This window comes from Pseudonaja textilis, chromosome 8 (genome assembly GCF_049901715.1).
Source record: "Pseudonaja textilis isolate UNSWEBS1 chromosome 8, rPseTex1.2, whole genome shotgun sequence".
Classification (NCBI taxonomy): Eukaryota; Metazoa; Chordata; class Lepidosauria; order Squamata; family Elapidae; genus Pseudonaja; species Pseudonaja textilis.
Genome location: NC_141997.1, coordinates 44,080 through 188,258, shown reverse-complemented (window position 1 = coordinate 188,258; position 144,179 = coordinate 44,080). Strand labels below are relative to the sequence as shown.

At 41.4% G+C, this 144,179-nt stretch overlaps 1 protein-coding gene across 1 annotated transcript; it reads right to left on the bottom strand.

Annotated features, from left to right (window-relative positions):
• Nucleotides 1-23,679: 23,679 nt before the first annotated feature.
• TMEM47 (transmembrane protein 47) lies at nucleotides 23,680-131,451 on the bottom strand. The gene is made up of 3 exons (XM_026716062.2): nucleotides 130,922-131,451; nucleotides 61,182-61,322; nucleotides 23,680-23,914 (listed from the first exon to the last, which is right to left on the bottom strand). The coding sequence occupies exons 1-3, from the start codon at nucleotides 131,145-131,147 to the stop codon at nucleotides 23,736-23,738; spliced, it is 546 nt and encodes a 181-aa protein (XP_026571847.1). The 5' UTR covers nucleotides 131,148-131,451; the 3' UTR covers nucleotides 23,680-23,735.
• Between the last annotated feature and the right edge of the window lie 12,728 nt (nucleotides 131,452-144,179).

Below are 144,179 nucleotides of genomic sequence, written 5' to 3'. Positions count from 1 at the left end.
TGGGCATAACGATTCTTCAAGTACTCATCTATTCTCTTTGTTTCTATTGTTTCCTGACTGTATAGGTTCTCAAAATATTCCCTCACAATTTCTTTTTTTTTCTATGTAGGTTTCCTCAATTCCATTCTTATCTAATAATTGGTGTATAGTTCTTCTCTCATTTTCTTTTTTAAGTTTATAGGCCAATCATCTACCAGGTTTATTTGCATACTCAAAATAATTTTGTTTTGTATATTGTAAACTCCTTCCTAGGTCTTCCTGTTCTAGGATGGTCAATTTATGTTTTGTTAATGCCAAATTATTTCTGATTTGTTCTTCCCCCTGGTCTTTTTGAAATTTATCTTCTAATCTCTTTATCTCCTCTATTAATGTATTATGGATCCTCCATTTTTCTTTATTTCTTTTTGCTGTGTAGGCTATTGTAATTCCCCTTAGATATGCCTTCATTGTATCCCATACATTTTGCAATGAGGTATGTTGTTTTTTGTTGTTCTTAAAGAATAATTCCAAATCTTCCAAAAAAATTTGAAGGTATTATTTTTCTTTTAAGATTTGTGAGTTTAGTGTCCATCTACCCCTTTCCTTGCTTGTCTTTTCCATGTTATTTTAAGTGGGTTCTGATCCGCCCAAGTTATTTCAATTTTCCAAATGTCTTTGAGTAAATCTCCATTCATCTAGGTGTCAGCCTTCAAGATCTTCCTCCTTTCCTTTGCTTCTTTCTGGCTGTCATGAGTAACGGGTGGTGGTGGAAGGGGAAATTTATGGGACGTGAGCTGAAAGTGTTACTAACTGATATTATATAAACTGGAGAGGGTTTCTGATCTCTGCTTAGCTTTCTCTTCTCTGCACAACTACAAACCTTTATCTGACTAAGCCAAGGTCAACTAATCATCACCACCTGGAGATGTCCACATGATGAAATTCACAACTTTTAATTGGAAGAAGCGTTTGAACTATTGGGGGTAGGAACATTTCACTCCCTTGATATATGTGATGTACGTGCCTATTTCCCCAGATTCAGAATTTTCTTGTTGCTACCACTGACTTCCAGTAAAAGACATCTTTTCTCTAATTACAAGAGTCTAAGTATTTCTTTCCTGGATTTTGAACGGAGCACCAGTTGGCACCAGGCCATGTCTATTCTCGACCAGGATTTATGCAGGTTGAAGTAGAAGGTGAATTTTGTTTCTCCTGATTCATTTTCCTCCATACATCTAATTATTAATCTTTTAATTAGGTGAAAAAAATGGGAACTTTCAGAGTTGGTTTTATGTGCCGATATGATGTATCCAATAAATATGTTCTTAGAGGAATCTACCTGCCTCGGAATTCTGCTTCCAATGGGTGCATTACTTGGAACACCGACAGTATGTTTCATATAACTTTCCATGAGATTTGATATTTGATTGGTATGATGCCTTTATTTCAGTTCTTGAATATTCTTCCATGACAAGCAATCAATGACAAATACAGTCTCTATCTTTGTGCAAATGTTGTGAGCTATAACAAGTTTTTAAGCGACAGTTTAAGCATGATACTTAGCTAAATGACTCCTTGTGCAACTCCATTCACAAATGCCCAAGGAGCCCTAATTACTAATGAAGCAGATAATCATGTAGGATTCCTACACATGAATTAAAATTAGGGAAATGGATAAGCTTTGTGATTTCACAGACATTCCTGCTGTATCCAGCTAAATTTACATAGACTTCTGTAAAGCCTTTGATTCAGTGGCACACGACAAACTACTCCTAAAACTAAAATCTTATGGTATCTCTGGACACCTGCATAACTGGATAGAAGCATTCCTGTCAAACAAACAACAAATGGTCAAAATTGGGAGTGTCCTATCAAATTCTGTACCTGTCAACAGTGATGTCCCCCAGGACAGTGTTCTAGGACCAACTCTCTTCATACTCTATATAAATGACCTCTGTGATCATATTTTTTTTAAAAAGTTTTGTTTTGTTTTTTAAACAAACATACACATACAAAACATAAAAACATAAAACCATCTTCCATTTTATATACGTACAGTGTGTCAATTGGTTACAAATCTTTTGTGCTATCCTTTTGTAGTCATTACTCACAGTTTATATCAATTTTCACATTGTCAAACTAACATATGCTTATATATTTATCAGTTATTAATCATCCATGACTAAACTATTTATTCCATCATTTTATATGAGATATTCTAAATTTTATCTTAAAATTTATGTTATACTTTCAACCAATAGTTATATATGTCTATATATTATGTTTTATATCAATATTAAATTTCTATCACAGAATTACAATCATATTACATTACCACATCTTTTTGTCCAACCATTGATAAAACAAATCCCATATCATATAAAATTGTTTATCTTTATGTTCTCTAATTTCAAATGTCAGTTTACTCATTTCAGCACAGTCCATAATTTTCTTAATAACTTCCTCCTGCATAGGTATTTTATTGTTTTTCCAATTCTTAGCAAATACAATTCTAGCTGCTGTTAAAACATTACAATCAAATATTTCAGCTCTTTGTTGTATATTTCCGGTATAATTCCCAATAAAAAGATATCTGGTTCAAGTCTATATGTTGTTTTATCATTTTTTCCAACCACGTGTGGATTTTAGTCCAATATATTTTTGCGTCTGAGCATGTCCACTACATATGGTAATATGAACCAAGTATCTGATGACATTTCCAACATTTATCCGATTCTTAAACATTCTCACAAGTCTCATCGGAGGTAGATGCCACCTGTAAAACATCTTATACAAATTTTTTTTATATGCAGTTGACATTGTCATTTTATAATTTTGAGACCACAATTTTTGCTATTTTTCTAAATCCATCCCATATCCAAAATTTCCCCCCCAAGCAATCATCATTTTTTTTACTTGTTCCTCCTCCAATTTAAATTCTAATAAGTGTCCATAAAGTTTTTTAATTACCTTTTCATCAGTACCCATCAAAATTTTATCTAAATCAGTCAATATATGATAATAAATACCTTCTGTTTTAACATCTTTGTCAAATCTAGATTGTATTTGCAAATATGAAAACCAGTTCATTTTTTCACGTTCTTCCAACGCTTGCATAGATTTAAGTTCACCCTTTTCATTCAATATCTCACCATATCTAACTGTTTGTTCCTTTTTATATATTATTGGATAAGAAAAAGCTTCAATGGTAGATATCCATAATGGAATTTTTAAAGAATAGTGTCTTTTTATCTTCTCCCAATTCAAAAACAATGCCTCTCGGATGTAATATCTTCTAAAATACCCCTGTGTTTTAATTCCCTTGTACCAAAGGAAGACATGCCATCCCAACAGCAAGTCATGCCCTTCTAAGGTCAATAGTCTACTGTTCCTTAATGTTATCCATTCCTTTACCCACATCAGATTTGTCGCCTGGTAATACAACTCCCAATTGGGCAAGGCAAACCCTCCTCTTATTCTTGCATCTTGTAACAATTTTGCCTTTTTGCCCTACCAGATATATTTCAGCACTATTCTATTGAAGTCTTCAAAATACTTTTTCCCTCGTCGGATTGGAATTGTCCGGAATAGATATAATTGTAGATATTCTCCCAATCAATAATAATTGTAAATTTCCCCATTTTGTCAAATCTGTTGCAATCTGCTGTTTGAGTTTAAGATAATTATCCTTCTTCAGTGTGCTACATCTTGGTGTAATGTATATCCCTAAATACTTAACCTTGTTTGTGACCTGTATTTCTAAAACTTCTTACAGCTCTTTTGTCTTGCTAACATATTCTTTGTTAATATCTTTGTTTTATCTTTATTTTCAAACCTGCTACTTTTCCATATTGTTCTATTTTTTTTCTATTAATTTAGGTGCTGTTTCCAATGGAAACAGCTTGCAATTTATGCAAAAGCTTGCAATTTATACTCTTCCTTTTTAATTTTCATTCCTTTTATTTCTTTGTCTTCTCTAATATTCCTATTCAACACTTCCAATGTTAACACAAACAGCAGAGGCGACAGTGGACAACCTTGCCTCGTCCCTTTTCTTATATCTTTTGATTCTGTTAGTTCTCCATTTACCATAACCTTTGCAGTTTGTTCATGATACATCGTTTCAATGACTTGAATAAATTTTTTACCAAAGCCCATTTGTGTCAATTGAAATAAGATGAATTGCCAACTCACACTGTCAAAGGCTTTTTGTGCGTCTAAAAACATCAAGGACATTTGTTTTTCAGAATGCGCCTCACAGTATTTCAAAAGTCTCACATTGTCTTTGATTTGTCTCTTTGGCAGGAATCAATTTTGGTCAATATGGATAAAATTATTTAAATATCTTTTTAGTCTTTCTGCCAGAATTGAAGCAAAAATTTTATAGTCTGAATTTAATAGGGATATAGGTCTATAATTTTTAACTTCCTGCAGGTCTGTATCCCCCTTCAGCATAAGTGTAATATATGCTTCTGTATGTTTTGGGTATTCTTTTCTTTAACATAACTTTGTTCATAACTTCTAATAGGTGAAGATTCAATATATCCTGAAAGGTCTTGTAAAATTCTGCTGGTAAGCCATCTCAACCTGGTGCTTTTCCAACATTCTGTTTTTAAAGGCTTCTGTTAATTCCATCATTGTTATATTCCCTTCTAGCATTGCTTCAGTATCTTTAGGTATCTGAGGTAAATTCGCTTTCTGTAAATATTGCTTAACTTTTTCTTCTTGAATATTCTCTTGAAAATACAATTTTCCATAGTAAGTGTTGTGACTGGAAGGATCGATCCTGCTGGGAGTTTTGACTCTGATGACTCTGAAGATGGAAGGTTGGAGCCTGCTGTGAATGTGGAGTCTGAATTATCAGAGGACACAGACGTGAGCCAGGAGGATGAGAGATTGTCGCAGAGACAATCCCCAGAACCTTCGACTTTGTTCATGCCAGCAAATGATCAACAAAATGAGACAGAAGTTTCCAGCGAGGAAACTGACAGATCGTGGATTGACGCCAGAACTAGGAGAACCAGGAAACGTCAATCTGAAGGGAGGCGTCAGGCCAGACATTGATTGGAGAGACTGACACGCCTATCCAGGTTATTTAAAGAGGCGTGCTGACTCTCAAACTTTGCTTGGAAGCAAAGTGTTTGATGAGTCGAAAGAATACATTTGGAGTGGCCTTGTGATTTATGGACAATTCTGATTAGCCTGACAGGTTCTGGAAAGTCTGCCAAGGACTGGAAAACAGTGCTATTAACCCTTTTTGAATCCGGTTTTCTTCTTGCTTGAATATTTTGAATTCTGAAACCTTGTCTTCTCATCTATGAATATAGGTGAGACATAACATTTTTGCTTCCAAGCCAAAACAAACCAAGATGGATTCAACTCAACTGCAGCATTTGGTGGAGCAGCAACAGCAACAAACAAACCAACTGCTACAAAGTAACCAGACCCTCCAAAACCAGGTAACCCAGTTGGTGAATCATATTTCAAGTTTGCAAATTCCTGCTGCTCCTTCAGCCCCTCCCTTGAGGAAAAGCCCAGTATCCATGCCGGAGAAATTTTCAGGACAAATGGACATGTTTCCGGCATTTCTGGGGCAGTGTCAATTATTTATGTCCTTGAGGCCTGAAGACTTCCCAAATGACCGGGCTAAGGTAGGATTTATTATTAGCCTTTTGTCTGGGCAGGCTGCCAAATGGGCTACTCCCTTGTTAACTCAAGATAGCCCTTTACTGGATAATTTTCAGGGTTTTCTGCAACAAATGAGGGTTATGTTTGAAAACCCAATTAAAAGTCAAACTGTGGCTAGACGCTTATGGGACATTTATCAGGGGAAACGTTCCCTGCAGGAATAAATTGCAGAATTTCATTTACTCTGTATGGACTCTAACTGGAACGAACCGGCCCACATGGATGCATTTCAGGAGGGCTTGGTTGATACCCTCAAGGATGAGTTAGTACATGCAGAGCAGGCTTCAACCCTGGATGCACTAGTGATACAGTGCTTACATATTGAAGCCCGTTTACAACAGCGCAGAAGCAGACGGCCCATTGTGGAACCACCTTCTCTTTTCTGTTCACAAGCCATGGTTAAGACGGAGGAGCCGATGGAGTTGGGAGCACTCTGCCCTCGCTTAATGGCACAAGAACGTTCGAGAAGGTTTCAGGAAGGCTTGTGCCTTTATTGCGGGGGTCCAGGACATGTTGCTAATTCCTGCAAATGGAGAGGGACCCGCAGACCCGTACCTGAAACCACTCCTGGCTCGTCGGGAAAACAGGGTAGACCAGACCTCAAGGAAACCCTAGGTCGGGCACGTTCCACACCCCCACCTCAAATTGCTGAAGCAAATCCTGGCCCTCCTCAGCATTTACTTTTGGACACTCGAATCTTTTTACAGTCACAGAAGGAGGGAATTCCCACTGTTGCGTTGGTGGACTCAGGGGCTACAACCAGCTTTATGGACCGAGCTTTTGCTACGCACTATGAGATCCCATTGGTTGCTGTGGATCCACCCATTAAGGTGGAAACCGTGGATGGGTGTGAGCTCAAGTCTGGGCCCATTCGTTTCGCCACCCAGCCAGTGCGTATGATCATTGGGGATCACGAGGAGGCGATAAGTTTTTATATCAACTAGAAACTTCATCTCCCTTTGGTTCTCGGCGTGTCCTGGCTGCGTTTGCACGATCCGTTGGTGGCTTGGGCGTAGAACGCCATTTCTTTTCCAAGTCTCCAATGTGTAGACCATCTGAGACATATCTGTGCCGGTCAAGATATCGCCACTTCTGCTGTTTCTCTACCTTCGGAGTTGTCGGACTTCTCCGACGTTTACAGCGAGAAGGAGGCAGATCAATTACCACCGCATCGTGCTTATGATTGTCCCGTGGACTTGATACTGGATGCTCCATTGCCTAAGGGTTGGTTATATTCCATGTCGGAGCCCGAGTTGCTTGCGCTTCGAGAGTTTCTAGATAAAAACTTGGCTCGGGGGTTTATTCGACCATCGTCGTCTCCTCTTTCGGCTCCCATTCCTTTTGTTAAAAAGAAGTTGAGAGAACTTCGCTTATGCTGTGATTACCGTCGGTTAAACTCCATCACAGTGAGGAATAGTTATCCTTTGCCGCTCATTCCGGAATTGATGGAGTAGTTGCGGGAGGCTACTATTTTCACTAAACTCGATCTGCGTGGGGCCTACAACCTGGTTCGGATGCGCAAGGGGGACGAGTGGAAGACGGTGTTTGGCACTCATTATGGTCATTTCGAGTACACCGTCATGCCACTTGGTGTGACCAACGCTCCCGCAGTATTCCAGCATTTGATGAATGACATTTTTCGGGATATGCTGGATAGGTTTGTCATGGTCTATCTGGATGACATTTTGATCTACTCTCGGTCCAGGGATCACCACCTTCATCAGGTCCGTCAAGTGCTGCAGTCTTCAATAGAGTTTTTAGGGCATATCATCTCTCCCAAGGGCATCGCTATGGACCCTAAAAAAGTTGAGGCCTTGTGTAGTTGGGAAGCCCCTCAACGAGTAAAGGACATGCAATGTCTTCTGGGGTTCACCAACTACTATAGGACCTTCATTCCAGGTTTTGCTAAGTTAATGGATCCCATCACTCAGCTCCTTTGTAAGAAGGTCCCATTCCGGTGGGGGCCTCCACAACAACAGGCTTTTGAAACTTTAAAGAAAGCGTTTGTGGCAGAGCCGATATTGAGGCATCCTGATCCGAATCATCCATTTGTGGTCGAGACAGATGCCTCTAATGTAGCTATCGGGGCGGTCTTGTTGCAAGCTCCGAAGGATGGCGCACCTCTTTTCCCCTGCGCATACTATTCTAGGAAGCTCACAGCTTCTGAGCGCAATTATACTATTTGGGAAAAGGAGTTGTTGGCTATTAAGGCTGCATTTGAGACCTGGCGACATCACTTAGAGGGAGCTCGGCATAAGGTGGAGGTTCAGACGGATCACCGAAACTTGGAACATTTGTCTACCACCAGGAAGTTGAACCAACGCCAGATCCGGTGGTCGTTGTTTTTCGCAAGGTTCAATTTTTCCATTACTTATGTTCCAAGCGGACAGAATCGGAGAGCAGATGCGTTGTCTAGGAAACCTGAATATCTCGGTCCCAAAGATCCTCTTCCTCCCCGAACGGTGTTGCCACCGGAATCCTTGGCTGTGCTTCAAGATCCAGTAGATTTGCAGGCTCGAATACCTCCCGTATATTAGTGATTAGACGCATGGACTCAGCAGAAAAGTGGGGAAGTTGGACCTGATTCTCCATGGACTTTGGAGGAGGACTTGTTAAGACATAGGGGTTTATTGTATGTACCCACCAGGATGCTTAGAGCCCTCATCATGACGCAATGTCATGACAATCCTGCTGCTGGTCATTTTGGTTTCTACAAAACTCTGCACTTGATCACCCGGACTTTTTGGTGGCCTCGAGTTTGGCATGATGTGTTTGCCTATGTTGCTTCTTGTGTTCAGTGTCGACAAGCGAAAGCAGCATTGGGTGCGCCTCCTGGACTCCTTCAACCACTGCCGACTCCGGGCAGACCATGGGGAGCAATCTCCATGGACTTTTTAATACACTTGCCCTCGTCGTCGGGTTATATGACGGTACTCGTGGTGGTTGATATGCTCACTAAAATGACCCATTTCATCCCATGTAGAAGATTACCCTCGGCTCGTGTTACTGCCCGGCTTTTTATACAACACGTGTATAACAGAGAGTTTACATGGCTTACCGGACAAAGTTGTTTCAGATCGTGGTGTTCAGTTCACTGCTCAATTCTGGAAAAGTCTAATGAATGCTCTACGAGTACAGGTTTGTTTAGCGTCGGCACACCATCCGGAAACCGATGGCGGGACTGAGAAATTAATTGGCATCCTTGCCCAATACCTCAGATGTTTTGTAAATCAACGACAAAACGACTGGATGACCTATCTTCCATTGTCAGATAAAATATAGGTGATACATAACAGTAATCTTGTATAATTTTTTCTTCTCCTCATTTCCATAGCAAACATGTCCTTCTTCATTTATTAATTGGCTAATCCTTCTTGATTCTCTTTCCTTTCCCAGTTTATAGGCTAGCCATCTGCCTGGTTTATTTGTAATTCTGTTTAGCATTTTTAATTTTTTGTGCTAGTTCCTCTTTTTTCATTAGCCCCATTTTATGTTTAACTATATCCATTTTATTTTTAATGTCTTTTTTTTTTTTTGCGGGGACTTCTGTAAATCATTTTCCAATCTTTTATAATCATCCTCCAATGTTTTGAAAGTCTTTTTCTGTTTTATATTTCTTTTCCTTGTGTAGTCTATTATCAAGCCTCTTGTGTAGGCCTTCATCATGTCCCAGAGGTTCTGTAGAGATGTATCCTCTTTTCTATTTTCTTTAAAAAAGAAAGCAAGTTCTTTCTCTATTTTCTGTTTAAAGTCTTTTTCTTTTAATATCATATTATTTAAGGTCCATCTAGATCTCCTCTTATATCCTTTCCAAATAACTGTCACTGGATTATGGTCTGCCCAGGTGCTTGTTTCTATTTCAATCTCTCATATGTTGGCCAGTAATTCTGCTGACATCCATATCTTATCTATTCTAGACCATGATGCATGTCTGTTTAAGTAAAATGTGCATTGCTTACCTTCCGCATTTCTCTCTTTCCATGCATCTTTTAAGTTAAATTCTTCTGTTATTCAAAAGAAAGATTTTGGTAGTATCTTTCTGGCTTTCTTTGTTGATTTCTGCGTTTTATAGTTTAACCGATCATTAACTATTCCATTAAGATCTCCCATCATACAAATATTAACATAGTCCAATTCAATTATTTTCATATGTAATTTCCTGTAAAATTCTTCTTGATTGTCATATGGGGCATAAATTGCAATTAAAAGTGTTTTAACATTATTGTCCATTATTTCCACCATCAAAATCCTTCCGTTGTCATCTGTATAAATTAATTCTGCTGCAATTGTATCTCTAATATATAAGACCACACCTCTTTTTTTATCGTGCCAGCGATGTAAATAATTTCCCTAGGTTTTTTTGTTTCAATATATATTCATGTTGTTTTTTTAATATGTAGTTCTTGTGGACAAATTATGTCAAATTTTAATTTCTCTAATTTGTGAAATACTTTCCTTCTTTTAGTAGCCAAATTAAGTCCATTTATGTTAATCGTAATCAATTTTCTTTCATCCACGTTAGGCTTTGTGAGAGGGTTTTATTGCTCTAGTAGGTCTTAGTTCTCATTGCTCTCTGGGTACACCACCTACTACACCTTCTTCTTTTTCTTCTTCAAGAAAAAGGAGTGCTATACACTCCTCTTGGAATTCAATTAATGACTCTTCCTTTCTTGCTTCTTCCTCCTTTCCTCTCAAATATTCTAAATAGAAAAACTCAGCTTTTTCAACTGTGTCAATTCTGTGTCTTTGTTCCTGCCAGGTGAACAAGAGACCTTCTGGCATCAACCATCTATAGTTTACTCCTCTTTTAAGTAACTCTTTGGTCAAAAATAAGTATTCTCTTCTCATCTCTCTTACTCTTCTTGGTACCTGTTTGAGCACCACAATTTCTTTATCTTTGTACTTTAAAGTTTTCTCCAACCCCCTCCTCCAGCAGGAGATCCTTACAGAATCATAGAATAGCAGGGCTAGAAGTGTGTGTGTGTGTGTGTGTGTGTATAGCTGTCAAAACTCCAAAACAGGTCAAGTAGCTCTGGGGAGATCAGTCATAAATTAGAACATTTGCTAAGCAACCGGCCATTAAGTGAGGACCACTTGTATTTGGTTTGCCAGTCACATGGTCACCTGGCCATGCCCACCCAGTCACATGGCCACAAACCCATGCTCATCTGCTCATGTGACCAAGCCATGCCCACAGTCACATAACCACCAAGACACACCCACAAATTAAGCCACGGCCACAGAACCAGTAGTAAAAAAATTTGAATCCCACCACTGTCTGTGATCATATTAAGAGCAACTGTGTTCTCTTCGCCGATAGTGTAAAGATGGTGTAAACACCAACAACAAAACTGCAACCCTTCAAAAAGACCTCGACTATGTATCAGAATGGTCAAACAAATGGCAACTTCAAATCTCAGCAAATAAATGCTCTGCCTTACATATTGGCAAAAAATCAGAAAATAAAATATAAGCTGAATAGTCAAGACCTTGTTGATGATCCAAACTCTGTCAAGGACCTTGGAGTACTTATCTCTAATGTTCTAAGTGCTAGAGCCCACTGTAACTACATAGCCAAAAAGGCATTAAGAGTTGTTCACCTAATCCTACGTAGCTTTTTCTCTCTGGTAATATCACACAACTAACCAGAGCATACAAAACATTTGCTGGACCAATACTTGAATACAGCTCATCAGTCTGGAACCCACATTACGTATCTGATATTAACACAGTTGAGAAAGTCCAGAAATATTTCACAAGAGTTCTCCACTACTCTACTCATTGCAGAATACCTTATGCCACCAGACTTGAAATTCTAGACCTAGAAAATCTAGAACTAGGCCGCCCTTGGTCCGATCTAAGTATAGTATATAAAATTATACATTGCAATGTCCTACCTGTAAATGAATACTTCAGCTTCAACCATAACAATACAAGAGCACACAATAGATACAAGCTCAAGGTAAACTGCACCAAACTTGATTGTAGAAAATACGACTTCAGCAACAGAGTGATCAATGTCTGGAATACTCTACCTGACTCTGTGGTTTCTTCCCCAAACCCCAAAAACTTTAACCTTAGACTGTCTACTATTGACCTCACCTTTTTCCTAAGAGGTCTGTAGGGGGTGTGCATAAGCGCATCAATGTGCCTACCATCGCTGTCCTATTGTTTCTTTTTTTTTATGTATCCATTTCATGTATTCATAACTATGTTTATACTTATACCTGTTATCTTATAATCACTTCACCAAATAAATAAATAAATAAATGAAAATATGTATGAACTTTCCCCTCTTATTTCAAGAACTTCAGTCTTCATATATGCATATTAGGATTTGTATATGTCTTTTGATGAAAGAAACTGAATTCTTAAATGTTGAAATCAGAAAGTGATTACTTAGTGTTATTTTGGCTTTCCTGACAATCTTTAAATGGAATTTGTACATTGTAATTCTTCTGTTGTTCAATTGTTTCTTCTTCTATATGAAAATCCATATCCTGGTATAGGTAATGGTGTGGATGCAGGATTTGGATCCATTTTTTTATCTGTAGGCTTACTTCATCAGCTGAACTCCTTTCTCTTACTAAATAAACAACCATTTCAAGGGTTATTGGATACTGGAGCAGATGTTACTGTCATCTCTTTACATTGGCCAGTACAGTGGCAAAAAACAACAGTTTCTTCATTGTGGGAAATAGGAGGTTCTACAGCTGCTTGGTAGAGTGTTCAAGAAATTAATGTTACAACATCTGCTGGTAAGTCTTTTTTCCAACAACCATACATTCTAGATATTCATACTAATATTTGGGGCCATGGTATCCTTTCTCTTCTTAATGCTGATTTGATTCTTGATGATGGCTCTTCTTCTTAAATGGCTCTGTTCTAAGCTGGCTTGGGTGGAACAATGACCATTATCAAGGGAAAAACTTGCTGCTTTACAATTGGTTCAAGAACAATTGGCTGCTAGTCATATAGAACTTTCTACTAGTTTGGGAATACTCCTGTTTTTGTTATAAAAAAGAAAAATGGGAAGTGGCATTTCCTTCTTGATTTAAGAGAAGTTTTTAATAATAGCATGCCCACAAAACAATATCATTGGTGAGTGTTGTCTCAGGGAATGCTTAATTCCCCTACACTTTGTCAATATTCGTGGATAATGCTCTTCAAACCTTTAGGAATAAATTTCCTTCCTATTTAGTCTATCATTATATGGATGATATATTGATAGCAGCCCCAGATTTTGATGAATCTAAATTGTTAAAAGAGTTAATGGATATTGTGGCACAACAGGGATTGTATATAGCCTCAGACAAAACTCAAAAGGTAGAACCTTATACCTACTTAGGACATAGAATGTTGCATAATTGCTCCATTCCAATTCTTCCTGAATTACAAGTACAGAAATCATATACTTTAGTACAATGGCAAAAATTACTTGGCATTATTAATTGGGCATGCTCATTCTTCTACATTACAACTGGTGATATGTTGCCTTTATTTCAGTCTTTGAAGGGGGCACAAGCACAAGGAGATCTCATTTGTATTAACTGATCTTCAAAGAACATGCCTTCAAGAAATATTAAATAAGTTTAAGCATCCGTATGTGGACAGGATAACATCCTTAACAATAGGACTTTGTTTAGCTATTCTTCCTACTGCATCCTCACCCACAGGATGTCTTTATTCTAATGCCTCTCCACAAGCAGTCAACATTCATGAATGGATTAATTTGTCTGCTACTCCGCCTAGAAACATTTATCCTTATCAAATCAGCATTAGAGGATTTGATTATTAAAGGTCATAAACGAGCCTTACATCTTACAGGACAGGATCTCATTAGTATAGCTTTCACTCATACAAAAGTTGAACATGAGCATTTGATGATGATTTCAGAATCATATCAGATAGCCTTTTCTCAATATGTGGGAAACTTATTGTATTCTTTACCCAAGGATCCTAGAATAGTGGTTACTACTACTTTAAATCTGGCCTTTTCTTCCATTTAGAAATCCTATTTCTAAAGCTCTTAAAGTTTTTACTGATGGCTCACCAACAAGGGGTGTGGTTGTCTGGCAGATTCAACAACAATATTTGTTGAAGTCTGTCACACAGACTTCAGCTCAACATGCTGAGCTGGCTGCTGTGATTTTAGCTTTACGATTGTTCAATGACCAACCCATTAACTTGATTGTTGATACTTAATATGTGTATTTAGCTATGCAATCTCTTCTCTTTTCTTATTGTGCTCTCTCTTTGGATAAGAATTTGTTATCCTTGTTTTTATCTTTAAAGAATAGTTTGGAAACTCTCTTGTATTCTTTGTATGTAGAACACATTTGGAGTCATACTCTCTTTACTAATGCCTTGACTGAAGGAAATCAGAAGGCAGATGAATCCTTAAAGGATGTTGCGTCTTTGTTTGTTGATCCTGTTGATAGCCATTCTTATTTTCATCAAAATTCCAAATTGTTTGTAAAGCAATTTAAAATTTCATTATCTCAAGCCCGGGATATTGTCCATGCTTGTTCAGCTTGTCAGCAACTGGCAGTTCCCTTTCCAGTAGGTGTCAACCCATGAGGAATCCAAGCTAATCAAATTTGGCAAATGGATGTAACTCAATTTTCAACTTTTAAGCCATACTGTTATCTTCACATGTCTATTGACACTCATTCACATTTCCTTTGGGTTACTGTTTTAAAACATGAACGTACTTCAGATGTTATTTCTCATTGCCTATCCTTTTTTGCTATAATGGGTTGGCCTTCTCAGTTGAAAACTGATAATAGCTCAGCTTAGATTAGTAAGGAATTTCAAACCTTTTGTCAGAAATGGAATATTACTTTAGTGCACGGAATTCCTTACAACTCTCAGGGTCAAGCTATAGTTGAGTGAGCTCATCATACTTTTAAGGCATTGCTTCAAAAACAGTTACAAACTGACAAATCTGCGAAAGATTCAAAATCTCATTGCTGTAGCATTATATACTTGGAATTATTTAACTTTTTTAGATTCTCTTGCAGACTCACCTGTTAATTTGCATTTTCGAACTACTGAATCTTTAGCAAGGCCTTTGGTAAAGAATTGCTAAGCTCCAGATCCAACCTGGAAAGGCCCTACACTGCTGATCACCTGGGGTTGTGGTTACGGTGCCATGGAAGATCCTTCTACTGGACAAGCAATGTGGGTTTCAGCGCGCTGTGTTCATCCATATCATAGCATGGCATCAGGGCCTTCACAACCTGATTCCAGATTTCAGTCTTCATTTGAACACAGAAGTCCAGCTTCCAAGGTTGAAGCACCCGCAACCCATCGCTTGGGGCCAGGTTAAATCTACTACATATCAAGCTCAACAACAACTGCAACAGGCCTCATTACCTCAGACTCCTGAAAATCTTGTTGCTGCTGTTTTTGCTATTATTACTGCTAATTCTGTTACAATTTTACTTTGTATTTTCTTGTTTATGGTTAATGGTGTTTCTGCTCAAAATGACACTTCTGTGGTTCATCTTAATCCTAATTTGTGGGTTCATCATGCACAATATATGTTTATGACCCATAGCATAAATATTACTTTATACTATGGCATTTGGTCAAATTTCTTTTACCTCTAACTTGATCGTGTCTTCTACATTTATTGTCTCACAACTACAATCTATTTCACACTCCTGGCTATTTTCTAAACCCCCTATGCAATTGAATTCTGTCCGTTGGTGTTACTTGAAAGTTAGTCAATTTACAAGGGGTCTGTGTTTCTGTTGTCACGCTAAACACACTTGGCTTCATAATTGATCTGATTATGATGCTGCTCAGCACATATTAAAAAAACTAGGGAATTATAGTTATTGTTCTAACTACTATTGGTGGTCAGGTACCTTTAATTCTTCTTTGTATGGACTTAATATAGCTCCTGATATGTATCCTGACAATTTTCCTATTTTTAATGCCTCTGATCAACTAATATGTGGTTCTTTTTTGATATATATGCTACTAATGTTCATCCTCAGAATTTTTCATTCTTTGAATAAAAATATTGAGGATGAGCTTGCCAATTTACAATCCTACATTCAAAATAATATCCATGCTCAGTACTCACCTTTTGAGTGGCTAACCAATTGGCTCCCAGATTGGTCTTGGCTCAGACAGTTTTTCTTTTATGTTATAATTATTATTATTGTATTAATTGTAACCTGTTGTTTTATTCAATGTATTCCAAATTTGTTTGCATTGTTTCATTCTACTTCCTCTTCTTTAACTCCTTTACAGTTGCGATACATTCATAAATCTTTGAATCCTCCATTTAAAATAAAAAACAAGGATATGTAAAGTTGTAATTGCAGGAAAGTCATTATCTTGATGGCAAACCTCAGATAAGGACAAAAGCAAATACAACTCAGACAAACAAAATCACTAATGCAAAGAAGGATTAGAGAGAGGAAGTAAACATGTGTTAGACTTAAACTAGAGATAATTAATTGTGTTAATTACTATGCTAAACAGTAACGAAAGTTGAGCAACAACCAAAGTTAACCAATGTTAGAGGATTACTAAAAATGTGTATAAATACAAGACTAGACTCCAATAAAGTCATCATAATTCAGTTGAACATGATGAAACACCTTGTCATTGCAACATTGAGACAAAGAAATAAAATTTCTAGGCACAGTTTTAGGTATGATTTAGTAGATAAAGGGATAATATTTTCATATGTACTATTCTGTACAAAAATACAGCCTGGATAGTATTATTTTAAAGATTAAATTCTAGTTTTCAATCATTTCATAGTATGGTAATAATATGCAGTAGTTTATATGTTAATCCAAGTTTGCTTCTGTGTATATTACTTCTATTTCAAACACCTAAATCCAGGGGTGGTATTCTACTGGTTCGGACCAGTTCGGGCAAACCGGATGTTAAGTTTTCATCTGGTTGACTGAACTGGCATTTTAACCAACCAGCTGGCCCCGCCCATTGCACCCCTCCCCTCCCAGGAGTCTCCATGCGATGCAGGTAAGTGCAGGAACTGCATGGAGGCTCTGGGAGGGGGGGAAATGAGCCTTCCAGACATCCAGAAACAAGCCTGTTTCTGGCTTCTGGAGGGCCTCCAGAGCCTGGGGGAGGCCATTTTTACCCTCCCAGAGGGAGGCCTCCGGACCCTTAGGAAGGCAAAAAATGGCCCTCCCAGAAGTACCGGTAGGCAACATTCAACATGATCACGCCCACCCAGCAATTGTCAGTGAACTGGTTGCTGGGATTTTTGAATCCCACCCCTGCCTAAATGTATTTAATTACATCTTTATAATTTACATATTGACCTTACAAAAATTAAAGGTAATTATGCAAGAAATCCAATAAAGGTGCATTTGTAGCATTTGATAGATATTTAAAAGCTTAATAAAATATAAATATCTAAACTTAGCTGCTGTTTGGCTAAATGTGTGTGCAATATAAAGCAAATTATTTGTAATTCATGACATTTTTATGTTGGTGACAGGAGACCAAATGAAAGTGAAGTGCTAGTACAACATTTTAATGCAATATAATTATACACAAAATATAGTCTTTCACAGAAACAAATGTTTAATCAGTAGGTAGAAAAATATATTTATTATGCTTCATTGCACATAATATTTAGTTTTTAAATAGTTGAAATAATAATCTTTAAAAGGTGTAAATAAGCAGGGAAATGGAACTTAAGGTAATAACAAAATGAACTTAAAAATAAAAAAATCAAGAATTAGGATCTTACAATGCTTCTTATAGCTAACCTAATGGATTTTGTCATATCTGGGTGATAAACTGCTTTTATAAATTTTAATAATATATGGGTTTGTAAGGTCTTGTAAAATTTGTAAGACTTTTAGCACTATCTTTTAAAATTGGCTGTGTTGCTAAAGCTTCAGGGACCTGTATTTTAGGAGTCTCATCTCTGATTTAACAGAAGCACTAAATACTATTATATGAAATAATTTACAAATTAAACCTGTAATTCCTTTCTTTAAATATACTGACTCATCTAAATCAAAGTATGTGAGCCTGATTTAATGGTACACCATTAATTTTCACTGAACTGAAAAAACTTTTAGGTATTCCCATTTGGTACCTTCTACCTGCAATTTTCACTGCACGTACCATTTATCATACAAAGATATTGTCCACAATGTTATTTGGTACATTATGAAAAGAACACATTATAAAGCACCTTGGTGAAAATTATTGTGATAGACAATATTTTCTGGAAGCGTTGGTATGGTTGGTTATCTGTGTGAGAGATTGTAGAGACAATACTTCATTGGTGTTATAAGTGAAGTGATATAGTGTATATTCACAGACATATGGTGGGAATTTGATAAAGTCTTTAAAGTGGCCAAGCTAAGCATTTGGAGCATACCACAGTCTAAAGCTTTAGATCAATTTTTGTTAACCTTAGCAAGGTTGTGTGGACTTCAGCTCCCAGTGAATGCTGGGGAATTCATTAGGGGTAGGGAATATATATTCTCCATGCATATCCCACTTATCTCCCTAAAATCCACACACAACCTCATTTCTTCTTTGAACAACTCAGGGTCTGCCACGTGAGATTTGGCCAGCTGAATAAATCCCAAGGCTAGGTTTTTGTCAGTGTAGTTCCTCAGCTCCTCCATCTCCTTTGGGATCATGGAGTACATTTTTGGCTTAAGGAGCTTTGCTCCTGGCAGGATCTCGATAGCAGTCAGTTAGATCAGTGGGGGATGGGGTTGGACGTTGCATTCTTTCTTGCTGAACACCTCCATGAGTCTCTGCATTCTTTAGGAATGAGCAGAATTCCTAGAGAGTGCTCCATGGTGGCCTTTAGATGCTCAGCTTCCCCTGCTCTCTGCCACTTAGCTTCTCCTCCAAGGTTTCTCGTAGATGGAGGAAGCTGTCTCCTCAACTTCATCTTTCTTTCTTTTTTATACCACTATATGGTAGCCAGGACAATCCCAGGATCACAACCTCTGCCATTTTGGTGCTATCACAAAGTGGATGATCTCATGATATTGGCCTATTTCTAGCTGCATTAGGTGGGTTGTTGGGGAGCTCCTTATTAGAGAACCATCTACTTGTTTGAACCTCATGGATTGGGTCAATTTCCTCACCTGTATCCCCAGCCTCAGCACCCTCAGCATGCTCATTAGGCAATGGGTACAGCTTGAGTCTATGAGAGCCTCTAACTCCTTTTGGGCTCCTGATTTGAGTATCAGCCCCAATCCATCTTGAATTAGATTTGGGGCTGCCACAAGGGAGGATAGGTAACCATGGAAATAAAAGTAAAGTGAGACGGAAGGATAGCCGCAACATTCTTTTGCCAGAGCTCAAGGCCAAATCGCTGGAGTATGGAGGAGAATGACTGGACTTGGTGGGAGTTCAGAATGGAGGTGGATTGGAGAATGTGACTTGAGGGTCATCAGAAAAGGGGTCAGGGTATGAGTTTACTATAGCAGGGAAAAACATGGTAATTCAGATTCGGGTTTTCCAAGATGTGCCAATATAACTTCTCTAATAAATTCTTAGGATGGCTTCGTGGACCAGGGCAGCCAAGACAGCAGTTGCTGGGGCAAATGTTCATCCCAGCTGGTGCTACTCATGACTTCTTTTCAATTTTGACTCAGAGGTGCTAAGTCTGTTGTACTCCCTTAAGTTGATGTCTATCACCTTGACCATCTGACTACTCACAGATCCTCTCGGGCACTCCCTAGGATATGCAGGCATGGAACAGATCCCAGTTCAGGCTCTCCGAAGTGCTAGCAACTGCTCTGGCCAGTGCCTCAGCTTCGTGGCAACCCTCCAAAATACTCAGATATACTCCTCCACCTGCTGGATCCTCTGCCTAAGATCCCATATTTCCAACTCTGTTTTCTAGGCTTGCGTTCTGTTTTCAAACCTGCCTCTAACTCATCCAGGAAGACATCGATGTTCTTCACCTCCAGTGTGTCTTCGTTGTGGAGACTCATCACCCATTCCATTGCCTCTCCTTTGAGGTTGGCTGTCACATTCACCATCGCTACCTCATCAAGATAGGCTGGGGCATACCACCCCAGGAGAACCCACACCAGGTTCAGAAAGAATGCCAGCTTCTCCTGGCTCCTATCAAAGGGGGCTCTTATCAGCCACCTACACTCACAGGTGGACTCACTGCTCACTGGGGCCTCATGGGACTCTGCTGGGGGCCAGGATCTGCTGAGGTGGTGGGTCTAGGAGGAGGGTTGGCAGCCTTAGCCATGGTGACTATACTGTGTGGGATATTGTAGAGGCAATACTTAATTGGTATTATTAATGAAATGAAAAAGTGTACATTCACAGACATATGGAGGGAATTTGATAAAGACTTTAAAGCTATGCATTTGGAAGATACCATTAATTTAAAGCTTTAGATCAATGTTTATCAACTTTAGCAAGTTGAATTCCCAGCTGGGGAATTAAAAAAAATGTTCACAGATCTTAAAGTGGACAAGGTTTAGAAATACTGATCTAGAGAAATGCTTCATTCATAAAAATGTTCTTAGGAAGTTGTTCTTTCATGTAGTTGAACTAGGGAAATACAAAAGCAGACATTAAGTAGTACCCACTGAATTAGTAGAAATGTTTCAGGATCAACTGAACAGATTCAATTATGAAATTATAGTGTTATGATATACCATTCTAAAGATTCATTAATTAACAAATGAATTGTATAGAAACGTGAATTCATGTGCTGAACAAAGAGTGGATTCTATGTTCTAAATGGCCTCTTTGAAATTATTATTTTGGAAATATGATCAAACAAACCTGTCCCTAAACTGAATAATAATTTATCTGTCAACCTGTTTTTATCTATATAAATTTCCTCTGATCTAATTAGTTAAATGAATTCAGTAATTGTCATTTCCATTTTATTTCAATGGAGATTATATCTAAAAGTGAGCAAGATTCCTAGGCTGTAGCATTGGTGAAAAAATTTAAGAGATCAGTGACATCCACATAGATTAGAACACAGGTGTCAAATTCTACCATGCCACGTGACGCATCACAAATTTTTTCCTTTACAGACCTGGGGGGGGCATGGCCTGCATGTGATTTATCTGGCCTGTGGGCCATCAGTTTGACACCCCTGGATTAGAAAGTAAAAAACAAAATGATATATACTTAGAGGTGGCTGTACATAAAGAAAGTTGCATGATATCATATCAGATCCTGATATACTTAGCCTAACAATATCAGTTCTGGGAGCAATTCTCCAAATTGTCAGTCTGATTTCTTTTCTATCTTTTTCAGGGAATTCTGCTAGTAACTTAATCCAGATTTTTCTTCACTATCATTCAGCAGTTTCAGAAATGTACATTAAAACAGCTCTAGCTTACAATGTAGGCTAAGACATATCCACTTCTGGAAAAGGTTAGCCAAAATGGAAATAAATATTGATTTCTGCTTTAAATTGCATGTCATCCTCTCTACAATCCTGGAATGCCATCTCTTCTCTTCTAATAGTGGACTACTATTGCACATAGTTTCTTCACAATACTTCGGTTTCTTTAACCTTTGTCACTGGTAGCTTGGCACATTTTTTTTTTCAATCTGCTAATTACATTTTTCCACATATGGAAAACATTGAGCCATTCACCCTTTACTTTTTAACATTCTCTACAACAGTTCCAATTGTTCCAAATGGAATTCCAATGAAATATTTATTTTGTTTCTCACTACTTACCAGCCCAATTAGCGTATGTTTTAGGGTGGAGAATAAATGAAACAAGGATTTGTTTTACATGGAGTACGAAGACATGGCAGTTGTTCCTGCTCCTGAATATGCAGGCTGTTACTTCCTTCCACCTGGATATACAGTAACACATTTTAAAGCTTCAGTGACATAGGGTGGATGAATGGTGGTTGCCCAGAAAGAGTAAGGCATAAAAAAGTTCTAGACTGAGGCACAAATCATAGTCCAGATCATTTTTTTAAAAAAAGCACACCTGTTTGTTAATAATTATACATTTAAACATATTTATTGATAGATTTATATTTTGCAGGACACTCCGTTTTTATTTCTGTCATTTGCAGTAATTGTCTATTACTTTGAGGTTTTCAAATTAAGAAATTTTGCATTACAGAGCAATAACACAGAGCAGCATTTCCATTGTTTTAAGTATTATGTTTTAAAGGAGAGCCAGACTAGGGTACATTCTAATTTACATATAACAAAAATAATTGTTTTAAAATTTGTATTAGAACTGTGTATACTGTATAAAAATATTTTCAGAATTGAAAAATATCCAAACAAGACATTTCTAAACAAAAATAAATGTTCTACTGGGTAAATCAATTTCAATTTCCCATCCCAAATTAATATATATTTTTTATTATATTAAAAAATCATATGTATCCAAAGAGGGATTTGTCACATTAGCACTTTTTTCAAATACAATGTCTAAATTGTGTTATAATTCTTTTTTCTAGTTTTACTTCAAGTGAGTTTAATAGTAATATTATTTCCCACTCCTTAATGAAATATATTTATCAGCATGGCTTTACAACTATGTCAAATGTGTTACAAAATATATCATTAAAGACTGACAATATCTTGTTAGATTAACAACTGCTCTCAGAAATGTATTGCCTTAATTTGGAAGGATGTTTCCATCTAAAATGTTTGTTTTTATCTGCAAAATAATTTTATTTATAGCAAACAAATACTCTGGCAGCATTAAACATTGCGGCAAACTATTATTTATCATCTTAAGAACTAAGCTACGTGAGATGCTTAAATTCTTACAGACATCCCAATCTTCTTACAGTGTTGCCCAGAGCATAGAACATTTTACTTAAAGCCAAAGTAATGTCACACTTATTTAAATTAAATGTTTATTGTTGAAAAATGTAGTTAACATTTACTAAGTTTTGTTTGCAAAAGCTAGTTTCAGAATCCATAATTTTAAATTGGCTAATTGCTAAAATTTACCAATTTATCAAGTTTGGAAAAAATAGGAAGCTGCAATTAATCTTAAGGGGAAAAAAATCCCCATTTATATCCTCTTATATAATCATGCCAGAGGAAAACATGGGAACTTGGTACCATGCATACCTGAAATTCATTGTTTCTCATTTGCCACATAATAATCCATGATTTATTGTGATGACTTTGATGATGAAGACAGCTCATCCCATTTTAAGCACTTATTTTGCCGTCACTTCAAATTGTCGATAAGCAATATTAATTTTAATTAATTATTTTAAACCTAACCAATAGTTGCAGAAAACTCTTATAAACTGACAGTCATTTAAGAGTTCTTACTTGTACTCTATCATTAGGTTCTACTGTATCTCCATAGTTCTATAATTACAGCCTTTCTATGAAGCATTTTCAAACATTGCTCATGAAAACTTTACTGTGGTGCTTAGAAATGAAATGGCATCAAGATAAAAGAAGCTCATTCATATTTTCCCCACTCCCCCCACCTTTAAAAATTCTCAATATATTTTTGTCATTCTCCACATTATTTCTAGAACTTGGGTTATAGCTGAAACTGAATGTCCAAATACATAAAATGAAGAATATGTTTTAAGTTTTGACTTGCTGACATACCACCGCTGGCTGAAAAATGTACATCTTGTTTGAGAACTGGTACTAGAACATGTACTAATCAGTTGTTTTCTCTTCTCTCAGCATCTAGTCATTCAGTCATTTGTTTTGTGTAAGAGTCCCAGGACCAATACAAGACAGGAGCCTAAGTTGGTAAACTTCAGCATATTTCATCATATATCATCCTGTATAATATAACGACAGAATTGCACAATTTTTGTGCTAAGAGACTATAACAAATACAACTGCTTTTTCTCATATCCATTACCGTCCTTACTGTAGCTGCCACTTCTTTCATTTCACTACAGATGTAGCAGGTGTAATTTATCAGATTTTTTTTTAAAGAGATGTTAAAAAGCTATTTGCAGTAGTTATAGCCAAAAAGAATTGGCTAATGGATTAGACAGTTTGACACTCTACAAAAGTACTAAAAACACTTATAAAAGACAGGACAATCCTTGTTTTATTCCTTTCTTTACAAAAGAAGTGTCCTTTAATAGTAGTCTTCATAGTTCTTAGGGTTCAGACAATAAAGTACAGCACCCCCAAATGAAAATATAGTTGCACCCCAAGCCAGACCATAGCCCCAGTTGAATTCATGGTATATTCTTAAGTTGACAGTTTCAATGAACTTGATTGGGTAAAGGACAAGACTGCATACCTGAAGAACCACTAGAAAAAAAAGAGGAGGGGGAGAGGGAGTCAGATATAACTTGTCTCAATTATCTAGTACAAATTCAACACAAATTTTTCAGGATGTATTTTAAAAATAACATATCCCCCTTTCTGGACTGGATTAGAAATTAGAAATCATGTATGTTCTGAATTAGAAATTTTCTTTTTACAAAGCCAACAAAGTTATTCTTGTACTTATTTTGTTTTCACTAATAAATTAAAGATAGTAACATATTTTCTCAATTAAAGCTAATAACACTAATTGTAATGCGGACTAATGATCAATCTAAAATTCTTATTTGCTAAACTACTTTTATCTCTGCATTTTCTTTTTTTTTAATGCTTTATTGAGGTTTTTTCCATTTATACATAATACCAATACTTATTAAACAGTGCAATATATATATATATAACATTATATATACATTTATGTATCCTATCTAAACTTACAATAAACAAGATGTAGCTGTTGCTACATATATTTCCATCTCAGTTAACCAAAGAAACTTATATGGTACCATAAAGTAATACCACCCCTGGCTCAGGTAAAAAGCAGATTTGTGGGCTCCAATGACCAGAAGATTTGTTGTTGAGAAATGTATCTATCTTTTACATCATGTCATATGTAAACTGATACCTATAATCATAGGAAAAATATGAATCTCAGTAATCTTTCAAATGACTGATACCTATAATCATAGGAAAAATATGAATCTCAGTAATCTTTCAAATGTAGAAAGAAAAACAAAAATACAAACAATAAAAGGAAAAGAAGATTTTGGCCCCATCGTAAAAATATTACATAGCAGGTATAGTACATGGGTGTAAGACAGAAGCAGGGACACACAGAGATTAAAATCCAATAAAATAATTTCAATATAGCAGCGAAAAACTTTTCAAACTGGATCTGATGATGTGTGGACCAAAAGCCTTATATTCCCCCTAACAATCCATAGCTGTTGAATTTGAATGAAATAAATAGTTTACCAGTATTATTTATTGTTTCATCTGCCACTTAAACTGACATATTTCAGGAAATGTAACTTGTTATTTAATAAACATTTGCTTCTTCTTTATAATCAAAACTTTTCAGAGTATCTGAGAAAAGACTCAAATGGTCTAGGTTTTGTGCCCAGGCTAGAAACCAGGAAACTGAGTTCTAGTACAACCTTAGGCATGAAAATCAGCTGGGTAACTGAACCAACCACTCTCTCAGCTCAATCCACCTCAGAGGGTTGTTGTGGGGAAAATAGGAGAAAGAAGGTGTATTAGCTACATTTGCTGTTTTGAGTTATATATAAAATATAATATATATATATATAAAAATAATAAAAAATAATAAAGGTAGAATAAAAGAAAATAAAAAAATAAATCCCCACAAGCAGCCAACATTATTTAAAAAATATTGCATAAAAATGTTTTGGGAACGTGACTTTTAAAGTAATATACAATCAAATTTTTCTTAGCCAATATTCAGTAACATCGAGATTAGGTTATCACAATGAGTTAAATTTAATCCACAAAGAACACATCAATCCAAATATTCAGCAGCATATATAAATCATGTTATTAGAAAGTAGCACAGATGAGGATTCTAAACAACAACCCCTGTTCTCCTTCCACTATGGCAAAATTCATGATTTATATAAACACATTATAACAGAGGGGAAGTTAATGAAATAATATAAACAAGGGAACCTTATTCATCACATATGGCTTGTTATATAATATTAACTAGCTGTGTTTCCCTGAAAATAAGACTGGTATTCAGAGTTTTGCAGCCTCTTGCTTTGTTTCTTACTTTTAACACAGGCAGTCTCTCAGCTTTAATTACAATTCAGTCTTTTCTGGCCTTCTGAACCCATAACCTATTCAGAGTTTTACAGCATTAATTTAGCACCAGAAAAATAAATACAGATGGCTGATGCTTCATTTAACGTCTTTATAAACATAATAAGTAGATTTTACAAACCAACTGTAGATTTCTCCAACATGGAGCAAACTCAGACAGAAGTAGACATGTTACTAGTTCAGAGCTTCAGCAGCAACTCAGGAGCTCAGAAACAGACACCACTTTAGTTCAGCAGGCAAGCAGAGGAGAGAAGCACTTTCATCTTCAATAGACAGATTCAAGAGCTTAACATAGCTTCAGAGCTGCAGAGCTTAATGTATAGAGCCATGCCTAGGCTACTTCTCATTTCAGTTTCCAAACTGTCCTCATTGGATGAATTAATTGCTATGCCTATTCATTGGCTGACCTTGTTACCATGCTCTATTCCAGTTCATGAATATACTCTGACAATACGCTATTCCAGTTCATGAATATACTCTGTCTTATTTTCTTTTAGGCTTGAAAATAAACACTCAGGCTTATTTTCGGGGAGGTCTTTTTTTTTTTTTTTTTTATGAAGTGCAGGAGGCAGTCACCTCATGGCTTCTGGGCCCCTTTCAAGCAATCAAATGCTTCTGTGTGCAAGAGGGAGAACAAGAGATGGGGGAGGGAGCGAGGGAGAGAGAGAGAGAAAGAGAAATGACGTAGGGGAGCAACAAGAATTGCAGGTAATGCTGTTTGAAAGGGTTTCCTCTCCCCCCCTCTCTCTCTCCCCCTCCCTTCCTCTCCCTCCCTCTCTCTCTCTTACACACACACTGACATTTGATGAAAAACAGTGGAGGGCAACTGGATAAGAGGATTGACCCTCCCCTGCCTCCAGCTTGGGGCTTGCTCCGGGTGGTGCCTGAGACCTGGCCTCTGCGTGGGCAACTCCCATCCAGTCAAAACGAGAAATGGGCTTCCTCACAGCACCTCATCTCCCATGTGAAGCCAGCTGGACTTGACAACCCCCCCCACAAAGCTTTGGCGGTCAGGATAGGGTTAAAGCCATTGGTGACTTAGTGAGATGGATGCAATTTGGATGCACCACCACTGCCCAGGAGAAGACCACACCGGAGCCCAAACACTGGGCACCACTGAACTCAGAAGCCAGGCATCCTGCAGGCAATCCCAGCCACTTAAAAGGCTGCCCAATCCCCAATCTGTTCACAACTCAAATAAGCCACACACAGGAGTGGCGGCACCACTGTGAAGTTTCTCATACCAGTGCAGTCTCTTGGAGCAGGACCCTGGAAGGCTTGTTGTGGCATTACATTCATGAATGGCAGCACTGCCACAAGCTTCATCACAGCAGTGCAGCCAGTATGTCAAAACTCACGGCAGTGTCACTGCTCACACGTGCAGCAATACAACAATCCTTGCAGGGTCCTGTTCCAAGAGGCTGTGCCGGTGTGATGAATTCCATGGCAGTGCTGCCGCTTGCAGGCACAATGTGTATCGCTTCAGGGATACGCTGAAGGCTCAGAATGGAGCCTTTTTGACGAATGGCAGGAAAATGGGGGAATGGATTTTCTTGCCTGTCATCCTTTCCTCAGTCTGTGCTGAGCTTGATGAAAGGATGACAGACAGGAAAATCCCCATCCCCATCCCCATTTTCCTGCCATTCATCAAAAAGGCTCCATACCAAGCCTTCAGCATTACAGTCCTGGGATATGCTGAAGGCTCAGAATGGAGCCTTTTTGATGAATGGCAGGAAAAAGGGGAAGGGGGATTTTTCTGCCTGTCATCCCTTCCTCAAGCTCAGCATAGATGGACATCCTCAAAAGGCTGCATCCTAAGCTTTCAGCATTGCAATCCTGGGATGTGCATCCTTTTCTCAATTGACATTTAATCACTTGAAAGGGACAAGCTGCACCCAGAGAGAAGGAACGAGAGACAGCTCCTGGCCCTCACTGGCTCAGCTGATCCACAGGCCCCAATTACGGGGCCAAGCAGCCATGAGGTGACCGGGGAAGAGAAGGGCTGCCTCCTGTGCTGGGCATGCCCACCCCCTTCACGAGGGCTTATTTTGGGGGGAGAGTGTATATCAGCCCAACCCAAAAAACTCAGGCCAGGGCTTATTTTTTGGGTAGGTCATATTTTCAGGGAAACACAGTAGTACTTAAATATAATTCCTATGAAACTGTGTATATAATTAAATTGTGAATACCTATTCACAATTGGGGAGATACTGTATCTATATGTAGAAAAGGAACACAACTTCCATTATTTTAATTTGAATTCTTTAATTAAAATATGGAATGTGGTTTATAACCTAAACAAATTTAAACAAATTTCTTCAGAAGATTAATAATGAAAATGTGTAGATGTTTACATTTTTTAAATGTCCTTTTTTACTAAATTTGGCTAAGTAAAGCTGATCATTCACAATATGTATTTAGTCATAACTATACTAATGTATCCATTATATAATATCCATTATACTCTTGGTTATTTTATTAATTTTAATTTTCTTTTTTTTAAGTCAAGGTTTTTTTATTTACATGTTAACATTTTGAATAAGTGTATGATCTGGGCATACCATTTTACAAAAGAAAAGAAAAAAAGAAAAGGTTACATATCTACATAACAATAGTAATAGTACAACAGAATGATTCTAACCAATTAGCTTATTTGTAATCCTATTGATTATATTAGCATACTTATAGTTATAAACAATGTTCATGTTTAATTTATATAACAATGCTCTTTCTTCATCTAATTTCTGCCTCTTACCTCTAACCATTGATAAAACCTATTCCATGTTAAGTAATGCTCTATATCTCCTTTATCTTTTATTTTCAATGTCAATCTATCCATCTCTGCACAATCCAATATTTTCTGAATTATATTTTCATTTGATGGGGTGTTCTCATTTTTCCAATATTATGCAAATACAATTCTTGCTGCAGTCAGTACATGTAATATTGAATATATAGTCCCTTTATCAAAGCTTTATCATAGCTTTCTGGTATTATATCTAACAAAAATATTTCTGGTTTCAAATCTATATGCTGCTTAATCATCTTTTCTGACCATGTATGTGTTTTCATCCAGTATTTTCTTGCTTTCATACAAGTCCACCACATATGATAATAATAACTACCTGGGGTCTGATTATACTTCCAACATTCAGCGGACATGTTAAACATTTTTGCTAGTCTTGCCAATGGCAAATTTACACTTCAATATCTTCAATATCTTCATTAACAACTTAGATGAGGGAATAGAAGGGGAACTTACCAAATTTGCAGATGATACTAAGCTGGCAGGAATAGCTAACACCCCAAAAGATAGGCTCAAAATCCAGATGGATCTTGACAGACTAGAACACCGTGTCAGCATTCCAGGGAACCTCCATTCCAATCAGTAACTCCGAGACAAGCATAATCTCAAAAGTACCTTTATTAGACTAGCACCTGGCACATCTGTGGAATTTCGAAACTAAAAGTTTCCCGGACTTCCTACAATGTCCCAAACTACAAACCACCCCCTTTTCCCCTCATCATCACATCACATGAACCAATCCCAAAGTAAGTTCCTTGTTGTTTCTGCGCCACACTCTATGACCTTGAACTAACAAAGAATTCTATTTTGTCTACTTAGAGCTACTCAATAAAAATCACCCCACTCTCACTTTCTCAAGCTATGTGGCAGTGACGAATAAGGATTCCAAAGCTGACACACTGGGCCATATCTAACAGAATGAAATTCAATGTAGAGAAAAGTAAAGTCCTACATTTAGGCAAGAAAAACCAAAAGTACACATATAGACTGGGTGAAACCAGGCTCAGTAGCAATAACTGTGATAGGGATCTTGGAGTCTTAGTGGACAGCCAGCTAAATATGAGCCAGCAATGTGCAGCAGCAGCCAAAAAAGCTAATGCAATCCTAAATTGCATTAACAGAGGGAATCAAGATCAAGTGAGGTACTAATACCACACTCTATAAAGCCTTAGTAAGACCACACCTAGAGTACTGCATCCAGTTTTGTTCACCACATTATAAAAAAAATGTTGAGACTAGAAAAAGTACAAAGAACAACCAGGATTATTAGGGGACTGGAGACTAAAACTTATGAAGAGTGATTACAGGAACTGGGTATGGCTGGTCTAGTGAAGAGAAGGACCAGGGAACAGCAGTCTTCCAATATTTGAGGGGCTGCCACAGAGAGGAAGGGGTCAAGCTATTTTCTGAAGCACCTGTAGGCCAGACAAGAAATAATGGATGGAAAGTGAACAAGGAGAGATTTAACTTGGAAATAAGGAGAAATTTTCTGACAGTGAAAACAAGCAACCGATGGAACAGCTTGCTCTTGGAAGTTGTGGGAGCGGCATCACTTGAGACTTTCAAGAAGAGATTGGACTCCCATCTGTCAGAAATGGTCTTGGGCAGGGGGTTGGACTAAATGACCTATAAGGTCCCTTCCAACTCTGATTATCTGATATATGTAACAAATGCTACCTCTAAAATATTTTAATAAGATTTTCCATACAGTAGCCATTGTCAGTTTATAAATCCTATCCCAAAGTTTTTGCCATTTATCTAATTCTATAGCATAGCTAAAGTTTTAGGCCCATACTATCATTGTTTCTTTAACTTCAACTTCCATTTTAAAGGAATATGTGTGTGTGTGTGTGTGTATGTTTATGTATTGTTGAGGTAATTCCCTGTTAGAAGAATGAGCGCATACAGGGAGACGTATTGAGAGAAGTGTTGAATAATACACACACAGCACATAGATACACTGTATAGTAAATATAGGTTTTTACTTTCAGAAACGTTAAGCAAAGTTCAAACAAGCAGTCCAAAGTCATTCACAGGTAAAATCAGTCAGTTTTCAGTCCAAGGATAATCCAATAACAAAGTCCGGTGTCAAAAACAGTTCAGTATCAGACTTACATCAAATCCATGAATATCAGTCAATTAGAAGGAATGGCAATATTCTCCAACAGAAGGAAAAAGAGACTCACTGAGACTTCCTCTGAGATGAAGACTAAGACAACCCAGGTTTCTGGCTCCATCTTATGGCCGTTTGATAAACCACACCCAATTAAACATTTTGCATTAGAGACAGTATTAAAATGTCTATCCTGGTTTATATATTTTCAACCCAAATAGCTGTTAGGTGACTTACATTCCTAACATGTATATGTTTTTGCCATTTATCTAATTCTATAGTGTAACCAAAATTTTTTGCCCGTACAATCATTGTTTCTTTGACTTGTTCCTCTTCCATTTTATAACTTAATAAATAGTTATATATTTTCTTAATCAGTTTTTCATCTGTCCCTAATAACATCAAGTGTTGTTGGTTCTTTATAAAAACCCCATGTTTTCGGACACTTCCGGTTTGTCGGCTTCGGTGACAGCAGGGATTCGCCTTCTCTGCGATCCCTGCTGTGCTAGCCACCTTGGTGCCTCTGATCCTGACGGATTTGGAGGCTAAGGCTGCCCTGTTGGGGCAGCTGAAGAAAGGGGGGATCCGGACAGGGGATGTGGGCTATCGCAACCCCCCCCCAGCCGGCAATAACCCCCTTCTCTCAAGACGGTGAAGCGGCGGTCTTTATGGCCACCATAAAGAAGCCGGCAACTGGATAAAGAATGCGCAGGAGGAAGAAGGAGTTTTGAAACGAAAGTCTTTTCTTGGTTGAACTGGGACCTTAATGACATATTTAACACCTGGGAAAGTATTGGCTTGGAAGCTATAATGTTCCCGATTGATGTTTTCAGCTGCGAAGAAAAGTGACGAAAAGGGGAAGTTACTCTCCCTCCCTTATGGAATTAACAAATGGACAAGGGAAACCAGCCTTTTGATAGAAGGTAAAACCTAAACTCCTTTGTTATAAGTGGGAAGGGAGAGGCATGGGAAAACAAATTTTTACTCTAAGACTTTGCTGGAGGAGATGCCTTGAAGATAAAGAGAATAGAAATTAATTCTAAGAAAGACTTAAAGCACAGATTGGACGTTTTTTCTTTCCCTAATTTGACTTCACCCCTAGAAGCGAAATTGTAAAAAGAAGAAGCTTGTACTCTGCCTGGACTGTTTGATGACTGTGGGACTTTGGGACTTTGGGGAACTGTTTTAAGTTTGGAAATAACTGATTGGTTTAATAATAAGAAGAGGATACAGAAAGAGAAGAAGAAACAGTTTAAAATGGCTCTATCTCTTGATGAACTAAAAAAACAATATTTAAAAATAAAGAAAGAAGGCAAAGATGTTATGGGAGAAGCCCTTTGTTTCCTAGATATGGCGCTTGTCATGTGTCAGCAAATTAAACAACAGCTGGAAGAAGCCGAGGAAGAAGAAGCCATTTTTAATGAACTAAACGGTGTGACTAAGAAAGAAAGGAGAAAGAGAGGAGCGAAAAGGAAGGACTTAAGAAATAAAAAAATGTTTATGAAAGAGAAAAGAAGATGCAAAAACAACAGAATGCTAGAAAGCAAAAGGAAAGAGGAATGCAACAGAAAGGGAAATCAAGAAGGCAGAAGTTTGGAGAGGAGGGGGTAAAAGTTTAACAAGGAAAGGGAAAAGGGGGAAAAAGTTACAAAGGTATAAAACAAGATAGAGAAAAGGAAATTTTTTTTAGGGATAATGGGTAATATAAGGGATTTTTTTTTTAAAAAAAAGGGGGATTCTGCAAAGTACACATGAGTATTGTAATAGTGGTATTTGTATTATAAGTAGATAATCAGAACTTTTTAAGATCTAATAAAAGACTAAAATATCAAGGTATAACTTTAAAGGTTTAATAATGAATGATATTAAGTTTTAATAAAATACTAAAGGGAATGTTTAAAATATTAGTTTAAATATAGAGTTTAATGGACTAATGTGTTGTTATGGATTTATTATTGTAGTATTGGTTTCTGAAATAGTAGAATGTACTAAGCAGAATCTGATTGGGATTTAGGTGTAATTTTAAATTTTAATTCAGGGGAATGATAGAAAGGCATCATACTCCGATTAGTGATTCCAGGGGAAACTATTCTTTTTTAAATTGGAAATGAGACAGATGTAAATGGAGAAATGGACAAAAGATATAAAAATATTTTTCTTTAAAGCAAGATTAAATATATAAAACAGAATTAAGATGAGGCAAAAGTGGAGAGGAGTTATATAATAGATATAGAATGGTAAATAAGAAGGGTAATGGTATATAAGAAGAGCGTGAATACAACTGAGTCCATACAAAAAGAGGTAATCTGGGGCCAAGTTACTTTCTAGAAGAAAGTTTTATGTTTATGTCTTATGTGTGTGTGTTTAATTAAGAATTAAATAATAAAATCTCAGAGGAAGACTAGATGAGAATAATTATAAACAAGCCAGAGGAAAATATAAATGTGATGACTGAATACCAGATAAATTAGAAAGGAAATATGATTGAATAATGATTAAAGAGAAACAATGTGGAATTTGGTAAAGGGAATTTACGTGTTTATATGGAAATGGGATAAATTATAAGTACGTGATATAAAGCAATATGTTACCTGCCTTGTAAAGATCTACAATGGAAAGAGGTTTTATGTTTTTAATGTTTAATTATGTTTTGTTTTGTTTGTTTGTTTGTTTGTAAAATCAATAAAACTTGTTTTTTTTTTAAAAAAAAACCCATGTTTTCTCATCTTGCTCCTATCTCGATTGCATTTGCAAGTGTGGCCACCAGGCGAAGTCCACCCCTTGATTTGTAATTCTTGCCTAGTTTTAAGTTCACCAATCTCATTTCGAATGTCATTATAAATACATTTTTTCCAAGTTAGTAACATTTGGATGTATCAATGCTTCCTTTGTAGAAAGCCAGACTGGCATTTTCCTATAGTTTTACAATTTAATTTTTCCCCATACTAAAAGTAAAGCATTCCCCACATAATGTCTTTGAAATTATCTATGTGCAGTACTCCTTCAATACCATAAAAAGCATGCCATCCTAATTGAAGATTGTGTCCCTCCGATGATAATAATCTTCTACACCTCAAATTTATCCATTTTTTTACCGATGCAAGTACGGATGCCTGATAGTATAGCTCCCAATCTGGTAGCCCCAAACCCCCATTGCCTTTAGACTCCTATAACATTTTCAATTTTATACTTGCTTTTTCCCCTTGCCAGATATATTTCAAAATTGTTTTATTTAATTCTTCTGAATACTTTTTTTTAGTTTTATTGGTATTGTTTGAAATGAGAAAAGTAACTTTGGTAATATATTCATTTTTAGAGGACTCAGTCTTACAATAGATTAAGAACTACAGGCCAATATCACTACTGAATGCAAATTACAAAATATTTGCATCAATAATAGCAGAAACATTGAAGAGATTTTTAAATCAATTTATACACCCAGATCAAAATAACTTTTTACCTAAGAGACAGATCAAAGACAATATGAGAATAATTTTGAACATGCTGGAATACTATGAAGCACACCTGGAGAAGCAAATGGTGTTGATTTTCTTAGATGCGCAGAGGGCCTTTGACAACATGAACTGCCAGTTCATGCTGGCACAATTAAAAGAAATGGACCTTGAGGAGAGATTTATTAAAATGATCATGGCAATATACCATAAACAAACTGCAAAAGTGACAGAATGAATAGTATTGAGAAATACAAGACTGTTGACATTGGAGGGACATGCATTATGGTATGGGAAAAACAAGATACATGGTTACTTTCAGAGGCACTATATAAGAAATGCTTTACTGTTAATATGGGAGAAAATTAGAGAACAGCACTATTTGAAAGTACCAGTTTGGCTTTCTACAATGGAAGCACACAATCATCTGAATATTTTTAATATGGGAAATATTGTAAGATACAAAGATATTTTAAACAAAAGGGGTGAGTTCAAACCCAAACAAAAATTGGGCGAACAAGGAATCGAAATGATATGGTATTCATATTTACAAATACAGTTAAGAAATGAAAAAGTTAAAAAGATATAACTTATGGCTTTTATAAATAACTGACAGAGTTGAATAAGATATTAACAGGAACAGAAGAAAGGTTGATAAAAATGTATAGTTACTTATTGGGTATTAAATTAGAAGAGGAACAAGTGAGGGAGACAATGATAGCATGGGCAAAGAATTTTAGTTATACAATAGCACTTGATGATTGGCAGAAAAAAAGGGATAGAAACTATAAGGTAACAATGTCAACCACATACAAAAAGAACTTGTATAAGATGTTTTACAGCTGGTATTTTGCACCAGTGAAGTTGGCAAAGATGTTTAAAGTTAAAAATGTTGGAAATGCCACCAAACACCTAGCACATATTATCATTTGTGGTAGACATGTGTTGAAGCTAAAAAATATTGGACAAAAATAGGTTTGTAGTTGGAAAAGCATATTGATTTAAAACCAAAAATATTCCTGTTGGGGATCTTAATTGAAACTTACAGCAAAGAGAATCTGATTAGTCATGTATTAACTGCAGCAAGAATTGCTTTTTGCTCAAAATTGGAAAGGGGAACAGATTCCTGCTGAAGAAAATGCAATTAGGAAAATACTAGAATGTGCAGAAATGAATAGATTAACATTTGCAATTAAAGAAAGAGAGCAAACTGAATATTACAAGGTATGGGAATTATTTTACCAATGCTTAGAGAAAAATATGAAAGCTAAATATAGGTAATGGATTAGTCATGAATGTTGAAGTATAGTAGATACCTTAATAGAAGTAAATAAGCTAAGAAGAAGGATAAAGGCATTATGTATATTAAGATAAGACTAGACTATATTATACTAATATAATGAATATGACTGTAAATATCAACTATTGCACAATATATTTGTATTCAGAGGACACGTCATCAAATGGAAGTAGATATGTTTGTAATAAAAATTAAAAAAATAATTTTAAAAAACATTGCTTTTAGACTTCTATAACACTTACAATCTTATTCTTGCTTTTTCCCCTTGCCAAATATATTTCAAAATTGTTTTAATTCATTCTCCAAAATACTTTTTCTCTAGTTTTATTGGTATTGTTGGAAATAAGAAAAGTACCTTTAAGGTAGCTATTCTCCCTATTATTGAAAGTTGTAAGTTCTTCCATTTCTCCAAGTCTAACTTAACTTGTTGTGTTAACAACAATTGTTGTGTGTAGTTATCATCTTCAATTGTTGCACATCTTGCTGTTAAGTGGATGCCTAAATATTTCACTTTCTTTACTATCTGAAGTTCTATTTTCTGTCAGTTCATTTCTCTGTTTATCTGTAAGGTTTATCTATAAGGTTTATTTTACTTTTTTCTTAGTTTATTTTCAATCTGGCAACTTCTCCATATTCCTCGATTTTCCTTATCAATCTGGGGCCAGTTTCTAATGGTTCTAGCATAAAAACTAAATCATCTGCAAATGTTTGTAGTTTGTATTTTTCTTTTTTAAAAAAACAAATTCCATTCCTTTTATTTCTGGATCCTGTCTAATATTTCTAGTTAATACGTGCAGTGTTATATAAATAATAGGGGGATAGTGGACATCCTTGTCGTGTGTTTTTTTTATATAGAAATTTTCTGTCACTTCTCCATTCACCATTACTTTTGCTCTCTGATTTTTGTAAATCACCTTAATTATATTTGTAACTTTTTCACCAAAGTTTTAGTTGTTGCATCATAAATTGACAATTTACATTGTCAAATGCTTTCTGAGCATCTAAGAATAATACTAGTTGTTTTTTCCACAATGTACTTCAAAGTACTACAGTGTATCTAAAATTATTCTCACATTGCTTCTAATTTGCCTTTTAGGTAAAAAACCATTTTGGTCAGAATGTATAAACTCATTCAGAAATCTTTTTAGCCTTCCAGCTATTATTAAAGTGAATATTTCATAATCTGCATTTAATAAGGATATTGGCTTATAATTCTTTATTTGTGTTAGGTCTGGAATTAAAGTGATATTGGCTTCTATCCATGTATGCGGTATCTTGGTTTCTAATAAAATTTCATTATATATCTCTAACATTGACAAACTCAATGTATCTTGTAGAACTGTATAAATTTCTGCTGGTAGACCATCTAGACCTGGTGTTTTGTTATTCTTTTGTCTTTTAATTGCCTCTACTAATTCTGCCATTGTTATTTTTTCATTCAACATATTCTTCACCATTTCTGACACTTTTGGTAGGTTGGATTTTTCCAAGTATTGTGTTATTTTTTTCCTCTGGTATTTTTTCATGGTCATATATGTTATGTCCTGAGAACTCTAAGAGTTCCCACTCAGGTCCATTCACTTTGTGTGGGCGTTCTCCCCCCTTTCCTCATTGGTTGGTTCTCCCCAGCAGCCAGCTATAAAAGCAGGCTGCGGGGTCCAACCAGTTGCTGATTGCTGCGAGCCAGTTCCAGGCATGGCAAGCACGGTCAGCCCTTTATTGTTATAATAAAGTATTGTTGCACTCATGCTCTGGTTCAGCCTCTCTTTTCCCAAACTTAACACTGGCGACGAAGGTGGGATGGCTACCAGAAGCACCATGCAACCGCTGAGTCACTAGCCGCCGATCCGCAGCCCAGAGAGAGCGATCGGCCGGCGATAAGAGAAACGCTGATCCGCAGCCAGAGAGAGCGGTCAGCAAACAAAAAGAGCAAACAAAAAGAGCAAACACTGACCCGCTGACAGAGAAAGCGGCCAGCAAGCGATAAGAAGCGAACGCTGATCCGCAGTCAGAGAGAGCGGTCAGAATCGAAAGTTAGAAGCGTCTGTAGCCGCTTGTTAGCCCAGCTACAGGGAAAGTGAAGCGCTGCGAGCCGCAGCCGCTCAGTATCAGGCGCGAAATTCAAACGGTTGTCATTTGAATTTCAAACCTAAAAGGTACAGCACAGCGCTGTAGCCAGTCACTGACGCCCACATAGGCGCGAATCCAAACGCCGTCAACGGCTAACAGCCAAACGGGGTTAACCCAGAGAGAAAGAGAGGATTGCAAACAGCCTCTCCTGAGCTGAAATCACTTGCCCACCACGGGCACTAAAACATTGTCTGCTGCCCCAGAGAGATTTTTCCACAGGTTGTTCAACCGGTCCCAGCACCATGAGTTCCAATCCAGTCTTCCCGGCGTTCAAACCAGACGAGGAGAAGTGGGAATCGTATAAGAACCGCTTTAATCATTATATCGATGCAGTTGGCCTGGCGGATGCGGGAGAGCATCGGAAAAAATCGTATTTCCTAATCTACTGTGGAGCCACCGTCTACGATACTGCCACGGCACTCGTGGCTCCTCGTGAGTTGAAAAACGTTCCGTGGTCGGAGTTACTTGAAATTCTCACTAACCACTATTCCCCCAGGCCCTCACAGATTGCCAGGAGATTCACCTTCCATATGAGGAAGCAATCGAGCAAGGAGACCATCAATCAATATATGGCCGCTCTCAGAACAGCAGCACTGCATTGTGGGTTTGGAACCTACCTGGAGGACATGCTCCTCGATCAACTAGTATGCGGGGTCAAGGACCTCCACCTGCAAAGGCGCCTTCTCACCAAAAAAGACCTCAACCTCGCACAAGCAGTCGAGGAGGCCTTGGCAGCTGAGCTGGCAACGAACTCAGCCACCGAAATCCAGGGCCCAAGTGCCAAGCTGACATCACTTCCAGTCCACTCCGAGGAGGTGGTAGCAGAGGAAACCATCAGTGATGAAAACGAAGTCCACCGCCTCTCCAACGACAGACGGCCGCAGGTAGGAGCCAAACATGAAAACATCGGTCCACCCAAGCACATCACCCTGTGCCTAGCCTGTGGGGGATCTCATCAGAGGGCCACCTGCAAGTTTAAAGGAGTCACCTGCAATAACTGCCATAAAAGGGGACACATCGCGAGAGTCTGCCAAGCCCCCCAAAGCGCAGCACAAAGACACCCCCCCTCGCACTCGGGACCACAGAGGCAAGTATTGAACTGTCGCACGCACCACCTTGCCAAGCACACTTGCCACACTGTTAGTAAAATTTCTCTCTCCGTTTCCCTAGAAGGTAAACCGTGCCGCATGGAGGTTGACACAGGGTCAGCGCTCTCAATTATCTCATGGAACACCCTCAAGAGGCTCCAACCAAGCCTATCCACTAGCCGGCTCCAGAGATGCCAGTTTGGCCTGAAGGACTACCAGGGGAAGACCATTCCTGTAATCGGCAGAGGCAAGTTCCTTGTCAGTTTTAAAGCTTTTAAAGGTCACCTACCTCTAGTGGTAGTTAACGGCAATCTACCCACCTTATTGGGGCTCGATTGGTTTCCCCATCTCGGCCTAGGACTAACAGGAGTCCATGCTGTCTCAACCTCAGACACTGACTCCTTATTCGCTGATTACTCAGATGTATTCAGCGAAGAACTGGGGTGTTATAACGGTACCCCCATCTCATTCTCAGTTGACCCCCAAGCAGTCCCAATCAGGCTAAAACCGCGTAGGGTCCCATTTGCTATTCGGCCAAAACTAGATGCGGAATTGGATAAACTGTTAAAACAAGGGGTCATTGAACCAACAGATTTCGCCAAATGGGAGACGCCCATTGTCACACCCCTCAAAACAGACGGTAGCCTGAGAATTTGCTCGGACTACAAGACGACAATCAATAAATTTCTACAAGTTAGCGCTTATCCTGTGCCCGTCATTCAGCACTTATTACACACATTCGAACCAGGCAGCATTTTTGCTAAATTGGACATGTCTCAAGCATATCAGCAGTTCCCTGTTGATAACCAAACGGCGGAACTCCAGACAATTGTCACTCACAGGGGTGCCTTCCGATGCAAGCGTCTCCAATTTGGCGTAAGTGTTGCCCCTGGTATTTTTCAATCCCTCATGGAGCGGATTTTGCAGGGCCTCCCTGGTGTAGTACCCTACTTCGACGACATCTTAGTCTCGGCCAGGGACAGACCCCAACTCTTCCAGAGAGTTCGAGCTGTGTTAGAGAGGTTCAGACAGCATGGCCTCAAGTTGAAAAAAGAAAAATGTGCCATTGCCACTAGACAGGTGGACTTTCTGGGTTATAAAATTGACACCTCTGGCATTCACCCCCTGGAGTCCAAGGTTAAGGCAATCCATGAGGCACCCACTCCAACCTCCAAAACTGAACTACAGGCCTTCTTGGGGCTATTGAACTTTTACGCATCCTTTTTGCCCCATAAAGCATCAGTAGCTGAACCCCTACACAGATTACTGGATAAAAAGTCACCGTGGCACTGGGGGCACAAAGAAGACCATGCTTTTCACGCCATCAAATCACTACTCACGTCAGAGGCGGTACTTATTCAATTCGACCCTAACCTCCCTTTAGTGCTGGCAGCAGACGCCTCCCCTTTTGGAATTGGGGCGGTACTAAGTCACAGGCTTCCCAATGGCGCCGAGGCTCCCATCGCCTTTTTCTCAAGGACGCTCTCTGCAACGGAGCGCAATTACAGCCAGATCGATAAGGAAGCCCTAGCAGCTGTTGCAGCCGTGAAAAAATTTCACGAATTTCTCTTTGGCCATTTTTTCGAGCTGGTCACGGACCACAAACCCCTCCTGGGCCTACTAGCCGGGGACAAGCAGACCCCTCAAGTCCTCTCCCCTAGGATGACAAGGTGGACCCTCTTCCTGGCAGCCTACTCCTACAGACTTATACACCGCCCGGGTAAAACACTGTCCCACGCTGACGCACTCAGTCGCTGCCCCTTACCGGCTCCGGCTGAAGACCCTGCTCCTGTCCATGCTATTTTCGAGATCACCCAGTTGGACCTACCCATCACTGCCCTGGACATTGCTGCTAAAACCAAGGCAGACCAAACGCTGCCCAGGTGCTCGACTGGGTGAGGAGGGGGTGGCCGGGTGGCAATGTTGATAACAAATTCACACCTTTTAAGACTCGCATGCAGGAGTTGTCCAGTTTGCAGGGCTGTCTACTATGGGGCACTCGAGTGGTCATCCCGGCCTCACTGCGTACCCGAGTTCTGGAAGCGTTGCACGAGGGACATCCTGGCATCGTGAGAATGAAGGCATTAGCACGCAGCTACGTGTGGTGGCCGGGTCTCGACGAGGACATTGTCAATTGGGTAAGTTCCTGCAGCATTTGCCAGGAATCCCGTCCTGCTCCCCCCCATTGCCACCCCTACTAGATGGGAAAGCGCCAGCGCTCCTTGGTCCAGAATTCACATCGACCTGGCCGGCCCTCTGCATGGGAAGATGTTCCTAGTGGTCGTGGACGCCTATTCCAAATGGATTGACGTAGCACAGCTATCCACGACCACCACACTAGCAATCACCAACGTGTTAACACGCCTGTTCGTAACGCACGGGCTACCCGACTCCATTGTCTCCGACAATGGCCCACAGTTCGCATCGACTGAGTTCAGCCGTTTCGCTGCCAACCTGGGTATCCGCCACATTTTCACAGCCCCATTTCATCCTGCCAGTAACGGATTGGCTGAAAGGGCCGTCAGGACCACTAAAGAAGCCCTGGCAAGGTTCAACAAGGATGACTGGCACCACAAACTCTCGCGGTTCCTGATGAGCCAGCACTCAACTCCTTGTTCAGTCACCAATAAGTCCCCAGCTGAGCTCCTGATGGGCAGGCGTCTGAGGACTGTATTGGACAGACTACACCCACAATACTGCCCTGACTCTCCCCTCGCTTCCACATCGGGGGTTAGACATTTTATCTTACAGGAGCCAGTTTTCGCGAGGAACTTCGCTGGAGACCCCCTGTGGATCCCGGGCGAGATCGTAGCTATCACCGGGCCGCGGTCGTATCGGGTCAGACTGGAGGATGGCCGCGTCTGGAGAAGGCACATAGACCAACTGCGTAGACGCCTCAGCACCATCGCCAGCAGGGACCCAGAGGCACAAGACGAGGGGAGGCTTCATCCTCAGCCTCACATCCACATCACGCCCGGCGATCAGTTCACACCTACAGCCGGTCCCGAAAGCCCGAACACAGACAGCGGCGCCCAGACGGTTGACCAGCCCGATCCAGTCTATGGGAGCACATCCCCAGCGATCAACCCTACGAGCCCCGGGCAGGCCCGAACCGAGGGGCACACTGGTGACACTTTGCCGACTCTGCCTTCCCAGGCAGACCCCGGACGGACAGACGACGTTCCAGAGCTACGCCGTTCCGGGCGCCAACATAAACCTCCTGCCTACCTCAAAGACTATGCATGTTCGCATCTGGGGGGAAGGGGTGTTATGTCCTGAGAACTCTAGGAGTTCCCACTCAGGTCCATTCACTTTGTGTGGGCGTTCTCCCCCCTTTCCTCATTGGTTGGTTCTCCCCAGCAGCCAGCTATAAAAGCAGGCTGCGGGGTCCAACCAGTTGCTGATTGCTGCGAGCCAGTTCCAGGCGTGGCAAGCACGGTCAGCCCTTTATTGTTATAATAAAGTATTGTTGCACTCATGCTCTGGTTCAGCCTCTCTTTTCCCAAACTTAACAATATAGCTTATAGAACTCTTGAATTTATATGTGTGTGTGTGTGTATGTATGTATATATTTCCATTTGATAGTGTAACCTTTCTCATCAGTTTACTTATCCATTTCTTCTCTTTCTCCTTCTTCAGTTTATAGGCTAGCCACCTTCTGGGTTTCTTAGCATATAAAAAAATGGCTTTGCTCTTTTTATTTGTTCTGCCAATTCTTTTTCCATTATATTTAACTTCTGTTTAGTCATCTCCATTTGGTTTTTTAGATTTACCTTTTGTGGTCATTTATTACTTTTCTATACACATTGACAACTAATACCTGTGTTCCTCTTTGACCCCTCTCCTGCAGCTCCCTGCCGACCCAGTCATACAACCTGCTCTCTGAGACATTGGCCTGACCTGGTTGCGTGATCTGCTCTCTGCCCGGAGAATCTGCAGACCTGTGTGGCTGGAGCACCCTAATGTTTTCTCTGCACTGCCAGGAGTAGCTGCTTTTTGTGATTCTGCGACTTTCATGGGCTCAGGAAGTAGGGGAAAGGTGAGGAGCATCTGCCATCAGATGCAGGGAGGGAAGAGCTCCAGCTCTCCTGCACAGCATGGTTGGCTACTCATCTGAGTGTGCAGTGGTGGCAGTGGGAGGAGGAGTCCAGGAGGGTATCCCGCTTGTGCTCACGAGCATGCGCACACATGCGAGAGAGAGATGAGAGAAAGAAAGGTGAGAAAGAAAGAGAAAGAGAGAAATGAGAAAATGATGGAGGGAGAGAATGAGAGGAAAATAGAGGGAAACAAATGAGAGAGAGAAAGGGAGAAAAGAGAGAGAGATGGAGAGGAAAAAGAAAAAACAGAAATGAGAGGGAGAGAAAAAGAGAGGGAAATGAGAGAGAAAAGGGGAGAAAAAGAGATATGAGAAAAAAGAGATATGAGATACAAGGGAGGGAATGAGAAAGAGGAAAGAAAGAAACAAATGAGAGAGTGAGAAGGGAGAGAGAAATGAAAGAGCTGGAGGGAGAGAATGGGGGAGAGGGAAAAGAATGGGAAACAAATGAGAGAGAGAAGGGGAGAGAAGAGAGAGGGAGAGAGGAAAAAGAGAAAAACAAAAATGAGAGGAAGAGAAAGAGAGAGAGAAAATGGGAGAAAGAGAAAAATGAGAAAATGATGGAGGGAAAGAATGAGAGGGAAAAGAGAGGGAAACAAATGAGAGAGAGAAGGGGAGAGAGAGAAAGAGAGTGAGAGGAAAAGGAGAGAAAAACAAATGAGAATGAGAGAGAGTAAAGAGAGGAGAAGGGGAGAGAAAGAGAGGGAGAAATGAGAAAATGACAGGGAGGGAAAAGATAAAAAATGAGAGTGAGAAAAGGGGGACACAAAGGAAGAGAAAGAAAGAAAGAAAGAAAGAAAGAAAGAAAGAAAGAAAGAAAGAAAGAAAGAAAGAAAGAAAGAAAGAAAGAAAGAAATAGAGAAAAACAGAAATGAGAGGGAGGGAGAGGGAGGGAGAGAGACCATTTCCCACAGAAAACACTGGGAGCCATGAAACCTGGGTAGGCGTGGCTGGGGGGGATCATGTAACTGGGTGGGAGTGACATTGAGTTGGCCATGCCCACCCAGGTTTTGTGGCTCCTGGTATTTTCTTTTCTGTAGGAAAAGGATCCAAATGGCTCTTTGATTGTTTAAGGTTGCAGATCCCTGCCCTAGATGATAGGCTCAAGATCCAGATGGATCTTGACAGACTGGAACACTAGGCTCTATCTAACAAAATGAAATTCAGTGTAGAGCCTTACACTTAGGCAAGAAAAATTAAAATTACATATGTAGACTGGGTGAAACCAGGCTTAATAACAGTAACTGTGAGAAGGATCTTGGAGTTTTACTGGACAGCCAACTAAATATGAGCCAGCAGTGTGCAGTGGCAACCCAAAAAGCCAATGCAATCCTAAGTGAATTAACAGAGGGATACAATCAAGATCAAGTGAGGTATTCTATAAATCCTTAGTAAGACCACACCTGCATCCAGTTTTGGTCACCACATAAAAAGATGTTGATACTCTAGAAAGAGTGCAGAGAAGAGCAACCAAGATGATTAGGGGACTGGAGGCTAAAACATACAATGAACGGTTGTAGGAACTGGGCATGGCTAGTCTAATGAAGAGAAGGACCAGGGGAGACATGATAGGAATGTTCCAGTATTTGAGGAGCTGCCACAGAGAGGATGGGGTCAAACTATTTTCCAAAGCACCTGAAGGCCAGACAAGGAATAATTGATGGAAATAGAACAAGGAGAGATTCAACCTGGAAATGAGAAATCAATGGAATAGCTTGCCTTCATCATTGGAAGTTTTCAAGAAGAAACTGGACTGCCATTTGTCAAAATGATGTAGGGTCTGCTTGGGCAGAGGGTTGGACTAGAACTAGATGACTTACAAGGTCCTTCCGACTCTGTTAATCTGTATCTGACATTGGGAAAGTGATAAAAAGGCCCATGAAATTCTGATTAGCCTGACTATATGGACTATAAAAAAATAGTTTGTCCCCATCCTCTCTGTGGCAGCTCCTCAAATATTGGAACACTGCTATCACCACTCTATAAAGCCTTAGTAAGACTACACCTAGAGTACTGCATCTGACATTTCTCTGTGGACCACCAAAATTTTCTCATGGACCACCAGTGGTCCCCGGCCCATTGGCTGGTGACCACTGTTCTAGGGTGTTAGCAATTCCTGCCAGCTTAGTATCATCTGCAAATTTGGTAAGTTCCCCTACTATTCCCTCAACTAAGTCATTTATGAAGATATTGAAGAGACGGAAGCTTGTGGCACTGCTTCCTTCCTTCCATGTAGGCTTAGACCCATTAAGGACTACTCATTGAGTATGGTTTGTCAGTCAGGGGCAGAGCTTGCATCGCAGCGGTACAGTATGTGATCTCTAAGATCGCTGCTGATATCTCCATTGCAGGATGGTCCCAACGGACCTAAACCGTCCTGTAGAGACGGTGACAGAGGAGGGCACATCCTATTGATCCCAGGGACATCGCAAAGTCCCTGGTAGATCCAGGAGAAGCCCTTTATTCCCACAGTGGAGAGGCAGCCATTAAAGCTGCTGAAGCTGGGACAGCTCCGGAACGGAAGAAAGCTGAAAAGAAAGTGTGTCAGTTTGGTGAGATAATTTCCTACTTATTTTTTTCTGGAGAGAACACCCTAAAAGACTAAAAATTAAATTTAAAAGTGAAGATAAAAGTGCTCAAGCAGTGAGATTAAGCACAAATTAAACCTGAAGGGCTTTTTTTTCTTTTTATTGGAACTTGGGATTTTGTTAAAACTTTTTAACTTTTAAACTGGACTGGTCTTTCCTTTTTAATTTTTATTTTTTCCCTTCAAAATAACTCTTTGGAAAAGTTCTTTATTCTCTTGCTTTTTCTTTTTAGTAATTCTAGATTCTTTATATTTTTTATTATTCCTGATTTTAATATTAGAGGGGAAGGGAAAGGAAAGGGAAATAAGTACCGCTGCCACCTGGAGGCTTGGATACATTGTTTTCCTTTCTTTCTTTCTTGTTGATACATTTGCTGTTACATTCAAGGACTCTGTGCTTTTCATTGAAAAGATAGTGGGAAGAGCATGTAGATTGTTTGCAGGTGATCTTCTGTGGAACTACTGATAGCTGGAGTCTGGATTTGAAATTGAAGAAAGAAGATTGAAGTGACCTTGAAAAGAGAACTGGAAATTTTGTTTTTTGATTTAGTAAAGAGCCTCGAACATATAGTGGCAGTACTTTGCTTGTTGACAGAATTGCATTTTCTCTTTCCTTTTTTTCTCTATTCCCCACCCCCACCCCCAATTGGATTTTTATATTTGGACTTATGCAAGAATAAAACTACTTTCCCCCCCCTTCTCCCTTTGTTTTACCTCTTCAGCAAGGGGAATATACAGATTTCTGTCTTTTAAAATCTTTTCTTATTTTTTTTTATTTTTTCATCCTTTTTCCATTTTATATTTTTTCTTTTTTTCCTTTTTTCCTACATAATTGGAACCAATTGGATTAAGGTATTCAAGTGCCTGAAGATTTTTCCCTTTCCTCTTTTATTTTTAATTATTTTTTCTTTCTTTATTTTTTACTGGAGTGGCAATTGGCTCCTCTTGCTTTTTCTATTCAAATTTTCTATTGTACTTCAAGATGAGCAGAAAAATACCAGCCTCAGCTCCTTCAATCCCAACTTCTTCTTCCTCACCATCTGGAGGACAACGATCAATACAGGTGATGTTACAAGAGAAGGAGAAAGAAGTGCAGATGATTATGCAAGGCATTCAAAAGATACAAGTAAAAACAGATAATATTGAAAAGAGAACGGAGAATATCGAGCAAAGAACAGAAAATACGGATGAAAAAATAGAAAATATTCAACAGATGATGATGCAATATGAAGACAGAATTAAGAAAATTGAAGAACAAGATGTACAAAGAGATAAAAAGATTGGAGATATGGATACCCGATTGAGTGAAGTGGAAAGAGATAAGGGCAGATCTCTGCAATCATTGGGATGGGAAATTGATAGATCAGAATTCTATCTTAGATTTCAAAATACAGAAGAAGAAAAGGGTGAAAACTTTGCTGAAATGATGACAAATCCTCGCAGAAGCATTAAAGGTAACTAAAGAGAAGATGATGGATGGAATGGACAAGGTTTTTCGTGTTTATACAAGATATGCAATGAGAAATAAACTGCCAAGAGTTCATATCAGATTTACTAAGAAAATAATAAAATCACAAATACTGCAGGCAACAAGAGAAAAAAACACTAAAGCACAAAGATAAAGAAATAGTGGTACTGAAACAGATACCGAGAAGAGTGGGAGAGGTAAGAAGAGAATATTTATTTTTGACCAAAGAGTTACTTAAAGAGGAATAAATTACAGATGGCGGATACCCAAAGGTCTCATGTTTACCTGGCAGGAACAAAGACACAGAATTGATACAGTTGAAAAAGCTGAGTTATTCTATCTGGAATATTTTAGAGGAAGGGAGGAAGATACAAGAAAAGAAGAGTCGTTAATTGAATTTCAAGAGGAATGTACAGCAGCAATGGAAAAAGAGGAAGGAGCCATAGGTGGTGTACCCAGAGAACAAGGAGAACCAAGATCTACTAGAGCAACAAATCCTTCTTACAAAGTCTAAAAGATGAGAAAAAATGAATTACAATTAATATAAATGGGCTTAATTCAGCTATTAAAAGAAGAAAAGTATTTCATAAGTTAAAGAAATTAAAATTTGATATAAACTGCCTACAAGTAGTACATATTAAAAAAACCATGATTATATATTGAAACAACAAAAATTAGGGAAATTATTTACTTCGTTAACACATTGTAAAAAGAGAGGAGTGGTGTTATACATTAGAGATACAATCCCTGTGGAACAAATATATACAGATGATGATGGAAGGATTTTGATGGTGGAGATATTAAACAATAATCTAAAGACACTTTTAATAGCAATTTATGCTCCAAATGATAATCAAGAAGATTTTTACAGGAAATTACATAAGAAAATAATTGAACGGGACTATGCTAATATCTGTCTGATGGGAGATCTTAATGGAATAATAAATAGTAAATTGGATTATAAAACACAAAAAACAGCAAAGAAAACTAGAAAGACATTGCCAAAATCCTTCTTTCGAATGGTAGATGAGATAAACTTAAACGATGCATGGAGAGAGAGAAATGCGGAAAATAAACAATATACCTTTCATTCAAATAGACATGCATCATGGTAGAGAATAGATATGATATGAATGTCAACAGAATTGCTTTCTAACACACAAAACATTGAAATAGAAGCAAGTACTTGGGCAGATCACAATCCAATAACACTTGTGTGGAAAGGACAAAAAAGGAGATCTAGATGGACTTTAAATAATACGATATTAAAGGAAAAAGACTTTAAACAGAAAATTGAGAGAGAATTGACTTTTTTCTTTAAAGAAAATACAAAAGAGGATACATCGTTACAGAACCTCTGGGACACGATAAAGGTTTATACAAGAGGTTTGATAATGGACTATACAAGGAAAAGAAATATAAAACAGATTTTTTAAAAAATATTGGAAGATGACTACAAGAAGTTGGAAAAAGAACTACAGAAATTTTCAGAAAAAAAGGACATTAAAATTAAAATGGACATAACTAAGCATAAAATGGGGCTAATGGAAAAAGAAGAAATAGCACAAAAAATTAAAAAATGCTAAGCAGAACTATTTTGAAGATGCAAAAAAACCAGGCAGATGGCTAGCATATAAATTGAGAAAGGAAAGAGACTCAAGAAGAATAAATCAATTGATAAACAAACAAGGACATGTATGCTATGGAAATGCGGAGAAGAAGAAAAATATTCAAGATTACTATGGAACACTGTACCTTCAAGAGAATGTCAGGAAGAAAGAATTCAACAATACTTACAGGAAGCAAATTTGCCCCAGATCCCCAAAGATATTGAAACAATGTTAGAAAGTAATACAACAATGATGGAATTAACAGAAGCTTTAAAAAAGCAAAATATTGGGAAAGCACCAGGTCCAGATGGTTTGCCAGTGGAATTTTATAAGACATTCCAGGATACATTGAATCTTCACTTATATGAAGTTATGACAAAGAAGAGAATACCCGAAACATGGTCAGAAGCATATATAACACTTGTACCGAAGGAGGACACAGACCCACAGCAAGTTAAAAATTACAGACCTATATCACTATTAAATTCAGATTATAAAATTTTTGCTTCAATTCTGGCAGAAAGACGGAAAAGATGTTTAAACCATTTTATTCACCCTGATCAAAATGGATTTCTGCCAAAGAGACAGATTAAAGATAATATGAGAATAATTTTAGATACATGGAATACTATGAGGCACATCCTGAGAAACAAATGGCTCTCATGTTTATAGATGCACAAAAAGCCTTTGATAATGTGAATTGGCATTTTATGCTGTTACAATTGGACCAAATGGGCTTTGGTAGAAAATTTACTCAAGTCATCGAAATGATATATCATAAACAAACTTCAAAGGTTATGATAAATGGAGAGTTGACAGACTTTATAGATATAAGAAAAGTGGACAAGGCTGTCCACTGTCACCTCTGTTGTTTGTGTTAACACTGGAAGTGCTGAATAGGAACATCAGACAAGAAAAAGAAATAAAAGGAATGAAAATTAAAAAAGAAGAGTATAAATTACAAGCTTTTGCAGATGACTTGGTATTTATATTAGAGGATCCACTGGAGTCTGCACCTAAACTGATAGAAAAGATAGAAGAGTATGGGAAAGTAGCAGGTTTGAAAATAAATAAAGATAAAACAAAGATTTTAGCAAAGAACATATTTGTCAGACAAAAGAAAGAATAGGAGGACGTTTTGGGAATCCAGGTCACAAACAAGGTACAGTATTTAGGGATACATATAACACCAAGATGTAGCACACTTAAGGAGGACAATTATCTCAAACTTAAACAACAGATTGCGACAGATTTGATAAAATGGGAAAATTTACAATTATCACTGATTGGGAGAATATCTACAATTAAGATGAATGTATTGCCCAGAATCTAATACTTTTTCCAGACAATTCCAATCAGATTAGGGAAAGAATTTTTTGAAGATTTAAACAAAATAGTGCTAAAATACATTTGGCAGGGGAAGAAAGCAAGAATAAAATTTAAATTGTTACAAGATGCAAGAATAAGAGGAGGATTTGCTTTGCCCAATTGGGAATTATACTACCAAGCAACAAGTCTGATGTGGGTAAAGGAGTGGATAACATTAAGCAATACTAGACTTTTGAATTTAGAAGGACATGACTTGCTGTTAGGGTGGCATGCCTTCCTCTGGTGTAAGGGAATTAAAACACAGGGGTATTTTAGAAGAAATTATATTCGAGAAGCATTGTTTCTAAACTGGGAGAAGATAAAAAAGCAATACTATTTAAAAATTCCACTATGGTTATCTACTATTGAAGCTTTTTCCTATCCAATAATATATAAAAAGGAACAAACAGTTAGATATGGTGAGATATTGAATGAAAAGGGTGAACTTAAATCTATGCAAGCGTTGGAAGAACAAGGTGTAAAAATGAATTGGTTTTCATATTTGCAAATACAATCTAGATTTGATAAAGATGTTAAAACAGAAGGTATCTATGACAAGTTGACTGATTTAGATAAAACTTTGACAGGTACTGATGAAAAAGTAATAAAAAAACTTCATGGACATTTGCTAGAATTTAAATTAGAGGAAGAACAAGTAAACGAACAATGATTGCGTAGGGGAAAAATTTCGGATATGGGATTGACTTAGATAAATGGCAAAAATTGTGGTCTCAAAATTATAAAATGACAATGTCAACTGCATATAAAGAAAATTTGTATAAGATGTTTTACAGGTGGCACTTACCCCTGACGAGAATTGCCAGGATGTTCAAAGATAAATTGGATAAATGTTGGAAATGTCATCAGATACCTGGTTCATATTACCACATGTGGTGGACATGCTGGGATGCAAAAAGATATTGGACTATAATCCACACATGGTTGGAAAAAATGATAAAACAACACATAGACTTTAAACCTGAGATATTTTTATTGGGAATTATACTGGAAATATATTGTAAAGAATTGAAATATTTAATTGTAAATGTTTTAACAGAGGCTAGAATTGTATTTGCTAAGAACTGGAAAAATGAAAAAATACCTATGCAGGAGGAAATTATTAAGAAAATCATGGACTGTGCCAAAATGATTAAATTGACATTTGAAATTAGAGAACAAGAGGATAAACAATTTTATATGATATGGGATTTATTTTATCAATGGTTAGATAAAAAGACACGGTAAAGAAATAGACTACTAAGCCTTACAATAAAAATTAATAGATTGATATAGAATACAATATAAAATATATAACCATTGGATGAATGTATAAGATTAAATCATAATGAAAATTAGAATATCTTGTATAAAATGATGGAAAAATAGTCAAATGAATGTTTCATAACTGATATTATATAAGCACAAGCTAGATTGGTAAGGTGAGAATTTATATAATTTGTGAGTAATGGTAAAAAAAGGATAGCACAAAAGATTGTAACCAACTGACACACTGTATGTGTTATGTCTCACCCATATTCATAGATGAGAAGACACAGTTTCAGAATTCAAAATATTCAAACAAGAACAAAACCAGATTCAAAAGGGTTAATAGCACTGTTTTCCAGTCCTTGGCAGACTTCCCGGAATCTGTCAGGCTATTCAGAATTGTCCATAAATCACAAAGGCCACTCCAAATGTATTCTTTCGACTCATCAAACACTTTGCTTCCAAGCAAAGTTTGAGAGTCAGCACGCCTCCTTAAATCACCTGGATAGGCGTGTCAGTCTCTCCAATCAATGTCTGGCCTGACACCTCCCTTCAGATTGACATTTCCTGGTTCTCCTAGTTCTGGCGTCAATCCAAGATCTGTCTGTTTCCTCGCTGGAAACTTCTGTCTCATTTTGTTGATCATTTGCTGGCATGAACAAAGTCGAAGGTTCTGGGGAGGATTGTCTCTGCGACACTCTCTCATCCTCCTGGCTCACGTCTGTGTCCTCTGATAATTCAGACTCCACATTCACAGCAGGCTCCAACCTTCCATCTTCAGAGTCCTCAGAGTCAAAACTCCCAGCAGGATCGATCCTTCCAGTCACAACAGTATGTATATAATTGAAAGATGATTTTATGTTTTTATGTTTTGTTCGTATGTTTGTTGTAAAAAATAAAAACTTTTTTTAAAAAATAATTTGACCCCATCCTCTCTGTGGCAGCTCCTCAAATATTGGAACACTGCTATCACCACTCTATAAAGCCTTAGTAAGACTACACCTAGAATACTGCATCTGACATTTCTCTGCGGACCACCAAAATTTTCTCATGGACCACCAGTGGTCCCCGGCCCATTGGTTGGTGACCACTGTTCTAGGGTGTTAGCAATTCCTGCCAGCTTAGTATCATCTGCAAATTTGGTAAGTTCCCCTACTATTCCCTCATCTAAGTCATTTATGAAGATATTGAAGAGACAGAAGCTTGTGGCACTGCTTCCTTCCCTCCATGTAGACTTAGACCCATTAAGGACTACTCATTGAGTATGGTTTGTCAGTCAGTTGCAAATCCATCTGGAGATTATTCTATCTATCCCACTTTTTTCTAGCTTCCCAAGAAATAGGTTGTGGTCTACTTTGTCAAATGCCTTGCTGAAGTCTAAGTATATTATGTCCACAGTATTTTGCTGGTCTACTAATTTAGTCATTTTGTTGAAAAATGAAATAAGATTGGTTTGGCATGATTTATTTTTAACAAACCCGTGCTGACTGCTAATTATTATTTTACTTGTTTCTAGATGTTGACAGATCTATTTTTTAATTATCTTTTCCAGTATCTTCCCGGATATTGATATTAGACTGATTGGTCTGTACCATGTTTTCCAGAAAACATGACCCACCCTAATTTGAGTCCTGAAAACATGGTCAATCCTAATTTTGGGGGTGGGTGGGCCTAATATTACCCCTATCCTGAAAATAAGCCAGGGGATGGGCATGGCCAGTACGAGTGGAGGTGTGGGTACTGGGGGGCTACTATCCACCTGCAGAGAGGGACAAATGTAATTCTGTGCTGAAGCAGAGGCATTCTGAGTCTTCATTGTATCCCAGGATTGCAACACTGAAGGTTCGGAATGGAGCCTTCAGAGTTGCAATCCTGGGATACGTTGAAGGCTCAGAGTGGAGCCATTTTCATGAAAGGCAGGAAAATGGGGAAGGGAATTTTCCTGCCTGTTATCCATTCCTCTTGGAGCAGGACCTTGCAAGGCTTGTTATGGCATTGCTCTCATGAATGGCAGCACCTCCATGAGCTTCATCACACTGGTGCAGCTGGTATCCTGCCATGAGCGCTACGCCAGTATACCCAAACTCGTGGTGGTACTGCTGCTCACATGTGCAACAGCAGAACAATCCTTGCAGGGTCCTGCTCAAAGAGGCTGCACCGATGGGATGAACCTCACAGCAATGCCGCCACTCGCATATGTAACACTACAACAAGCCTTGCAGGATCCTGGGATATGCTGAAGGCTTGGATTGGAACCATTTTTGCTAAAGGCAGGAAAATGGGAGGGAGAGAGAGCTTGAGGAATGGATGACAGACATGAAAATCCCCCTCCCATTTTTCTCCCATTCACCAAAAAGCCTCCATTCTGAACGCTGAAGTTTTGGAATGGAGAACGGGAGGAAAATGGGGAGGGGGAATTTCCCTGCCTGCCATTCTTCCCTCATTCTGTACTAAGCTTTAGGAATAGACATGACAGGCAGGAAAATCCCCCTCCCCATTTTCCTCCCATTCACCAAAAAGCGTCCATTCCAAATGCTGAAGTTTTGGAATGGAGGCTAAAATGGGGAGGGGGAACTTTCCTGCCTGCCATTCTTCCCTCAGTCTGTGCTAAGCTTGAGGAATAGCTTTTTTTAGCCACTAAAGAAGCAGCCGGGTGGAGAGGCAAGGTGCATAGAGCATTCCTTTCAGCCGCGATAGAAGTGGCCTAGTGGCTAGGCGCATGGGGGGAAATTAAGACACCCCTTGAAAAGATGGCCTAGCCATTTTTTCAGGGGTCTAAAGAAAATAAGGCCCTGTGTCTTTTTAGTTGCCAGCAGAAAGGGAGTGGGGGAAAACAGTGTATTCCTCAAGTGCCTATTCCTCTAGTCCCTAGCAGCCCAAAGTTGTCAGAGCACAAGAATATTACTGGAGAGCATGATTAATGACTCTTGGCTATGGATGTGTCCCATTGGAGAATATGGAGAACCGGCCACCCACCAGGGGGTGGGTGAATGATGTATTTTAGTATCGGCTGCATCCAGCTAATGCCAATGTGGCCACTTCTAATAAATCAAATTTTCTTTTCTCTGAGAATACGGCTGGAGACTTATGATTTGAATGGAGGTAGATTTGTTGGAGTCCTGACACCCTGTCTTATTTTCTAAGAAACACAGTAGTTTCCTGGGTCTGTTTTTTTTTTCCTTTTTTGAAGATGGGAACCACATTGGCTCTTTTCCAGTCCTCTGGTAGTTCCCCGGTGCTCCAGGATTTTTGAAAGATGTGGTGCAGTGGTTCTGAGATGACCTCTGCCAGCTCGTTTAGAACTCTTGGATGTAATCCATCAGGTCTGGTGATTTGTATTCATCAAGATCAGACAGGGGTTCTTTTACTATTTTTTTTGTGCTTTTTTAACTTTTATTTCTAGTCTGTCTTTTACAGTTATGTTTTTTTGCAGGTTGGGCTATAGTTTCTTTTTATGTGAAGACCGATGCAAAGAATGAGTTAAGCAGCTCTGCTTTCCCTCTGGTGCCTGTTACTTCCTTGCCATCTTCTCTCTTTAGTGGACCCACTGTTTCCTTGATTTTTTTTCTTGTTATTTATATGTTGGAAGAAACTTTTTCATTATCTTTGACTTTTGTTGCAAGTAAAGACTTTGTGTTATCAATCAAATGCTTAAGAGAAGTTTACTTAAGATAGTTGTTCCTCTAGTACAAGGGTGACAAACTCGATTGCGTCACATGACATATTACAACATATTGTGATGCTTTTTGCCTTTACAGAACCGGTGGGGGACATAGCCTGCGTGTGATGCCAGTTTAACACCCCTCCTCTAGTATAATCCTTCTTATGCTCCTTGTTCTGTCAGATAATTCAAATTCAATGCAAAAAAAAAATCACTTTGGCGGAAAAACAAATCTGGTCACGTTGCCAACTTCAAAAGCTGGTACAAAAATTTATGCCACCAAATAAAGACTGAATGCACCAATTATCACACTAAACAATTATCACACTAATAAACCTTCTATGCACCAATTCCACCCACACTTTCTACAATTTTGTAAACAACAAACTAAAAGACTGAAGGTCCATCCCACCCCTGAAAGGACCTAATAGTAAAGACTGCAATGATGACACCATTAAAGCCAACCTCTTTAACACATTCTTTGGCTCAGTATTTGTAAACAGCAATGGATCATGCCCAGTATTTCCTAGTCAAACCCAGACAACTACAATGATCTAATACATATCAATTTTACAGAAGACAATGTTGAAAAAGCCCTACACAATCTAAAACCATCTCTATCGATTGGACCAGATGGAATATGTGCCTACTTCTTTAAAAAGCTATCCACTGCCATAGCCGAACCTCTAAGCATAATCTTTGAAAGATCTTTCAGGACCAGCTCCTTGCCAAAACTATGGTCACTAGCCACGGTCATCCCCATCTTCAAAAAGGGGGACCCCAGCCTCGTTGAAAATTACAGACCAATCTCTTTATGCTGCGTCACCTGTAAAGTCATGGAATCAATTATTAACCAATCCATTATCCTCCACTTACAACCTACTCTCTAACAAACAATTTCGTTTCAGAAAAAAACTATCCTATAATCTGCAACTCTTACATTGCAAAAACATAAGGATTACACAACTCGATCAGGGCAAAGCAATAGATGCAATCTACATAAGCTTCTGTAAAGCCTTTGATTCAGTGGACAAGGCAAACTATCCTAAAACTAAAATCTCTGAACACCTGCATAACTGGATAGAAGCATTCCTGTCAAACAGGCAACAAATGGTCAAAATTGGGAGTGTCCTATCAAATTCTGTACCTGTCAATAGTGGTGTCTCCCAAGGCAGTGTTCTAGGACCAACTTTCTTCATACTGTACATAAATTACCTCTGTGATCAGAGGTGGTATTGAACCGGTTCGCACCGGCTCGGGCGACCCGGTAGCAGTGATTTGGCATGGGTTGCTGAACTGGTGGAGACCCCTGGCTGGCCACACCCCTGAACCGGGTCGCCCAGTCACCTGCTTCTCCTGGTCGCTCTCCTAGCTTTCCGTACCATGTGGTGGCCATGGCGCAGCTCAGGTGGAAGTCCCAGGGCTGCTGCATATGTGCACTGCATGTTCAGCCACTACACATGCAGTGTGCATGTGCAGCAGCCCCAGGACATCCACCTGCCTGCCCGCCCTCCTGGAGCACGTTTTTTTCCTTCTCCCAGTGACGGCCGTGCCTCTTTCAGCCCAGCACAGCTCAGTCCAGCCAGCCAGCAGGTGGGCGGGTGGATATTCCAGGGCTTCTTGCCCCCCTTGTCACGAATGCCGGCAGCAGCCCCTCGGGCTGGCTGATCTGGAAGCCACTGTTCCCAGGTTTCTACTCAACCGTGCTTGGTCAAGGCCTCTTTACCTTGCCTGAAGCTGCTAGTCCTGCCCCTCACTCTCCCCTCCCTCACCTGGCCTGAGAAGGGGCTGGGTCCCAGGTCCCTATCTTCCCCCCCTCCCCCACTCTCTGTGTCTGTGTGTATGCTGGTCACGAATGAAGGAGGAGAAGGGTTGCCTGGAGGGACTGGCTGAACAAGGATCACCAGCTGTGCTGGAAGCATCTCATCGATTTCCATTTAAGATTGCTGGTGCCTTCAGCTCCAGCCGTGCAGAGGCAGATGCGCATGTGTGTTTGCCATTCCCACCTACCCACCCCCATCCATGTGCAATGACCCTACTCCCCACAAGGAGGGAGAAGACTGCATTTTTGCTTCAACCCACCCATGTTGCTGAATTTCATCGCCGCCGCCTCCTTGGCGGCAGAGAGATGGGAAGATAGGGAGAGAGGCAGAGAAAGAGAGAGAGAGAGAGATACAGAGGGGGGCAGAGATCCATAGAGAGGGACACAGAAAGGGGGAGGAGAGAGAGAGGGAAAGAGAGAAAAAGAGAGAGAGAAAGAGAAAAAGAGCGAATGAGAGAGGAAGGGAGAGAGACGAGAAAGAAAAGAAAGAGAAATGAGAAAGAAAGAAAAAAGAGAAAGGAAGTGAAAGGAAGAAAAGGGATAGACAAAGAAACAGAGAGATGGAAGGAAGGGAAAAAGAAAGAAAGAGAGGGAGGGAGGGAGGGAGGGGAGGGAGGAGAATGTGAATGAGATATATGGATGGGTAGATAAATACATGGAGGGAGGGAAAGAGAGAAAAAAGGAGAGGAAGGAAGGACATGAACCCTGGCTTCAGAAGACTCTTTGAAGCAGCACAGCAATCTAGGGCTGGCCTGCAAGGGATCTCGGTGGTCATCTAGTCCAACCCCCTTCTCCTGCAGGAAATCCTTACAGAATCAGAATAGCAGGGTTAGAAGTAAGTGTGTGTGTGTGTGTGTGTGTGTGTGTGTGTGTGTGTGTGGCTGTCAAAACTCCAAAACAGGTCAAGTAGCTCTGGGGAGATCAGTCATAAATTAGAACACTTGCTAAGCAACCGGCCATTAAGCGAGGACCACTTGTATTTGGTTTGCCAGTCACATGGTCACTTGGCCATGCCCACCCAGTCACATGGCCACAAACCCATGCCCATCTGGTCACATGGCCACAAACCCATGCCCATCTGGTCATGTGACCATAAAGTCATACCCATCTGGTCATGTGACCAAGCCACACCCACCCAGTCACATGACCACCATGATACACCCACAAATTAAGCCATGCCCACAGAACCGGAAGTAAAAAAATTTGAATACCACCACTGTCTGTGATCATATAAAGAGAAACTGTGTTCTCTTTGCCAATGGTGTAAAGCTATTCAACACCACCGACAAAACTTCTACCCTTCAAAAAGACCATGACCGTGTATCAGAATGGTCAAACAAACGGTAACTTCAAATCTCAACAAATAAATGCTCTGTCATATTGGCAAAAAAATCAGAAAATAAAATACAAGCTAAATAATCAAGACCTTGTTGAGGATCCAAACTTTGTCAAGGACCTTGGAATACTCATCTCTAATGATCTAAGTGTTAGCCCACTGTAACTACATAGCCAAAAAGGCATTAAGAGTTGTTAACCTAATCCTCCGTAGCTTTTTCTCCAGTAATATCACACTAACTAGAGCATACAAAACATTTGCTAGACCAATACTTGAATACAGCTCATCAGTCTGGAACCCACATTTATTCATAATTATGTTTATACTTATACCTGTTATCTTATAATCGCTTGACAAAATAAAATAAAAATAATAAAATAACTGAAGCTCTTTTCAAAGCACATGAGATGCAACGGCTTGAATGAAAGCAACTGAAGAACTATAAATAAAACAACTAAAATAAAATGTGTTTTCAATAAACAATTCTTCCTTTTTTTCCCAGTGAATGGAATGAAGATCAAGACAATCCTTGTGAACAGTTTTGAAAATGGGAAAGGTACAGTTTTAATATAACAATACCTAAATATATTCCTTTCCCTCTAAAACGTCTAACTAAAATAATGGAAACCAAAGAAGGCAGTAGGATTCTTTTCATTACAATTATATTCATCCTTGAAATACTAAGAATCTGGATTCTAAATCCTTTTGAATTGATTTTTAGAAATCCACCTGGAAACGAGATAGTTTTGAAATTCTCTCTATTATGGTATATAAGACAAGCTTATTATTTCAGTTCCAGCAAACAGATGATTGACAGAAAGGAAGCTGCAGCTAGAAAACTTAGCAAAAAGGAAGGGAAAACTCTATTATTAGCTAATTTGATGGATATTCAAATCCATATCAAATGATTATTTTGCTACACAGTATGTTCCACTAAAGAACATCCTTGAGTTTTCATATGAGCCTTAAAAATAATTTCTTCTTATAATCCCCTTTCCTTTGAAAAATAAGAGATTTACTGTATTTTTTGGACTATAAGATGCTCCAAAGCATAAGACCCACCTAGCTTTTGGGGAGGAAAAAAAGAAAAAAAAATCTGCCTCTGCCTCCCAGCAATTTGCCTCCTAGCAACAATCAGCAAACATCTTGGTCAGCTTCAACACAGCCTGATTTAGCAAAACAAGTGATTGTCGGTTGGATCAGCCTCCCGACTGTCAGAGTATATTCATGCACTGGAATAGAGCATGGTTACAAGATCAGCCAATGAATAGCATAGCAACTAAGTCAGCCAATGAGGACTGTTTGGAAACTGAACTTAGAAATAACCTAGGTGTGGCTCTATATTACGCTCTGCAGCTCTGAAGCTATGTTAAGCTTATCAATGTCTATTGAAAATGAAACTAACTTGCTTGCTTGCTTGCTGAAAACTAGAGCTCTGCTCTGAATATGTAACATGTCTGCTTCTGTTTGAGTTTGCTCCATGTTGGAGAAATCTACAGCTGGTATTGTAAAATTTACTTAATAAGTTTATAAAGATGTTAAATGAAGCATCAGCCATCTATGTTTACTTTTCTGGTGCTGAATTTATGCTGCAAAACTCTGAACAGGTTCTGGGCCCAGAAAAAAATACTTAAATTGTAATTAAAGCTGAGAGCCTGCCTGTTTTAAAAGTAAGAAACAAGGCAAGAAGAACTATATTATTTGGGCTGCAAAGATGGAATGTTTCTTCAAGGCTAAAGAGCTTTGGAATATTATTGAAAATCCACCCCCGGCATCATTGAATGCTACAGATCTGAAGCTGCATGATAGAGCATTGGCTTATATCATCTTAAGTTTAGAAGATGATCAGTTTATCAATGTAGCTGATTTAAAGACTAAAAGGAAGTCTGGGATAAATTGAGGACTGTTCATGTGAGTGTATCTGCATGCAACATCATACAATTATCAAGAAAGTTATATTTTGTTCATATGCAAACTTTGTCTGTGGAGTTAGAACAGCATGGAATTAGGATTCTGGAATCTCAGAAAGTACTATTAGTTTTGAACAGCTTAAATGAAACTTGGGACATTGTTTCTGCAGTGTTTGAATGCAAACCGGAGCAGGAGTTGCATTTAGAAACTCTTAAAGCTTGTTTATGCTGCAAAACTCTGAACACAGATGATCAGCTGCTTCAGACTGCAGGGATCACCATCACCTATTGCTGCCTCCGTGCACCCCATTTTCAGCCTCTGCATCCCATTTTTGGCCTCCGCACAGCCCATTTTCAACCTCTGTGTACCCCATTTTCAGCCCATTGCAGACAGTGGGGATCAGAACAGGCCAAAAATGGGGCACACGGAGGCCGAAAACGGGATGAAAATAGGGCATTTGGAGGTCAAAACTGGGATGCAGAGGCCAAAAATGGGGCAAACCGAGGCTGCAATAGGTGATGGTGATCCCTGCAGTCTGAAACAGCTGATCGTTGGGAGGCCAATCCAACCAACAATCATCTGGTTGTGCTAAATCAGGTTGTGCTGAAGCTGACCAGGCTGTTTGCTGATTGCTGCAAGGAGCCAAATTGCTAGGAGGCAGAGGCCAAAGGGTGGGGGCCAGCGGGTGGGTGGGGCTTCAGCAACATTTGCTGTATAAGACACACAGACATTTCCACTCACTTTGGGAGTGGGGAAGTATGTCTTATATACCTAAAAATACAGTATATACTATGAAGGTATTGAAATAAATAACAAAAGGCAAAACTGATGTAATGATAGTAAGGCTTTCTATGGAGCATTAATATATAAACACATTTGAGTTTAATCCTATTTTATTTTTTATATGAATGATTTCCAAAACCAGTGCTAAAAAACACTGACACTGTACCTTGAAACGATAAAGTCCCTTAAGTTTCTAAAAAGACTTGAAATGGTATCTGTTATAATCACTTAGAGTGTGTTTTAAAAATGTCAAGCAAGCAATGGAGGAGATAAGATGCTACTATTATCAAGTAACAATCTGTGCTTTATTTTGTGTGATGTTTAAGATTGGAGGGATGACATCTACAGTAGGCTGAAAAAATAGGTGAAGAAACACTTCTTCATTTAGTTGCCATTGGGATTTTGGCCTGCTGATAAAGAATGCTCTTCAAACTTTAAATGGTAGAAAGAGTTGGCCTGGAAAGAAAATCTTGGGATTTCTTGGCCATAAAAAGAAAAGCTGAACAATCTGAAATGAAGGAATTATTTTTGGATTCTCAGAGATGTTTTATCTTTAATCTTGAGAAAGTAGCAGCTATCTAACATTGTACATATTTCAGAGCAGCTGTTAACTTACCTGCTGCAAACAGCATGACAGCAACGGGCCTGTAGAACCTCCTCCGTGATCCCACACAAATAGAAATTAGTCCAACCAAAAAAGCTATAAGAATTATGGCGGCACCACCCAACAGCATAGAAAGAGTAGCAATCTGCCAATCTATAAAGGAAAAGTAACAAGATGGGAGTTTAATTTAGACAATAACTCAAATAAAGAGATCTTCACTGGAACAGAAATAAATAATAAAAAGTATGAAATAAATAAAAGTATTTATTATGTGACAGCAGAACTCTAAACACACTCTTTACAGAGCTTATAAGGTTTTCATTTAAGACTGATATTTGTCTCTTTGACCTACATTCCATAGGGGAAAAATACAATATGATTTCTGCAAATTAATTAATTCTACGTTGGCTGGCCCTAACCAGTGCAGCCCTGAGCTTGTATGGTAGGTTTTTCTATGAAACAGAGAAAATGGCGTCTCCAAAGAAATAAATTTTCAACAACCCAGGGCAAAGTAATTTGAAATTTCAAATCCTTCAACCAGTATGCAATTTGATTTAACCGTATAAATTTTCCCAGCTTTGTTTCAGACTTCAGATGTTTATTTCTGCTCTTATATTCCCATGGAAAAGGCACAAATTAAGAATTACCAGCTTCTGTATTTTTCTGAGTTGTGGAAGTTTCCCCCCACCCACCCCGAGAGCTAGATGAAAATTAACATTAATAACATGCTACCAAATTCTATAATCTCCATTTTGAGACTGATTTTGCATTGCAGACCTCAGGAAACACCTGGACTTGTTATGAATTTTTTTATGTCCTCATTTGCCATTTTTTATAATCTGTTGGCTATTGAAGAATTCAGGAAAAACTCAACAGTTTTATCTACTATTTTGTGCCATTTATTATTATTATATGCATTGTTCAGCTGGGGATTACAATTTCTATAGAAAGGATTTCTTTAGAATTTCTGACATATAATAACATGTTATGACTCCCCTTCAAAATTCCAATGAACAAAACAGAAAGCAGCCGTTTCAAATTAAATCAAACAGAAAGAAGTCTTACAAGATAACGGCTGGCAGGAATCTCAATCCACAGCATAAATCTTTACTCTGTCCAGCAAACCAGTCCTGGCAATAAATCTCCAGTCTCAGAGCTTCTTGCTGTAATGTCCTCACTCAAATAAGTCACTTTGTTCCTGGCAAATTGTACCAGCCCAGCTGTGTCCTTTTATACTCATTGAGGCAACATGCTAATTTACTGACTCGCTCTCCTCATTCGCTCCAGCTGATTTTGCCTTCTCAACCGTCTTCTGTTCCTTACATTTAACCACAAATTTTCCAAGTTCTCATCACTAGAAGACTCTCTCAAAACTTCCCTGTCAGCCATTCCCGGCTGTTGATCAGATAAGGAACCAGAGGAGGTCAAAGATCCTGACAATTCTAATACATCAGGTCTGTCTTCCTTTGTCACGTCCATCTCCTCATCCTGGTTACCAGTCCAATCACTGAGCCATGCCGGCTCATATTTTTCTGCCATGTCCTCCTTACTTGAACTCATATCAGTCACAGGAGCTGAATCCAAGCCCGGAGCCACAACACTATCCCTCACCGCAGGGCCCTTCCCCCAGGTCTGATGATCCGGATGCGGTTTCGAAAGGAAATGTTCATGAAAGTCCCGAATGATGTCTGGAGCATGAACTGCAGATGCATCCGTCCATGAGCAAATTTCCGAGTCATCCACTCTCCTCCCGACTAAATACTGGAAACGACCCTTGAGCCAACGCGAATCAGTAACACTGACCACCGTGTCATCAACCTCCGCCTCCTCACGGGGCATCGATGGGGAAGTCGTACCAGCTGGAGCACGCAGAGGACAGTCTAGGGAGTCAGGAACCAAAAGAGAGCGATGGAATACAGGGTGAATATGCATGGAGCGCAGTAAGGTGAGCCGGTATGCCACAGGGTTGATAACCGCCTCAATCAGGAATGGACTAATGAAACGATGGTCCAATTTCCTAATTGGGCAATCGATCCGAAGATGTTTTGTGGATAACCACACCTTGTCACCCACAGCTAACGGAGGCAGTGTTCGATGTGACTGGTCCGCAAACCGTTTATAGTCCTCTTTTGCTCGTTCAAGTTGTTGCCTGACTAAACGGTGGACCACTTGTAGTTCCTCCAGAAAATCTTGTGTCTCAGGAACCGGTGAATCCATCCAAGTTAATGGGAAGAAGTGCGGATGATAACCTACATTCGTGAAAAATGGCGTTACTCGAGTGGAGGTGTGCTGCGAGTTATTAAAAGCGAATTCTGCCAATGGGAGGTATTTCGCCCAATCGCTTTGTCGCTGATTAACAAAACACCTCAAATATTGGGTAAGAATGCCAATCACCTTCTCAGTCCCGCCATCAGTTTCTGGATGGTGCGCTGACGCTAAGCACACCTGAACTTGTAGCGCTGCCATTAACTGTTTCCAAAACTGCGCAGTAAACTGAACTCCACGATCAGAAACCACTCTATCTGGCAGTCCATGCAGATGAAAGATATGCTGTAAAAATAGCTGAGCCGTAGTGCGGGATGAAGGTAATCTCCGACAGGGAATGAAATGAGCCATTTTAGTCAGCATATCAACTATCACGAGCACCGTCGTGAAGCCCGACGAGGATGGTAAATGCATGAGAAAGTCCATGGAGATCGCTCCCCATGGTCTGCCTGGAGTCGGTAATGGTTGGAGGAGTCCAGGGGGTGCACACGACGCCGCTTTCGCTTGCCTACACTGGACGCAAGAAGCGACGTAAGAGAACACATCATGACGAACCCGAGGCCACCAAAAAGTCCGGGTGACCAAATGCAAGGTTTTATAAAATCCAAAATGGCCAGCAGCGGGGTTATCATGACATTGTTAAAATTCTCGGTAGCGTGGGTTGTGCACGAGAAAATGAAGATGGTTCCATAACAAGCCGTTTGCGTCCACGTTGCTGTAAACGAGCTTCAATTCGTAAGCACTGAACTATCAATGCATCCAAAGTTAAACCCTGCTCTGCATGGACCAGCTCATCTTTGATGGCATCAGACAAGCTTTCCTGGAAGGTTAGAGTCCATACACAGCAAACGAAATTCTGCAACGTATTCCTGCAGGGAACGTTTCCCCTGATTAATGTCCCGTAACCGTCTGTCCACAGTTTGCATCTTAATTGGGTTCTCAAACATCACTCTCATTTGTTGGAGAAAACCCTGGAAATCATTCAACAACGGGCTATCTTGAACTAACAAGGGAGTAGCCCAATTAGCAGCCTGCCCAGATAAAAGGCTAAGAATGAATCCTGTCTTGGCCCGATCATTTGGAAAGTTTTCAGGCCTCAAGGACATAAATAATTGACACTGCCCCAGAAATGCTGGGAACATGTCCATTTGCCCAGAAAATTTCTCCGGCATGGATACTGGGCTTTTCCTCACAGGAGGGGCAGGGGGAACAGCAGCAGGGCTTGGTAAGCTGGAAACATAATTCAGCAATTGTGTTACCTGATTCTGAAGCGTCACTGTTGTAGTTGAGCAATGAGAGGCTAGACCAGGGCTAGGTGCAACAAGACTTTATTGTAGCAATAAAGGACTGAACGTGTTAGCCCTGCCTGGAGCAGGCTCACAGCGATCAGCGGCTGGCCAGACCCTGCAGCTGGCTTTTATAGCCAGCTGTCGAGGGAGGCCAGCCAATGAGGGGCAGCAAACGCCCCCGCAGCATGAACGGACCTGGGTGGGGACTTTGGCAAGTTCCAGGGACATAACACCCCTTCCCCCCAGATGCGAACACGCATAGTCACTTAAATAAGCGGGCGGTCTGTGCTGGCGCCCCGAGCGCCGTAACTCCAGTGAGTTACCAAGTGTCTCAGTGTTCAAGGCACCCGGTGGGGTTGGTGATGGGGTGCAGCCTCACCCTGAGGTTTGCACAGGCACCGGTGTTGTGCTTGTGTTTGGTGATGTCGTGGCCCCATCTGCTGGTTCTGATGGCGGACCCGTTGGGCAGTCCCGGTCTACTGCCTGCTCTCCTGGTCCGGGCGGTGGTGGTGGAGCGATTCTGGCGTGGTCTTCGGTGGGAGCTTGGTGTGGCACCTGGGGATCGACCTGAGCCCACGATCCGGCACTGGCGAAGGTACCCTGTCGCTTCCTTAGCTGGTCCAGGTGTCTTCTCCAGATGCGGCCGTCTTCCAGCTGTACTCGGTACAACCGGGGACCGGTGATGGCTACTATCACTCCTGGAATCCACAGCGGGTCTCCGGCATAGTTCCTTGCAAATACATGTTCCTGCAAGGCAAAATCTCTGACCCCCGTCATTGAAGCGAGAGGGGTGTCAAGGCAATAGTGAGGGTGGAGCCTATCCAACACAGTTCTTAGGTGTCTACCCATCAGCAGTTCAGCAGGGGATTTGTTGGTGACCATGCAAGGGGTCGAGTGCTGGCTTAGCAAGAAACGGGAGAGTCTGTGATGCCAATCTTCTTTGCTGAATCTGGCTAACGCTTCTTTTGTGGATCTAACGGCTCTCTCCGCCAGTCCGTTGCTGGCAGGATGGAAGGGAGCCGTGAAGATATGTCGGATACCAAGATTTGTGGCAAAACGGCTAAATTCTGTTGAGGCAAACTGGGGGCCGTTATCCGAAACTATGGTATCTGGTAGCCCATGTGTTACGAATAGGCGAGTTAGAGCCTTGGTAACTGCTAGCGGGGTGGTCGTGGATAGTTGGGCCACATCGATCCATTTAGAGTACGAGTCAACGACCACCAAGAAGGTTTTGCCATGTATTGGACCCGCTAAGTCAATGTGTAGCCTTGACCAAGGCGCGTTGGCGCTCTCCCACTTTGTGGGGGTGGTGACTGGAGGGGATGGTCTGGATTCCTGACAGGGTTGGCATGAGCTTACCCACTTGACGATGTCGTCGTCCAAACCAGGCCACCATACGTAGCTCCGTGCCAACGCCTTCATCCGGACGATGCCCGGGTGGCCCTCGTGTAGTGCCTCTAAGACTGGTGGGCGAAGTGAGGCCAGAATAACCACCCTGGTGCCCCACAACAGGCAGCCCTCTATGCTAGACAGCTCCTGTTGACGGGTCTTAAAAGGTGTGAATTCAGCTGAGAGGTTAGAACCCGGCCACCCCGTCCTCACCCAGTCCAGTACCTGGGCGATGGTTTTGTCCGTCTTGGATTTGGTGGCAATGTCGAGGGCGGTGACAGGAAGGTCGAGCTCGGTGACATCGAAGATGGCATGGACCGGGGCTGGGTCTTCTGCTGGAGCTGGCAGGGGGCAGCGGCTGAGGGCATCTGCGTGGCTTAGCGTTTTTCCTGGGCGGTGGATGAGCTTGTACGAATAAGCCGCCAGGAACAAGGTCCACCTCGTCATTCTGGGAGACAACACTTGGGGAGTCTGCTTGTCTCCGGAAAGAAGACCCAGGAGAGGCTTGTGGTCCGTGATTAGCTCAAAGTTGTGGCCAAACAGGAATTCATGAAATTTCTTAACCGCGGCCACTGCGGCTAAAGCCTCCTTTCGATCTGACTATAGTTACGCTCTGTTGCTGAGAGCGTTCTGGAAAAGAAGGCAATTGGTGCCTCGGAGCCATTGGGTAGTCTATGGCTTAATCGGCGCCAATCCCAAAAGGGATGCATCCGCGGCTAGTACCAGTGGGAGGTGTGGGTCAAATTGAATAAGGACCGCGTCAGATGTGAGCAGTGATTTGACTGCGGAAGCGTGTCTTCCTTGTGTCCCCAGTGCCAAGGTGCTTTTTATCTAAGAGCCTATGTAAAGGCTCTGCTACTGATGCCTTGTGAGGTAGAAATGATGCATAAAAGTTCAATAATCCCAAAAAGGCTTGGAGTTCGGCTTTAGTGGTTGGCGTGGGTGCCTCATGAATTGCCTTGACCTTGGACTCTAGGGGGTGAATGCCTGAGGCGTCAATTTTATAGCCCAGAAAGTCCACCTGTCTAGTGGCAATGGCACATTTCTCCTTTTTTAATTTGAGGCCATGCTGTCTGAACCTGTCTAACACTGCTCTGACTCTCTGGAAGAGTTGGGGTCTGTCCCTGGCCGAGACCAATATGTCGTCGAAGTAGGGTACTACACCAGGGAGGCCCTGTAGTATCGCTCCATGAGGGATTGGAAGATGCCGGGGCAACACTTACGCCAAACTGGAGACGCTTGCACCGGAATGCACCCTGTGGGTCACAATGGTCTGCAGTTCGGCTGTTTGGTTGTCAACAGGGAACTGTTGATACGCTTGTGACATGTCCAATTTGGCAAAAATGTTGCCAGGCTCAAAGGTATGTAATAAATGTTGAATGACCGGTACTGGGTACGCGCTAACTTGTAGAAAGCGGTTGATTGTTGTTTTGTAATCTGAACAAATTCTCAGGCTGCCATCCTTTTTAAGGGTGTGACAATTGGCGTCTCCCATTTGGCGAAGTCTGTCGGCTCAATGACCCCTTGCTTTAACAATTTATCGAGCTCTGCGTCTAGTTTAGGCCGAATGGCGAATGGGACTCTGCGCGGTTTCAGCCGGACTGGAACCGCTTGGGGGTCAACTGCAAATGATATGGGGGTACCCTTATAACACCCTAACTCATTGCTGAATACGTCTGAGTAGTCATTGAATAAGGAGTCAGTGTCAGAAGCTGAGACAGCATGGACTCCTGTTAACCCTAGGCCGAGGTAGGGGAACCAATCAAGCCCCAGAAGACTGGGGAGGTTGCCATTAACTACCACTAGAGGCAGGTGGCCTTTGAAAGCTTTAAAATTAACAAGGAACTTGCCTTTGCCGAGTACTGGAATGTCTTTTCCCTGATAATCCCTCAAGGAGATCTGGCACTTCTGGAGCTGGTTTCTGGATAGCCTGGGCTGGATTCTCTTGAGGGTGCTCCAAGAGATGATTGAGAGCGCTGACCCCGTGTCAACCTCCATACGACAAGGTTTACCTTCTAATAAAATGGAGAGTGTTATTTTACTAATAGAGTGACAGGTGTGGTTAGCATGGTAGCAAGTGTGACAATTTAGTACTTGCCTTTGGGACCCAGAATGGGAAAAAGAAGGAACCTTTTGTGCTGAGTTGTGCGCGGCCTGGCAGACTCTAGCGATGTGGCCTTTTTTGTGGCAATGGTTACAGATGGCACCCTTGAATTTGCACGTAGCTCTCGAGTGAGGTCCGCCACAGGATAGGCACAGGATGATGTGTTTGGGTGCACTGTTGGTTTCTTGCCTGGCTCCTGCCTGTGGTTGTTTGGCATGGGTGAGGCGGTGGATGTCTGTTTGATCGTTAGGGTCGTCTTCGTTGACTACCTCTTCTGAATGAACGGTGGCGCAGCTTTGTTTGGGAACGGGACCTTGAATTTCAGTGGCGGACTGGGTTGCCAGCTCTGCTGCCAAGGCTTCCTCGACGGCCTGGGATAGGTTGAGGTCCTTCCTGGCGAGTAGTCGCCTCTAGAGGTGAAGGTCTTTGACCCCGCAGACGAGCTGGTCGAGGAGCATGTCATCAAGATAGTTCCCGAACCCGCAGTGGAGGGCTGCAGTCCTCAAGGCGGCCATATATTGATTGACGGTTTCCTTTTCCGCTTGCTTCCTCATCCAGAAGGTGAATCGCGTCGCGATTTGTGAGGGTCTGGGGGAGTAATGGTTGGTGAGAATCTCTAGCAATTCTGCCCAGGGAACATTCTTTAACTCACGTGGAGCGACGAGTGCTGTGGCGGTATCAAAAACGATGGCCCCGCAGTAACTGAGGAAGAATGACTTTTTTCTGTGCTCCCCAGCATCAGCTAGACCGATAGCGTCGATGTAGTGGTTAAAACGATTCTTGTATGACTCCCATTTTTCTTCTTCCAGCTTGAACGGTGGGAAGGCTGGGTTGGAGTTCATGATGAGGACTCCTGCGTGATATGCTGTTGAGAAATCTCTCTGGGACAACAAAATGGCACTTGTGCTCTTGTCAGGCTAGTGATTACAGCTCTGGAGAGGCTCCACAGACCTCTCTGCTCTCTCTCTGGGCTACAATTTGGGGCTAAGCTGCAACGGCTGTTGGCAGCGTTTTGAAATTCGCGCTCCTGGAGAGTGTAGGCGGTGATGGCTTGCCGCCTCTGATAGCACTTTGAATTTCGCGCCTGCGTAAGTGTCAGTAACTCGGAATAACAGCACCGCGCTGTATTCCGGCAAGAAATCCAAATGACAGCCGTTTGAATTTCGCGCTCTTTTTGTGCTGAGCGGCTGCGGCTCGCAGCGCTTCACTTTCCTCTGTAGCTTGCTAACAAGCGGCTACAGACGCTATTACTTTCGCTCTTGCTGACCGAGCTCTCCGGCGGCGCGGCTGCGGCTCAGCGGTTTTAGTGATTTCAGCTGTTGCGAATTGCCTCTGGTAGCCATCCCATCCTCGTCGCCAGTGTTGTAGTTGAGCAATGAGAGGCTAGACCAGGGCTAGGTGCAACAAGACTTTATTGTAGCAATAAAGGACTGAACGTGTTAGCCCTGCCTGGAGCAGGCTCACAGCGATCAGCGGCTGGCCGGACCCTGCAGCTGGCTTTTATAGCCGGCTGTTGAGGGAGGCCAGCCAATGAGGGGCAGCAAACGCCCCCGCAGCATGAACGGACCTGGGTGGGGACTTTGGCAAGTTCCAGGGACATAACAGTCACATTGCTTTGCAGTAGCTGATTAATTTGTTGTTGTTGCTGCTCTACCAAACGCTGCAGTTGATTTGAATCCATCTTGCTTTAAAGATGGTTTGTTTGGGGCCAGGAACAATAATGTTATGACTCCCCTTCAAAATTCCAACGAACCAAACAGAAAGCAGCCGTTTCAAATTAAATCAAACAGAAAGAAGTCTTACAAGATAACGGCTGGCAGGAATCTCAATCCACAGCATAAATCTTTACTCTGTCCGGCAAACCAGTCCTGGCAATAAATCTCTAGTCTCAGAGCTTCTTGCTGTAACGTCCTCACTCAAATAAGTCACTTTGTTCCTGGCAAATTGTACCAGCCCAGCTGTGTCCTTTTATACTCATTGAGGCAACATGCTAATTTACTGACTTGCTCTCCTCATTCGCTCCAGCTGATTTTGCCTTCTCAACAGTCTTCTGTTCCTTACATTTAACCACAATTTTTCCAAGTTCTCATCTCCACTAGAAGACTCTCTCAAAACTTCCCTGTCAGCCATTCCCGGCTGTTGATCAGATAAGGAACCAGAGGAGGTCAAAGGTCCTGACAATTCTAATACATCAGGTCTGTCGTCCTTTGTCACGTCCATCTCCTCATCCTGGTTACCAGTCCAATCACTGAGCCATGCCAGCTCATATTTTTCTGCCACGTCCTCATCACTTGAACTCATATCAGTCACAGGAGCTGAATCCAAGCCCAGAGCCACAACAATAACAATTTGAGTTATTTCCTATTGAAAAAATGATTTAACAATTGAAATAGAATCAAGATTGATAATTATGAGGTATATTATATATCGAGGGTTATTATTGTAGTCCACAAAGAAAATGTTTCTCCAACTTTCCCTTAGCTTTGGGTGGTAAGTTCCTATGGCCAACACTAGAAATATCCTTCCAAATAAAAAACAAGCTTCAGCAAAATAATTTTCTGAGGACTGGTAAATATTGATATCATGGACAATGTATGATTGCTGGTAGTAAAAAAGGTCTTGATGGCATAAAATCAATAAGACTTTAACAGTATCTGTCAGACTGATAAACTGATTTTTTTTTTCTGGATTTAATCTACATTACTTCTGAACATTTATAATCATATTTCCTTTAAAAGGGAAATACATTTATAAAATGTTTTGAAATTCAAATATTTCATCCAAATTTCATTTCATATTCTGTTCTAATTTTACCAGATACGTTCCTGTTGTGGCTCCGGGCTTATATTCAGCTCCTGTGACTGATATGAGTTCAACTAAGGAGGACATGGCAGAAAAATATGAGCCGGCATGGCTCAGTGATTGGACTGGTAACCAGGATGAGGAGATGGACGTGACAAAGGAAGACAGACCTGATGTATTAGAATTGTCAGGATCTTTGACCTCCTCTGGTTCCTTATCTGATCAACAGCCGGGAATGGCTGACAGGGAAGTTTTGAGAGAGTCTTCTAGTGGAGATGAGAACTTGGAAAATTTGTGGTTAAATGTAAGGAACAGAAGACGTTTGAGAAGGCAAACTCAGCTGGAATGAAGGAGGAGGGCGAGTCAGTAAATTAGCACGTTGCCTCAATGAGTATAAAAGGACACAGCTGGGCTGGTAAAATTTGCCAGGAACAAAGTGACTTATTGAGTGAGGACGCTACAGCAAGAAGCTCTGAGACTTGAGATTTATTGCCAGGACTGGTTTGCCGGATGGAGTAAAGAATTATGCTGTGGATTGAGATTTCTGCCAGCCGTTATCTTATAAGACTTCTTTCTGTTTGATTTAATTTGAAACGGCTGCTTTCTGTTTTGTTCGTTTGAATTTTGAAGGGGAGTCATAACATGTTATGGCAAATATTTTTCCTAATCTTAATGAGATCTAGAATTATTCTGTTAAGACTTCAGGGAAAAAAATGGAAGACTGAAGATGGCTCTGCCAAAATGGACCCGAGACTGAATAGACTGTGAATAGACTGCCTCTTCATTCTGGGTTTTGGGGGTTTATCCTCTAGATAAGTAGAGGAGGTTGCCCTTAAGTGCTCCAGATGGCTACTCCTCAGAAGCAGATTGCAAGATAGCAGTCTCTGATAGGTTTAGAGGTGTGGGGAGTACACTCCAAAAGAAACTTCACAGCACCAGAAACCTCAGAAAACAGAGCCAAGTAACTCAAGATTTCCCCTTTAAGAACCCTGCCTTTAAGAAAACCAAGAAGCACCAGCTGAAAGGAAAACTCAGAGCAGCCCTGCTAATGGTTGTTACAAAAGTAAAAGCTGACCACAGAATCACTTAAGTAGAGCCATTAAGATAAGGGGAATCAGGCTAAAAATAAACTCTCTGAGGTAAACTGAAACTCCCTTTTTCCTCCCTGACAGGATAAGATTACAATGCAATAGTGTACATTAAGAAAGATTATGCCAATGACCAAAAACATAAAAAAGGAATATATTACCAAAAACTTTCTTCGAAATGACAGAAGAATTAAATTTGTTAGACATATGGAGAACTTTAAACCCAGAAGAAAGTAAATTCGCCTTTTATTCTAATCCCATAGATCCTGGTCAAGGATAGATATGGCCTGGATAAATGGAGACCTAGTTAAAGAAATTGAGATGGCAGAAATCATCTCAATCATGCCAATATTTGGGCCAACCACAATCTTCTCAAAATAATATGGAAAGGGCAAAAAAAGAAGATGGACAATGAACCCAAAAATCTTAAAAAGAAAAATAATATATCCAAAAGATTTTAAAAGAACTGGAGTTATTTTTAAGGATAATAAAAAACAACATACCTCACTACAAAACCTTTGGAACACCATGAAGGCATATATAAGGGGAGTAACTATAGCCTACACTGTAAAGAGAAATAAGGAAAAATGGAGAGATCATAACATACTACATGAGGAAATTAAAAGATTAGAAAACCAATTACAAACCCCGGGGATGAACAAATCAAAAATAAAATGGCCTTAGCCAAGCATAAATTGAACATATTAGATCAGGAAGAAACAGCAAGAAATCTAAAATTTGAAAAAAAATTATTTTGAGCATGTGAACAAGCCAAGAAGATGGCTGGCTTACAAATTAGAAAAAGAATAATACGCCAACTACAAGATGAGAATGGAATCATACAAACTAATATTGATAAGAAAAAGAAGATTACACAATGTTATGTCTCACCTGTATCCACAGGTGAGCAATCAAAACTCTAAAGTTCAAAAAATACAAGCAACCGAAAGCAAACCCCAACAAAGATAACTGCTGAGGTTTTTCCAGTCCTCAGCAGTAATTCCGAAGTCTGTTTGGCAATCCTGAAGTGCCTATAAATCACAATGCCTCAGAGAATCTTCACAGTACTTTGGCTCCAACAATACACTTTGCTTCTGGCAAATTTTATCAAGCCAATCCATTTCCTTTTATCCCCTAAAGAGGGCGTGTTAGTCTCATTAATCACTGGTTTGACGCTTCTTTCCCAATTGAGATTGACGTCTCAATCTCCGTCTATTTCTCACATCAAGTCAAGATCCCTCAAAGCCCTCTTCCTCACTTGAAACCTCTCGCACGTTTTCTTGATTATCTGTTCCTGGCTGCTGTGTAATAGAGAGGGATCTTCAGGGGAGGACTCTGGCCCCTTCAATAAATTAGGTTCGTCTCTCATAGCTAAGTCCAGTTCCTCATCCTGGCTACCTTCAAAATCACTCAACAATGCAGGCTCAAATCTCAGTGCCAGATCCTCTTCACTCAAGCTCACATCTGCTGATGGACCAGATTCAAATCCTGGAGTCACAACAACACAAGAGTTTTTTTTTTTTTTTTGAAAGTCTCTATAGACAGGAAGAAATAGTAAAAGGAAAAATAAATGACTATCTGTTCTGACCCAAACCTGGTTCTAAAAGAGGAAACACAGCAGCAATATAATCTTTTTAAGTTTCAGCTAAGAATCCTGTTTTTTATCTGTTTTTTCACAGATAAAAGGCTGCTTCCAACTAATTAGCTCCGACAAGAAAGAGCCTTGCCAATTTTTTCAAGTCTGACAAAAACAACAGATAAGAAATAGTCTTCAAATACCAACTACAGGAGGCTGAGTTCAAAACTTCTTTGCCTTCTGCAAAGTGTGTTCGTTCACAGCTGGCTTTTATCTTCTTGAAGGAGGGGCCATTACCTTGCAGCCTTACTTCCGAGTCACCCATGCTGTTGTAACTGTTCTTTCCTCTGAGCAATCCTTCACGCATGCACACTTCGCACAGGCTCCTCGGGAACTTCCTCATCACTGCTGCCAGCCCCCACAATCTCTGAAGGCAGCAGTCTACTCCCTAATGGTCCTGGCCCCTCATATGAGTCATTGCTCTCCTCAGCCGTCTGTACCTGCTGCTGGCTAAACACAACACTATCCCTCACTGCAGGGCCCTTCCCCTGGATCTGACGGTCTGGATGTTGGCCAAGACAGGAATTGTGTGTGAAACGCATCCACCAAATCTGGAGCATGGACGAAAGTCGCATCTTCCAAGTGAATGCCTCTGGTCCATACCCCTTCCATTTTATCATGTATTGGAATCACCTTTTTCAACCACAAAGAGTCTCGAATACTTGCGAGCTCATACTCCAACAGACTGTCGCCATTGCATAGTGCCGGCAGGGAAGCGTCAGGTTAGCAAAGTGGACAGGCCGGCCATTCGGGAACCAGAAGGTAGCGATGGAAAACCAGATGGACCAGTAGCAAGCGAGGCAACTTCAGACGATAGGCGACTGGGTTGATCACCGTCTCTACAGGGAATAGACCAAGGTACTAATGGTCAAGCTTCCTCACTGGCCGGTCTAATGGAAGATGCTGAATAGACAACCACACCCGATCTCCCACAGCTAATGGTGGCATCACTCTCCAAAAGCGGTCCGCAACTCACTTGTAGTCTTCCTTAGCCTTCTCCAAATACCATCGCACCAGTTGGTGAACTGCCTGCAACTCAGACAAGAAATCCTTCACCTCCAGAACTGGCGAGTTGAGTGGCATCAAGGGGAAGAACCAAGGTTGGTAACCCAAATTGGCGAGAAATAGGGTGGTTTGCATGGGGTATTCTGAGAGTTATTGAATGCAAACTCTGTGGCTGCTAAGTAATTCACCCAATTATCCTGTTGCTGATTGACAAAACAACGTAGGTACTGCTCCAGGATTCTGATCACTTTCTCCGTCCCGCCATTGGTTTCTGGATGGTGAGAAAAGACAAACAGATTTTAACATCCAAAGCCATCATCAGCCCTTTCCAGAATTGGGTGGTAAACTGCGTCTCTCGGTCTGACACCACTCAATCTGGGAGTCCATGTAGTCAGAAGATGTGCTGGATAAACATGTGGGCCGTGGTGTAAGTCCCGACACAGAACAAAGTGCGCCATTTTGGTCAGCATGTCAACCACCACGAATACTGTGGTGAATCCCGATGAGGGGGCACATCTGTCAAGAAGTCCATTGACAGGGTATCCCAAGGTCTCTCCAGTGTGGGCAAAGGCTGGAGCAGTCCCGGGGGAGCCCATCGCTGACTTGGCCTGCCAGCATCACATGCAAGACATCATGTCGTGTTGTAGTCGGGGCCACCAGAAAGTCTGAGACATGAGGTGCAATGTCTTGAATAGGCTGAAGTGCCCCACCGCAGGGTTGTTGTGGCATTGCGACAAGCCTTTGCCCACACTGCGGCCCTGCAGGGACATAGAATTTGTCACGGTAGCACAAGAGTTCCTCCTCGAATGACCATGGTGAGTTGGGTCCCATTTCTTGCCTCCGCTGATCCACCCAAGCATCATGCCACTGCGCCTCCCATATCTGCACCCGTAAGTCCACTGGTTCCTGCACAGTGGAAAATGACCCTATGAGCAGCACCATCCAGAGTGGGAGTTGATCCTCTGGACGCAGGTACTCAGGCTTCCGGGAGAGTGCGTCTGCCCATTGGTTGCAACCACTTGGAACATAGGCGACCAGTAACTCCTTCTCCCAGATGGTATAGTTATGCTCAGCAGGATTGAGCTTCCTGGAAAAATAAGTGCAACGGAAAAGGGTATCTCCAGAGGCATGAGCCTGGAAGAGCACCACACCAACCGTCACATCCGATGCATCTGCTTCCACCATGGATGCTGTGGATCGGCGTGTTTCAGGATCAGCTCTGTCATGAAAGCCTGCTTCAAAGCCTGGAATGCCTGCTACTCAGGAACACCCCACTGGAACAGAACCTTTTTCTGAAGGAGCTGAGTGAGAGGCAAGTCAGGAAAGCGAAGCAAAGGATGAAGGTCTGATAATAGTTGGTAAATCCAAGGAGTCCCTGGACATCCTTCACTTGCCGGGGAGGTTGCCAACTAAGCAACAACTCGATCTTACTTAGTTCCATGGAAATGCCTTCCGGAGAGATGTAGTGTCCCAGAAACTCAATGGTGGACTGGAAGAATTGGCACTTCTCCAACTTGGTGTACAAGTGGTTCTCCTGGAGCAGTTGCAGAACCAAGCACAAGTGGTGCAGGGGGCTATCCCTAAATTTGGAATAAATCAAAATGTCATCGAGGTAAACCACCACACACTGATCAAGGAGGTCCTGGAAGATGTCGTTCATAAAATGTTGGAAGACAGCGGGAGCATTGGACAACCCAAATGGCATGACTGTATATTCAAAATGCCAATATCTGGTCCCAAACGCTGTCTTCCACTCATGTCCAGGCTGGATCCACAACAAATTGTATGCCCCATGCAGATCCAACTACATGAACATGGTAGCCTCCCAGAGCCACTCCATCAGTTCTGAATCAAAGGCAGAGGGTACCAATTGCGCACCATGATACTGTTCAACTGATGGTAGTCACAGCACAGGCTCAAGTTGCCTGTCTTTTTCTTAATGAAGAGGACTGGAGCAGACAAAGGCAACAACGAGGGCCAAATAAACCCCCAAACAAGGTTTTTGTCCAAGAAGTCCCACAATGCAGCCAATTCTGGATCCAACATGGAATACAAACAACCCATGGGAAGGGGTGTATCGGACACCAAATAAATAAGGCCAGTGTGGGGCAATTGGTCCACCTCCTGCTCACTAAAAACATCTGCAAAATCCTTGAGTTCTGAAGGCACGGACACCTTGGGTGGACTCATCAACTGCCCTGAGCAGACTTGACAGGTGTGGTCCATGCAGTGCGGGCTCGGTAACATGATCATGTTCTGGGACCAATAGATTTGAGGGTCATGAGTCCAAAGCAATGCCAAGCCCAAGACCATAGGGAAGTGCAAACTGGAAGAGAGGTAAAACTGGATCACCTCCTCATGCGAGCCTATAGTCAGGTGCAAGGGCTGGGTGGTGGCCTTGATAGGCCCAGATAAAAGCACCCAGCCATTGATGGTCTCAACAAGCAGAGAAGGTTCTACAGAGCACTGGGGCACTTGTATACTTTGCGCTGTGAAGGCCATGTTCATGAAGTTCGTGGTGGCGCGAGAATCCACCAGACCGTGCGCTGGAAACCCTGGGAACTATTGGCCAGGAACACTTGGGTAGCCAGGATCAAATGCTGAGGGGGTCCGGAATCCATGTCTGCAGGATGTGCCTTGAATCCTGTGCACGGCCGACACAGGGTCTCTCTTAAATCGAGCTCCACCCATTTCCCGACAATCTTGTCAAGGTCTGGGGTGCAGGCACAGGAACCAACCAAGTTTGCTGGGTCCGGGGAGCAGGCCCTGGGGCCGACACCCCGGTTGCTTCTTGGGGCACTAAGCAGCCATATGTCCAGGTTCCCTACAGTATAGACACAACCCCTCAACGTGCTTTCTGTTGCACTCCATCACAGACAAGTGGGGTCTGGCAGTGCCTAGGTCCATGAGCTCCTCCCATGGGAACAGAGTCTCATACACAACAAGTTTCAGCTAAGAATCCTGTTTTTTCACAGATAAAAGGCTGCTTCCAACTAATTAGCTCCGACAAGAAAGAGCCTTGCCAAGTTTTTTCAAGTCTGACAAAAACAACAGATAAGAAATAGTTTGCAAGAGTCTTCAAATACCAAGTGTTATGTCCACAAGGCTGAATTCAAAACTTCTTTGCCTTCTGCAAAGTGCATTGGTTCACAGCTGGCTTTTATCTTCTTGAAAGAGAGGCCATTATCTTGCAGCCTTACTCCCAAGATGCCTGTGCTGTTGTAACTGTTCTTTCCTCTGAGCAATCCTTCACACACTTGGCACAGGCTCCTCAGGAATCTTCTCAACACTGCTGCTAGCCCCACAATCTCTGAAGGCAGCAGTCCACTCCCTTAATGGTCCTGGCCCCTCAACTGAGTCCTCGCTCTCCTCAGCCATCTGCACCTGCTGCTGGCTAACCACAACACTATCTGAAAGGAGAAATCTTGCCCCCACAAATACAAGAAAAAAAGAGAATTATTAAATAGGGAAATAACATTAGTAGAACTGAAAGAAGCAATTCAAAAACAAAAAAAATAGTAAGTCCCAGGGCCAGATGGATTACCAGGGGAAATTTATAAGAATTTGGGAGAATCAACAGAATTATTACTATTGGAAATATGTAATGAAGTACTGATGGAAGCAAAGCTATCAGAGCCATGGAAAGATGCATACATTACCTTGATTCCAAAAGAAGGTACAGATAATAAACAAATTAAGAATTATAGACCAATTTCACTTCTAAATGCCAATAATAAAATATTTATGAATATCATGATTGGAATGGATGAAAAAAAATATTAAATGAGAATATACACGCAGATCAAAATAGATTCTTGCCAATGAGGCAAATAAAGAATAATACAAGAATAGTAATTAATATATACTATACTATGAGGCCCATCCAGAAAGACAACAGCTGCTTGTCTTCCTGGATGACCAAAAGGCCTTTGATAATGTGAACTGGAAATTCATGATCCAACAAATTAAAGGTAGGAAGTTTGGAGATAAATTTGAAAAAATGATAGAATCAATTTATTCCTGATAATGATGATAATAATAATATCAATTTATTATTATTTATTATTAAAGGCAAGCATAACAATAAATGGAGAGATTACAAAATCACTTGATAATGAAAGGAGTTAGACAGGGATTTTCACCTCTACTTTTCATCCTAATATTAGACACATTATTAATAAGAATCAGATCAAATGTGGAAATAAAAGGAATCAGAATTAAACAAGAAGAATATAAGGTTTAGGCATTTGCCAATGACATGGTATTTGTTATAGAAGACCCATTGGAATCAGGACCCATTCTATTGCAAGTGATAGAAAAACATGGGGAAATAGCAGGCCTCAAAATTAATAAAGAAAAAAACTAAAATGTTAGTTAAAAATCTAACTTTGAAACAGAAGGAAAAATTAGAGAAAGAAATGGGGCTGCAAATTGTAAAAAAGTTGAAATATCTAGGTGTTGTGACTCAGAGGTTTGAACCTGCTCTGTCAGAAGACATAGGCTCGAGTGTTGAGGAAGATCTGGCATTAAGGTTTGAGCCTGCCTTGTTCAATGACATAAATGGGAGTCAGGAGGAAGAGGAGGACTTGGCATTGGGGTTTGAACCTGCTTTGCTGGAAGTTTGGGAATCCTCATCCTCTCCAGGACCTTCCTCATTAGTTATGCCTCAGGTGTCGGCAGATAAGCAGAAGAACGTGCCGGAGTCCTTGGATGAAGATCAAACCAAAGAATGTTGGTTTGATGCCAGGAACAGACGTAAGCAGAAACGTCAAGCACAAACTGGAAGGAGACGTCAAATCAGGGACTGAGGAAAGAGCCTGACACGCCCCTCAGGAAATATAAGGAGGCGTGTTAGCTTTGAATCCCCGTTCGGGTCCAACTTGTTAATTTGCGTCTGCAGTTTGAACAAAGTATTTCTGTTTGCCATTCGTCTCTGATTTATAGTTCTGCTCATTATCAGAATTTGCAGACAGCTTCTGGGAAAACTGTGAACGACGAATTCAGCCAAAGGAAAATTAACTCTGTTGTTCCTGATATTGTCTGTTTGTGTTTTTTCCTTTGGACTTTTGGACTCTCACCTCGTGGCCACAGGTGAGACAGAACATTTTTGACCCAAACCTTGACACCATCTTCTGACCAAGATGAATAACCAACAGCAGCAGCAGCAGATTAATCAACTCCTGCATGATAACCAGGTTTTGCAGCAACAAGTCACCCAACTGGTTAACCTACTTACGTTGCTGCAAGCTCCTGCTGCCCCTCCTCCCCCTCCACGTAAGAAATGCCTGGTAGCTGTGCCGGATAAATTCTCTGGACAGCCAGAAATGTTCTCGGCTTTTATGGGGCAGTGTCAATTATTTATGTCTCTGTGGCCAGATTTCCCTGATGACCGGGCTCGAGTGGGGTTTGTTATCAGTCTTTTGTCGGGTTCGGCTGCTAGGTGGGCCACTCCTTTATTGGTGCAAAATAGTCCTTTACTAAGGAACTATCAGGGCTGTTGGCACCATCTACGCTCTATGTATGAGGATCCCATAAAAGCTCAGACAGCAGCCAGACGCTTAAAGGAACTTCACCAGGGGAAACGCCCCTTGCAGGAGTTCATCTCACAGTTTCATCTGCTCTACATGGACTCTGCGTGGAATGACGCAGCCCAAATGGACACTTTCCATGATGGTCTGGCAGAGGAAATACAAGATGAGTTGGTGCACGTGGAACTGGCTCTAGCCCTGGATGCTCTGGTGGCACAATGTTTGAGCATTGACGCCCGGCTTCAATGGCACAAGACTAGACGTCCAGTTCCAGAGCAGCCCTCCCCTTCAAGGCCGCAGCAGCATCCTGTGCAACCAACGCCCCAGGTCTTCCACAGTGCCGTGGCAAGGACCGAGGAACCGATGAAGTTGGGTGCGGTCTGCCCTCGTTTGATGGCACAAGAACGCACACAGAGATTGTAATGTGGGGGGTCTGGACATTTTGCAAGTTCCTGTCCTGGCAAACGATGGGGGGCACAAAAGCCAGTGCCCGAATCTAATCTTGTACAGTCGGGAAACGAGGCACGTATCAAACAACTGCCCGAAGTAGTGGAGGTGACCTCTGGTCCTCCCTGACATTTGCTTTTGGACATGCAGGTTTTCTTGCAGTCCCGGTCGGAGGAGATTCCTGTGGTTGCATTAGTGGATTTGGGGGCTATGACCAATTTTATGGACCGGGCTTTTGCAACACATTTTGACATTCCCTTGGTTGAGGTGGAGCCTCCCATTAAAGTGGAAACCATTGATGGACGGGAACTGTGGGCTGGGCATATTCGTTTTGCTACTCAGCCGTTATGCCTGGTCATTGGGGACCATGAGGAGGCGATTAGTTTTTACATCACATCGGACCTCCATCTCCCCTTGGTTCTCGGAATGGCTTGGCTACGGTTGCACGATCCTCAGGTGGCATGGGCACAGAACACAATTTCATTTCCAAGTCTCCAGTATGTGGACCATCTACGACACACCTGTGCTGGTCAAGACATCACTGCCCCCGCCATCTCTGTACCTCCTGAACTATCTGACTTTTCAGATGTTTTTAGCGAGAAGGAGGTGGATCGACCCTATGACTGTCCTGAGGACCTACTGCCCAATGCTCCGCTACTCAAGGGTCGTCTGTATTCTATGTCTGAGCCCGAATTGGCTGCTCTTTGTGATTTCTTGGACAAGAACTTGGGCCAGGGGTTTATCCAGCAGTCATCGTCTCCTCTTTCCGTTCCCGTCCTTTTTGTAAAAAAGAAGACGGGAGATTTACATTTGTGTTGTGATTACCGCAGGTTGAACGCCATTACGATGAAGAATAGTTATCCTTTGCCGCTCATTCCAGAGCTGATGGAGCAGTTGAGGGAGGCCACTATTTTCACCAAGATCAATCTTTGAGGGGCCTACAACCTGGTGCGTATGCACAAAGGAGATGAATGGAAGATGCCATTTTGTACTCGATACGGCCACTTTGAATATACCATGATGCCATTTGGGTTAACCAATGCCCCCACGGTCTTCCAGAATTTAATGAATGATATATTATGGGACATGCTTGATCGGTTCGTGGTGGTGTACCTGGGCAACATTTTAATCTATTCTAATTCCAGGGAAAGCCACCTTCGCCAAGTCCGCCAGGTATTACAACATCTTCAGGAGCATAGACTCTATGCGAAACTGGAGAAGTGCTTCTTTTTCCAGACTTCCATAGAGTTCTTGGGGCATATCATCTCTTCCGAAGGCATTGCTATGGACCCATGGAAAGTAGAGGCTCTGTGTAGTTGGGAAACCCCTCGTTGAGTAAAAGATGTGCAACGTCTCTTGGGGTTCGCTAATTATTACAGATCATTCATCCTAGGTTTTGCCAAGCTGACGGATCCAATCACCCAGCTCCTTCGCAAGAAGGTTCCCTTCCAGTGGGGGCTCCTGCAGCAACAGGCCTTTAAGGCCATCAAGAAAGCCTTTGTTGCAGAACCGATCTTGAAGCATCCTGATCCCCATCGTCCGTTTGTGGTCGAGACGGATGCATCCAACGTGGCCATTGGGGTGGTGTTATTACAAGCCCCAGCGGATGGCGCACCTCTTTTTCCATGCGCATATTATTTACAGAAACTCACTACTTCTGAGCACAATTATACAATTTGGGAAAAAAAGTTGCTGGCCATCAAGGCTGCGTTTGAGACCTGGCAACATCACCTTGAGGGGGCTCGGCATAAGGTGGAGGTTTGGACGGATCATCGTAATCGGGAGCACTTGACCACTGCTAGGAAGTTGAACCAACAACAGATCCGGTGGTCGTTGTTCTTTGCCAGGTTCAACTTTTTGGTCACTTACATTCCCAGTGGTCAAAATCAGAGAGCAGATGCTCTGTCCTGTAAACCGGAGTATCTTTGTCCTGAGGACCCCCTTCCTCCACATACAGTACTGCCACCAGAATCTTTGGCCATTATCCAGGAACTGGTGGATTTGAGGGCTTGGGTATGAGAGGTGCAGCACTTAGACGATTGGTCGCAGCAAAGAATGGGGGAAATTGGACCTGACTCCCCATGGACTCTGAAGGAGGGTTTACTATGACATCGGGGCCAATTGTACGTGCCCACCAGAACACATAGAGCCCTCATCGTGACCCAATGTCATGACAACCCAGCTGCGGGCCATTTTGGGTTCTTTAAAACCCTTCATCTGGTCACAAGGACTTTTTGGTGGCCTCGAGTCCGGCATGACGTCTTCGCCTATGTCGCCCCCTGTGTACTGTGTCGGCAAGCGAAAGCCATGTCGGGTGCGCCTCCTGGTCTCCTTCAACCATTACCAACTCTGAACTAACCATCTCTATGGACTTTTTAACACACTTGCCCTCCTCATCGGGTTATACGATGGTACTTGTGGTGGTTGATATGCTAACCAAGATGGCCCACTTTATCCCCTGTCGGAAGTTACCATCAGCTCGTGTTACTGCCCAACTATTTCTGCAACATGTATTCCGTTTGCATGGCCCACCGGACAGAGTAGTTTTGGATCGCAGTGTCCAGTTTACTGCTCAATTCTGGAAGAGCCTAATGACAGCATTATGGGTGCAAGTATGTTTGGTGTCGGCACACCATCCGGAGACCGATGGCATCCTTGCCCAATACCTCAGATGTTTTGTCAACCATTGGCAGAGTTTGCCTTTAACAATTCTCAGCACACCTCCACTCACATGACGCCTTTTTACGCAAATGTGGGTTACCATCCAAGGTGTTTCCCCGTGTCAATCTTGGATTCCCCGGTTCCAGAAACACGAGACTTTTTCTCTGAACTACATTCAGTGCACCAATTGATTTCACAACAATTGGAATGGGCTAAGGCGGACTATAAAAGGTTCGCGGATCGTTCGCGTCGGGCGACGCCTCCGCTGGCTGTGGGGGACAGGGTGTGGTTGTCCACAAAGCATCTCCAGGTTGATCATCCGATTAAGAAGTTGGATCATCACTTTATTGGTCCCTTCCCTATCGAGGCGGTCATCAATCCCGTTGCTTATCGGCTCACCCTGCTGCGCTCCATGTGCATTCATCCTGTCTTCCACTGTTCCCTTCTAGTTCCTGACACCCCATTGTGTACTCTCCGTTCTCCCGCTGGAATGGTTTCTCCATCTGTACCCAGCGATGATCCTGCTGTTGATGATACGGTGGAAGGCATTCAGGATTCTTGCTGGCTGAAAGGACAATTTCAGTACTTTGTCGGGAGGCTGGAGAATGGATCAGAGGCTCTTTCCTGGGAGGATGCTTCCACGGTTCATGCCCCGGACCTTATCCGGAGATTCCATGAACGATTTCCATTAAAACTGCATCCGGATCGTCAGACTCGGGGAAAGGGCCCTGTGGTGATGGATAGTGTTGTGACTCAGAGGTTTGAACCTGCTCTGTCAGAAGACATAGGCTCGAGTGTTGAGGAAGATCTGGCATTAAGGTTTGAGCCTGCCTTGTTCAATGACATAAATGGGAGTCAGGAGGAAGAGGAGGACTTGGCATTGGGGTTTGAACCTGCTTTGCTGGAAGTTTGGGAATCCTCATCCTCTCCAGGACCTTCCTCATTAGTTATGCCTCAGGTGTCAGCAGATAAGCAGAAGAACGTGCCGGAGTCCTAGGATGAAGATCAAACCAAAGAATGTTGGTTTGATGCCAGGAACAGACGTAAGCAGAAACGTCAAGCACAAACTGGAAGGAGACATCAAATCAGGGACTGAGGAAAGAGACTGACACGCCCCTCAGGGAATATAAGGAGGCGTGTTAGGTTTGAATCCCCGTTTGGGTCAAACTTTTTAATTTGCGTCTGCAGTTTGGACAAAGTATTTCTGTTTGCCGTTCGTCTCTGATTTATAGTTCTGCTCGTTATCAGAATTTGCAGACAGCTTCTGGGAAAACTGTGAACGACGAATTCAGCCAAAGGAAAGTTAACTCTGCTGTTCCTGATATTGTCTGTTTGTGTTTTTTCCTTTGGACTTTTGGACTCTCGCCTCATGGCCACAGGTGAGACAGAACATATATATATATATGTTGTGACTGGAAGGATCGATACTGCTGGGAGTTTTGACTCTGATGACTCTGAAGATGGAAGGTTGGAGCCTGCTGTGAATGTGGAGTCGGAATTATCAGAGGACACAGATGTGAGCCAGGAGGATGAGAGATTGTCGCAGAGACAATCCTCCCCAGAACCTTCGACTTTGTTCATGCCAGCAAATGATCAACAAAATGAGACAGAAGTTTCCAGCGAGGAAACTGACAGATTGTGGATTGACACCAGAACTAGGAGAACCAGGAAACGTCAATCTGAAGGGAGGCGTCAGGCCAGACATTGATTGGAGAGACTGACACACCTATCCAGGTGATTTAAAGAGGTGTGCTGACTCTCAAGCTTTGCTTGGAAGCAAAGTGTTTGATGAGTCGAAAGAATACATTTGGAGGGGCCTCGTGATTTATGGACAATTCTGATTAGCCTGACAGGTTCCGGGAAGTCTGCCAAGGACTGGAAAACTGTGCTAATTTAACCCTTTTGAATCCGGTTTTGTTTCTGTTTGAATATTTTGAATTCTGAAACCTTGTCTTCTCATCTATGAATATAGGTGAGACATAACATTTTTGCTTCCAAGCCCAAACAAACCATCTTCAAACCGAGATGGATTCAACTCAACTGCAGCATTTGGTGGAGCAGCAACAGCAACAAATAAACCAGCTGCTACAAAGTAACCAGACCCTCCAAAACCAGGTAACCCAGTTGGTGAATCATATTTCAAGCTTGCAAATTCCTGCTGCTCCTTCAGCCCCTCCCTTGAGGAAAAGCCCGGTATCCATGCCAGAGAAATTTTCAGGACAAATGGACATGTTTCCGGCATTTCTGGGGCAGTGTCAATTATTTATGTCCTTGAGGCCTGAAGACTTTCCAAATGACCGGGCTAAGGTAGGATTTATTATTAGCCTTTTGTCTGGGGAGGCTGCCAAATGGGCTACTCCCTTGTTAACTCAAGATAGCCCTTTATTGGATAATTTTCAGGGTTTTCTGCAACAAATGAGGGTTATATTTGAAAACCCAATTAAAAGTCAAACTGTGGCTAGACGGTTATGGGACATTAAACGGGGGAAACGTTCCCTGCAGGAATACATTGCAGAATTTCGTTTACTCTGTATGGACTCTAACTGGAATGAACCAACCCACATGGATGCATTTCAGGAGGGCTTGGTTGATGCCATTAAGGATGAGTTAGTACATCCAGAGCGGGCTTCAACCCTGGATGCACTAGTGATAAAGTCCTTACGTATTGAAGCCTGTTTTCAACAGCGCAGAAGCAGATGGCCCATTGTGGAACCACCTTCTCTTTTTCATTCACAAACCATGGTTAAGACGGAGGAGCCGATGGAGTTGGGAGCACTCCACCCTCGCTTAACGGCGCAAGAACGTTCGAGAAGGTTTCAGGAAGGCTTGTGCCTTTATTGCGGGGGTCTGGGACATTTTGTTAATTCCTGCAAATGGAGAGGGACCCACAGACCCGTACCTGAAACCACTCCTGGCTCGTCGGGAAAAGAGGATAGACCTGACCTCAAGGAAACCCTAGGTCGGGCACGTTTCACATCCCCAGCTCAAATTACTGAAGCAAATCTTGGCCCTCCTCGGCATTTACTTTTGGACATTCAAATCTTTTTACAGTCCCAGAAGGAGAAAATTCCCGCTGTTGTGTTGGTGGACTCAGGGGCTACAACCAGCTTTATGAACCAAGCTTTTGCTACGCACTATGAGATCCCATTGGTTGCTGTGGATCCACCCATTAAGGTGGAAACCGTGAATGGGCATGAGCTCAAGTCTGGGCCCATTCGTTTCGCCACCCAGCCAGTGCGTATGATCATTGGGGATCACGAGGAGGCGATAAGTTTTTATATCACCTTGAACCTTCATCTCCCTTTGGTTCTCGGCGTGTCCTGGCTGCGTTTGCATGATCCGTTGGTGGCTTGGGCGCAGAACGGCATTTCTTTTCCAAGTTTTCAATGTGTAGACCATCTGAGACATATCTGCGCCGGTCAAGATATCGCCACTTCTGCTGTTTCTCTATCTTCGGAGTTGTCAGACTTCTCCGACATTTTCAGCGAGAAGGAGGCGGATCAATTACCACCGCATTGTGCTTATAATTGTCCCGTGGACTTGATACCAAATGCTCCACTGCCCAAGGGTGGGTTATACTCCATGTCGGAGCCCGAGTTGGCTGCGCTTCAAGAGTTTCTAGATAAAAACTTGGCTCAGGGGTTTATTTGACCATCGTCGTCTCCTCTTTCGGCTCCCGTTCTTTTTGTTAAAAAGAAGTCGGGAGAATTACGCTTATGTTGTGATTATCACCGGTTAAACTCTATCACAGTGAGGAATAGTTATCCTTTGCCGCTCATTCCGGAATTAATGGAGCAGTTGCGGGAGGCTACTATCTTCACTAAACTCGATCTGCGTGGGGCCTACAACCTGGTTCGGATGCGCAAGGGGGACAAGTGGAAGATGGCGTTTGGCACTCGTTATGGTCATTTCGAGTACACCATCATGCCATTTGGTCTGACCAATGCTCCCGTGGTATTCCAGCATTTGATGAATGACATTTTTTGGGATATGCTGGATAGGTTTGTCGTGGTGTATCTAGACGACATTTTGATCTACTCCCGGTCCAGGGATCACCACCTTCATCAGGTCCATCAAGTGCTGCAGCGTCTTCGGGAGCATAAGCTCTATGCAAAACTGGAGAAGTGTTTCTTTTTTCAGTCTTCAATAGAGTTTTAGGGCATATCATCTCTCCCGAGGGCATCGCTATGGACCCTAAAAAAGTTGAGGCCTTGTGTAGTTGGGAAGCCCCTCATCGAGTAAAGGACGTGCAACGTCTTCTGGGGTTCGCCAATTACTATAGGACCTTCATTCCAGGTTTTGCTAAGTTAATGGATCCTATCACTCAGCTCCTTCGTAAGAAGGTCCCGTTCCGGTGAGGGCCTCCACAACAACAGGCTTTTGAAACTTTAAAGAAAGCGTTTGTGGCAGAGCCAATATTGAGGCATCCTGATCCGAATCGTCCATTTGTGGTCGAGACAGATACCTCTAATGTGGCTATCGGGGCGGTCTTGTTGCAAGCTCCGAAGGATGGCGCACCTCTTTTCCCTTGCGCATACTATTCTAAGAAGCTCACAGCTTCTGAGCATAATTATACTATTTGGGAAAAGGAGTTGTGGCCATTAAAGCTGCATTTGAGACCTGGCGACATCACTTAGAGGGGGCTCGGCATAAGGTGGAGGTTCGGACGGATCACCGAAACTTGGAACATTTGTCTACTGCCAGGAAGTTGAACCAATGCCAGATCCGGTGGTCGTTGTTTTTCACAAGGTTCAATTTTTCCGTTACTTATGTTCCAAGCGGACAGAATCGGAGAGCAGATGCGTTGTCTAGGAAACCCGAATATCTCAGTCCCAAGGATCCTCTTCCTCCACGAACGGTGTTACCACTGGAATCCTTGGCTGTGCTTTAAGATCCAGTAGATTTGCGGGCTCGAATATGGGAGGCGCAGCGATTAGACGCATGGACGCAGCAGAAAAGGGGGGAAGTTGGACCTGATTCCCCATGGACTTTGGAGGAGGACTTGTTAAGACATCGGGGTTTATTTTATGTACCCACCAGGATGCTTAGAGCCCTCATCATGACGCAATGTCATGACAACCCCGCTGCTAGTCATTTTGGTTTCTACAAAACTCTGCACTTGGTCACACAGACTTTTTGGTGGCCTCGAGTTCGACATGATGTGTTTGCCTATGTTGCTTCTTGTGTACAATGTCGACAAGCGAAAGCAGCATCGGGTGCGCCTCCTGGACTCCTTCAACCACTGCCGACTCCGGGCAGACCATGGGGAGCAATCTCCATGGACTTTTTAACACACTTGCCCTCATCATCGGGTTATACGATGGTACTCGTGGTGGTTGATATGCTCACTAAAATGACCCATTTCATCCCGTGTAGAAGATTACCCTCAGCTCGTGTTACTGCCCGGCTTTTTATACAACACGTATTCCGTTTACATGGCTTACCGGACAGAGTTGTTTCAGATCGCGGTGTTCAGTTCACCGCTCAATTCTGAAAAAGTCTTATGAACGCTCTACAAGTACAGGTATGTTTAGCGTCGGCGCACCATCCGGAAACCGATGGCGGGACTGAGAAATTAATTGGCATCCTTGCCCAATACCTCAGATGTTTTGTAAATCAACGACAAAATGACTGGGTGACTTATCTTCCATTGGCAGAGTTTGCCTTTAATAATTCTCAACACACCTCCACCCACATGACGCCTTTTTACGCCAATGTGGGTTATCATCCGAAGTTTTTCCCCCTGTCGATCACAGATTCTCCAGTTCCTGAGGCACGAGACTTTTTGTCGGAGTTATATGCCGTACATCAGTTAATTTCCAGACAATTGGAACGAGCGAAAGCAGATTATAAATGTTTTGCATATTGTTCATGTCGAGCGATGCCTCCGTTGGCTGTGGGTGACAAGGTGTGGTTGTCAATGAAACATCTTCGAGTCGATCGTCCGATTAGGAAGTTGGATCATTGCTTTATTGGTCCCTTCCCTATCGAGGCGGTTATTAATCCTGTGGTTTATCGGCTCACCCTACCGCGCTCCATGAGCATTCACACTGTTTTTCATCACTCCCTGTTAGTACCTGACACCCCATCGTGTACTCTCCATTCTCCAGAAGATACAGGCTCTCCATCTAGGCCCAGCACCCAACCTGTTACAGACACTACAGTGGTTGGAATTTATGATTCACAATGGCTGAAGGTACGATTCCAGTACTTAATGGGAAGATTAGAAAATGAAACGGAGAATCGTTCTTGGCAGGATGTGTCCAAGGTACATGCCCCAGACCTTATTCGAATATATCATGCACAATTCCCTTCAAAACCACATCCTGATCGTCAGACTCGGGGGAAGGGCCCTGCGGTGAGGGATAGTGTTGTGACTGGAAGGATCGATCCTGCTGGGAGTTTTGACTCTGATGACTCTGAAGATGGAAGGTTGGAGCCTGCTGTGAATGTGGAGTCTGAATTATCAGAGGACACAGACGTGAGCCAGGAGGATGAGAGATTGTCGCAGAGACAATCCTCCCCAGAACCTTCGACTTTGTTCATGCCAGCAAATGATCAACAAAATGAGACAGAAGTTTCCAGCGAGGAAACTGACAGATTGTGGATTGACACCAGAACTAGGAGAACCAGGAAACGTCAATCTGAAGGGAGGCGTCAGGCCAGACATTGATTGGAGAGACTGACACACCTATCCAGGTGATTTAAAGAGGCATGCTGACTCTCAAGCTTTGCTTGGAAGCAAAGTGTTTGATGAGTCGAAAGAATACATTTGGAGGGGCCTCGTGATTTATGGACAATTCTGATTAGCCTGACAGGTTCCGGGAAGTCTGCCAAGGACTGGAAAACTGTGCTAATTTAACCCTTTTGAATCCGGTTTTGTTTCTGTTTGAATACTTTGAATTCTGAAACCTTGTCTTCTCATCTATGAATATAGGTGAGACATAACATTTATATATATGTTGTGACTGGAAGGTTTGAGCCTGCTGTGAGCTTTGAGTCTGATATATCAGAAGACACAGGTTTGAGTGATGAGGAAGGTTTGGCATTGGAATTGGAGCCTGCTCTAATGAGAGAGGCAGACGTGAGCCAGGAGGATGAGGGAGTGTTGGAGGCACCATCCTCTCCAGAACCTTCCACTTCAATCATGCCTCAGGTGTCAGCAGCTGATCCACAGAACATACCAGAGTCCTTGAGTGATGACCAATGTTGGGTTGATGCAAGGACTAGACGCAGATTGAGACGTCAAGCACAATTTGAAAAGAAATATCAAGTCAGAGACTAATTAAAGAGACTGTCATGCCCCTTCAAGGAATATAAGGAGGTGTGTTAATTAATGATCCTTGTCTGGATCAAACTTCATTATTTACTGCATAGCTTTGAAGAAGCTCTCTGCGGCTTGTTATCTCGGCTTGAAGACAGTTTCTGGGAAAGCTGCCAACGATGATTACAGAGAAAAGTTAACTCTGTGGTTTCTGGTATTATTTGTTCATGCTTATTTCTTTGGGACATTTGGACTCTCACTTGTGGCTACAAGTGAGACAGAACATTTTTTGATCCAGATCATCATCCCATCTTCTAACTAAGACGGACCTAACACAGCTTGAGCAGCAACAGCAGCAGATTAATCAACTCCTGCAGAATAACCAGGTACTGCAGAACCAAGTCACCCAGTTGGTTAATCATTTAATGCAGATGCAAGCTCCAATTAACCCTCCTGCTCCCTCCCGAAGGAAATGCCCAGTAGCTGTGCCAGATAAATTCTCTGGACAGCCTGAAATGTTCCCGGCTTTTATGGGGCAGTGTCAACTGTTTATGTCTTTATGGCTGAAGATTTCCCTGATGACCGGGCTCGGGTGGGGTTTGTTATTAGTCTTTTGTCTGGTTCGGCTGCAAGATGGGCCACTCCTCTGTTGGTGCAAAATAGTCTGTTATTAAATGGCTATCAGGGCTTTTGGCACCATTTACGTGTTATGTATGAGGACCCCATAAAAACTCAAACCATAGCCAGACGTTTAAAGGACATTCGTCAGTGGAAACGCCCTTTGCAAGAGTTTATTGCAGAGTTTCGTCTGCTCTGCATGGACTCTGCTTGGAATGAGGCAGCCCACATGGATGCTTTTCAGGAGGGTTTGGCAGAAGAAATTCAAGATGAGTTGGTGCATGTGGAGCCGGCTCTAACCCTGGATGCATTAGTGGTGCAATGTTTGCGCATTGACGCCCGGCTTCAACGGCTCAAGACCAGATGCCCAGTTCCGGAGCTGCCCTCCCACTCACAGCCGCAACCTCCCGTACAACCACTGCCCCTGGTATCCCATAATGCCGTGACCAGGACCGAGGAACCGATGGAGTTGTGTGCACTACACCCTCAGTTGACGGCACAAGAACGCACGCGGAGATTTCAGGGAGGCCTGTGCCTGTACTGTGGAGGGTCGGGACATTTGCCAGTTCCTGTCCTGGTAAAAGACGGGGGTTACAAAAGCCAGTGCCCGAATCTCATCCTGTACCATCGGAGAAATGGGGTAGGCCCGGCCTTGGAGAAACCCTAGGTCGGGCACATACCACACAACCACCGGAAGTAGCAGAGGTGAACTCTGGTCCTCCCCGACATTTGCTTTTGGACATGCAGGTTTTCTTGCAGTCCCGATCAGAGGGGATTCCTGCGGTTGCGTTGGTGGACTTGGGGGCTACTACCAATTTCATGGACTGGGCTTTTGCCACACATTATAAAATTCCCTTGGTTACTGTGGAGCCTCCCATTAAAGTAGAAACCATTGATGGGCAGGAACTGTGGGCTGGGCCTATTCATTTTGCTACTCAGCCATTACGTCTGGTCATTGGGGAGCATGAGGAGGCGATTAGCTTTTATATCACCTTGGACCTCCATCTCCCCTTGGTTCTTGGAATGGCTTGGCTATGGTTGCACAATCCTTGGGTAGCATGGGCACAGAACGCTATTTCGTTCCCGAGTCTCCAGTGTGTGAACCATCTATGACACACCTATGCTGGTCAAGACATCGCTGCTCCCGCCGTCTCTGTACCTCCTGAACTATCTGACTTTTCAGATGTTTTTAGCGAGAAGGAGGTGGATTGGTTACCCCCGCATCGACCTTATGACTGTCCTGTGGACCTCCTGCCCAATGCTCCGCTAACCAAGGGTCATCTGTATTCACTGTCTGAGCCTGAATTGGTCACTCTGCCAGATTTTCTGGACAAGAACTTGGCCCGGGGGTTTATCAGACCGTCATTGTCTCCCCCTTCCACTCCTGTCCTTTTTGTGAAAAAGAAGACGGGGGAGTTGTGCTTATGTTGTGACTACCGCAGGTTAAATGCCATTATGGTGAAAAATAGTTATCCTTTGCTACTCATTTCCAAGCTGATGGAACGACTACGAGAGGCCACTATTTTCACCAAGCTCGATCTTTGAGGGGCTTACAACCTGGTGTGGATGCACAAAGGAGACGAGTGGAAGACGGCGTTTGGCACTAGATATGGCCACTTCGAATATACAGTAATGCCTTTTGGATTGACCAACACCCCCATGGTCTTTCAACATTTCATGAATGATATTTTTAGGGACATGCTTGATCGGTTCATGGTGGTGTACCTGGACAACATTTTGATCTATTCCAATTCCAGGGAAAGCCACCTTCGCCAAGTCCGCCAGGTATTACGTCTTCGGGAGCATAGACTCTGCGAAGCTGGAGAAGTGCTTCTTTTTCCAGACTTCCATAGAGTTCTTGGGACATACCATTTCTCCCGAAGGTATTGCCATGGACCCGCGTAAGGTGGAGGCTCTGTGTAGCTGGGAACCCCCTCGTCAAGTAAAAGATGTGCAACTCTCTTGGGGTTCGCTAATTATTACAGATCCTTCATCCCGGGTTTTGCCAAACTGACAGATCCCATCACCCAGCTCCTTCGCAAGAAGGTTCTTTTCCAGTGGGGACCTCCACAGCAACAGGCCTTTGAGGCCATCAAGAAAGCCTTTGTTGAGGAACGAATCTTGAGGCATTCCGACCGCCATCGTCAATTTGTGGTGGAGACGGATGCATCCAACGTGGCCATTGGAGCGGTGTTGTTACAAGCCCCAGCGGATGGTGCACCTCTTTTTCCATGCGCATATTACTCAAGGAAACTTACTACTTCCGAGCGTAATTATACAATCTGGGAGAAAGAGTTGCTGGCCATCAAGACTGCGATTGAGGTCTGGCGACATCACCTTGAGGGGGCTCGGCACAAGGTGGAGGTTAGGACAGATCACCGTAATCTGGAGCACTTGACCACTGCTCGGAAATTGAACCAACGACAGATCCGGTGGTCGTTGTTCTTCGCTAGGTTCAGTTTTTCGGTCACGTACATCCCCAGTGGTCAAAATAAAAGAGCCGATGTCCTATCCCGTAAACTGGAATATCTGTGTCCTGAAGAACCTCTTCCTCCACGTACGGTGCTACCACTGGAATCTTTGGCCGTGATCCAGGAACCGGTGGATTTGCGGGCTCGTGTATGAGAGGCGCAGCGTTTGGAGCCCTCATCACGATCCAATGTCATGACAACCCAATTGCGGGTCATTTTGTGTTCTTCAAAGCCCTTCACCTGGTCACAAGGACTTTTTGGTGGCCTAGAGTCCGGCATGATGTCTTCGCTTATGTTGCCTCTTGTATGCTGTGTCGGCAAGCAAAAACTGCATCGGGTGTGCCTCCTGGCCTTCTTCAACCACCACCGACTCCGAAACAACCCTGGGGGGCAATCTCCATGGACTTTTTAACACATTTGCCCTCGTCGTCGGGTTATACAATGGTACTTGTGGTGGTTGACATGCTCACCAAAATGGCCCATTTCATCCCATGTAGAAGGTTACCATTGGCTCGTGTTACTTCCCGGCTTTTTATATAACATGTATTCCGTTTGCATGGCTTACTGGACAGAGTTGTTTCAGATCGCGGTGTCCAGTTCACCGTTCAATTCTGGAAGAGCCTAATGAATGCATTACAGGTGCAAGTATGTTTAGCGTCGGCGCACCATCCGGAAACCGATGGCGGGACTGAGAAAGTAATTGGCATCCTCGCCCAATACCTCAGATGTTTTGTAAATCAACAGCAAAACGACTGGGTGACCTATCTTCCCTTGGCAGAGTTTGCTTTTAATAATTCTCAGCACACCTCCACCCACATGATGCCTTTTTACGCAAATGTGGGTTACCATCCGAGGTTTTTCCCCCTGTCGATCTTGGATTCTCTGGTTCCAGAGACACAAGACTTTTTGTCTGAATTACATGCGGTGCACCAATTGATTTCCAGACAGTTGGAACGAGCGAAAGCAGACTATCAATGTTTCGTGGATCGTTCACATTGGGTGGTGCCTCCGCTGGCTGTGGGAGACAAGGTGTGGTTGTCCACAAAGCATCTCTGGGTCGATCGTCTGATTAGGAAGTTAGATCATCGCTTTATTGGTCCCTTTCCTATCGAGGCAGTTATCAATCCCGTGGCTTATCGGCTCACCCTACTGCGCTCCATGCACATCCATCCTGTCTTCCCCCGCTCCCTTTTGGTACCTGACACCCCATTGTGTACCCTCCGTTCTCCCGACGATACGGGTCCTGCATCTGGGCCCAGCACTGATCCTGTTGTTGATACCATGGTGGTTGGCATTTATGATTCACGATGGCTGAAGGGACGATTTCAGTACTTCGTAGGGAGGCTGGAAAATGAAACAGAGATTCATTCCTGGGAGGATGTGTCCAAGGTGCATGCTCCGGACCTTATCCGGCTATATCATACACAATTCCCATCGAAACCACATCCAGATTGTCAGACTCGGGGGAAGGGCCCTGCGGTGAGGGATAGTGTTGTTACTGGAAGGTTTGAGCCTGCTGTGAGCTTTGAGTCTGATGTATCAGAAGACATAGGTTTGAGTGATGAGGAAGGTTTGGCATTGGAATTGGAGCCTGCTCTAATGAGAGAGGCAGACGTGAGCCAGGAGGATGAGGGAGTGTAGGAGGCACCATCCTCTCCAGAACCTTCCACTTCAATCATGCCTCAGGTGTCAGCAGCTGATCCACAGAACATGCCAGAGTCCTTGAGTGATGACCAATGTTGGGTTGATGCAAGGACTAGACGCAGATTGAGACGTCAAGCACAATTTGAAAAGAAACATCAAGTCAGAGACTAATTAAAGAGACCGACATGCCCCTTCAAGGAATATAAGAAGGCGTGTTAATTAACGATCCTTGTCTGGATCAAATTTCGTTATTTACTGTGTAGCTTTGAAGAAGCCCTCTGCAGCTCATTATCTCGGCTTGAAGACAGTTTCTGGGAAAGCTGCCAACGACGATTACAGAGAAAAGTTAACTGTGGTTTCTGGTATTATTTGTTTGTGCTTATTTCTTTTGGACATTTGGACTCTCACTTGTGGCTAAAAGTGAGACAGAAATACTATATATATATATATATATATATATATATATATATATATATATATATATATATATATATATATATATATATATATATATATATATATATATATATATATATATATATATATATATATATATATATATATATATATATATATATATATATGTATATGTGTGTGTGTGTGTGTGTGTGTTGTTATGCTTCACCTGTATCCACAGGGGAGCAATCACAATTCTGAAGTTCCAAAATATAAGCAACTAAAAACAAACCGCAACCAAGATAGCTGCTGAAGTTTTTCCAGTCCTCAGCAGTAACTCCAATATCTGTTTGGCAAACCTGAAGTGCCTATAAATCACAGTGCCTCAGAGAATCTTCACAAGACTTTCGCTCGAACAAGACACTTTGCTTCTGGCAAATTTCTCAAGCCAATCCGTTTCCTTTTATCCCCTAAAGGGGGCTTGTTACTCTCATTAATCACTGGCTTGACGCTTCTTTCCCAATTGAGATTGACGTCTCAATCTCCATCTATTTCTCACGTCAAGCCAAGATCCCTCAAACCCCTCCTCCTCCACACTTGAAACCTCTCTCATGTTTTCCTGATTAACTGTTCCCAGCTGCTGTATAAACAGAGAGGGAGATTCGGGGGAGGTCACCTCCAATAAATCAGGTTCGTCTCTCATAGCTAAGCCCACTTCTTCATCCTGGCTGCCCTCAGAATCACTCAGCAATTCATTCCAATCCCGGGGTCACAACATATATAGACTGCTCAAAAAATAAAGGGAACACTTAAACAACACAATGTAACTCCAAGTCAATCAGACTTCTATGAAATCAAACTGTCCACTTAGGTAGCAACACTGATTGACAATCAATTTCACATGGTGTTGTGCAAATGGAATAGACAACAGGTGGAAAGCATAGGCAGTTAGCAAGACATCCCAATAAAGGAGTGGTTCTGCAGGTGGTGACCACAGACCACTTCTCAGTTCCTATGCTTTCTGGCTGATGGTTTGGTCACTTTTGAATGCTGGCGGTGCTTTCACTCTAGTGGTAGCATGAGACAGAGTCTACAACCCACACAAGTGGCTCAGGTAGTGCAGCTCATCCAGGATGGCACATCAATGTGAGCTGTGGCAAGAAGGTTTGCTGTGTCTGTCAGCATAGTGTTCCGAGCATGAAGACAGGTAAGTACATCAGGAGATGTAGAGGAGGCCATAGGAGGGCAACAATCCAGCATCAGGACCACTACCTCCACCTTTGTGCAAGGAGGGACAGGAGGAGCCCTGCAAAATGACCTCCAGCGGGTCACAAATGTGCATGTAGCTGCTCAGTCAGAAACAGACTCCATGAGGGTGGTATGAGGGCCCGACGTCCACAGGTGGGGGTTGTGCTTACAGCCCAACACCGTGCAGGACATTTGGCATTTGCCAGAGAACACCAAGATTGGCAAATTCGCCACTGGCGCCCTGTGCTCTTCACAGATGAAAGCAGGTTCACACTGAGCACATGTGACAGACGTAACAGGGTCTGGAGATGCCGTGGAGAACGTTCTGCTGCCTGCAACATCCTCCAGCATGACCAGTTTGGTAGTGGGTCAGTAATGGTGTGGGGTGTCATTTCTTTAGGGGGCTGCACAGCCCTCCATGTACTTGCCAGAGGTAGCCTGACTGCCATTAGGTGCTGAGATGAGATCCTCAGACCCCTTGTGAGACCATATGCTGGTGCGGTTGGCCCTGGGTTCCTCCTATGCTAGACCTCATGTGGCTGGAGTGTGTCAGCAGTTCCTGCAAGATGAAGGCATTGATGCTATGGATTAGCCCGCCCATTCCCCAGATCTGAATCCAATTGAGCACATCTGGGACATCATGTCTCGCTCCATCCACCAATGCCACGTTGCACCACAGACTGTCCAGGAGTTGGGGGATGCTTTCATCCAGGTGTGGGAGGAGATCCCTCAGGAGATCATCTGCCACCTCATCAGGAGCATGCCCAGGCATTGTAGGGAGGTCATACAGTCACGTGGAGGCCACACACACTACTGAGCTTCATTTTGACTTGTTTGAAGGACATTACATCAAAGTTGGATCAGCCTGTAGTGTTTTTTTCCACTTTAATTTTGAGTGTAACTCCAAATCCAGACCTCCAAGGGTTGCTAAATTTGATTTCCATTGATAATTTTTGTGTGATTTTGTTGTCAGCACACTCAACTATGTAATGAACAAAGTATTTAATAAGAATATTTCATTTATTCAGATCTAGGATGTGTTATTTTTGTGTTCCCTTTATTTTTTTGATCAGTGTATTTGTGTGTGTGTGTGTGTGTAAATGACATGCCCTGACAATACACTGTATTCAAAATGGGGGAAAATTTAACTGAAATGCATGGACAGAAGTATGAAATTTGTAGATCGAAGATGACATGATAACATGTTTTTGAAAATGTTAGTGTGTTTGCCCTGAGCACTTTTGTGATCATGCAAAGGAACAGCATTTAATTTTTATTTGCCAAGATTTGCAAGTGTAACAATATTAATCAAAAGCTTTCAAAGCAATTATGTTCCTAATCTTAAGAATACTTTGCCAAATGTTTTGCTCTCTCTTAAAAGGCTTCTAGACTTTATGGTATGATTATCCATAATCATCTGGCAATGTGTCTTAAACAGTTATATAATGGAGCTTCGGAATTTGATTTGCAATGGTTTAATCAAAGAATAGCCATGTTTTAAATTATGTCCAAAGCATTATATTCCTATTGCCAAAGGATAATAAAAGGTTCATGCCAATATGATTGAACAAGTATATGGCTTTAATTAGAATTGCCTCTTTTGTCTTTCATTGGACTATAAAGAATATTCAAGATGAAGTTGGTTTCTAGAGTAGTCTATGTTTCCTCCATGAAAATGAACATACTATTAAAACTCTTGTGTCTATAACCTATATTTGGGCAAAACAGTGAGTACTAGGGCAACCATTTTTAAACCAAAGTACCTCAAAGAGACTAACTTACAGAATGTAATCAAAATCTGGAACTCATGACTCCTGTGGAATTGAAAGTTGGCGATTTTGTTATAAAATATTTATCACATAAAGCAAAATGTCATAAAACGTTTCCCTAGTCAGCTCCTGATTATTGACTGTGCTATAGAGTTCAGCATGGGCTATTCTCAAGGCAGACATAGCTCTAAAAATGTCACTGAATTTTTAAAAACTTTTCCAGAACATTAGAACATTGTTTATTTATTTAAAACGGTTGTAAATCTGCCTATTTTACAACCAAATCTGTATATTTTCCAATGCCTTGTTGAAAGTGTGGAGGAATCTGGTAAGGAAAAATCTCTGAAAAGATGACACAACAGGTCACAGGTTGTCTAGTGAGTCCTATTCTTCAAACTTACACTTTCCAGAAGAAAATTAGCTCTTTTAGGAATATCAGACTAAGTAGACTTTCTATAAAGCACTTTAATTTATGCAAGATGCCACATTACATTATCTACAAATAACAGACTATAACGATATAAACAAGGCACTCCCTAGAAGTTCCAAATTTACTTTTACAAAACCCTTATATTTTCATATATCATCACTTGATGAAATCAATCAATTAATCTTCCCAATACGTCATATTTTATAGTACATGCGCAATGTTTTCTGTTGCTTATACAGAGCCAGTTTGGTATAGTGTTTAAAATTTTAGGATAGAAATCAGGAGACTGTGAATTCTAATTCTATCTTAAACACAGAACCACTTGGGTGACCTTGAGCCAATCATTCTCTCAAGATGCAATGGCAAACCATTTCTGAAAAACTTTGCAAAAAACTGCAGGGACTTACTCAGGTAGCCAATAGGACTAAAAACTGGCTCAAAGGTACAAATAAATAAATTCTCTCAATTGTTGATTTTATTTCACTTAATCTTTCTGAGGCACCAAAAGAATATACATTACACCAGTGGTTCCCAAAGTGGGCAATACTGCCTCCTGGAGGGCATTGGGATGCCTTAGGGGTGCGCTAAGAGGCAAGGGGGCTGGCAGGGGGGTGCTAAGAGGTGGTAGGGGGGGGTGTTCATTCATCGCATTGAATGTTGCACTGCTCCGGAGCCGGTGCCTTGAATGTGGCAGCTCCAATGCACTGCTCCGGCACAACAGTCAATGGTATCCATGGATCACCTAGGGGGAGGCAGAGGAAGGGAGGCTTTGACCACATGCCCAATATTCAGTATCCCACTCAGCCAAACCCGTTTCTCTTTGTAGTTGCTGTGCCTGACAGCAAGTTCACAAGCTGCCCCTCCCACCAGGGACCAGCCTCCCAAGCTCCCCCCTCCTGGGGCACTCACGTTGTAGAGGGTGGTGCTGTTCCCTCCTTCCTGGAGCAGGGCAAGGTTGAGGAAGCCCAGGGCAGGCAGCTTTGCTCTACTTTCTCAATGTGCTGCCTCTGTGTTCGATGTGCCAGCTCCGTGGGCTCACCCCCATTGACTGTTGCACCACTCCAGAGCCAGCGCCTCGAATGTGGTGGTGGCAGCTTTGCTTTACTTTCCCAAAGTGCCACCGCTTTTGCATTCTGTCTGTCTGTCTGTCCGTCCATCTATCCATCCATCCATACATCCACCTATCCATCCATACATCCAAAAGGTCTGTCTGTCTGCCTGCCTGCCTTCCTGCCTCTCTACCTGCCTGCCTTTCTGTCTACCTACCTACCTATCTACCAATATAGATCTATCTATCCATCCAAAAGGTCTGCCTGCCTGCCTTCCTGCCTACCTACCTACCTGCCTGTCTTTCTGTCTACCTACCTACTTATCTATCTACCAATATAGATCTATCTATCTATCTATCTATCTATCTATCTATCTATCTATCTATCTATCTATCTATCTATCTATCTATCTATCTATCTATCCTACCTACTGTTCTGACCCAGCCGAAGTTTCCAAAAGTAAACAAAGATAAACTCCAAAACTGAAATGTTCACAGCTTTATTCCACAAATACCTCTTTGTAGTTACCAAATGGCTTGCAGCCAAGTAATCCAATTAGAAAAACCTTCAAATAAATCAAAGTCTATCATCACACTTAACCCTTTGAACACTTTTTGCCTTCTGCAAAGGCAAAAACCATTTGCAACCAAGCTTATATTCCCTAGAGGGAGGGGCCATTACATTGCCTCCTTATTCCCGAGTCATCTATGCAGCTTCAGCTGTTCCCTCCTACGAAGCATCCTACGCTCATGTGCAGTGAGCACAAGTTCTTCTGAAACCTCCTCATCACTGCTGCCAGCCCCCACCATCTCTGAAGGCAGCAGTCCACTCCCTGATCATCCCAGCCCCTGCTCCGAATCCTTGCTCTCCTCCCCCATCTGCACCTGCTGCCGGCTAACCACAACCTACCTACCTATCTATCTACCTACCTACCTATCTACCTACTACCTACCCATCTATCCATCCATCCAAAAGTCTGTTGGTCTTCCTGCCTGCCTGCCTGCCTACTGACCTACCTGTCAGCTGGTGCTCCATTCAAAATCCAAGAAAGAAATACTTAGACTCTTTTAATTAGAGAAAATATATCTTTTACTGGAAATGAAGTGGTAGCAACAAGAGGATTCTGAATCTGAGGAAACAGGTGCGTAAATCACATATACAAAGTGATGGAAATGTTCCCACCCCCAATAGTTCAAATGGTTCTTCCAATTAAAAGTTGTGAATATCATCATGTGGACATCTTCAGGTGGTGATGAAGTTTCTGTCCATTGACCTTGGCATACTTTGATAAAGGTTTGCAGCTGTGCAGAGAAGAAAAAGCTAAGCAAGAAATAGAAACCTAAGCAAGAATGTACTCCCCCCCCCAGTATATACTAGTTTGTATCACCTCCAGCTCGCTTCCCATACTTTGCCCCCCTCCTCCCCCCATTACTTATGGCAGCTGAAAGATGCAAAGCAAAGGTAGAAGATCTTGAAGGCTGACACTACCTACCTACCTACCTACCAATATATCTACCTACCTACCTACCAACCTATCTATCTACCTACCGACCTGTCTCTTTCTGTCTGTCTCTCTATCTATCCATCCATCCATGTTCAAAGTGCCAGCCCCACAGGCACATCTGGAAAGTAGAGAAAAGCCAGTCTGGGAGGGAGGGAGGGAGGGAGGGAGGGAGGGAGGGAGGGAGGGAGAGAGAGAGAGAGAGAGAGAGAGAGAGACCTGATGCATCAGATTGAAATGAGGCCGAGTTTAGACTGAGGCCCTTTTCCACATTGAAACATTTTTGCCAGCACATTGAAACATCTTTGGGTTCTATTAAAGGTTTTGTGGACAAAACATGGTCAAGACTATCAGGAAGCTCTCACATTTTGCTGAGTCTTTAAACAGGATCCATTGGACCAGATCTCCATCCTAAAAATTTTACTTTTCCCCAATGTATTACAGTGCCAATTCTGAAGAAGGCAAAAACAAAATGTACTGGTAAATTACAAGGAGAACACACACACACACTCCCCTCTAACCCTGCTGGAGCAGGTGATTGGACTAGAATAGATATCTTATTATCTTTCTCCTCCCTCCTTCTGGTAAAGAAAGAAGTGGCTGCTGCTGCTTTTACAGCCCATGCATTGGTCTGGTGCATCCTGTGGAAGTTTAGTTTCACCTTCCTATCCTCTGCCTTGAGGGCCTCCACTATGCCTCCAGATAAAACAGCTGGAAAAACTATGGAGGTCAATGGCTCATCTAATGAGGGCAATTGAAGCACCTCCGCAAAAAGGGGAGCCATATTCAAAAACTTATCATTACCACCCAGGGTGGGAAAGATGCCTGGTTGTAACCATTGTCTTTGAACCACATCTAGGAATAGCTTGGGGGCAAGGTATGTTTTGTTGTATAGGAGTGGGCTCAGAGAACACTTTACTGTTTGGGTCCTGGTTGACAGGTGGAGGAGAATGTTCTGTGCCTATCTGAGCAGTGGTTCTGGCCTTATGTAATAAGGATTTAAAGAAGGCGGGGCTAAAAAGTCCAGTAAATGGCCAGAGACCATGCCCTCATCTTCTGAGAACCCCTGTTTTCTGCTCATCCTCCTCTAGCACAGATGCCCTGCTCCTAATAGAGCAGGTGGGAGACTCTTCTCTGTGGTGTCTAATGGCCTCCATAGGAACCTGGTATTGCATGGTATGCAATGGAGGCTCAGATCCCAAAGAGGGGGGATGGCTCCTGTAGGGTAGAGGCCACCCCATGGGAAATGGCCTGGGCTATAAGGGCCTTAATCTCCTCATAAACCAGTTCCCACTGGGTCAGTTGGGCAAAGCATGCAAAGGGGTAAAGGTAGCCTCTGGAGCTCTATTTCTCTCCCTTATCTGTGATTCTCCAGGGTCAGGGGCTTGAGCATGAAAAGGGAAAAGATTCAGTTTGAATTTCCCCTGCTGAGGGTGGATAAACCTGCTCACTATCCCCCTCTGGTGACCAAGCACATTTCATTGTAAGCAGGGCTTGCAGCAATGGCTGAGGGAAGGAAATACTAGCCTCTGGCTGGGGGGAGGGGGAATACCTCTCCTGCAGCTTGTTTCTCAGCTCTGGAAAACTACTTTTCAAGGGCTTTTTGTCTTCTGTTTGCATCCCTTTTTTCTGCCCTGGTAGGTTTTCTGGAGTAGATGGCTTTTGCCCTTATTTTGTCTGCTGCATCCTTGCTTGCAGATCCAGCCTTCCTGGAGGATTTCTTAGCACTATTGGGCTCCATGCTATCTACTATCTGCCATCATGTAGCTTGAGCCCTGAGACTGCCCTGGGAGGAGAGGCTAATGGCTCAATCCTCCTTAATCCTCCAATTAGGGGCAGTCCTTGTCCCAGGTCTTCTCTTTGTGGCAGTGGTGGCAAGACCAGTCTCTTGGGGTAGCCTGCACAACTCGCCACACAGTCGCTTCCAAAATGGAGGCCACTAGCCCCAAAGATCAGCTGTGAGCCAGTAAAGTGAAAAACAGCCCTACCTGAGTTACCTAGGCAAGCCTGGGTGCACAATGGGCATGCAGGAGGATTTTGCAGTTGTGGCTCTTCCACCACATAAGGGGTGGAAATTAATGAAGAGCTGTCCCCTCTATGCCTGGCTGTTGGGCCCTTATTGGTGATTTAGGGGAAACTGTGCAATAAACGGGCAAGGAGCAGGCTTTGAATCTAATTGTTGCCTGCCTTCTGAATTTAAAACCTTTTGGAGAATCCACACAATGAAGAATACTGTTTTTCCAAAATATCACTGGAGCCAACCTTCGCCACGTCTTTATCAGGCCAAGACTGAGTCGTGACTGAGGACCTCCTTACCTGATAGGAAGAGGTGTGGCAAAGATTGATGACTCAGTCTCTGGGCAGAAAGGCAGATTCAACCCATATGTGTGGATTCTCCCATAGGCATACTGGAGAAAAGGGGGAAACATTCCACACAGAGTGGAAGGAAGAAGCGCAGAGGAGGAAGAAAACAGATAAAGAAATGGATTGTAGTTCAAGATCCACTGGATATAGATGCTTGGGATCCAGATGATGAGGACGATGCCAAGAAGTTAGCTGACTTTAAATGAAACAATGAACAAACTCTTTGTATAATTGGACTAACACTGAGTGACCAGCAGCTAGTCCATATTCGTGGAGAAGAGTCTGCTGCTAGGTGTTGGGAGAATTTGAAGAGGATTTATGTTTGTGACAGTGTAGGTGTACACGTAAACTGTTTAGAGCATGTCTTCTGAAAGGTGGAGATATGTTAGCTCATTGGAACTTCATGAAAATAACTTTTCAAGAGCTACATGAAAAGGAACTGATATTTTCAGAGCTGCATCAAGTTTACATCATTCTTTCCTCACTGGATGAAAGTTATGATGATTACATATCTTCACTGGAAGTCCTGACCAGAGATAAACTGACATTGACTGACATAACCGGAAGGTTGTTAGAAGAGGCAAGAAGACGGCTGGATAGGGACCAACTGAGAAAGAAACAACCAAAAGAAGAGGATTTGTCTTCAACTACCTATACTGTTACGAAATGTTTTTCTTGTGGGGCTAGGAGACATATAGCTAGATTCTGTAAGAAGGGAAAATGACAGAATACTGGTAATCACGTCTTCCTTAATGTTATCCATTCCTTAACCCACATCAAATTTGCAGCTTGGTAGTACAGCTCCCAATTAGGCAGGCCAAAACCTCCTCTAGTTCTAGCATCTTGCAAAAGCTTTAGCTTTATCCTCGCTTTCTTACCCTGCCATATATACTTCAACACAATTTTATTTAAGTCCTCAAAATAGTCTTTTCTGAGCCTAATTGGTATTGTTTGAAACAAAAATAAGATTCTGGGTAAAATATTCATCTTGATTGTTGAAATCCTCCCTATTAATGACAGTTGTAAATTTTCCCATTTCTTCAAATCTAGGGCTATCTGTTGTTTAAGTTTAATATAATTATTCTCTTTTAACGTACTACATCTTGATGTCAAATATATCCCCAAATACTTAACCTTGTAGGTAACTTGGATTTTCAACAGATCTGCCAATTCTTCTCTTTGTCTTAGTAACATGTTCTTTGACAAAATCTTTGTTTTATCTTTATTTATTTTCAAACCAGCCACCTCACCGTATGTCTCTTTTCCAATAGCTTCGAAGCTGTTTCTACAGGATCTTCCAAAATAAAAACTAAGTCATCCGCAAAGGCTTGTAATTTAAATTCTTCCTTTTTAATTTTCATTCCTTTTATAGTTTTATCTTCTCTAATATTTCTGTTCAACACTTCCAGAGTCAATACAAATAGCAAAGGAGAAAGGGGACATCCTTGTCTTGTGCCTTTTCTTATGTTAATAGAGTCTGTAAATTCTCCCTCCATCATTACCTTTGCTGTTTGCTCATGGTAAATAGCTTCTATTGCTTGGATAAATCTTCTAGCAAAACCCATCTGTTCCAATAAGAGTAACATAAATCTCCAGTTCACATTGTCAAATGCCTTTTGGGCATCTAAGAATATCAGAGCCATTTGCTTTTCAGGATGCACCTCATAATATTCCAAAGTGTCCAGAATTACTCTCATATTGTCTCTAATTTGTCTCTTTGGCAGAAATCCATTTTGATCTGGATGGATAAAATTATTCAAATATTTTTAAAGTCTTTCTGCTAATATTGAAGCAAAAATGTTATAGTCTGCATTTAATAAAAAAATTGGTCTATAGTTCTTAATTTGCAGTGGATCAGCCTCCTCTTTTGGAATAAGTGTAATATAAGCCTCTGACCATGTTTTAGGTATCGTCTTCTTTGACATAGCTTCATTCATAACTTCTAACAGTGGAATGCTCAATGATTCTTGTAATATTTTGTAGAATTCTGCAGGCAGCCCATCTGGACCTGGTGCTTTCCCATTATTTTGTTTCTTAAGTGCTTGGCTTAATTCCATCATTGTTATATTACTTTCTAACATTTCTTCCGTCTCTTTAGATATCTTAGGTAGGTTTGCATTCTGCAAGTACTGTTTGACTTTTTCCTCATCAATATTCTCTTTCTTGTATAGTTGTCCATAGAAATCTCGGATAATTTCCTTTTTCTCCTTATTGCCATAACAAACTTGACCTTGGTCATCTATTAACTGTGATATTTTTCTCAACTCTTTCTCCTTTCTCAGCTTATATGCTAGCCATCTACCTGGCTTATTTGCATCTTCAAAATAATTCTGTTTAGCTTTCCTAATTTTCTGTGCCAATTCTTCTTTCTCTATTAAGTCCATTTTATGTTTAGTTATGTCCAGTTTCAGTTTAATATCTTTTTTCTGTGGCATTTTCTGTAGTTCTTTTTCAAGTCTTTTATACTCATCTTCCAAGGCTTTAGTGGCTTGCCTTTTCCTAATATTCTTTTTTCTTATGTAGTCTATTATCAAGCCTCTAGCATATGCCTTCATTGTATCCCAAACATTCTGCATAGAAGTATCTTCTTTTCTATTTTCTTTAAAGAAAAAGGCCAGTTCTTTCTCGAACCATTGTATAAAATCCTTCTCCTTTAAAATAGTATTATTTAACGTCCATCTCGATCTTTTTTTTTGTCCCTTCCATTTAATTGTCAGTGGGTTATGGTCTGCCAAAGTACTTGTTTCAATGTTTATTTCTTGAACACTAGATATTAATTCTGTTGAAATCCAGATCATATCTAATCTGGACCATGATAAATGTCTATTTGAATAGAAAGTATATTGTTTTGTTTTAGCATTTCTTTCTCTCCATATATCTTTTAAAATTAGTTCATCTGTCATTTTAAAAAAAGATTTAGGAAGTCTTTCTGTTGTGCTTTGCTGTTGTTGCTATATAGTCCAGTTTGTTGTCCACAATTCCATTAAAGTCTCCCATCATAATTATATTAGCATAGTCCAGTCCAGTCATTTTCATATGTAATTTTTTATAGAATTCTTCTTGTTTATCATTCGGAGCGTAAATTGCAGTCAAAAGTATTTTTCTATTATTGTCCATTATTTCCACCATTAATATTCTTCCATCTTCATCAGCGTAAATCAGTTTTGCTGGGGTGGCCTCTTTAATATATAAAACCACTACTCTTTTCTTACATTGAGTCAGAGAAGTAAATAATTTCCCTAGTTTTGGCTGTACTAACAATTGTTCATGTTGCTTTTTAATGTGTACTTCTTGTAGACAAATTATGTCAAATTTTAATTTCCCTAATTTATGAAAGATCTTCCTTCTCTTAGCAGCTGAATTCAGTCCATTTATATTCATTGTAATCAGTTTTTTCTCTTCCATGATTATATTTTATATTTAGGTTTAGCCGCTCTCGTAGATCTTGGTTCACGTTGGTCTTTAATATCCACCTGCCCACCTACTGCGCCTTCTTCTTTTTCAATCTCCATTTGTTCCTCTTGAAATTCAATTAATGAGACCTCTTTTTCTGCCTCTTCCTCTCTCCTTCCAAAAAATTCTGCGTAGAAGAGTTCTGCTTTCTCAATTGAATCAATTCTGTGTCTCTGTTCTTGCCATGTAAACATCAGTCCTTCTGGGATCAGCCATCTGTAATTCACCTCCTTTTTCACTTTGGTCAGAAATCGATATTCTCTTCTCATCTCTCTCACTCTTCTGGGTATTTGTTTTAAGACCAAGATTTCTTTGCCTTTATATTTCAATGTCTTCTCTCTTGCCGCTTGTAAAATTTGTGTCTTGATGGATTTTTTAGTAAATCTAATGTGAACTTCTCTGGGTAAATTATTTCTCATCGCATATCTTGTAAAAACTCGGTATATCTCATCTACTCCATCCATCATCTTTTCCTCTGTTATTTCCAAAGCGTCAGCCAAGATTTCTATCATTATCGCAGCCAAATCTTGCCCTTTTTCTTCCTCTATATTTTGAAATCTGAGATAGAATTCTGACCTCTCCATCTCCCACTTCAGCATCCCACTTTTTTCTTGTTCAACTACTGTTAGTCTGCTATCAATATTTCCAATCTTCTCCTCTCTTCGTTTACCCTCTTCTTCAACTTTTTGGAGTCTCTCATCATACTTCATCATCATCTGTTGGATATTTTCCACTTTTTCATCAGTCTTCCCTGTTCTTTGTTCAATGGTGTCTGTTTTTATCTTAAGGTCTTGGATTCCTTGCATAATCATCTGTAAGGTTACTTTTTCTTGTTCTTTGTCTTGCTTTAACATTACCTGAATTGAACATTGTCCTCCAGATGGTGGGGAGGCAGAAGTAGATATAGAGGCACCCAGAGGTATGAGTTTCCTGCTCATTTTAAATGATTCAAAATCTTCAAGTTCTTTCAAATTTTAATCCAATTAGGAAAGTAGCCAATTATAATCCAGAATGGAAAAGTCCAATAGTAAAAAGCCCAGTAGTAAAGGAGAGAAAAGAAAAAAGAAAAAATTCTTCCGGTTCTTCCTGACCCTAATCCAATTATAAAATAGTCCACAATAAAAAATAAAAAGAAGAAGAAGAAGAAGAAGACCCAATAATAATAGTAATAAAAAAGGACAAAGCAAAAGAAAAATTTCTTCAGGTTCTTCACACCTTAATCCAGCTAGAAAATCTCAATTAAAAAAAAAGAAAAAAGGAAACCAAAATAATCCAAGAGCATAGATGGAAAAAGCAAAAATCCCAATGAAAAAGGAAAAAAAATAAAAATAAAAATGAGAAATTCTAAGGCTTCCCCTTGAAAATAAAAAATAAAAATAAAGACATTGCTAAAATAAAAATTTACAATAATACTGGTAGGGGGCGGTAGCGAAACTAAAAAAAGATTAAAAAGAAAGAAACAACACACTGCACTCTGTTTAGTTGTCCAAGGCTCTTGTTATGACTCTCTTCCCTTTCCCACAAGCTTCAAAGCCCAGCCATAGATATTTAATTGTTGATAGAAATCCAGAAAAGCACCTGTAATAATATTCTGCTGCGCTCTTCCCTCTCTCTTATCAAATAAGAAGGTCCTTGAGAAGGAGTCTTTCACGGTTCTCTCCACTTCAAGTAAAATATTTTCAAGCCTCTAGTTGGCAGTGTTACAAAGTTTCTTAATTCTCACTTTCCCCCCTCCTCTCAGAAAAGCATAATTGAAGTAAAAAAGAGAACAAGAAATATATACATATATATACAAAGAGAAAAATAACCAAAGGGAGCCTCTAGCCTAGAAAAAAAATTAGAAAATCCAAAGGGAGAATAAGAAAAAAAATATATATATATATATGTATGTATGTATATATGTGTATATATATGTATATATGTATATATATATATATATATATATATATATATATATATGTATATATGTATATATATATATATATATATATAAACAGTCTCGTTATCTACTAAGTAACAATGAAGTCCGGTAGCAAAAAAAATAAAATAAAAATAAAACCTCGCTTTGTTGTCTCCCTTAACAAACATCCTTTCAAGCCTCAAAATATTGAAAAAAAAAAAGTTTCTCACCCAGCCGACACACTTTCACTTTCAGCCTCTTCCTTTCCGGAGCTGCCCCGACTTCAGCAGCTTGGGGGCTGCCTCTCCGCCGCCAGCAAAAGAGACTTCTCCTGGGTCATCCAGGGACTTTGCGGTGTCCCTGGGATCCACAGGGTATACCCCTCACGATAACCATCCCTATGGGATGGTTTAGGTCCATTTGGACCGGCCAGGGGCGAAGATATCGGCTGCAATCGTAGAGCTCGATTGCAAGCCGTACCGTCACGGTGCCAGCTCCTCCCCTCCTGAAAAATGTTGGAAATGTCATCAGATACCTGGTTCATATTACCATATGTGGTAGACTTGTGAGGATGCTAGAAAATACTGGACTAAAATCCGCATGTGGTTGGAAAAAATGACAAAGAAACACATAGATTTGAAACCGGAGCTCTTTTTATTGGGAATCCTACCAGATGTATATAGTAAAGACTTGAAATATTTGATTGCAAATGTATTAACTGTGGCTAGGATTGTATTTGCTAAAAATTGGAAAAATGAGAAAATTCCATTGCAGGAAGAAATTATTAAGAAAATATTGGAATGTGCTGAGATGAGTAGATTGACATTTGAAATTAGAGAGCAAGAAGATAAACAATTTTATAAAATTTGGGACCTTTTCTATCAATGGTTGGACGATGAAATACAACAATAGAATATTTAGAATGTTAGATAATAAGGAATATCTTTGTTTTTTCATTTTCTCTTGCTATTTGACACTACATCTATAAAGTGTTTTTTTTTTTTTAGGATAGAATTGGTATGATTATATGATTTGTTATAGAATAAATTACCTAAATTATAGTTATCTCATAAAGCATGAATGAATAAAAGTATAGTCAAATGATTTTTTTTAATAATGATATGAGGATATATAAGTTTGGATTGATAATAAGAGTTATTATGTAACATAACTGTAATTGAGACTACAAAATGAATGCACAAAACTGATGAACCAACCGACACACTGTTTGTATATAAGTACGGAAGAGAGCTGATGCTTTTATGTTTTGTCTGTTTTGTTTGTTTGTTAAAAAACCAATAAAATTGTTTTCAAAAAAAAGAATACTGGTAATCACCAGAAGGCTAAGAAGAATATTAATTTAGCTATGTCTAGTAATTCAACTGTAAACCATGATTTGTGGGTAGTTGACAGTGGAGCATCGCAGTGCATTACTAAAGATAGAGAGAGGTTTGTAACGATGTCCACAAGTAAGCAACATGTATCATTGGCAAATGGATGGAAGATGAAAGCATCTGGTGAAGGTACTGCATATTGTTCATGTGTAAATGAGCATTTAACAGTTATATTTACCTAAACTGAAATTTAATTTATTATCAATAAGGCCTGCTGTGAAGGATATGGACTTAAACTGTAAGGTGTTATATACTGTCCTACCCAAAGGGGAGAATGTTAGGAATTGATAGTCACCTAACAGTTGGGTTGGAAATATATAAACCAGGATAGACATTTACTACTGTCTCTTTAAGAGAATGTTAAAATTGTAATTGGGTGTTCCTCAAACGGCCATAACATGGAGCCAGAAACCTGGGTTGTTCTGTTCTGAGTGTTGCTAGTTGGTCGATATTCTGATGTTCGCTGTTTTTGGTTTCTGCATTTCCCTATTGACTGTTGCTGATCGTCGTTATTCTTGGATTGATGTGAGTCTGTTACTGAACTGTTTCTGATACTGGACTTTGTTATTTGGATTATCCCTGGACTGAAAACTGACTGCTTTAACCTTGTATGACTTGGACTGTTTGTTAAACTTTGCTTAACTGTTTACTGGAAGTAAAACCTACATTTTACTATCCAGTGTATCTGTGTGCTGGTCGTTTGTTATTCAACATTGCTCTCACTATGTCTCCCTGTGTGCACTCATTCTCCTAACGGGGAATTACCTGAACAAGCAGCATTATAGTTTTTTTGTTAAAAGCATGAATTGTTCTACTCTATTTTTCATATGGATACTTTCTATAATAAGCAGCCATTACTTTTCATTCCAATGCATTAAAGCAAAATACAGTGTTGATGTCAACTCACAAAGCATCCCTTACCTCCTCTTGAGTTGCCATAGGCAAGGGGCATGGGAAAGCAAACTTCGCAGCTGCATCAAGAAGCTGGCATCTCAGTCAAAACAGAGCACATTCCAACCAATAGCAATAGCAATAGCACATAGACTTATATACTGCTTTATAGTGCTTTACAGCCCTCTCTAAGCAGTTTACAGAGTCAGCATATTGCACCCAACAATTTGGGTCCTCATTTTATCTACCTCAGAAGGATGGAAAGCTGTCAACCTTGAGCCTGGTGAGATTCGAACTGCCAAATTTCAGGAAGCCAGCTGCAGCAGTAGTAGCCTGTAGTACTGCACTCTAACCACTGTGCCACCGAGGTGAGGTCATCTCCATGGAAACCACAGTGGCCGGAGCGAGTGACTTTTACAACCCACAAAATTGTCTCATTGGGGAAAGTGACTGATGACACATATTGGGGGGAGGGGAAACAGAGTCAGAGGCAAAGCATGAATTAATTGAGGTCAAGTTGGCTCCACCTGGCCTGTGCTGACATGAAGCTCCTAATAAATAACTGGATTTCTTTTGAAGCTTGGCCTGAGGCTCATGATTTAATTAGGGGATCTGTCAGAACCCTGACAGCCGGCTTTTATTAGTTACATTTCATATAACATAATCCTAAATGGGACTGGGGAATAAAAAAATAAAAATTTAAAAAAATCTGCCTAATAGTTATCTTTTGTAATCAAGTTTGAGTGTAAAAGCATAGTGTGAAGAATATTGGAAGAAATTATTATGTTACTCTTGTATAGATATATATTTTTGAATATAGCTATATATGCAGAGTAGTCTATAACAGAATCTGAAAAATTATCTGTATACACATATATCATTTGATATTGAAGCACAACTTAATCTGAGGATGTAAACATAAAAAATGACCTCAATAATAGGCAAGTGGCAACATTTGAATTTTTAAAAACATTTACCATAATCTTTGTACAACAAAAATGGTTTTTGTATATATCATGTTTATAGAACAATAACAATTTAAGAAGTAAAGCACTGCAGCAAATTATGTAGCCTACAATTCTTCACACAAAGAATGAATGCAACATGAAATTATGTGCTGGCTGTTCTGGGTAAAATTGCTCCAAAGTTCAATGACTATTTAATTCCACAAGTCATAAGAATAAGTAACCTTAAAATTATACAAAGAAAGGAGAATTACAGTGAGACAAATTTACTGGTACATTATCTATCCTTGAACAATATTGCCTTTAAACAGATTGTTGATTTACTGAAAAGTAAAGTCTCCACATGTTCAAATATAGACCATCTTTTCCCAACTGATATTCTAGTGAAATAGATAGAACTTAAAATAAACTTAATTTTTACGATTTTTAAATATATATTTTCATATACTTGTTCTGTCTCACCTGTATCCACAGGTGAGAGTCCAAAGTTCCAAAGTACAAATGCTCAAACAGACAGTCTCAGACACGGCAGAGTTAACTTCTTCTGTTTACACAGTCCTTGGCAGTCTTCCTGGAATCTGTCTGGCAAGTCCAAACTAACCATAAATCAAGACACTGCAGCCGAGTGTATCAGACGTAACACCAATCGAAATGACACCTTGCTTCGAACAGAGATTCAGAGCTAGCACGCTTCCTTATATTTCCTAAGGGGCGTGTCAGTCTCTTTTCTGTGTCCATTGGATGGCCCATTTCTGCTTACGTCTTTGCTGTGCGTCTATCCAACATTGCTCAGTTTGTTCTTCAACTAATGACTCCGGCACGCTCTCCTGATTGCCTGTTAATGCCTGAGGTTCAATCAGGGAGGGAGATTCAGGGGAGGAAGATAACTCTGAAACTTCCAGTAAATCAGGCTCATATCTCAGAGTCAAGTCCTCTTCTTCCTCCTGACTCCCTTCAATGTTGCTCAATAATGCAGGCTCGAATCTCAATGCCAGATCTTCCTCATCACTCGAGCCTACGTCTGCTGACTGACCAGGTTCAAACCTCAGAGGCACAACACATACTTATTTGAAATAAATCTTTGAGAAGAATATGTTTATATTTTTTTCTTTGAGATTTAACTGCAGCTTTGGAAAGTAAAAAGATACATCAACTTTACTGATTCAAATTTCACAAAATTTTCTTCTTTACAAAAATAAAAATAAAGAGCAGTTTCTTTTCTTTCAAATTAACAGATAACAGATCATCAGAGTTGGAAGGGACCTTATAGGTCATCTAGTCCAACCCCCCATCCAAGTGGGAGACCCTACACTATTTCTGACAAATGGCAGTCCAATCTCTTCTTGAAAGTCTCAAGTGATGGCGCTCCCAAAACTTCTGAGGGCAAGGTGTTCCATTGGTTGATTGTTCTCACTGTCAGAAAGTTTCTCCTTATTTCCAAGTTAAATCTCTCCTTGATCAATTTCCATCAATTATTCCTTGTCTGGCCTACCACTTCCTCTCTTGTGGCAGCCTCTTAAATATTGGAAGACTGCTATCACGTCTCCCCTGGTCTTTCTCTTCACTAGACTAGCAAAGCCCAGTTCCTGTAACCATTCTTCATATGTTTTAGTCTCCAGTCCCCTAATCATCCTGGTTGCTCTTCTTGTACTTTTTCTAAAGTCTCAACATCTTTTTTATAATGTGGTGAAAAAACTGGATGCAGTACTCTAGATGTGGTCTTACTAAGGCTTTATAGAGTGATATTAGTACCTCACTTGATCTTGATTGTATACCTCTGTTAATGTAACTTAGGATTGCATTAGCTTTTTTGGCTGCTGCTGCACACTGTTAGCTCATATTTAGTTGGTTGTCCACTAAAGCTCAAAGATCCCTCTCACAGTTACTGCTATTGAACCTGGTTTCACCCAGTCTATATGTGTACTTTTTGTTTTTCTTTCCTAAGTGTAGGACTTTACTTTTCTCTACATTGAATTTCATTTTGTTAGATATGGCCCACTGTTCTAGTCTGTCAAGATCCGTCTGGATCTTGAGCCTATCTTCTTGGGTGTTAGCTATTTTTGCCAGTTTAGTATCATCTGCAAATTTGGTAAGTTCCCCCTCTATTCCCTCATTTAAGTCGTTAATGAAGATATTGAAGAGTACTGGGCCTAAGACAGAACCTTGTGGTACCCCATTGCTTACTTCCCTCCATGTAGACTTAGACCCATTAAGGACTACTCATTGAGTATAGTTTGTCAGCCAGTTGTGAGTGGTGGTGCTTGTTGAGGTAATTCCCCATTAGGAGAATGAGCGCACACAGGGAGACGTAGTGAGAGTGGTGATGAATAACACACAATTAGCACACAGATACACTGAATAGTAAAATGTAGGTTTTTACTTCCAAGAAACATTTAATCAAAGTCCAACAAACAGTCCAAGTCATTCACGGTTAAAGCAGTCAGTTTTCAGTCCAGGGATAATCCAAATAACAAAGTCCAGTATCAAAAACAGTTCAGTAAAAGACTCATATCAAATACAAGAATAATGATGATCAGCAACAGTCAATAGGGAAATGCAGGAACCGCAACACCCTCAGCAACAGCAGAACAGAACAACCCAGGTTTCTGGCTCCATCTTATGGCCATTTGAGGAACCACACCCAATTACAATTTTAGCATTCCCTTAAAGAGACAGTATTAAAATGTCTATCCTGGTTTATATATTTTCCAATCCAACTGTTAGGTGACTTACATTCCTAACATTCTCCCCTTTGGGTAGGACAATATATTCAACCTTACATTCTAAGTCCATAATCCTAACAGCAAGTCTTATACTTTACAGAGCCTTGGGCTTTTGTAAAATGATCTCCAATGTTATTTTCTGACATACAGTATTCTAGCTTACTTACTTTGCACTCATTGCTTACATTTAAATATCTTAAATCTGTGTGTTTTGATCTTGTCTTTACAGCAAGATTTGAAGCCATCAAATCTTGCAATGTTATTTTCTGACATACAGTATTCTAGCTTACTTACTTTGCACATATTGCTTACATTTAAATATCTTAAATCTGTGTGTTTTGATCTTGTCTTTACAGAAAGATTTGAAGCCAAGATTTGCTGATTGGTTATCTTCATAAACTACAATAGAATCTGTTACATCAATTCCCATGTCAATTAATAATTGCTTATACAAAACTAAATCTGTACATAATAAAGACAAATATGAAAATTCAGCCTCCATTGTTGACAAACTTAGATGTTTCTGTCTAATAGGCCTCCATCCAATCAATGCTTTTCCCAATAATACTACAGTACCCGATGTAGATTTTCGTGTATTTATGCCTGTAACAAAACTTACATCAGCATATGCAGTTAAATTCAGTTCATCTTTAGGCTCCAAATACAATGCATAATGCATTGTTTGTTTTAGATATCTTAACACACGCTTAGCAGCTTGCCAGGGCCTTTCAGTTACCTCAGCATTAAACCTTGCTAATTGGTTAACACAGTATGTTATATCTGGCCTTGACCAATTACTGAGATAAGATAAACTACCAATCAAAGACTGATAAATGTTCTTATCAAAAATAGGACTTTGAATATCACTATGGCTAAACTCCTGGGTCATTGGTATTTTAGCCGGCTTACAAAGATCCATTTTAAAACTTTTTAGTAATTGGTAAATTCTATCTGCTTGTGAGCTTTTGTATCCTCCCCTAGTTCTATCTATCTTTAAACCAAGATATTGTTTGTTTTCTCCTGTTTTATCTTAAATTTATTTTCTAACAGTGACATTATTTCAGTAGCTTCTTGTTCAGTTTTGGTGATTAATGCTATGTCATCAGTAAACAATAGCAACAATGAAATTACACCATCACTTTCTTTTTTAAACAAACATGCATCAGCCATGCCAGCTACAAAACCCACCTTTATTAATTCCTTAATTATACACTGGTTCCACTCATATCCTGATTGCTTCAAGCCATAAAGACTTTGTTTCAATCTCCAGCAATCAGTTGTATTATCATTTTTGATACGTAAAGGTTTCTTTAAATATATAATGTGTTGCAACGGTGCATGCAGATATGCCATCTCTACATCTAAATGATATATGATGTATTTCTCTTTAGCTGCCCACACTAATGCTGCTCATAATGTAGTAGCCTTCAGACTAGGTACAAACACCTCATCGTAGTCATTTGCTGTCTGATTGAACCCTTGTGATACTAAGCTGGGTTTATGGGTAACAGTCCCATCCACACCTATCTTCAGTTTATAAATCCATTTACACCCTATGGCATGTTTACCTGGTGGTAACTTGACATTTTCATGTACGTCCAACCTTTGTAAGGATTTCAGTTCCTTTTCCATTGCTTCCTGCTAAGCAGCCTGATCCTTAGCAGGATATAGTTTCAGTTCATTATAATTACCAGGAACTGTATTCACTTGGCATACAACACTAGCCTGATATCTATCAGGTGGTCGTGTAATTCGGGTTGAACATCTAGGTTATACAGGGCTAACTGGTGGACTTTCCTGTGCCACCTGCTCCTGTTCTCCTACCTCCTCCTGTGCCTGTTCTCCTACTTCCTCCTGTTCCTGTTCTTCCTCTTTAATGGCTATTCATGGTTTACTTATTTCATCTTTAGGGACTACTTTGGTGTCAATAATAAAATCATTGCTGGATACCCGTTCCAGTTAATCCCACCCAACGTGCTCAAGAAATTTTGCACTAGTGCTACAGTAGCTGTGCCTGGACCCCAAAATCTAAACGATCTATGGTTGGCTTTGTAACCTACGAAAAATAACTTCCTAGCTCTATGTTGCCCTTTCAGTCTTACTTGTGAGGGTATATGCACCCATGCTGGAGCTCCAAATGTGTGTACATAACTTAAATTTGGTTTTCTGCAATGCCAATGAGTGAATGGCAATTCACCAGTTGTTGTATTCACCACATCGTTTAATACATGGTTGCTACACATTATGGCCTCACCCCAGAGAGTTTCAGGCAAACCTGAATCAGATAACATAGTGAGAGCCATGGCGTGTAACGTTTGCCCTTTTCATTCTACAAACGAGTTATGTTGTGGCCTGTAAGGTGCAGAACGTTTATGCTCAACACCAGCCAATTTCAGCATTGTTTGGAATCTCTTGTTAATAAACTCAGTCCCGTTATCAGTAACTAAAGTAATTACTTTACTCCTCATTTTTCTCTCAGCAAATCTTAGCCAGTTAAACAAATGTTAGAATGTTTCTTTTTTGTTTTTCATGAGATAGCAAAAACCGTACCGTAAGTAATGGTCCATTATACTCAAAACATAGCAGGCACCTCCCAAACTAGGTTTCTTAGGACCAATTATGTCAGCAAACACAACCTCTAAAGGTTCTTTAGTCTTAAACCCATTCAGTCTGTTTGCTGGAGTAACTTTGCTTTTCTCCTGGCTACAGGCATTACAGTTTAAATACTTCTACAGGGTTTTAATTTTACTCCCTCTGACAATTCAACAATTTGTTTGAGCATTTTGAAATTAATGTGGCCCAGACGTCTATGTAGTAAATTCATCATGTGGCTTAACATTGTTATAAACTGAGTTCATCATCTGCAACTGGTCTTCATGAATCACATATAAATCATTCTTCAAATTAGCAGTAACACTTTTACTCTCTTTACTATACAGTTATCTCCCCTAAAGGTTACTACATAACCAAGATTAACTAAAGCCCTCACTGATAACAAATTAAATTTCAGTTTAGGTATATATAACATAGATAAATGCTCATTTATACATGAACAATATGCAGTACGTTCACCAGATGCTTTCATCTTCCATCCATTTGCCAATGATACATGTTGCTTACTCATGGACATCGTTACAAACCTTTCTCTATGTTTAGTAATGCACTGCGATGCTTCAATATCAACAACCCACAAATCATGGTTTACAGTTGAATTGCTAGACATAGCCAAACTAACATTCTTCTTAGCCTTCTGGTGATTACCAGTATTCTGTTATTTTGCCTTCTTACAGAACCTAGCTATATGTTCCCTAGCCCCACAAGAAAAACATTTCTTAACAGTATAGGCAGTTGAAGACAAATCCTCTTCTTGTGGTTGTTTCTTTCTCAGTTGGTCCCTATCCAGCTGTCTTTTTGCCTCTTCTGGTTATGTCAGTCAATGTCAGTTTATCTCTGGTCAGGACTTCCAGTGAAGATACATAATCATCATAACTCTCGTCCAATGAGGAAAGAATGATGTAAACTTGATGCAGCTCTGAAAGTATCAGTTCCTTTTCATGTAGCTCTTAAAAAGTTCTTTTCATGAAATTCCAATGAGCTAACATATCTCCACCTTTCAGAAGACATGCTCTAAACAGTTTATGTGTAAGATGTATGTGTGTACCTACACTGTCACAAACATAAACCCTCTTCAAATTCTCCCAACACCTAGCAGCAGACTCTTCTCCACGAATATGGACTAGCTGCTGGTCACTCAGTGTTAGTCCAATTATACAAAGAGTTTGTTCATTGTTTCATTTAAAGTCAGCTAACTTCTTGGCATCATCCTCATCATCTGGATCCCAAGCATCTATATCCAGTGGATCTTGAACTACAATCCATAATCCTTCTCTATGCCGAAGTAGACTGCACTTCATAGATCAGGAAACATAGTTTGTTCCATCCAACTGGGTTATCAGTGATAGACTTGTTGACGGGTCTTGGGCCATTTTTACCAGGACAGTAACCCACAATTAAACCGTAAACAGCTGTCTGTATATGATACTGTGTATTCACACTAACTCTCAGTTATCTGAGCCTGGTATGACCTGGGCCCATAACCAGTGTTGAGGTAATTCCCCGTTAGGAGAATGAGCGCACACAGGGAGACGTAGTGAGAGTGGTGATGAATAACACACAACCAGCACACAGATACACTGAATAGTAAAATGTAGGTTTTTTCTTCCAATAAACATTTAAGCAAAGTCCAACAAACAGTCCAAGTCATTCACGGTTAAAGCAGTCAGTTTTCAGTCCAGGGATAATCCAAATAACAAAGTCCAGTATCAAAAACAGTTCAGTAAAAGACTCATATCAAATACAAGAATAATGATGATCAGCAACAGTCAATAGGGAAATGCAGGAACCGCAATACCCTCAGCAACAGCAGAACAGAACAACCCAGGTTTCTGGCTCCATCTTATGGCCATTTGAGGAACCACACCCAATTACAATTTTAGCATTCCCTTAAAGAGACAGTATTAAAATGTCTATCCTGGTTTATATATTTTCCAATCCAACTGTTAGGTGACTTACATTCCTAACATTCTCCCCTTTGGGTAGGACAATATATACAACCTTACATTCTAAGTCCATAATCCTAACAGCAAGTCTTATACTGACCTCTGCCAGCTCCTTTAAAACTCTGGGATGTAATCCATCCGGCCCGCGTGATTTGTGTTCATCAAGATCAGACAGATGTTCTTTTTCTGTTTTTTTTTTTTGCTTATTTTAACTTTTATTTCTGGTCTGTCTTTTACAGTTATGTTTTTGGTGGTTTGAGCTATAGTTTCTTTTTGCATGAAGACCGATGCAAAGAATGAGAAGCAGTTCTGCTTTCTCTCTGTTGCCTGTTGCTTCCTTGCCATCTTCTCTCTTTAATGGACCGACTGTTTCCTTGATTTTTTTCTTGCTATTTATATGTTGGAAGAAACTTTTTTTCATTACCTTTGACTTTTGTTGCAAGTCTTTGTTCATTCTGAACCTTTGCTTTCTTGACTTTGTCTTTGCAGATTCTGGCTTGATATTCTGCAATTGAAATGAGGATGGTGGGAAGAGATGGAAAAATTCTGGCACAATATTATTTTTAACTGAATTGGTCTTTAACTTTATCTGAAACCTTAATCAGTAAATCTGAACAGACTAAATTACTGTTATAAAGCAAGGCAGGTGAATTTAGTTTTGAAGTTTCTTTTTGTGTGTCTTTTTAAAGTTCTGTTTGCCACACATAACTAAAGTTTCTTAATCTTTATTACTTGTATCTACATCCTTCTTTGTTTAACATTAACAGAATGTAGATTTAGAGTGCCTACAGATTTCTACTTGACATATTGAGGCTGTTTACTACATCCCAAGTCTTTGATCAAATGAGTTATGAAATAGGAGATCCACAAAAGGATATCGTTTGTTTCTGTAAGTTAGAAAAAAACTATAGCCAAGTTGGCAAAGTTCTCAACTTACAACCATTCATTTAATGACCATTCAAAGTTACAATAGTACTAAAAATAGTGAGTTATGACTGTTGTAGCAACTCCTGGTCATATGATCAAAATTCAGACATTTGGCATGCATTTATGACAGTTGCAATGTCCCAGGTCATGTGATCATCTTTTGTGACCTTCTGACAAGCAAAATCAATGGGGAAGGCAGATTCATTTGACAATTGTTTGCTAACTTAACTACAGCGATTCATTTGACAACTGTGGTGAGAAAGATTCTAGAATGGGACAAAACTAACATAACAACTATCTTTTTGGTATTGGAAATTTTGGATTCATTGTAAGTGGAGGACTACTGTGCAGGTAAAACATAAAATATGTAGGAACTGCTTTTAGTTTGTTTAAAAAGTACACAAAAAGTTGTGGTTATGAAACATCTGAATAAAGTCCATTTCACTCTCACCTACCAGATTTCTGTTTCCCAAACCTTCTGTTGTCATATATGAATAACTAACCTAACTTTGAATTCTGAAGGACCAATTTAGAGTATATTCAAGATTTTGGTTCTCAAGTCCCTTTATCTGTTACCTCCCCTGTCCTTGACTCAGAAAAAACAGTTGCAACCAGCCCACCTTCTACTGTGGATCTGTACACTTCATGAAGCCAAAAGAGGCTGAGAGAATATTTCGATGTCTCACATCCTGGACATAAACGGTTTCAATGTCTCCCCTCAGAACACTGCTATAGGGCATTATATGCAGAGATGGGATTCAAATTTTGTAACCACCAGTTCTGTGGGTGTGGTTTAGTTGGTGGGTGTGGCGTGGTGGTCATGTGATTGGGTGGGCATGGCCCACTTGACATCACTCACATCAAGAGGTACTTCTCCTCGCCTGCCCTCTCATGACAGTGGGTTGCCATGGTCGTAAGTGTGAAAAGCTGTCATAAGTCACTTTTTTCAGTGCCATTGTAACTTTGAACGGTCACTAAATGAACTGTTGTAAGTCAAGGGTTACCTGTACAAAAATACAAAAAGTTTCTTTGCTTGCAAAAAGCTGCCCTAAATACCAATCATTAGATTAAAAATACCTGCAAGCTGGAGTTACAAATTAGGGAGGATTCCAGAGCACCTTGAGGAATTAAAATAGTTAAAATGCAATGATAACTATCAGCAGCCAACTCTTGCTCATAAAGTGAAACCCTTTAGCAGAGAGGTCATTTAATCTCTCCAGAAAGAGCACACCCAGGAAAAGCAATCCTTAGATCTATTTGCACCGCTTAAAGACACCAGCTGGTCGGACTCATCTCACAAGATATCCTAAGGAAATCATCCAGATTTAAGGAAAAGTCACATGCCACCCAGAAAGGCAGTAAAAAAAATAAGTGCCAAGCTTGCATCCTGCCTCTTGGAAGTACATCCCAAAAGGACAGTGCCAGATACCACTAAAGCAATGAAGGAAAAACCCCTCCCCAGATAGAAAAAGAAACCATGAGGCAGGAAAAAATTCAAACACAATACAAATACTTAAATCACAACAGTAGCTGTTGCTTGTTAACAACAAGAAGAACAAATGGACACAGGAACTAACAGATTTCTCAACCCAGTTTCTTTTCAGGAACAGAGATTAATCTTTTTCCTTCCGAACAAAGCTGAGTATGGAAAATTATTCTATCAATAAACACAGGATTGAACATCACCAAGCACTGAATTAAACTTCACCAAAAACCAGTTTTAGACCAAAACTCAGAAAGAGTATGTAAACTCATGTTTTAATGTCAATCTTTCTAGCTAGCCAAAGAAGAAGTATTTCCAGGGGAGTATTTTCTCCCAACAGCCGTGTAAAAAGCTTAAAACAACCCTTCCCCTTTTATGTAAAAAAAACCCCTACTTTGGAGACAGTAAGACAAGTCTGCCAAGAAAATAATAAGGGTGGAAAAAAACAAAAGGAGATTTCTTCTAACTACCAGTTCTCCAAACTGCTTAGCTCTCCAAAGTTAACAAAGGATTCTATAGAACCAGTCAGAAGCGGTAGAATCCCACCCAATTATATGCCAAAACAACTAGACAAAAAAAGTTTTCTCCCTTGCCATCACTCTGCTGAACACCTAATTCCCACAACACTGTCTTAGGCCTAAAGATATTTATCCATGTAGTAGGCTCTATTGCCATTATTCTTCTCACCTTCTCATTTCTTATTTTTTCTCATCCTCTCATCTTTCCTACAACCTTTTCCTACTGGTATGATTATGATTAATTATTATAACTATGCTTTATGATCTAGGAGCTATCACTTTTGTTGTTTTTATGTACACTGACTGAGAGCTTGATATCGGAGACAAATTCCTTGTGTGTCCGATCTCACTTGGCCAATTAAAAATTCTATTCTATTCTGTTCTCTTTTTTTGCAATACGTTTTTTATTTTTCATTTCTACAAACACATCATTGTGTGAACAGTTTTCTTATCTAATTTGATATTAATGCATATTATCCATTTTTAACATTCAATATTCCCATATGTTATTTTATATCAATCTTTATATTCTTAACATCATTTCTTTTATTGTAAACATGTTCACAGTCATATTTGCAGTGTTTAACAATTTATAATATAATTCAACTAATCATTCATAGGTTCACATTGGTTTATATTATCCATTATTTATCCCCTTTTTTAGTTTTTATTTGTGCCACCTTCATGGTTTTAAAACGAAGTGCCATTCTAATCTCATTATACTACACACATCATAATTTCCATCCTATTTTCATTTAAAAAATTGTATAATTCTAATAATAATATAATTACTTTTATCTGCTACCATTTCCTATGTTATTTTTCTATCAGATTCCACATCATTTCTTTCCCTACAATATTGACTTTATGCATATTACAATTAGTAATCATATAACTTACATAATAATCCTATAATAAAGTCTTAATTTCATCATTTCTTACAATGTTGAATCTTATGTTTGTTACAATTAGCAATTTGTATATCTTTGATAGTAATTCTATAATAAAACATGAATTTCATGTTTATTAGTGTTAATGCTTATATATCTTGAATTAGAGCACACCTATTCATGTGGAATCCTTATTTTTCCTCTCTTTAGCCATTGTCTCTTATTCTCATTAAAGCATTAATTAATCTCTTCCTAGCTTGTCTTCCATTTTCTATCATTTTTTGACCGTTCCTCGGTCATTCCCCCTTTCTCTATTGTATTCAACTGTCCCTTTTTCCAGTTATCTAATTCTACCCTTATCCTCTCAAATTGTTCTCTCTGAAATTCCCTTCCCTGTTGCTTTTCCCTAGGAATTCTCCCCTTGGTTTGTTACACCAATCATAAACATTTTAGGTTTTATTTCCTTTTTATCCTTTCATTTTGTTTGTTGTTCCTTCTGTTCCATTTTGCTAGTTTCTCTTCTAGTTAACTCCTCCTCCTTCTGTGTCTCTTGCTTTCCTTCTGTACTTTGCATCTCCATTTCCAGCTTTTCTACCATGCTTTGCATTTTATTCAAAATGTCCTCAAATCTTCTGCTCATCATGTCTATTGTGGCCAGTAGTTTCAGTACTGCTTTTCTGTATAATTTGCTCATCTTTATTTTTGTTTATTCTATATCTTATATCCAATTGTCCAATTATCCCAGTTTTTTTAAAAACCAGCTTTACTTTTCAAAGTAAATCCAATATTCAAAAGTCTTTATGTCCCAAGTTGTAGTCCATTTGATTCTTTTGATTCTTTTCAATAGTCTTAAGGGGGCATGTTCATACATTCTTCCACCGATTTAAGTTTAATGTTTAATTTTTCTTTTACCAATACAATTCCTTTAATTCTTTCTTTCAATTCCTCTTTAATTAGGTCTTTCAGTTTAGTTAGGTCATTTCAAAACTTTAGGGATCTGCAGGATTTTTTTAACAGCAGGTGGCGCTCTTTAAATCAGTTTCCACTTTCCACTCTCCTGCTTTAGCCTTTCAAGAAGTTTTCTGATATTTCCAAAAGTTAATCATATATTCTTTTTTTATCAATCGATTACAGCATTTTAAATAATGCCTATCCCTCGCTAATTCCTGTACAACCACCAACTCCAATTTTCAAATATTCTTTTTAAAAGTTCTCTTTATTTTATTTTCCTCCTGTCTTTGGGGGTTTTTCTTAAAGGTTGAATTCTTTGAATTCTACACATTCTTCTCCCATATTGGATTGCTGCCATTTCCCAAAAGTCCTTGTGAATTCTCTTTCCTGATATTTTTATCGGGGTTACATCTAATGATTCAAAAGTATTCTCATGCAGTTTGCACACCATTCGCTGTCTCTTCACTCCTGCACAGTCTCAGGTTTTCAGAATGTCATGACAGCCATTTTGGTTGCCACTAACAGCTTGTCTTTGGATGAGAGGGCTTTCCGTGTCAGGGAGGAGAGATGCAGCTCTCCTCTATCTGCCAGACAGTCCCCCTTTCTTCACCATCCCTCCAAGTTGGCTCTGGCCCAAATTGGGGCCTTCCAATGAGTTGAGCTTGGAACAAAGCTCACGGACCTTGCTCTGACAGTGATGGAAGTCCATCCAGAAGTCTGTTGTTTTGTGTTCTATCCTATTTTTAACCCTTGTCCACATATTGAACATGGATATCTAACCAATGTGAGTCCACTTCCTCAAATAACCAATACAGCAAAAGATTAATCTATTGTTTCCAGTGAAATATAATTCTACCATATCATAATCAATACAATTCAATACAATCAATACAATTCAAAAATGTTCATTAGACTGGCTTGAATCCGTATTATATGTATTGATTGGATATTAGATTCATTTATGAAAAGTTGTTAGGATTACTGCCTAATGTCACTTGTTATGATCCAATAATCTCCTTTCCTTACATTACTGAAGAAAGCAATGTTATATAAAATAATATAATGCTGCAAATCTCTTAATATGAATAGAAATCCTATTATATCATTTTGTTTGAAAAAGATAAACACAATGCAAGACAAGGCTGCTATCTACTTGGTTCTAAATATAAACCTCATAAAATATTTAGTCTTATATTATCACTAGCAGTAAAAGCATCTTTTAAACTTTGGAAGTCCAATTAAAAAATATTTAAAGGTATAGGAGGCATTAAAATTTAATTGCTACACAGCAGCAGTTCCAACAAAATAAATTATTATGCTTTCAAATGGTTTAATTATTTCTGAATCAAAAACAGTCCAAACATGAACAATCCAGGAAGATGTACAACATATGCAAGAGGTATGTATTCTGAAACAATTAAAGAAGAGTAGCTGCTAATTAGGAAAGAGTAAAGGGTATTAAAACAGTAAGAAATGAATAAAAGAAAATAAAGCAAATTGAGTCAAAGAAAAAATTATCAAGACAATCATGCTGTAGTGGTATTTTGATATATTTACCACATTGCCATCCAAAAGGAAGAAGTTCATCTCTTCATCCAGTCTATCATGACTATACATCAGAAGCCTAATTGTTGTGGCTCCGGGCTTGGATTCAGCTCCTGTGACTGATATGAGTTCAAGCGAAGAGGTCATGGCAGAAAAATATGAGCTGGCCTGGCTTAGTGATTGGACTGATAACCAGGATGAGGAGATGGACGTGACAAAGGACGACAGACCTGATGTATTAGAATTGTCAGGACCTTTGACCTCCTCTGGTTCCTTATTTGATCAACAGCCAGGAATGGCTGACAGGGAAGTTTTGAGAGAGTCTTCTAGTGGAGATGAGAACTTGGAAAATTTGTGGTTAAATGTAAGGAACAGAAGACGGTTGAGAAGGCAAAATCAGCTGGAGCGAATGAGGAGAGCAAGTCAGTAAATTAGCACATTGCCTCAATGAGTATAAAAGGACACAGCTGGGCTGATACATTTTGCCAGGAACAAAATGACTATTTGAGTGAGGACGTTACAGCAAGAAGCTCTGAGACTGGAGATTTATTGCCAGGACTGGTTTGCCGGACAGAGTAAAGATTTATGCTGTGGTTTCTGCCAGCCGTTATCTTGTAAGACTTCTTTCCGTTTGATTTAATTGTGAAACGGCTGCTTTCTGTTTTGTTCGTTTGAATTTTGAAGGGGAGTCATAACACCTAATTATTAAGTCAGTATGATAGTCATTCATAGGTTCTTATTGCCTTTGACAATAGTAGTATTGCTGCATCTCAATGATAGCTCCACCCTCCATGTTCATCATTATGCCTTATTCTGTTACTGCAATAGGGGACACAATACAACAAGGCATTGCCCAAGACCTGTTGCATAGAAAACTGTTTCTATTGTGTCTAAGAAGTTTGGCCAAGGTCATATTTGGACTAGAGTCATTGGAAATCTTGCTTCTGAAACTGAGAAATGCAAAACATTAAATCAAGCAAGGATGAAGATTCACTAATGGAATTGGCAAAGTATATTTCCTAAGTATTCTCATGAAGAATTAGCTCACAAACAGACCCATAGTATACCACAAAATGGTTTTGGGTGAGTCCTGCTGAATATATGAATCAGGAACATATTGTTTTAAATCTAACCAATCTCTTTCTTAACTAAGCAAGATTTGACAATGAGATCAAACATCACAATATTTTATATCTGTGAAGATCTCTTTATTCTAAAAGAACATGCAGTTGTGTGTAAGATGAGATAATCTGCTATCAGAATATTATTAGATAACTATAACTGGATATATCATTTTACCTGCACATACTGTATCCCAGGAAAATTAATGAAGATTCCATTCTATTGTATGATTGGAGGCACATTGGAATACTTGAAGAAAGGGCATTAAAATGTAATCTGAACTGTTTCAAAGATTTGTGTAACCAAACTTTTCATAATAAAATATCAATAACCATGGTTGTGCATTTTCTTCAGAATACTGCGTGAGAGCAAAATTCTTCATAATGGGAAAATGAAGAATAGCTTTGAACCCTGAGGGACTGTGATAGTCCTATGCTGTTCATTCTAAGGGACTGAAACTATAAAAATAACTACTTAATTTTAAGAAGATACTATTGTTGCTATTGGTTATTCAGTGCAAAAAAAACTCAGGGAAATATATCAAGTTGCTGCATCTCTTACTCCTATGTTTATATACTACATTTATTCATTGGATCAAGAAATACAGCTTTATCACTTTTCAGAAGTCTGCAACTAATTAGTGATTTTTGTTTACAGTTATACTTCACAGGTATCAAAGGGGTGTTCTGAATTAAAAGATACATGATTTTCATCAAAACCTTATGATATATTTTTGTTTTAAATGGTATATTGAAATGGGATTGTATTTTTTAATAATCTATCAAATATTCCTACTCACCAGTGCCAGCTATAGGTCATTCTTACTCTCAGCAAAAAAAAACTATAATTGAGCTTTTCCTAAATCATCTAAACTTCTAAAGCATATACACAACCACCTTTTTCTTCCTCTGTATTAATAGAAATATGTTCAGTCTGCATTAAAAAAAATTTAAGATCAGAGTTTATTACTTAGGGAACTGGAAACCTGGAGAAAGACAATTTCTGATTCAAAACAATGGATTTGCCCTTTCTGTGAGCAATCAGGGCTTCAAGTTTAATTGAGAGGATTAAAGCTTTAATATGCTTTAGCAGGCTCTAGTGTATTCCTACACTTGATAAGGTCCCTTGTGCTGCTGTTTTTCAAGAGAAAACAAAGCAAATATTTTGAGACAGTGCCCTGTGCTTGTGGTTGGTTCCTTCTATTTCTCTACTCGCAATATTGTTTGCTCTGGTGCTTTAGTTAAAAACCATTTTCACAGAAAACCTCTGTTCCTTTCCAGCATATCCAATTGTTATACAACTTATAATGTCTTCCTGGAAACAGGTTGATGTGCAAAATAGGTTTTGCAGGAAGGGGAATGAGAAAATAGAAAATGTTAACAACGAAGAATAAGCATCAATGTAAACTAACCTAATGAAACATAATGGACTTGATCCATTACTCACTAAGCACAATAAGAATCTTTACCAGTACATAGACAGGATTTACTGTTGCTGAAGAGTGAGCATATGTGTATATGCATGCAGATGTATCAACTGAGCAGATTCAGATTCCAGAGAGCAATCAAAACCTGACTTTCAGCCAAAATACAATACACATTTTTGTTCAAAGCTTCAACATTCATTCCTAATAACTTGTAAATCCTAGGATATAGTAAAAACAAAACAAAAATAAGTAAACTCGTTCAACAATATATCTTAAGAGAATTTCAGAGTCTGGAAAATTTTTGAAGCAAGGCATTCAGAATGACAGAGCAACAAACTCATTTTCTTCAACGATCAAACCTTTTGAAAATGCAGAAATGAGCCCATAATTGTATCTACCACCCATAGCAATCACCTTCAGTTCCTCAGCTAAAAAGGTGGATGATTATCAGAAACAGTTAGGAAATGTTTAACACTATGTTAATCACTATTTAGCTTTTACTAATTTATTTAAAGGTAAGGAAAGAATGTGGGAGATGGAAAAGGAATGCTAGATTTGAAACTGAGTCATCCATCCCCCCACATTTGCAATAGTTTTGAAAGATTTTGTGCAATCAAGGGGATATTATTTAGAAGAGAAAGAAATGGGGCAAAGAAACCCTGTTGCTAAGGTGATGTCTGGGCTAACATTCCTACATAAATTTCAGTGTTGGGGTAGGTTGGGCAAGAGAGGGAGGGGGAGAGAGAGAGAAGAAAGAAAAATAAAGTCTCATACAAAGTTGGCTCCCCAATAACTGTACAAGGTAATACCTCTTTCAAATATATGTATATTTTTAAGGACCCAGTAGAAAGACACTTCAGGCCAAATGTTTCAGGTAGTAGTGACAGGTATAAACAAGAAAAAATGACTTCCAATATAGCTTCCAAGCAAAGTTATTTAGAATAATGCAAGAAATTTCCATATGTGCCAGAACAAAATATAAGATACACATTTTACACTGGAACAAGTCACCCACCTCTCCCCCCATCCATGGATACCCTGGAGTAAATACTGTAGGAGAAATACCAATCAGCCAAGAGGGAGGGAGGGAGGGAGAGAGAGATCTGAGGAATGAGGCACAGAAGATGTCATACATGGACAGAAAAAAAAACATGAAATGTGACTTTATGTTGGCTACATAAGGAAGCTGAATGCCAAAACGTTTCCATCAGTTGGTTTAGGAATTGTTAAACAGGTGCTAGGTATAAATACTGACCTGAATTGAAACAGCCAGGTTGAACCACCTGCACACTTGATCAGACAGGATTCAAATTCATTCCATAATTAAATATACAAATGAAGTATCTCAAGTGATCACCTGATATAAAGGATTTGCAAACTTTATTCTTTTCCTGCAAATCTCTCCAACATTTTTATTTCTGAGACAGAGTGTATGCTATATTATTAGATTTTATGGTATATTAAATATATTAAAGCAGATGTTTTCCGAAGGCATCATTTTAAAAAATGTGTTTTTTTAAAGTGGCTATCCAATGTAGAAGGTCTTGCCAGACAAGCGATGCTGCGCCGGTAATTTGCAAGGCTGGCAACCGAGCGCTGGATCCGAATGGCAGGGCAAAAGGAAGCTTGCAGAAGGGCACAACAGCCAGCGGAGCTATGGAAAGCCCATCCGAGCAGCGGAAAGCTTGGGCGTGCGCTAAAAGATGGGAGGAACAGCTCCTTGGGAAGAAAAGGATTTCGAGAAGAGCGCGTGGCGGCGTAGTGGGGAATAATTCCTGGGGGAAGACAAGCGCAGAGGTAAGGATTAGAGGCAAAAGCGATGAAGGGAAGGGAAGAAGAAAACGAAGGTGCCAGTGTGGGGCGACGTGGCTAAGAACAGCGGCAACAGGAAAGGTGACCGTGGCCAGGAATCGGAGGGGGAGTGCTGCTGCATTGGGTGGGGTCCGAAAGAAGGCTAGGGCTTGGGGCTCTGGGCTCGGCGGGAGGGGAAGAAAGGGCAGCCACCTAAAGCAGTCTGGATTTAGCGGGGCCTCTCACCGCTGTTCAAGGTAGTTTTGCAGCGCCAGGTCTCCAGGTTACCGAGTTTGTTGCAGGACTCCCAGAGGGACAGATAAGACTGGTGATCGGCCGTCACCCAGGCCGGGCTCAGTACGGCTCCCAGATCCAGACACAATGCCAGGAAAATGCAGACCAGCCCTACGAGCTTGAGCGGGGTCAACACCGAGACGCGCACCTCCTCCACGCCACTGGCGGTTGAAGCCATGGCCAAGCGATTCGGGGAGCCGGGCGCCCTACTGGAGGCAGAGGAAAGGAGGCGGCTTCGGCTCCAACAGCCCCAGCCGATCAGGTGCGGCGACTGTGGCGGCAGAAAAGGAGGCAGCCGCGCGCTCTACTCACCACTTCGCGGATCGCGCCGCCTGGCTCGACCCACCACACTCCTCCCATCTTTCCTCCCCATCTAGGGAAGGGGCGGGACGAGTGGCACGAGGGCGGCCTCGAGCGGTGAATGTCGTTTTCTGTTTCTTCCAGAGGGAAAAAGGTGGGAAGCTTCTAGCCCTCCTGAGCAGGATCTCCTTTGCTGATATTTTGCTTGTGTGGAATCCGAAATTGACATATGTGTAGCCATTTCACTTGGAAACCTGACAGTTTGACTTTCTTAAAGGGGAAGGGTTGCTTTTTACACTGCTGTTAGGAGGAAATGCTCCCCTGTCGGAGTTAGCACTTTGAAGAAATAATTGAATAAGAAGCAGAGCTGCCAGAAAGAAGCTTTTAATGACAAGGAACCAAGATGAGTGACATTCAGCAAGGCTTCTTGGCTAGCTAGAAAGATTGAGTCTATGTACTCTGAGTTTTCGTCTAAAACTAGTTTTTGGTGAAGTTTAAATTCTGTGCTTGGTGACGTTTAACCCTGTGTTTATTAAATTTTCCTTATTCAGCTTTGTTTGGAAGGGAAAAGGTTAATCTCTGTTCCTGAAAAGAAACTGGGTTCAGAAATCTGTCTAGTTCTTGTGTCTATTTGTTCTGGTAATTGGTTTAACAAGCAACAGCTACTGTTGTGATTTAATTATTTGTATTGTGTTTGAATTTTTTCCTGCCTCATGGTTTCTTTTTCTATCTGGGGAGGGGGTTTTCCTTCATTGCTTTAGTGGTATCTGGCACTGTCCTTTTGGGGTGTACTTCCAAGAGGCAGGATGCAAGCTTGGCACTTATTTTTTTACTGCCTTTCTGGGGGGCATGTGATCTTTCCTTATATCTGGATGATTTCCTTAGGAATTATTTTAATTCCTCAAGGTGCTCTGGCACCCTGCCTGATTTGTAACTCTGGCTCTCAGGTATTTTAATCTAATGCTTGGTATTTAGGGCAGCTTTTTGCAAGCAAAGAAGCTTTTTGTATTTTTGTACAGGTAACCCTTGACTTACAACAGTTCATTTAGTGACCCTTCAAAGTTACAATGGCACTGAAAAAGTGACTTATGACATTTTTCACACTTACAACCATGGCAGCATCCCCACTGTCATGAGAGGCCAGGCGAGGAGAAGCACCCCTTCATGTGAGTGATGTCGAGTTGGTCATGCCCAGCCAGTCACATGACCACCAAGCCATGTCCACCCAGTCACATGACCACCAAACCACATCCACCAACTAAGCCACACCCACAGAACCAGTTGTTAAAAAATTTGAATGCCACCCCTGGGATAAACAGAATATAAATAAAACCACCATTATATTACAGAGTTTAGCTGGCTGTGTGTAATAAGCCACAACCACAATCCTTACAATTTTGTGCGAAAGTATGAGTCAAAAACAGGAATTTTAGACCAAGGTCCTCATGGATCTGCACAATCACAGATTAAATCTATTTGCATCAAGAAATCATTGTTACCTGGATTCATTTTTTTATTTTTATTTTTACTTTTGCATGGTGCAGAAGTCTCTGCAGTCTGTACAGATGACATTTGTGACTAAGATGATACAGTTAAGATAATAGATGCGATACGGGATGGAGCTATCAAGACTGGAATAATTGGAGCAATTCTACATTTGTACTGAAGGCCCCCAATTGGATACCCATTGTTCATCTTATATATACATGTTGTGACTGGAAGGATTGACCCTGCTGGGAGTTTTGACTCTGATGCCTCTGAAGATGGAAGGTTTGAGCCTGCTGTGAATGTGGAGTCTGAATTATCAGAGGACACAGATGTGAGCCAGGAGGGTGAGAGATTGTCGGAGAGACAATCCACTCCAGAACCTTCGACTTCGTACATGACAGCAGCTGATCCACAAAATGAGCCAGAGGTTTCTAGTGAGAAGGAAGCTGACAGATGTTGGCTTGATGCTAGAACTAGAAGAAGATTGAAACATCAATCACAATCTGAAGGGAGGCGTCAAGCCAGACATTGATTAGAGAGACTGACACGCCAATACTGGTGATTTAAGGAGGTGTGCTGACTCTCAATCTTTGCTTGGAGCAAAGTGAAATGTGAGTAGTGCTTTGTGGATTCGAAAGGATACGTTTGAAGCGGCCGTTGTGATTTATAAGCAATTCTGAGTTGCCAGACAGATTCCGGGAAGACTGCCAAGGACTGAAAACAGTACTGTTAACTCTTTAAAGTCTGGTTTTGTTCTTGTTTGAATATTTTGAACTCTGGAACTTTGTATGCTCACCTGTGGATACAGGTAAGACATAACATTTTTGCTCCAAGCCAAAACTCCATCTTATAACCAAGATGGACCCAACACAACTAAAGCAACTGGCAGAGCAGCAGCAACAACAAATAGATCAACTTTTGCAGCTTAACCAGGTTTTACAACAACAGGTAACTCAATTGGTTAATCATGTAACACAATTACAGGCTCCAGTTGCTCCCCCAGCTCCTCCTCTGAGGAAAAGCCCGGTATCTGTGCCGAATAAATTCTCAGGACAGACAGATATGTTCCTGGCGTTTATGGGACAATGCCAATTATTCATGTCATTATGGCCTGAAGATTTTCCTAATGACCAGGCTAGGGTAGGGTTTATTATTAGCCTCTTATCTGGGCAGGCTGCCAAATGAGCTACTCCTTTACTGACTCAAGATGGCCTTTTGTTGAATGATTTGCAGGGTCTCCAGCAGCAATTGCATGTCATGTTTGAAAACCCTATTAAGACTCAAACCGTGGCTAGATGTTTGTGGGACATTTGTCAGAATATATTGCAGAGTTTCGTCTGCTCTGCATGGACTCTACTTGGAATGAGTCAGCCCACATGGATGCTTTTCAGGAGGGCTTGGCAGATAACATCAAAGACGAGTTAGTGCATGCGGAGCGGGCTTTAACCTTGGATGCACTAGTGGTACAGTGCTTGCGTATTGAAGCCCGTTTACAACAGCGTAGGAGCAGATGGCCAGTTGTGGAACCATCTTCTCATTCACGTTCGCAAGCCGCGCCATTGGAAGTTTATAAAACTACGACCAGGACCGAGGAGCCCTTGGTTGACGGCACAAGAACGCTTGCGAAGGTTCCAGGAAGGCTTGTGCCTTTATTGTGGGGGACCGGGACATTTTGCCAATTCTTGTAAAAAGAGGGGAACACGAAGACCAGTGCCAGAATCTACTCCTAGCCCGTCGGGGAAATGGGGTAGGCCCGACCTCGAGGAAACCCGAGGTCAGGCATGTATCACACCACCACCCCAAGTTGCTGAGGTGAACTCTGGCCCTCCTTTTCTTACAGTCCCAGAAGGAGGGGATTCCAGCGGTGGCGTTGGTAGATTCAGGGGCTACTACTAGTTTTATGGACCAGGCTTTTGCAACACACTTTGAGGTCCCATTGGTTGCTGTGGATCCACCCATCAAGGTGGAAACCATGGATGGGCGTGAGCTTCGGTCTGGGCCCATTCGTTTCGCCACCCAGCCATTGCGTATGGTTATAGGGGATCACGAGGAAGTGATAAGTTTCTATATCACTTCGGACCTCCATCTCCCTTTGGTTCTCGGTGTATCCTGGTAACGATTGCACGATCCTTTGGTGGCTTGGGCACAGAATGCCATTTCCTTCCCAAGTCTCCAGTGCGTGGATCATCTGAGACATATCTGCACTGGCCAGGACATCGCCGCTCCTGCTGTTTCCATACCTCCGGAGCTATCGGACTTCTCTGACGTTTTCAGTGAGAAGGAGGTGGATCAGTTACCACCGCATCAAGCCTATGACTGTCCTGTGGACCTTCTACCTGATGCCCCACTGCCCAAGGGTCGTCTATATTCCATGTCTGAGCCCGAATTGGCTGCTCTTTGGGATTTTCTGGATAAGAACTTGGCCCGGGGATTTATCAGACCATTGTCGTCTCCTCTTTCAGCTCCCATCCTTTTTGTGAAAAAGAAGACGGGGGAGTTATGTTTGTGCTGTGACTACTGCCGGTTGAACGCCATCATGGTGAGAAATAGTTATCCCTTGCCGCTCATTCCGGAGTTGATGGAGCTGTTACGGGAGGCCACTATTTTCACCAAGCTCGATCTTCGAGAGGCCTACAACCTGGTGTGGATGCACAAAGGGGACGAGTGGAAGGTGGCGTTTGGCACCCGATATGGACATTTTGAATACACTGTAATGCCGTTTGGGTTGACCAACACCCCCGCGGTTTTCCAGCATTTAATGAATGACATTTTATGGGACATGCTTGATCAGTTCGTGGTGGTGCACCTGGGTGACATTTTGATCTACACTCGGTCCAGAGATAGCCACCTTCGTCAAGTCCATCAGGTATTACAACATCTTCGGGAGCATAAACTCTATGTGAAACTGGAAAAATGCCTCTTTTTCCAGACTTCCATAGAGTTCTTGGGGCATATCATCTCTCCCGAGGGCATTGCCATGGACCTGAGGAAAGTAGAGGCCTTGTATAGTTGGGAACCCCCTCATCGAGTAAAGGACGTGCAACGTCTCCTGGGGTTCGCTAATTACTACAGGACTTTGCCAAACTGACGGATCCCATCACTCAGCTCCTTCGCAAGAAGGTCCCGTTCCAGTGGGGGCCCCCATAGCAACAGGCTTTTGAGGCTCTAAAGAAAGCCTTCATTGCTGAACCAATATTGAGGCATCCTGATCCGAATCATCCATTTGTGGTCAAGACAACGTAGCTATTGGGGTGGTGTTGTTACAAGCCTCAATGGATGGTGCACCTCTTTTCCCATGCGAATATTATTCCAGGAAGCTCACAACTTCTGAGCGCAATTATACCATTTGGGAGAAGGAGTTGCTGGCCATCAAGGCTGCGTTTGAGACCTGGCGACATCATCTGGAAGGGGCTCGGCATAAGGTGGAGGTTCGGACGGATCACCGTAACCTAGAACATTTGTCCACTGCCAAGAAGTTGAACCAACGACAGATCCGGTGGTCATTGTTCTTCGCTAGGTTCAACTTTTCAGTCACATACATTCCCAGTGGACAAAATCAGAGAGCGGATGCCCTGTCTTGTAAACCCGAGTACATTAGTCCTGAGGACCCTCTTCCTCCACATACGGTGCTACCACCGGAATCTTTGGCCATTATTCAGGATCCGGTGGATTTGAGGGCTCGAGTAAGAGAGGCGCAGAGATTGGATGCTTGGTCACAGAAAAGAATGGGGGAAATTGGACCTGACTCCCCATGGACTCTGGAGGAGGGCTTGCTATGACATCAGGGACTATTGTACATACCCACCAGGACGCTTAGAGCCCTCATCATGACTCAATGTCATGACAACCCAGCTGCTGGCCATTTTGGCTTCTTTAAAACTCTTCACTTGGTCACATGGACTTTTTGGTGGCCTCGAGTCCGACATGATGTTTTTTCCTACGTTGCTTCTTGTATTCCATGTCGACAAGCGAAAGCAGCACCAGGTGCACCTCCTGGACTCCTTCAACCACTGCTGACTCCGGGCAGACCATGGGGGGCCATCTCCATGGACTTTTTAACACACTTGCCCTCCTCGTCGCATTATACGACGGTAATCATGGTGGTCGATATGCTTACCAGATGGCCCATTTTATCCCTTGTCGGAAACTACCGTCAGCCCGCACTACTGCCCAGTTATTTCTACAGCATGTCTTCCATTTACATGGACTGCCGGACAGAGTGGTTTCAGATCGCGGTGTCCAGTTTACTTCTCAGTTCTGGAAAAGTTTAATGACTGCATTACGGGTGCAGGTGTGTTTGGCGTCGGCGCACCATCCAGAGACTGATGGCAGGACTGAGGAAGTTATTGGCATCCTCATTCAATATCTGAGATGTTTCATCAACCATCAACAGAATGATTGGGTGAACTACCTCCCTTAGGCAGAGTTTGCCTTTAATAATTCTCAGCACACATCTACTCAAGTAACGCCGTTTTATGCAAATGTGGGCTTCCATCCACGATTCTTCCTGTTATCAATCGTGGATTCCCCGGTCCCAGAAATGCAAGAATTTCTCGTGGAATTGCAGTCGGTTCACTGTTTAGTGGCACAACAATTGGAACGGGCTAAGGTGGACTACAAAAGGTTCGCAGATCATTCACGTCAGGCGACTCCTCCGCTGGCTGTGGGTGACAAGGTGTGGTTGTCCACAAAGCGTCTTCGGGTTGATTGTCCGATTAAGAAGTTGGACCACCCCTTCATCGGTCCATTCCCTATCGAGGCGGTCATCAATCCCATTGCATATCAACTCACCCTGCCACGCTCCATGCGCATTCATCATGTCTTCCATCATTCCCTCCTGGTTCCTGACTTCCCATCGTGTACTCTTCATGCTCCCACTGGTGTGGTTTCTCCATCAATACCCAGCAATGAGGCTGATGCTGATGACACGGTGGTCAGCATTAGTGATTCTCGCTGGCTAAAGGGACGCTTTCAGTACCTTGTCGGGAGGATAGCAGATGGCTCGGAGATTTTTTCGTGGATGGATGCTTCCACAGTTCACGCCCCAGACCTTATCCGGAGGTTCCATGAATGCTTCCCCTCGAAACTGCATCTGGCTCGTCAGACTCAGGGGAAGGGCCCTGCAGTGAGGGATAGTGTTGTGACTCCGAGACTTGAACCTGGTCAGTCAGCAGATGTGAGCTCGAGTGATGAAGAAGATCTGGCATTGAGATTCGAGCCTGCATTATTAAGTGACTTAGAGGGGAGTCAGGAAGAGGGGGAGGAGTTGGTTCTGAGAGATGAGCCTGCTTTACTGGAGGTTTCAGAGTCCTCTCCCTCCCCTGAATCTCCCTCCCTGATTACACCTCTGCTGTTAACAGACAATCAGGAGAACGTGCCAGAGGTTTCAAGCGATGACGACACTGACAGATGTACGGATGCTAGGACTAGAAGATTGAAACTTCAATCACAATTTGAAAAGAAGCATCAAGCCAGTGATTAATTAGTAAGACTGACACGCCCCCTCAGGGGATATAAGGAAGCGTACTAGCTCGTAATCCTTGTTGGAAGCAAAGTGTATTTTGGTGTGAAAGAATTGCGTATGACTCTTTTGGCCGTGGCGTCATTATTTATGGACAGTTCAGACTTGCCAGACAGATTCCAGGAAGACTGCCAAGGACTGTGAAAACAGAAGCAGTTAACTCTTTTGGCTCTGGTTTTGTTCGCTTGAATATTTTGAACTTTGGAACTTTGGATTCACAAGTGAGACAGAACACATATACGTATACATATACATATACTTACTTATACATTACATACACACATACCTATACATACATCATTCATACATACATGGTAGTTTTTAATTTTTAACTTACTATTAGATTTGTGTTTTGCTTTTCCTTAATGAGGTCAAGCCAGTGTTATGCAATTGAGTGTTATCTTCAAAACAACCACCTGGAAAACCTGGGATTGTGCAATGAGCAAACCCTCCTCCTCCAATTATTGTACAAGAATGGGAGGGGGATGGGGAAATTGCTAATTCTTTCACTTCAGAGGGGAGGAAAAATGCCAAGAACCCAATAGGGGGTGGACCAACAGAGAATGTTTGTCCTACTGTTCCTGATAAAAGAGGACAAAATTGTATTCATGTTATTTACTCTGGAGCAGTAAGCGTCAATGTTCTGACTGACTAACTCAACCAAAGCAAGCATGGTCAAGACGATCCAATCTCTTAATGCAAAACTTTAGTGAGTACTTCATTTCACCATAGATGAGAGAAAATCCAGTTCTAACCATTTCCCATGCAAATCCACATAGTCAAAGTTCAGGTTCTCCCTCCTTATTAGATCAGGTCATATTGTCCATTGGAGTCTCCTAGTATTGTTGTGGGAAAGTCTTTTGGCTGTGGTAAACACCTGTCAAAACATCCTTGGCTTTCATGGCTGGCATCTTGATGTCTGGAACCTAAGTTCTATCTCCCCTTTCGCTCTCCCCATAGTTTGTTGGCAAACTGAGAAACAATAATAGTTGCAACAGCAAAAAGAGCCTTTTGAAGCTTGACAGGCGGACCCCCTTAAAACGTAGGAGATACCTGGAAAACAATAGCTATATTATTAATATTATATTAATATAACTATTAGTACTTTGAATTCCCTCCTGGAGGGGCCCTGACTTCTGAAGGTATTTTGCATGGAATCTGCCTATTAAGCAATCTGCCTAATTATTTTGGGCCTTGATCCATTTTGCCTCAGAAAGTGGGTAACCTTTCCATTGTACCAAGTTGTCAGTGTGTGCTCCCTTCAAAATCCAAGAAAGAAATACCCAGACTCCATGGATCAGAGCAAAGTTATTCTTTTACTGGAAAATGAAGAGGAAGCTACAGATGGAATTCCGAAACTGAGAATTTGGCGCGCAGATCACACATACAAAGAAATGGAATTGTTCCCATCCCCCGAAGTCCAGAAGTCTCTTCCAATTAAAAGTTCTGAATATGATCATGTGGGCATCTTCAGGTGGTGATGAGGCCTCTGTCCGTTGACCTTGACATATTTTGATAAGACAACGCAGCTGCGCAAAAAGGGATAGAGGCTAGCAAGGAAATGGAAAGTTGAAAAGAAGAAATCATACACCCCCTCCTTTTGCTTACCCACAGTAAAGGAATGCAAAACACCTCCAGCTCTCTTCCCCCCCACAATTACCCCTCCCCCCGTTGCTAATGACAGCCAAAAGAATTAAGCCTAGCAGTAGAGAAGATAAAGTAGGTAGGATATGGGAGAAATAAATGAGATAGATAGCAGTTAGGGTACCCGAAGAGATCTTGAGGCTGACACAAGTATTGCAGTTTCCCTTTGTAGAGCAGGGGTGTCAAACTCACATTGTAATGGCATCATCATGTGATGTATGGTAACTTTTTTCCCTTTTGTTAAATTCTGTCAGTGTTCCAAAGAAACTCCTCATATCCATTCAACACTCAGAGACAAAGTACATCCAAGTAAGAATTTATTAAAGAAATCATGTTGGCATATCTGGGAAAACCCAAATCTGAAACTTGTGGGTTTTCCCTTCCCCAAGTGAAAATCAAAGATCCATCCCTTACACCCATCAGCCCCTCTCCACCCGCTTCTCTGCTCCCTGTCCATTCAGTCCTTATTGTGCATGCATGACATCACGTGCATGCGTGATAAGCTGACTGCATTCTAGCCCCACCCCGCACCTCCTTATCTTGGCCATGCACCCTCGCTGCCTGCAGTCTGCCTTTGCCCGCCCACCAGCCATCGCTGTCTACCTTCCACCATGATCACCCTAGGTAAGTGAGGCTCTACAAGGCCTGATTGCCTACATGCTACTGCTGCCGCCCTCGCCCTTATTGCCACCACCACCACAAGCCCTGGTTGAGTCCCAACTTCCGGGCTGGTCTAGGCCACCACCACCATGCCGCTGCCATCCTCAGTGCTCATGGCCTAGCTAGCTGCACCCCCAGTCCCTGTCTGGCTTGCTTAGCCACCAGCACCACCCATGTGGCACTCGCAGCCTAGCAAGGTTCCACTCCACCCCACTTGCCTGGCTTGCTTAGCTGCCAGTGCTGCCCATGCAGCACTCGCGGCCTAGCAAGCTTCCCCCCCAACCGTTCCCAGCCTCCAGCTTACCTCTCAGGGGTGGGAAAGCAACCAGGGAGCACAACGCTATGCCACCTGGGCCCCCATCTCCCCTTTGCCTGCCACCCCCTTCTGCTTTGGCTGAATGCAGGCCGCATTCTGTGAGAATGCAAGTCAAGCCTTGTGAGAGCGGATCTTCCTTGGCAGCCTGCACTCAGCTTAAATGCTCAGCCATGAGGGAGGGGCAGCTGGCAGAGGGGCAATGTGGGCAGATTCGTGCTTCCTGTTATGTCCTGAGGACTCAAGGAGTTCTCACTCAGGTCCACTCACTTCATGTGGGCGTTATTCCCCCATTCCCATTGGTTGGTTCTCCCCAGCAGCCAGCTATAAAAGCAGGCTGCGGGGTCCAACTGGTTGCTGATTGCTGCGAGCCAGTTCCAGGCTTGGCAAGCACGGTCAGCCCTTTATTTGTAAAATAAAGTACTGTTGCACTCATGCTCTGGTTCAGCCTCTCATTGCTCAAACTTAACACTGGCGACGAGGATGGGATGGCTACCAGATGCACCTTGCAACCGCTGAGTCACTAGCCACCGATCCGCAGCCCAGAGAGAGCGATCGGCTGGCAATAGGAAACGCTGATCCGCAGCCAGAGAGCGGTCAGCTAACAAAACGAAAGCGATCAAAAAGAGCAAACGCAGATCCGCAGCCAGAAAAGCGGTCTGAGTCAAATAGTTAGAAGCGTCTGTAGCCGCTTGTTAGCCCGCTTCGGGAAAGTGAAGCGCTGCGAGCATGCCGCTCTGCATTTGGCGTGAAATTCAAGCGGGTGTCATTTGAATTTCGAGCCAGTAGAAATCACAGCACAGCACTGTAGAGAGTCACTAACGCCCACTTTTTTTTGGCGCGAATCAAGACACCTCCAACGGCTAGCAGCCAACGTGGTAACCCAGAGAGAGAAAGAGAGGGTAGCAAAAACCTCTCCAGAGCTGATATCACTAGTAACTCACGAGCGCTCGTAGTCCCAGAGAGATTTTTTCCGCAGGTAGCCCAGCCGTTCCAGCACCATGAGTTCCAACCCAGTATTCCCAGCGTTTAAACCAGATGAAGAGAAGTGGGAATCATATAAGAACCGTTTCAATCATTACATCGATGCGGTCGGCCTGGCGGATGCGGGAGAGCATCGGAAAAAATCCTATTTCCTAATCTACTGCGGAGCCACCGTTTACGATACCGCCGCAGCACTCGTAGCGCCGAGAGAATTGAAAAACGTTCCGTGGTCCGAGTTGCTTGAGATCCTCACTAACCACTACGCTCCCAGGCCTTCACAAATCGCCAGGAGGTTCACGTTCCGTATGAGGAAGCAATCAAGTAAGGAGACCATCAATCAATATATGGCCGCCCTCAGAACAGCAGCCCTGCACTGCGGGTTTGGAACATACCTGGAGGACATGCTCCTCGATCAATTAGTTTGTGGGGTCAAGGATCTCAACCTACAGAGGCGACTGCTAGCTAAAAAAGACCTCAACCTCGCGCAAGCGGTAGAGGAGGCCCTAGCAGCCGAGCTAGCAACGAACTCAGCCACCGAAATTCAGGGCCCAAGTGCCAAGCTAGCATCGTTCCCAGTCCATTCCGAAGAGGTGGAAGCGGAGGAAGCCCACAACGATGAGAACGATGTCCATCGCCTCACCAATGACAGACGGTCGCAGGTAGGGGCCAAACAAGAACACACCGGTCCACCCAAGCACATCACACTGTGCCTAGCCTGTGGGGATCACATCAAAGGGCCACCTGCAAGTTTAAAGGAGCCGTTTGCAACAACTGCCATAAGAGGGGCACATTGCGAGAGTCTGCCAAGCCCCCAAAGCGCTGCACACAGACCCCGTCCTCGCACTCGGGACCACAGAGGCAAGTATTAAACTGTCGCACGCACCGCCTCGCCAGGCGTACTTGCCACACTGTTAGTAAAATTTCTCTCTCCGTTTCCCTAGAAGGTAAACCGTGCCACATGGAGGTTGACACAGGGTCAGCGCTCTCAATAATCTCGTGGAACACCCTCAAGAGACTCCACCCCAGCCTATCTACTACCCGGCTTCAGAGATGCCAGTTCGGTCTGAAGGACTACCAGGGGAAGGCCATTCCCGTGATCGGCAGAGGCAAGTTTTTTGTCAGTTTTAGAGCTTTTAAAGGCCACCTACCTCTAGTGGTAGTTAACGGCAATCTACCCACCTTATTGGGGCTCGATTGGTTTCCCCACCTCGGCCTAGGGTTAACAGGAGTCCATGCTGTCTCAACCTCAGACACTGACTCCTTATTCGCTGACTACGCAGATGTGTTCAGCGAGGAGCTGGGGTGTTATAATGGAACCCCCATCTCGTTCACCGTTGACCCCCAGGCAGTCCCAATCAGATTAAAACCACGTAGAGTTCCATTTGCTATTCGACCAAAACTAGACGCTGAATTGGATAAACTACTAAAACAAGGGGTCATTGAGCCAACAGATTTCGCCAAGTGGGAGACGCCCATTGTCACACCCCTCAAAAAGATGGTAGCCTGAGAATTTGCTCGGACTACAAGACAACAATCAATAAATATTTACAAGTTAGCGCCTACCCTGTGCCCGTCATTCAGCACTTATTGCACACATTCGAACCGGGCAGTATTTTTGCTAAATTGGACATGTCTCAAGCATATCAACAGTTCCCTGTTGATAACCAAACAAGCGGAACTTCAGACCATCGTCACTCACAGGGTGCCTTTCGATGCAAGCGTCTCCAATTTGGCGTAAGTGTTGCCCGGGTATTTTTCAGTCCCTCATGGAGCGGATTTTACAGGGCCTCCTGGTGTAGTACCCTACTTCGACGACATCTTGGTCTCGGCCAGGGACAGACCCCAACTCTTCCAGAGAGTGCGAGCAGTGTTAGAGAGGTTCAGACAGCATGGCCTCAAGTTAAAAAAAAGAAAAATGCGCCATTGCCACTAGACAGGTGGACTTTCTGGGTTATAAAATTGACGCCTCTGGCATTCACCCCCTGGAGTCCAAGGTTAGGGCGATCCACGAAGCTCCCACACCGACCTCCACAACGGAGCTACAAGCTTTCTTGGGGCTCCTAAACTTTTATGCATCCTTCTTGCCCCATAAAGCCTCAGTAGCCGAACCCCTACACAGATTACTAGACAAAAAGTCACCGTGGCACTGGGGGCACAAAGAAGACCAGGCGTTTAACGCCGTCAAATCACTACTTACGTCAGAGGCAGTGCTCATCCAATTCGACCCCAACCTTCCTTTAGTACTGGCAGCAGACGCATCCCCTTTTGGAATTGGGGCGGTCCTTAGTCACCGACTCCCC

Coding starts and splice junctions, on each gene's coding strand:
- TMEM47 (XM_026716062.2), bottom strand. CDS start 131,147: ATGGCTTCAACCGCCAGTGGCGTGGAGGAGGTGCGCGTCTCGGTGTTG. Junction 61,323..130,921: donor CAAAACTACCTTGAACAGCG/GTGAGAGGCCCC, acceptor TTTCCTTTATAG/ATTGGCAGATTGCTACTCTT. Junction 23,915..61,181: donor TGTCATGCTGTTTGCAGCAG/GTAAGTTAACAG, acceptor TTTTTTTTCTAG/TGGTTCTTCAGGTATGCAGT.